At 39.9% G+C, this 121,896-nt stretch overlaps 1 protein-coding gene across 2 annotated transcripts; it reads right to left on the bottom strand.

Moving 5' to 3' along the window:
- Nucleotides 1-19,525: 19,525 nt before the first annotated feature.
- Nucleotides 19,526-109,472, bottom strand: TSPAN8 (tetraspanin 8). 2 transcript variants are annotated; one of them, XM_067469095.1, is made up of 9 exons: nucleotides 109,366-109,472; nucleotides 53,813-54,019; nucleotides 44,726-44,788; nucleotides 42,526-42,654; nucleotides 35,684-35,758; nucleotides 35,423-35,530; nucleotides 28,079-28,195; nucleotides 25,416-25,499; nucleotides 19,526-20,046 (listed from the first exon to the last, which is right to left on the bottom strand). In XM_067469095.1, the coding sequence occupies exons 2-9, from the start codon at nucleotides 53,870-53,872 to the stop codon at nucleotides 19,993-19,995; spliced, it is 690 nt and encodes a 229-aa protein (XP_067325196.1). In that variant the 5' UTR covers nucleotides 53,873-54,019; nucleotides 109,366-109,472; the 3' UTR covers nucleotides 19,526-19,992. The 2 variants fall into 2 exon arrangements, with proteins under 2 accessions (XP_067325196.1, XP_067325197.1); XM_067469096.1 differs by lacking the exon at nucleotides 109,366-109,472 and having other exon boundaries at nucleotides 53,813-54,165.
- Nucleotides 109,473-121,896: the final 12,424 nt, after the last annotated feature.

Here is a 121,896-nt window from a genome sequence, read left to right on the forward strand (position 1 = left end):
ATGGAATTTGGTGGTTTTGGCATGCCCATGAATAACCCTTACATTTCTTTCCCATCCAATGCAGATCTTTCCATCTCAGTGATTATTTGGGGCCAGACCATAAATAAATCAAAGATGAATCCAGAGAAAAATGAATTAAAGATTGACCATCAGTCTTCATACTTAGAGAAACTTCCATACTTTCTGAATCAATGCATGATCCAAAACGCAATTAGCTGACCATATTTGCACTTCTTTAAATTTCACTCCAGTTAAAATGTATACAAATATGTACATGTTTGTGAAATTAACTTACAGTACATAAATATCAGACATATTTATATTGGTGAAACCTGCAGACAAAATCCTATATATTAAGAAAAATATACATGGAAGTATCCAAAATTTCTTTTAGATTTTTTTAAAAATCCAAGCTGTTCTGGAATTGGAACAAAATAATTTTAAGTTCAGAGGAAAAAAAGAGAAAGAAGGAAAACCTAAAATTGCCAGATCTAGAAATTCACAGAAATAGTGCTAATGGAAATCAGCTTCACTTGGCCATCAGATTCAAAAGAACTGGGATTGTGGAATTTGGATCTTCAGAAATCACCAGTGTCAATTCAGAAAGGAACACCCAAAATGTCAGTACTTTTCACTAGTATTGATGTGGCAGTGCTAAATGGAAATTCTGGGAATTGTAGCTAATAATAATAATAATAATAATAATAATAATAATAATAATAATAGCTGTAAGAGCTCTTTTGGCAGGTCATTCCCATCTTGTGGCAGCCAATGGTAAGGTCCTCTGGGTGATGGTCACGAGTTGGGTTCTGGTTGGTTGGAATAACCATCCCCCGAGAGGACCTAAGTGGTTTTTCTTTTGGTGGATTGCATAGGAGAAGGCAATCCTTTAGGTAACCTGGGCCCAAACCATGCAGGGCTTTAAAGGTCAAAACAAACATCCTGTATGTTGCAGTCACTGAAGTGACTTTAGGATAGGTGTCCTTAAGGTGATTGTAAACCTCAGGTATTAGACCAGAGTTTGATTACCTGCTGAGTCATAGCAACCCAGAGGGTGACATTGGGTATGTCATGAAAACCCATAGTAGGTTTGTCTTAGGGCAGGGGTCCTCAAATATTTTAAATACAGGGCCGGTTCACAGTCCCTCAGACCTTTGGGGCTGGATGGACCATAGTTTGAAAAAAAAATGAATGAATTCTTATGCACACCACAGTGCACATATCTTATTTGCAGTGCAGAAAAACATGAAAGGCCAATACAATATTTATAATGAAGAACAATTTTAATTAACATAAACTTATCAGTATTTCAGTGGGAAATGTGGGCCTGCTTTTGGCTGATGAAACAGTCAAGTTAATTAGGATTGTTGTTGTTGTTGTGCTTTCAAGTCATTTCAGACTAAGGGTGACCCTAAATCTAAAAGTTAGGGCTGGTAAAATGACTTTGGAGGACCACACCCAGTCTTCGGATCTTAGTTTGGGGACCGCTGCCTTAGGGTCACCATAAAGTGAAAAATGGCTTGAAGACACTCAACAGCTACCACATTATCACCATTGTCTAGACCAGTTTTTCTCAAATTGTGGGTCCCCAGATGTTTTGGACTTCAGTTCCCAGAAATCCTAACAGCTGGTAAATTGGCTAGGATTTCTAGGAATTGTGGGCAAAAAACCACGGGGACCCATAGGTTGAGTACCACTGGTCTAGACTGATTAACACTGATGGGAGTTGCCATCTGACAAAATCTGGACAGCTGAATTTTGCTACACACTTTATTAAAGACTATTATACATATGTTTACAGCAGGAAGAGGCTGGCGATTTTTCACAATGTAGCCTTCAGCAAGGAACAAAAAGAACAATGAATTTAAAATAAACAGGCACATGACAAACTATTCTAAAATTTACAAAAAAAAAAGAAGAATTATAATGTGACTCAACTGTAGCATGTCAATAGTGTCAAATCTATTTGTTCTACATTTATGTATAATTAGACTGGTGTGTGGCATAACAAATCAAAGTCACTGTTTGCTATTAGTAGAAGGAACTTTTTGGACCACCTCCATAACTAAGGCAGAACAGACCTGCTCCGAAGTATAACAACATCCTACGATCATTTGACAAATGGAGAGGTCACATTGGTCTTACTTCATTCCACCTCTGTAGAAACATAAGGAATTATGCCAATAGAATGAATGTAGTTTAATGCCAGGAGCTAAGCTTTCCAAGAAGAAACAATGGATCATTTGTCATTGAACCTTCCATGTATTGCCCATTGTCAAGCATCTGTTACTTTGAAAGGATATACTGTAGCTAGAGGGCAATAGAGTTTGTTCCAGTGTGTGAATTATATTTTTTTTTGGACCATAACTCCAATAACTCCCAACCCAGTATGATACCTTCATGGTGTGATGGGTCTCTTAAAGTAAGATTTTTTAAAAAACCAAATAAATATGTCAGGGGTGTGGAGATGATAATCCAGTTCTAGATTTACATTATTTAGCCTTCTTTTTTAAAAAAGGCACATAGGAAATTAGCGGATTGGAGACAAACTGAATTTTCTTCTGTAAGATTCCAAACAGCCCTTTTTGCAGCTGAAGCAGCTAGTTTAAGGGGGAATGAAAAGGAAAGAAATGTTTCATGAAAATAGTCACATAATAGCTTCTCTTTGTTTATTTTCAAAATTACTACACTTCATATGCATTTGGTATTTTATTGTCACTTTCTGACTTGGGCTGTTAGCTTATTGAATCAACTTTTACTTACTTTCTTATGAACACAAAAGTTGAAAACAATTAAAATAAGATACGCTTTTAAAACCAAACTTAAAACACATTCAAAACATAATAAAACAAAGTGGTAAAAGCACAGCTCACCCTATTAAAAAGCCCTTTCTGCTAAAATTCAGTTAAGAACCATATGTTTGCCTAAACAAAAGGGTCCTTGCCTGCTGGGAGAAGGAGATTGGAGAGAGAGGCAACCAGCCTTTCAGTGGGAGGGAGTTCCACAGTTTAGAGTTGTCATGAAGAAGTACCTTCACCAAGGTGGAGGGCCAAGATAGCTTACAAGGACATTAAAACAAGGTGGACCTAAAAGTCTGTTGGTAAAACAAAATTCAAAATATAAATACAGTTATCATATTGTGTGTGTATATGTGCCTCCAAGTCCCCTGTTGATTTATGGTGATCTCATGAATTTCATTGGCTTTTCTCAGGCAAAATAAGTGATTTGCCAATTTCTTTCTTTGGAATATCACCTACAGCATCTGGTATTCATTGGTGGTCTCACATCCAAGTAGTAACCAACCCAACCCAACCAAGTACTAATTAATGTTTCTAAGAGAGTAAAAGAATCATATAAATAAATACAACAATAACAATAACATCATCAAGAACAATAGCACAACAAGAAGGACTGGTCTTACTTAGTTTTCAAGATCCGACACAGTCTGCTGCCTTTAGAGTAGAACACGATTTATTTAAAAATATTATATCATTTGAAACATAGAAGCAAAGATAAAAATGCACCCACAAAAACATCCCTCTATTTCAGAGCTTCTTAAACTTTTGTCATTCATGACCCTTTTGAACCCGAGAAATTTGTATTTGGTCCTAGGTATAGGTTTATAAAACAGCCATCAAGCAAAACCAGCATTTGCAAGGCTTGCTAAACAAGACAGGATGATTTTCCTTTTTTATGAGGTACAGCTGAAGTATTTACTGCACGTTGTTGCTAACAGATTCATGTAAACGTATAAAACATCCACTAGGCGGCAAGCTACATAAATTTTTGATGACCCCCACATAGGAGACTCTAAGTAGAGTCACAACCAGGCATGTAGCCGGGGGGGGGGGGGGGGGGGGGGCTCGGGGGGCTTCAGCCCCCCCCCCCCGAAATTCTCATGGTGGTTCGTGAAAAGGCCTTACTGGTGCATTACTTAAACTGTTATGTTTATTCATATCATGATCTGATCACCATACTCAATATATCCCATATGCATGGGGGTATTGGGGTAATGATACAAAAGGTTTGCTAGGGTAGACCCTCTTTCACTCAGACTCAGCCCCCCCCCCGAAACTCAGCCCCCCCAAAAAACCCCTGAAAAAAATTCAGCCCCCCCCCCCCCCCCCCCCCGAAACGAAATCCTGGCTACGGGCCTGGTCACAATTGATACTTTAAGAAGCTTTGCTCTATGTAACCAGTAAATCATAAAATGCCTGGTTACATTTTTTATTTTTATATTTATATTATAATAAAAGAAGAGCAGAGAAGAAGCCATTCTAGCTTCCTATGGAAGAGATATCCAGAGCCCAAACGCTGCCACTGAAAAAGCTCTCTTCCTGTGGTACTACTGAGAATAATAGAGCTGGGAGATACCACAAGGCTCTTCAGTGCTATCTCTACCATGCAGGAAGATACAATTAAAGAGAAAGCCTTCCCTTTAAGATCTTAAACCTTCAGTTCACTCTTGTATGGAAAAAGGGTCTTTCAAATAGCCTGTATCAAACAGACTTTAAAAGGCATAACCTGGTCTTTGGATTTTGCCTAGACATGGGCCAACAGCCTATTAAATGGGACTGATATGTTCTCTACAACTAGTCCCAGTTAGCAATCTCACTCCAAAATTTGGGATGCACTGAGATTTCTTAGTTTTCAAAGTTTCCATATAATCTGAATAAACAAACCTAACAGATGGATTTAAAGACTAGTGCATGGAATGGATGGCTTATAAACTGAGCTGGGAAACTTGGAGCAAACAATACTGCAATGAGAACCTGACCTAGTAGAAACAGAGCCTGAAAAAAGTGCTTATTAAAAGGAATTTTTAAAAGACTATATTTCTGGGGATGGGGGTGGGGTGGGAGGTTAATTACATGAATGGCACAAGACCCTGTCTGATATTGGAAATTATGCAAATACACTTTTGTTAGTACTTGCATGGGAGATTACCAAGAAATAAAAAAGTTACATGGATTCCATGAGGACCAACAGTAAGGATCTCATCACATTGAGGTCCTTAAGTTGGGGGACGGCAGGCAAATCCATCAGGCAGCAAGGGAAACTGGCATTAAGTGTACTGCATCTCCCACATCTACCCCTTCCCCATCACACAGGGTAAACTATTTCCCCACACTATCCATGGCTTAGTTAATGAGAACATGGGTCACTACTTGCATTCTCAGGGCTCCATCCTGCAACGATGCCAGAATGGAGCCAGGACAGAGCCCCACTGGAAGTAGCCTGTGCCGTGTGATGGATTCCGGTGGGTCCTGGTGGAAGACTAAGCCCCATGTGATGAGGTTGTAAGCCTGAAATAGAGTACAAAAGCATCCTTTTCTTTTCATTTTACTTCCTACCAAAGATGGAATAAAGTGAAGGAAATACAATAATATGCTATGTGGCAACAGAAGGAATTTACATCGAGCTATTACTTAATTGCATTTATTTAAATATATATGAAGAACAAATGATTCAGATATGTAAGCAAATAATGGATAAGGCACAGTCTAAAAAGTGTGCCACATGCTGCATCTTTACTGTGTAATGTTGATTTTATTACATTTTTATTTCTTCACATTTTATTGTCTTTAACTTGATTGATTTTGCAAGCTATTCTAATATGAACAATCATATACATTTGTTAACCAATCAAATCACTTTACAGTTCAACCAATGTGGTTTCATGAATTGCTCTCATTCATAGAAAGTTATGGTGATATATTGCCTAGATTGTCCAGGCAAATGAATTTCTGGAAGCACTGAATGACTCCTACACCCTCAATAGAGCATAGATGAGGAGTGTGTCACAGGTGTCGTTGGACCGCAGATCTCAGTATCCATCTCCATCAGCTGTGATTGATGGTAGTTGCAGTCCAAAAACCTCTGAGCCACTGGGGGGAAAAAGAAAAACTGAAATTTTTAGCTAATACATTTTCAACATTCTCTTTCTTAATAACTCTGTCCTTGTGTCTGTGTATAGTGAAATTCACTAATTTTAATGAAACTACTATGAACAATGTTGAAACTCAAGAGATGTAGTTATGACTGAATGAGCCTCTTGATGTTATTTACTGAGACTGTTACAGTTACAACACCAAAATATGTCCATAATAGCACTGGAAATATCATGCCTATCTCTTATTTTCCTCCTCCTACAAAGCTGACATTTTGAATTGACTTGCCTAATAGAATATGTGTCTACATTGTAGAATTAATACAATCTGACACCACTTTAACTGCCATGGCTCAATGCTATCGATAATGAAAAATGCAGTTTTAGAAAGTCTTTATAGCTTTTTTCTGCCAAAGAGTGCTGATGCTTCACCAAACTAGAACTTCCAGGATTCCATGGCAGTTAAGGAGCCCCTGGTGGTGCAATGGGTTAAACCCTTGTGCTGGCAGGACTGAAGACCAACATGTTGGAGGTTCAAATCCGGGGAGAGCACGGGTGAGCTCCCTCTGTCAGTTCCAACTCCCCATGCAGGGACATGAGAAAGGCTTCCAACAGGGATAGTAAAACATCACAACATCCTGGTGTCCCCTGGGTGACGTCCTTGCAGACAGCCCATTCTCTCTCACCAGAAGCAACTTGCAGTTTCTCAAGTTGCTCCTGAAAGGGAAAAAATGGCAGTTAAAATGTAGTCATTAATTATTATTATTATTATTATTATTATTAACTTTATTTGTACCCCGCTAGCATCTCCCGAAGGACTCGATGCGGCTTACACAGGCCGAAGCCTCAAAACACAATACAATAGAAAACATAACACAACAATAGCAAATCAAATCAAACAATAAGCAGAATAACAACAATGGCAGTACATCAAGACATTATTAAAAACTGGTTCGGCCGGCGCAATGGGGTACAAGGGTTAAAAGTGCTGAAATGGCAGGAGGCACGTAGGATTAAAAGTGCGGTGTACAGCGACGATTAGTTATGCTAAGGTGCTACTAGGACTTGGGGTGGGGATTCCTAGTCTGAGAAGGCACAACGGAACAGCCAAGTTTTTAAATTCCTTCTGAAAACAGCTAGAGTAGGGGCCTGTCGGAGATCTTTTGGAAGGGTGTTCCAAAGTCGGGGGGCCGCCACAGAGAAGGCCCTATCCCGTGTCCCCACCAAGCGCGCTTGCGATGTGGGTGGGATCACGAGTAGGGCCTCCCCAGATGACCGGAGCGAGCGTGTGGGTTCGTAGATGGAGATGCGGTCACGCAAGTAGGGTGGTCCCAAACCGTTTAGGGCTTTGTAGGTGAGCACCTGCACCTTGAATTGGGCTCGGAAAATGAATGGCAGCCAGTGGAGCTCCTTAAACAGAGGGGTAGACCTCTCTTGATAATGAGCCCCGGTTAGCATCCTGGCTGCTGCCTGCTGGACCAATTGAAGTTTCCGAGCCGTCTTCAAGGGCAGCCCCACGTAGAGCGCATTGCAGTAGTCCATTCTAGAGGTGACCAAGGCATGGACCACCCCGGCCAGATCAGCCTTCACGAGGTATGGTCGCAGTTGGCGCACAAGTCTCAGTTGCGCAAAGGCCCTCCCGAATACCGCCGACACCTGAGCCTCAAGTGTAAGCGAAGAATCCAGGAGGACACCCAAACTGCGGACCTGTGGCTTTAGGGGGAGTGTAACCCCGTCCAACACAGGTGACCACCCTATACCCCGATCCGGTTTACGATCGACCAGGAGGACCTCTGTCTTATCGGGATTGATCTTCAGCTTGTTCTTCCTCATTCAGATCGACACAGCGGCCAGGCACTCATCTAGCACCTGAGAAGCCTCCTTGGAATTAGGTGGAAAGGAGTAGTAGAGTTGTGTGTCATCCGCGTAGAGATGGCACCCAACTCCAAAACTCCGGATGACCTCTCCCAGCGGTTTCATGTAGATGTTAAAAAGCATGGGCGACAAAATAGAGCCTTGCGGGACCCCACAGGTCAAATGCCAGGGGTCAGAGCAGGCGTCTCCCAGCTTCACCATCTGAGTTCGTCCCTCCAGGAAGGACTGGAGCCACGACAAAACCGTGCCCCCAAGGCCCATCCCGGAGAGACGATCCAGAAGGATACCATGATCGATGGTATCGAAAGCCGCTGAGATGTCCAAGAGAACCAGCAGAGTCACACTCCCCCTGTCCAGCTCTCTGCGGAGGTCATCCACCAAGGCGACCAAGGCTGTCTCGGTGCCATGACCAGGCCTGAAACCAGACTGTGACTGATCTAGGTAGTTGGTGTCGTCTAGGAAACTCTGGAGCTGGGAGGCGACCACCCGCTCCAGCACCTTACCCAGAAAGGGGAGGTTGGAGATCGGTCTGTAGTTACTCAGCACCGTGGAGTCAAGGGAAGCTTTTTTGAGGAGTGGGTGAACCACAGCCTGCTTCAAGTTAGATGGAAAAATTCCTTGCTCCAACGATGCATTGATAATCGGTACAAACCAGTCAAGCAACCCCCCTCTGGCTGATTTAATGAGCCAAGATGGGCATGGGTCCAGAGATGAGGTGGTCGCCCTCACAGCCCCAAGAATCTCCTCTATGGTTTCAGGAAAAACAAGCCTAAAAGAATCCCACAAGGTTGGACAAGCAGGTGCCTCCGTCACCTCTTCTGGCACTGCGATGGAATTGGAGTCAAGCTCAAGACGTATCTGGGCGACTTTACCTGCAAAATGGTGTGCGAAATCGCGACACCGAGCTGCAGGGTCATCAGCGACCTCCTCCACCACAGGTGGGTGGAGGAGTTCCCCCATGACCCGGAACAGCTCCGATGATCTATTTGCTGCAGATGCTATACGGGTGGTCGTGAATGATTTCCTGGCCACCTGTATAGCCACGGAGTAAGTCTTAAGAGAGGCTTTAGCCCGTGCTCGATCAGATACAACTCGAGATTTCCTCCATTTGCGCTCTAGCCCCCTTCTCGTATGCTTCATCACAGCCAGCTCCTCGGTGAACCAAGGAGATGGCCTGTCACGGTGCAACGAGATGGGGCGTTCAGGTGCGATCGTATCTAACGCCCTGGACATCTTCCCATTACAGAGAGCCACCAAGGCGTCGATAGAATCGCCAGGCTCCATGGCAGGAAGAACCCTAAGATTCCTCAGGAATCCATCCGGATCCATCAGTCTCCTAGGGCGGACCATCTCAATTTGTCCTCCACCCCTGCGGAGGTTTAGGGTTGCAGCAAGTCTAAAAGTGATCAGATGATGGTCAGACCATGACACTGGAAGGATGTTTTGATCTTCCACTCTGATCATTTCGTTGTCCGCCACAAAAACAAGGTCGAGAGTATGTCCAGCTTGATGAGTGGGGCCGGATATTATCTGTGACAGTCCTATGGTCGCCATGGTGGCCATAAAGTCCTGAGCTGCGCCAGATAAAGTGGTCTCAGCGTGGATGTTAAAGACCAAGGCCGAATTGGAGACCACCTCCGCTAGCTCAGACAGGGAAGCTGCTGGGTCACGGGGTGGGCGGTACACCAGCAGGAACCCCACACTGTCACGGCTCCCCACCTTCAAGTGGACACATTCGAACCCAGAAGCCTGTGGAACAACACATCTGGTCACGGCGATGGATTGCCGAAAGACTACTGCGACCCCTCCTCCCTGCCCCCCTTGTCTGGCCTGTTGATGCACTCCAAAACCTGGTGGACACAGCTGAGAGAGGTTTACACCCCCCAGCTCGTCCAGCCAAGTCTCGGTAATGCATGCCAGATCCGCCCTCTCATCCAGGATCAGGTCCTGGATGGCTGCGGTCTTACCATTAACGGATCTGGCATTGATCAAGAGGACCTTGAGACTAAGGGGGCTGCCAAGGAGCCTACCACTACCCACCTTTTCCAGGGTCGCAAAGACTCTGTTGCGCTTCTCCCTGGGATGTTCTCCCTGGGATATTAATTCTACAGAGTAGATCAGGAATGGGCAAACTTTGACCTGTCAGGTGTTTTGGACTTCAACTCCCACAATTCCTAACAGCCAGTCACTGTTAGGAGTTGTGGTAGTTGAAGTATAAAACACCTGGAGGTTCAAAGTTTGCCTATGCCTGGAGTAGATGCACCCAGGATGATTTGAATGTATAAGGTATACTATTTTCCTCAACCTATTCGAAATAAAATTATATAGAGAGATAAATATATTAGAAAACTTTATACAACTGAATTATAACATGCTCATAACTGCCCATATTTCCCACAATATATCAGGAAAGTGCGGGATTATAAACGTTTCTTATTAGTTTCAGAGGGAAAAAATCTCAAACTGCCAACATTCACATCTGGTATCATAAGTACACCCCATATGTATCTTGTACTACAAACTTTTTTCTTGATGGTATGAATACCATGATGAAATTATATTTTGGCCTGGCTCATCAATCCTGTGAGTTCCTTCTCAAATTGTGATGATGCTCATATAGAATATTCCATTTGATATATGTCCCATTGTCACCTTAGAACATCTGTTCTTTCCTAGACTGCAATGTCTCACCTTCAAAGGTTTTTAGCAACTGGCTCATCTCATGTGTGCACTTTGAATTGATAAAATTCCCATAAGAATGATTGATGATTTCCAATGTCCATCTGTATCCGGGGGTCAGGTATGTATAAGTAGCCCACCTGGCTTTGCTTATACCTTTTTTTCAAATTAAAGGCAGTGTAACCTTAAACCTCTATCTTCTGCTTTTTAGCATTTCACACAATGCCATTTGGAAAATTTATGGATGTTTTAAAGAGATCAGACTTTTTCATTTCATGTGTCACACTACAAACACAATACTGTACCTGTTAACCAGATGGTTTGGAAATTGCAGGCCAAAAATATAATATAATAAAATAAAATACACATACGAACACATTTATGTCCATAGAGACTGAACTAAGAGCAGCTCATATCTACTTGAACCATTGTTGCATAGCATCCACATCACATCGAGGTGATATTAATAGGGGAAAAATCTGGAAAAATTACAAGGCACTATTTGAGCACAAATGGCATCCTTTTCTCCCCCTTCCTTTTACAAGTACACTCAAGCTAAATAAGCTTTGAACTTCCAGATCTGAGTCTTTGCAGGGCTTATAGCAGTCATCCAGCCATTATGACGGCAACTTTGGAATGGACCCAGGTATTTTTAATCAGAGAAACTGTACTGCTGTGTATGAAACAGATGGGTCACGTTTACCTTGTGCATGCTGAACATTTTTTAAAAACTTTATAGAAAATCAGAACAAACCATACACTGAGTTCTAAAACGATTTACTGCTTCCCGGCAACATGTAGAGTACTGAGGTCATAACAGCAAGGCCTAATAGGACCTTGTAATGTTTTTATAGAAAACAATTTATTTTTAGAGATTGTAAATGATACAATGACTCTGTCAGTATAGGTGCAATCAAACTGGTTTACTATCATATCAAAATTAATTCTATGTTTTATTTTCCTTTTTCTTTTGTTGGCTGGCTGAGGTTAAATCAAACCAAATGTTTCCTCTGCATAGTTCAATGCTGTTGACGACAAAAGAAGTGAAAGGAAAGCACAAAGCAGTCTTGGGTACATAGGCCCAGCTCTGAAATTATGAAAGAAATCCAGCAGGTTGTTCTCTAGCTCCAAATAACCTACCAGTACACTAATTCTCAGAGCTTGATAAAGTAACTTTTGGGCTAAAACATCCCGAATTCCCAACTGGCATGCTTGTAGTCTCCAAAACTAACTTTCCAAAGCTCTGGGTATTAATTTCTTAATGATGCCAGTGTTTTTGACAATGGACCCTTCCACACAGCCCTATATCTCAGACCATCAACTAGAAAATGCCACAAGATCTGCTTTGAACTGAGTTATCTGAGTCCACACTATCGTATATTCCAGTTCTAAGAAGATATTGTGGGATTTTATTCAGCTGTGTGGCAGGAGCCAATGAAAGCAAATAGAAAATGAATGGGCTCTTCCTCATTGAAAACAGACATTTGTTGGGGATACTGTATTTCTGGGTTCCCCACCTCAGCACACAGTATAAGTGTAGGAACATTGTTTTAACAGCCTTCAAGAGGAATGTACAAAGTTGGCTCCCCAAGACCCCCCTGTATTCAAAATAGCAAACTGTCTTCCTATTATACCCTCAAATACAGATAAGGCTGAATCCCTGGGCAATTATTCTCTGATCCTCCAGTCTTTGGAAAGTCCAATTGCTGGAAGAGGAACACCTTTCTCTGATAAAGTATTGGTCAGACCATGAGCCTACAGCAGTAGAAAGGCTCGGGGCAGCTGTGAGGACATTTAATGGGTCAGAAGGCACCAAAGAAAGGTTTCAAAATGATGGGTAGGTATATCTTCAGTAGTAAGTGGTCTTCATAAGAGGAAACTTCTCGTAGTGCCCAAATCTTGAACCTGAAAGGAACCCCAGTTGGTAGAAGTGTATAAGCTGCTCAGTGTTCCCTTTCATCTTGTTCTTGTTTATCTCCACTAGTTGTGGTTCATGAAATGTTTGACCTTGGCTTTGGGAAATTCTGTTTGAAACTGATGTTACATTGTGGAACCTGACTCTGTTTTACTATTTTCTTGGGTTCTATCATAGTGTGATCTTCCTGAAATAATGTTAAGTATAAATTAAGACTGTCAGTTCAGGGGCACTTCATACCTTGAGATATTATGTTTGAAGAACCTAAAAAAGTGGTCTCCAAGTTTTAATTTTAGGGTAATCATTTGCCAAAATTCCCTTTAATATACAGCCACGAAGCTTCTATTTTGTGTATATTGCTATGATATTTAGTTGGGGTGAATACAAGAAAGCATTCCATTGGTGATTTGTTTTTGTCAAAGAACTGGACTGCGGTTATCCTTTTGAGCTTTTCCAATTGTATACTTAACGGCACCAACAGTATTGTGCTATTACCCATAGAAAATACTGGAGACAACTGCATAGACTGAGAAGATGTTGCTGATGTGAGTGCTAAATGTAATCAGATTTCACCTCAAAAGCAGCTCAGCCAGCTGCAGCAATAGAAAGAAACCTATCCAGAGTGTGGGGCTGTTTATATCTCATTCTGGTTGGGGGGGGGGGGGGGGAGGAGAGAAAAATCTGTACATGGAAAATGGCAGACCATTGCAGTGTAACCCTGTGCTTTCAATTTGAAGCAAGCCCCACTGTCTTCAGGAGGGTTCATTCCCACAATAGTCCAGAGATCTGTTCCATTTCTTGACAGGCTACAAAAATTGACCCTGACCCATGGCAGCTCCAGGGTCAAAGTCCAGGTGGTTCAGTTGGGCTGAAACCAATTTGACACAGGTGAACTGTAATCCTTACCTGTACTAATGGCATTGTTGCTGCTGCAGATCATTGGAGATATTTGAAGCATTCCTGGCAATCCCACAAGCATCCTTACTCTATGATATCTCATTATATACATATAGGCAGAAACAGGTATTCCAAAATACAAAGCACTTCTGGTCCCACACATTTTTGATAAGGGATACTCAACCTACAGTGGTTTTGTAGAGTGGACCCATTAAAACAGTGTTAAACATTTACACAGGTTAACTCACTATTCAATAATATGTTCAGCCAGTCTGCTTTAGCTGGAAGTGGCAATAAAAGTCATTATATCCAATCCTTTTATAATTAAGGGGTTGATAATTAGACACTGTGCAGCTCCAGCACTCTTGAAACAGAATACTGGATGCACAGATCATTCGTTTGATGCAGTGTCAACTACATGTTCTCATGATCAAAAATACCTGGCCATACCTACCAGATATATACAAAAAGAATAAACACCACAAGGGTAATGCTACAGTAGCAAGATCAATGAATGGCATCAATTCAACTGCATTTCACAAAGAAAGTCAGTCTATCAAAATGGAGATGTCAGCATCTTATTGGAACAAATGTATCAAAGCAATTTTACAAAGAAGTTTCAGTGTGCCTATCAAAGAGAACAGTTGCGTTACCAATTAGTTTGCCTTTAAAGTGCAGAGAGGCCCATTTTGGCAATCACATTCCCTGCTTTATGTTAGTGTCTGGAACAGCTAAAAATGGTCTTTGACAGGAAATCCTCAGTGGAATGATAAATCTATGGACTTTTGTAGGGTTTTTTTATACTGCTTTCGTTATAGTCAAGGTCATGTTAAGCTCTAGTGTAAGCCAGTCAAATCAAACAGATGGAAAAGATGTAAGGCCAAGAAATTAGTTATTTACTATAGCAGAGATCATGGATGCAAATCATTACAGTATTAGGCTATTGAAAGAAGAAGAACAAGGTTGACAGCCTGCATTTTGCCTTTGCCAAAAAAGGTGACACCCAAATGGAGATTATGCTTGTTTTACTTTATATACAAGCTGGTGAGATGTATATGTCAGTATCTAATGCAAGCCAATATAACAGGATCCTTGGGTCAGGTTCTCTCCAAAGAACGATTTGTAACATCACTTGAATGGATTTATATGGGAAAGGTTGATTGCTAAGAGATTCTATTTGGCTGCATAACCAAGTTTATGAGAAAATCCAAGGTGGAAAAGTAGAGTCAGGCTATTTCTGATGAAGCAAGGGATTGTAAGCAACTTTGTAGCTAAATAGTAGAACACTGGCTAATCAGAGCATCTGCTCAATCAAAAGAGCATAGAAGGTATGATCAATGCAGAGAGGACTGAATCACAGCTGGTGACTGAATCACACCTGATGATTACAATATCAAACAAGGATTTCCAGATGTGGATGAGGTACCACTGGACTCATAACGAGAATTTTCATATCACTTGACATGGCTTGCAGTGTGATATGTTTCAATAGGAAATGTGCACATATTCAGCCATGATTCAGCAGCAAGTACTAATAAGCAAGGTGGGAGAGACCATAGATTGGGAAAGTTACTTTTTGGACAACAGCTCTCAGAACTACACAGCCAGCATGGCCAGTAAATTTTCCAAGCTGAGGAAACGATTGGTACATGTGTAAGTCAAACTTGTGCTCCATAGACTCTACGTACATAGTCTCCAGAAATTTAAGTAATCAAACATAGATTCCCCTTGTGAGTTATCTATTTGTAACCCGTTTATCTTGCCTTTCTGCCAAAAAGGGGGGACTTTAGCCAGCACTAACAAAGTTCAAATAAAATAAGTGCAACTAAAATATAAAGCAGAATTAAAACACACCAGAAAATGATGTGACAGCAAGAACCAGTTTAAAACTCAATGTAAGTGCTGGAGTTTATCTGAAAGATTTTTTCTCTCTGATAGCAGACCACAAACTGGTGGTCAATCTTCCTCAGAAGGGAGTTTGAGGACCTGGAAATGAACATTGAGTCATGGTATTATAACAAAGTAATGGCCATTTGGTTTCTTGGCAGGGGGTTGGACTGGATTGCCCACAAGGTGTCTTCCAATTTTATGATTCTATGATTCCAAATAGCTATGTAGTAGTAAGGGGAGCATATTTTGCAACTTAGCATGTGCTATAAATTCAAGAAAAATTGTTAGTTTTCATCCTGTTAATGCAACACAAATCATTCTTGAATGAGTGAAAGATAAATGCCAGATTTTTTTAAAAAGAAAAACAGATTGTATGTGTTATTTTATTTTTACGAAATATTACTAAAATTATGAGTTTTTGGAGCTTTGCTGGGACTTAAAACTACATAGCATGTGAATATATTTGGGCCAGCATCTACCTTTTTGGTGCAGATAATTTTAAAATTAACTATGTACATCATTGTCCCAAAGTCTATCAATGCTTCTCACCTTTGAGAATATTGACTGGCAGCAGAATGGGGATAGCATAAGATGATCAACATAGGGAGTCATAAGGAGGAGACTGCAAGTTTGTTTTCTGCTACCCTGGAGACTAGGACACAGAACAATGGCTTCAAACTACAGGAAAGAAGATTCCACCTGAACATTAGGAAGAACTTCCTCACTGTGTTAAGTAAGGGAACTCTCTGCCCCAGAGTGTGGTGGATACTTCTTGGAGGCTTTTAAACAGAGGATGGATGGCCATCTGCTGGGGGCTTTGAATGCAGTTTTCCTGCTTCTTGGCAGGGAGTTGGACTGGATGGCCCACAAGGTCTCTTCCAACTCTAGGATTCTGATTTAGAATGACATCTTGCTCCAGTTATTAAATATATATTTGAAACAAGAAGTATAAATGAACCTATAATTCTTGGCTTTGGCTAAAAGTATGGATTATGGAAGGCCTGGACAGAAAAAGTATGAAATGACAATGTTCCAGAGCAGTTTCTCAGAGTTCACGCTGGCTTCTTTTCAATGCTTCCCCAAAGAATAGCCTTTGGAAGAAAATATCTCCACATTGATTTTAATACATTTCTTTTCTATATGCAATAATTCCAGCAATGCTGGGTGGAATCAAGAAGCATAACTGTCATAGATTTCATGCTGTTAGAGAGCACTCAATGATCAGGAAAATGTGTTTCAAATCTTCCAAGAGAGACAGTTGGCATGATTTTTCTGTTATATGGCATACACTCATGTGTTTTGAAACCATAGGTGGTATTCATTTTTATGGTTACAAATCCTCCTGAGTGTTCTTATTTATGTGGTCTGGGAGAGGTATGACTTACATTTTTTCTGGAATATAATTATCCACAAAAGCCAATACATAAATGACTTATAATAGTTAAAGCCAATCTGTTTCAAAAATGTTTCATGGCTTTCTCAGAAAACTCTCACAGCCAATTTTCAAATTATTTTACAAACGTTCCTCTAGGGAAAATGGTTCAGATACAACACAACTTATTTAACTGTGAGCAAATGATTTTCACAGTTCTTCAGGTTTTTTGGCATAATTACAGGTATGTTAAAGTTATCCAAAGGAGAGTTTCCAAGAATATAGACTTTTTATGAAAACAAGGACACATAACCATTCCTCACACTAGCGTGGACTGACTAACAAGAAATAACAATAGTAGTAATGCAGTGACCAGCAAGTTGGAACATTCCCTTAATAGAAATTGTATTCTTCTGTCCAGAATCCCCCAGCTATCATAGCTGAGGGAAATATATTTTGTAGGCTTGAGTTTGGAGATTTACTGAAACGAAGTGGCCATTCTGTAACAACATTTTGTCATTTAATATATTCTTTGAAGAAGGTTTTTGCTTTCTTTGTTCTGAGACCCTTCTACACAGGCACTAAAATTCAGTTTGAAGCTGGTTCAAGGACAGGATGTTCACAAAACATAGACTCCCAATGAGCATTCTAATTGGAGGCCAGCTGTGACCAGCAGAACTGTGGAATTTGAAGAGGCATGAATGGGGGGTGAAAGAGAGAAATGTGCCAAGAGGAAGGTGCGTCAAACCAACCTGACTGGCACTGCCCTCCACCTGGAAACTGATGCCCTCACTGTCGAAGAAAATGCGGATAAAGAACAGGGCTCCACAATGACCTACGTATCTACCGCCAAGATACTACACTTGGAAGGTCATCATACTTGAACAATGAGGGACCATCTAAGTAAGTAAGTAAGTAAGCAAACAAGTAAATAAGTATTCCCAATGTATGCTGCAATATGAATTCAGCCGGAAACAGCTTGTTTAAGAAAACACACCAGAAATGTTGATCCAAACCACATAATCTGCTGAAACCAATCAGTGTAATATCCCTGGAATCTGAGTTCAAAATGCAGAGCACTTGTGAGGACAGGGCTAAAACTGAAGCATTTCGGGGATGAAACCAGATACACAACTTGACCAGAAGATAAACCTCGGTTTCACCTAGCACTAATCCTCATTGGACAGGTTGCTTCTTATTAGTGAATCCTGCTGGATGAAATAGGAAAAATATTCATTGGATTAGACTGATCCACAGTCAGTGGGTCTTTGTGGGCACCATCCAGCTTTCAGTCAATTATTGGGTGCAGTGTCTATATAGGCACTCCGAAGGAAACTGGGTCTTTTTAATCCACACCCTGACCTGGTTTAAATGACTGTGTACAAGTAGCCTTGGTTATATACTACTCAAGTATGAGGAGTCACTAGTTCCTTTTTATGTGTAAACAGTGCATTGCAAGCTTAACAACTTTGCTCACACAGAGATTTCTCTCATTAAATTTCATGGAGTCACCCTTGGCTCCAGGTGAGTGTGTGCATAAACTAAGGGCGGATCCAGACAGGCCTTTATCCCAGGAGAATCTGCATTTTAAAAATGTGGATCTTTCTGGGCATCTGTTCACACACACCTTAGAAAGTGTGCACTTTCTGGGGTGGGTGTCCAGATGCTCTTGCTCTCCCCCTCCCCTGAAACCCCCGGACCCCTTTGAAAAGAAAAATAAACTTACCAGGTCTCCAGTACACTCTTGGAGCAGCTCTCCCGGTGCATAGAAATGACACACCAGGAGACCTTGGGGGGGGGGGGGGAGAGCGAATTTCCTCCCCCTCTTATGCTCTCCTGGCACATCATTTATATGCACCAGGAGAGCTGCTCCAAGACTGTACTGGAGGCTGGGTAAGTTTATTTTACTTTTCAAAGGGGTCTGGGGGCTTTAGGGGAGGTGGGTTGGGTATTCCCAGTTTTCTGGACTAATTTAGTACAGAAAACTGTGGGAATGGTGTCTGGACTGCAGTCCAGACACTGGAAATAGTGGGTTTATCCCATGCCTTCCAATTAATTTGCTACAAACCAGGATTTTCCTGGTTTGCAGCGAATTTATTCAGGATTGAAGCCGCTCTGAGTCCCCCCTTGGGAGTTGAAAAGGGCAGGGTAGAAATGTTGGAAATAATTGTCCATGATGTCATCTGGACATCCCCTTCTTTATTGTAGGAGTTACCACAATAAAGGAGCTGTTTGGATGCACGCTTAGATCTATGCATAAAATTGCAAGAAAATCCAATTAAATTCAGTGGGTTTTACTTCTGTGTTGACTTCTCAGACTGCATGACAAATTGCAATATGGATAAAATATCTTATTTCAACCCCCACTTGTGATACTAATTGTTTGCAAAATAGTAGCCCTAAAAATGTGGACAGATTAGAAATTCTTTTCAGTTCATTTTCAAAAAAGGGTTTGTTGGGTTCTTCCAGATTGGTCTGAAGTGTAAGTTTGCAGTATAGTTCTTTGGGTCTTGCTAGTCATTGAAAAATGAAAAAATGAATTGAAAAATCAAAGGACCAGACTTTTTCTTTGTTCCAATTGGAATATTAAAAATAAATGCACTTCAAGGTGGGAAGAAAATCTTGGAATGGCAGAAATGTCATTCAGATTTATTAAAAACACATGCCAAGAACTACAGTATCAGATACTCTTACTTTTCAGCATGTTTGCCCTGTCATGAAGTCCAACATTTGCATTTATCAACATTTGGAAATTTCCTTACATTCAAGAGCTTGAGTGCAAGGAGATTTAAAAGTTTTTAAAACCTTGGAGTTAAAAAAATCAGAGGTAGTTAAAAGTAAAACTGACAGCTTTGTATCCTCTGACCTTACAAAGTAACCTATTGTAAGGTTAATACATTGACAACCTCAGTCACATTTAATGTTTAAATGATGGAGCATAGGGTCTGCTCCCAGGACACATATTTCAGAAGCTATGTCTAGTTCTCTGAAATAGAGAGACGCATGATTTGTATTCATTCAAATTTTGAAGTGGAAATTTTTATTTTATATACTTTTAGAGTATATTCCAGTTATTACAATAATTGTGCATCCAATTTTAATTTGAGGGTTGAGGGAATGGTATATCACAGTTATCAGAAATCTTGAAAGCGCTGCGCTGTGTCAGCAGAATATGTGACAAGTTAAATGTTCTGTTTTATTGTGAGATAATTTCTAAATAAAAAGCTGACAAAAAGAATATACAAAAGGTATGTGTAACATTAAAAAAATCAGCTATGGGTCATTAGTTTCCCTAATTTTAAGCAGATTTTTATTTCACAATGCATGAAAAAAATCATTATCCATCAGTTCTTCGGCTGTTATCATCACAGTTGCTTCTGGCATTTGCTCTAAGGTGCCAAACCAAACTTCAATCTCTCAATCTACAAAGGTTTCTCCTTTGGCTAGTGACATATTTCTGACACTTCCACGGTTTCATTTTCTCTGGATTTGGCAGTAGAGGCTCATTGAAAACACCAGACCAAGAACCTGGAAAAGAAAGATGTTTATGGTATTATTTGGCAGCTTTCAATATCCCCCACATACAGTCAATGCACAGTGAGAACATTTTGTTTGCAAACGTCTTGGATTTACGCACAGATGAAATCTGCTATGCTGAAGACTGCGTCCAAAGTAATTTTTAGAAGTATGATTCTCAAATAGTGGGATTTTAATTAAACCCATATATACCACATTATGGGAAACTTAAATTTATTGTAAAAGATGGATTGCTTCAAGGGTGAAGACATGTCCTTCTATGGGGATCTTGTTACTGCTGTGTGCTGTTTACTTAGAGAGGGAGTAGGAATCACATTTTCCACAAGCAGAGAAAGGTTTTTCATTTTTTTTCTCTTTTGGAAAAGATAGCGCTCTCCCAGACCAAAACACTTTTGCTGAGGAGAAAATAATTGTGGATTTATTGCTACTTCTTAGACAATGGAATGCCTTTCTCAAATTTTGTGGAGCTTTAATAACAACAAAATAATTCCTGTTTGGAGTTGAACTATACATATGACAGTTATTTGCCACTGACTACTAACAGAACCAAACAAGAAAGTGTTAAATCAGATAGATCTTGGTTTAAATTATGTATAGGGAACTTCTTTGTGAAAGATTTCATTTTTGAAATATCTGTAGTCCATCAAGAACTAAAATGGCATGAAAAATACTGTAGGTATTTACAGGAATTAATCTCCTCTATTTACATGTCTGTAGAAAAAAAAATAAGGTAAAGGATCTATAAAAGTACCTAAAATAAGAGAGCACAGATTGAAAAAATTAAGCAAATACTACTGGAGAACTGTGAAGAGTTACTTTTTAAAATGTGATACCTGGAATCCCTAGAAAACATGGCCAGCATGGGAGCTGTTGTTCAAAAATAGTTTCCAAGTTCTGTTCTAAAGCATCCATAACTGGGGCTTCTAGTGTCATGGAGACAATGGAGTAGATTATGTTCCTTGCTGTTGAACTTATAGTAGCTAGAAAAATTCAAAAGTCTCTCATCCTGCTCAAGATAATTAGCCAGTAGAAGCTATGCTGATTTCTCCATTTATGTTCCATTGCTTTGCTTTGAATCCACCTCAGTTTGGTTTTTCCTAATATAGTCAGTATAATAACTTGAGTATCCTCACCTGCAGGTAGCAGAATGGTTCAGCAGCTGAAGGGCATGGCTAGATAAAATACAAAACTCTGCCCTTTTCCCAACATAAATGAGACATTGTTGCTGCTGTCCTTTCTACATCACCCTTCATTTCTTTCCTAAGTCAACTGCATCACCTATCCTATGTCTACTTCTATTGTTGTTTTCATTGTAATCCTTCAAGTCATTTCTAACTTATGGTGACCCTAAGTCAAACCTATTACTGGTGGTAGGGGTGGGGTGGGATGGGTAGGTAGGGAGTCTTGGCATGATTTGGGATGGGAATTTGAATCTCATCTCCAGAGTCCCATTCCAGTACACCATTATACCGATTTGGCTGTCCTCTGTGCTTGTATCCTATCTTGAAACCCCATGAGATATGATGGGATATAAATATTTTATGTATATATACACCAACACATTGTTGCTTTTGCATGATCTTATCCATTTGTTTTACTAACCATTGTAAATCATGTTGGCGTGAAACATTTATCATAAAGAACAGTTTTAAACCAACTATTTGGTTACTGTTGTTTTTTTAAATTGTGAAAATTCCTAAATGGAGACTTTTCTTTAAGTATGCATACCCATATGCAAGCACTTTTTAAAATTTGGCGCTGTTATGATTTTTTAAAATAAAAGGTCAACTCACAATTAGTTTTAATTACAGTCTAATTTATACAACTCTAGAAGTGCATCTACTCTCATAATTCCTCTTCTCTCAGCCCATAAATTTCCCACATAGTTAATTATCACATTGTTACCACATGGTTTGCTGTTGGATCATTTATTCAACATTTGTTATTCTTTCTTATTAACAGTCTTTTACAGACTCTTCTGGCTTCAAATGAAATGTATCAACTGTGATTTAAGTAATAATTCTGTCTTTCTACAACAGTGTTTAGATAGTGACAAAAAAGAGAGAATGGTTATAGACCCTCAACATATAGCGATTCTCATTTTTAATAACAATATAAGCATGGATATTAATGGAAAGATAGAAATGACACGTGAGCGTGCACACAAACATGTTGTTGTCATTGTGTGCCTTCAATTCATTTCTGACTCATGGCAACCCTGAGGCAAACTCATCACGGGATTTTCCTGGCAAGACTTGTTCAGAGTGGGTTTGCCTTTGCCTTCATAGGAAGCTGAACACAAGGTCACACACTGGGTTTCTATGTCTAAGCAGAGTTCAAACTCTGGTCTTTATATTCATAGTTCAACTCTCAAACCAGTCCATCATGCTGGTACTCTCTCTTTCTCACATCATGGCTACCTCTGGATGTGTTAAACTCCTTCTAGCAGCAGCAGAAGGAGAACAACGATGCTAAGGCCTCTTTCATTAGCCCAACAGATATTGCCTAATATTGACTCCTTTTCCAGAAGAGTTGATTCCCATAGGGGTCTTTCAACCAAGGACCATTAGAGTACTTCAATGAGTACGTAACCCGATGGCATATCTTCTCCTATACAGTACTTATCTACCTGGATCTGAGGGCATCATCTAAGGGCCTATCTATATGGGCTATATAAGTCATTTTAGGCTTAGCATGGCTTTGTCTCACCTTTTTAAAAAGTTGTGTTTGGGGCCAGTGTAAACAGTTAGGCTGCCTCCCAGTCTGAAACAGCTGTGGCTGTTCACACTGCCATCCCACTTTCCCTAAACTTGGGCAGCCCAGGGACGGGGGATGGCACTTTCCTTCCCTTGTTGTTCTGGCCTTAGCAGAGATCAGCAGATATGAAAATGGCAGTGGTTTCCACTCATCACTTGTAGTGAGGGTGGCCAGAATGATGAGGCAGTTGGAAAAGGGAGGAGAAAAATGAGGGTGTGCTTCCTACTTCCCCTAAATCCTTCATTGCTTTGGTTATCTTCACTACAGGCACAGAGCAGCAACCACAGCCATTTTTGTGACCAGTTTCACTTTTGTAGCAAGGCTTAAGTGGCTGTTTAGTGGTGCCAAACTCATTCTGGCACTGATGAGCTGGGTGGATGCCATCCAGCTGCTGGTAGCTCTATGCCACAAGGAGTTGAAGCCTGCCAGTCCTCGAGATGGCTTGGTAGCTGGCTGTGCAGACTGGATCAGCACCATCATTTGTGGAATGTGTCGATGGCCCCTATGATTGTACTTTTGGTACTCCTGGGAGACAAAGCAAGGCACATAGTTATAAGTGAGAGGTCTTTTGAGTGGAGGTATCTTGGAAATGCCAGTTCAAGAATGGCTCACTTAGGCCCGTCGCAAACTCTGTTCCTGCGAGAGAAACCTTGCTAGCAAGTCCCTGACGTCATGAGCCTGCGCCTCTCTCCCCGCCCCTTTCTCCACCCCTTTCTCTTTGCGAGCGTGGTTTTTCCTTTGCTAGGGCAGCATTGCCCGCATTTTCTCTCAGTTGAATTCTGCCAACTGAGAGAAAATGCGGGCAATGCTGCCCTAGCAGAGGAAAAACCACGCTCGCATGGAGAAAGGGGCAGAGAAAGGGGCGGGGAGAGAGGCGGAGTCTCGTGACGTCAGGGACATGCTAGCAAGGTTTCTCTCGCAGGAACAGAGTTTGCGACGGGCCTTAGCTCCTACATAATGGATTTGTGGCACATTTACATTCTGTTTTTGAGAATTATTTTACATACAGATGATCTGAGAGACTGTATATCACAATATGTACCTGGCTGACTCTAAATACGCTTTCAGGAAGACTTTGTTCTATTGCACCACTGTCACAGAGTTGTCTGATTCAGGAAAGGGTCTTCTCAATGGCTGCTGCCACATTGTATAATTCCTTCACATGAGAAGCGAGCTGTACTTCTCCCTACACTCTCTTCACAGGCAGTTAAATATCTTTTTACATATGCAAGTATTTGATGATTAACTGGTTTTACTAAATGGTATTTTCAGAACTGGTGATTCTGTATTTTTAACTTTATTTTTATGTTTTTAAGTGATATTACACTTTTCAATTTTAAGATACACAGAAAGATACTTTCTTGAACTATGTTTTAACATTTTTATCACCAGGTTTTTAGTCTGACCTTTGAAAAAACCTGGTTACAAGTCCCCTTGCATCTTATCTTGGGGGGAAAAAAGCAGGATATAGATACAATGGAACAGTTAAAATAAATAAGATTTTGGTATGTCTGCATTTTAAAAGTTTTTATTTTGCAGTTAGTATTATGTCAATTTTCCATTTTACAATACTTTTCTTTCCGGCTCTTAGTCTTACACTCACCAGTTTTTGCTCAGTGCTTTTATTGTGTAGTAGTTGTACTCTATAAGTTTATCAGATTTTATACTTCATCAAGAACTCTTACTAGTGGGCAGTTAAAAGTATAAAAAAAAGGATGGGAAAAGATGGCAGAGGTGCTGACAGCACTGACAGAGCCTCCACAATTTGTTTGTTTGCTTTAAATACAACTAACTTAACTTTAAAAAATAATTAATGTAATTTTTATCAAGAACTAGTGCCTACCTTTCCAACTTTGTTATTTCCTCTTCAGGCTTACCTCCTTTACATATTGTATATATCTTCAAGTCACCTCCCATCTATGGCGACCCTACCTTTTTGTTGGCAAGATTGTTCAGAAAAGATTTGCCACGTAAGACTGAGAGAGTGTGACTTACCCAACCAAGATTCCCCAGCAGGTTTCATGGGTGAATAGAGTTTTGAACCCTGCTCTCTGGAGTCATAGTCCAACACTCACACCACTACACTACACAAGCTTCATTTTAGTATTGTGAACTTAAAAACAAGCTAATGAAAGCACTTTTCAGGATTGAGTTAGTTATAGACATGAGAAAATGCTGGTTACACAGCATGTTGCCTGGAGATGTCAAATCTGACTGCACCTCGAGGTCTCTCTGTAGTGTCCACCTCTCTTCCCTAGTCTTTTCAGGAGCAAACATGGCTCCAGTTAATCCAGTAAGCTTCCATACACACCAGAGACAACTTACTAGACATTCTGTGGTGCAACTGGAGCTCCCTTTTCTCTTACCCCAGGCTATGGAGGCGGTGGCAGCAGATGCCTCAGCACCCATCCATATTTTACATGCATTCACTGGGATCAACTCCCTTTTGAATGTACAAAGCAATACTTGTCCCTCCTTGATGGTTGACTTTGGCCAGTCATTATTATTCCACCTAATTTATGGCAGCAGGGACAAACTAAGAATTCCAACCTGAGTTCCTTGGAGAAAAGATGAAATAGAAAGTTCTATGATAATTTATGTACCTCGATGAATGCCAGTCCAAATGCTATTCCCATAACTATGATCATATTGTTCTGTACCATCTTGATGAAGACATCTCCACAGTACTGAAAGACAGGGGAATACCAACATGAATACAAATCATCAGTTTGTCATGCATAATATTCTAGTATGAAAGCAGAATGAAAATGAGCTAAATTCATTGTGCTGTACATTTACAATTTAACCACTGCCTAAAGTTTCATGCTAGGAAAAGGCAGAATATTAGTTAATTAAATAAATACACCAGTCAGTGGGATCAAAAGTTGAAAATCAATATTCAGTAAAGAAACATTGTTTACTTGGTCAGCTGCTTGCTTGCCAACATAGAACTTTCTTGAATTGCCTCCTGCCAAGCTCACACCACTTATTTAGATCAACTTACTCCAGTGCACAAGATGTTTAAAGCTTCAGTGAAAAACTTATACTGGTACTGATGGACTCAGCTCAAGGAAGAACCCATATAGTTGTTCTTGAGGACCTAGACATTCCTAAAGATAATGCCTGTTAGGAATGTCTACACCACCAGTGCACCTTAAGGATCACAGGGGAAGATCTAGAGATTCCTGGAGAGGTGTTCCCTAAGGTTAAAAAATTAGCACTTTGTTATTCATGTTTTTCCCTACTTTCACCATACTCTCATATTGATTGGCTACATGTTTCTTGCTTTTCATTGGTAAAACTGTGGCGATTTTGCAACACATGGCTAACTATTCTGTGTTGGAATATTTTGGTCAATCTGTATAATTATGATTACGAGGCAATATGAATAAATAGATTGTTATCTAACACAATGTTTCTCAAGCTATTTGATTCTACACTTGGCCACCAATATCTTGCTAGCAAATTTTTGGTCCTCCTGAGTGACTCTATAATAATTTTAATGGAAGTTGTTCATTTCAATAGGGCTTGCTATTATCCAGTTTTCTGTTTCTATGATAAGTTCAGGAATGTATTCCTCATGGATATGGGAATCATACTGTACACAATATTTATCCACATACCCAGATATTATTGCTATTTCTCATTTGTCAAGAGAGTGAAAACATGTATTTGGGGTCAAGCCTTTGGTGAATAATATAGTGCAATAGATGGACTTGGAATTATGTGTATGATCACCAGAATGGCCTGGACTATGATTGCGGATAACGTGGTTTATAGTAATAAATGGAATGTTTTAAATGTTATAATAGTTTCTTGCTGTATGCCTCCTTGAGTCCCCTTTCGGGATCGAGAAAGGTGGGATAGAAATAAATAAACAAATGTGTACCTTACCACAACAATGTCAACACCTTCTTTACTTACTCTGGCCAATCCACCCATAAGGTCACTTCTCATCCTTAAGAATGCTACAGCACAATGTAAAAAATGCAATCCTACACATTCAGAAGTAAAATTTCTTTCTTCAGTTGAGGTTTTCTTGAGTAACATGCATAGGATTATAGCCTGAAGCAATCTATTTTCAGTCCCATCTCCTCTGATTAGGGCTCTAACATACTGTTATTTCATTCTTCACCCTTGAACACTAGCAGTATGCTATATTAGTCATGCATAGTCTGTTGGCTCATATCATCAATAAAGAAATAAATGTGCATGTTTTATTATCTCCATCTGTATTAGGCCCCTTCTACACTGCCATATAATGCAGATTATCAAAGCAGACAATCAAATTGAAAGTGAATCTAGACAAGACAGAAGTCCTCCTGGTCAGTCAAAATGCCAAACAGGGCATAGGGTTACAGCCTATGCTGGACGGGGTTACACTCCCTCTGAAGAAGCAGGTTTGCAGCTTGGGAGTGATCCTGGATTCATCGCTGAGCCTGGAACCCCAGGTTTCGGCAATGGCCAGGGGATCTTTGGCACAGTTAAACCTTGTGCGCCAGCTGCGCCCATACCTTGGGAAGCCTGATCTGGCCACATTGGTCCACGCTCTGGTTACATATCAAATAGACTACTGCAACACCCCCTCTATGTGGGGTTGCCTTTGAAGACTGTTCAGAAACTTCAACTAGTTCAACAGGCAGCAGCCAGGTTACTAACTCTAGCGACATACAGGGAGCACACCACACCCCTGTTGTGCCAGCTCCACGGGTTGCCAGTCCACTTCCGAGTACAATTCAAAGTGCTGGTCTTGGCCTATAATGCCCTATACGGTTCTGGCCCAGCTTACATATCCAAACGTATACATCCCACCTTGTAGCTTAAGATCATCCAGGGAGGCCCTGCTCTCAGCCTGCCAGCCTTGCAAGTGTGTTTGGTGGGGACGATGGACCCTGCCTTCTCGGTGGTGGCCCCCCGCCTGTGGAACTCACTCCCCAGTGAAATCAGGTTGGCTTCTTCCCTCATTTCTTTTAGGAAGAAGGTTAAATCATGGCTTTGGGACTACGCCTTTGGACAGCAAGTATGACAGCACCTTGGATGTATGATATAAATAAAATGAGCTGGCACATTGTATTTGATCAAATCTGTAGATAGCAATGGTAAATATGAAATCATGTATACATTTGAAAATACCCTATACTATCTACTTTCTTGAAGTGGCTAAAAATATTAACCAGCTTCCATCCATGCTTCAGGTACCAGACAACACTTTGAACATCATTGCTGAAGGGTAGTGGTATGTGACACATAGTATAATTCTTCATACCTCTTCATAGATATTGTCTTTGCAGGCAGGAGTCCCTATGTCTGCCGTCTCACATGTACACCCTCCTGGAGTTTTCCCCCAATCTGCCTTCCCGTTAAACAAACCACAACATTTGTTCTGAAAGAAAGAAGAAAAACAAGAAAGGGACCATGAGCATTCACAAAAGAGAAATAGAATGTATTAGCCTTGCTAACATACTGAACATCTTGCTAAATTTTTAAGAAAGAGCAAACACGGTACTAAAAAAAAATCACATGTAATACCAAATAAAAATTATTATTATTCACAATATTTAAATTAACAGATATTTACAGGAAGGGAAAGCCAAGGGAATGGGGAGAGGACAGGAATCTTCTAGAAATTGCAACAGCCTTGGAATACTAATGGCGCTTCCAGACATTGTAAAAATGCAGGTTTAAAAATTGGAGCAAAAAATCCCAGGACTTGATAGCAAGTCCACACACAGACCTGTCAGTCCCTAGAAATGCTCCCCCACTGTCCTCACACCTTCCTTTGAAGGGGATTTTATAAGATGGAGGAGGGGATGAGGGACATCCAGAGGATTTTAAAAAAAAAATTGCTCCAAGATGCACTTGACCACATGCACTCATGCAGAGATCCTAATGTACACACAAACAGATTTCTTATTCTCTCTCTTCACCTAATCCTAAATTCAAGCTCTGTTTAATGTAATAAAGATCAGGACAAAGGAATGGTTGCAGAGATTTCTAATTGCTTTCCAATTGTGCTTCCCTTTAGCCACCTGGGTGTTCGTGGCTCAATTTTTTGACAGCTCAATCAGATGTTTCAGGGTTTTAGAACACACATATATGCTGGAGCAGTCTACACAAGAGCTCAGAAGGAATATACGTGTTTTCCATAACTGTAGGGATATATGGTCATATGAATGTGCACAATTTTTGGGCAGAATTTTTGGGCAGAATAAGTTTTAAGCATGCTTACACACGTGCTTTTCAGATGTGCTTCTGATTCTGTCCTCACTTTCCCCAAAGTCAATTAGCCACCCCAATCTTTTTTATCCCATTTTTCTGGGTTTTTAGGCATGTGTAGAAGGGCCCTAACTATCTCTGTATAAATTTTTACTTTTATATTTTTATTTAGGTTACCAAACCTAAAACAGTTTTGTTTTACATTTGGCTGATCCCAAAGACTGCATTTTATCCAAAGACTGCATTTCTAGAAATGGGAGCAAGGAGAACTTCTGGAATAAATGACAATTAAACCTCCATGAGCTATTTAGGAAAGTCTCACATACCAAAACAGCAGAAAAGGAGAAAAAGAAAACATTCTTCTGGTAGCCCAGAATGTTGCTTCTGGTCAATCCTTGAGGCACCACTGGGGCCCACTAAGGGTGAATCTACACTGGGACTATACCCCATTTGGCCCCATTAATGTCACCCACACACACACACAAATTTTAGTCTGAACTCAAGGTAGTTTCGAAAGCCACACAGTTCTCCCGCTTGAAGTAACCTTGGTACAAAAGGGTATTTCTACATGTTAATGAATTCACTGTATTGGGTTATTTTAGGTGGCACTCTTATAAAAGAAGTGCTTTAACCTCAATATTATGTGTCCATATAGTACCAGGATTGAGGTACTTCTCTCAAGTTAAAAAAGTAGTAATTTTTCCAGCTTCATAGGATTCTTGCATCCTTATCCCCAATGAATGTGGAGGGTTGTGTGTATTTCCATTACCAAATGGATATACACAATGTGTCAGCTAACTGTTTTGTCTTTGTAGAAATTGGGACCCTTACCTTGTGGCCTAAAACTCCCCATATCCTGTGGGATTTGGAGAGCTATAGTCCAAAAAGTAACACCCCTAGCCTCTATTTTTATTGTGCCCATTATGTTCCTAATCCATGGTGCTTTCCTTCCCAAGAGAAAACATACCATCTAGCACTGCAACAGTCTAACTAAGAGCAGTTTTAAGTTTGTTTTTTTCACATCTGTCCTGGACAGAAAGCCACTCACTTCAACTGAAGGCAGAATTGAGCTGTTTCAGGCACCACATAAACAAGAAGCCAAACAATCATCTTCAGCATAAGCTAAAGCAGATGTTTAACATAAACTGACTGTTTGTGTGTGTTTCTGTATATGTAATGTGCACATCTTTTTTTCAAAACTACCAAAGCAGGTGCTTATTAGCTTATAAATGTATTTTGGATTCTTATTAAGGAAACAACATGTGCTTATCTTTTGTGGCTAAGAAAGGATCAAGAATTTATTGCCTTTCCAGAAAGAAAGGCAGGTCATTTTATGATAATTTTTTTCAGGTGCCATCTACACCGCCGTATAAAATCCAGGTTATCTCCTTTGAACTAGTTTATATGGCAATGTAGCCTCATATAATCAGTTCAAAACAGATAATGTGGATTATCTGCTTCAATAATCTGGATTATATGGCAGCGTTGAAGGGGCCTCAGAGATAACATGCTCTCGGAGGTAAAATAGTGGCCAGAATAGTTGCCACTGGACTGGCTGGAGCACTGGTGATAGATTGGATAGCCAAAATAACAGGCCCCTGTGTCTCAAAGTCCTGCTGGTAAATGCTAGGTCTGTAAATGGTAAAAGAGTGGCCATCCAGGATGTAGTCCTGGGTGACAGTGTGGACCTGGCTTGCATCTGGTTGGATGAACTGGGGTGGGGGTGTTCAACCTCACCCAGCTTTATCCACAGGGTTTCAGGGTGCACCAGCATGCTAGGCCTGGGGGGCAGGAAACCGGGGTTGCGGTGGTCTATCATGAATCCATCTCTCTGATCAGGTGCCCCATGCCACAATCACCTAACTTTGAGTGTGTCTATTTTAAAGTGGGTAAACAAGACAGACTGGGGATTCTGCTTGCATACTGCCCACCTTACTGCACGACAGTTCTCCTACCTGAGTTAGCGGGGGTGGTCTCTGGCCTGGCGTTGGAGTCCCAGTGGCTTATTGTGCTGGGGGACTTCCATGCTGAGGCTTCCCTGTCAGGAACAGCTCAGGACTTCATGGCCTCCATGACAACCATGGGGCTGTCCCAAATGATATCTAGACCCACTCATATAGTTGGACATGCTCTTGACCTGGTATTTATTGTGGATGGGGGTGAAAATCTCATTATGGAGGAGCTATCAATTGTTCAATTGTCATGGACCAACCATCACCTAATCAGTTTTAAACTTACTGTGACCTTCAACTTCTGCAGGTGTGGAAGATCCATTAAGATGGTCCACCCCAGGAGACCTATGAATCCAGATGGATTCCTGATGTCTCTTGGGGAGTTCCTTGTCATGGCTGCAGACAATCCTGTTGAATATGGAGGAGACTAGGACTGTGGACATAATTGCCCTGAATGTCCCCTCTCGTGTAGCAGAATTAACTCAGCTCCTTGGTTTACCAGGGACCTTGCAGAGATGAAGCAAGTGAGACGGAGACTAGAATGCATTTGGCAAAAGTCTCGGAATGAATCTGACCAAACACAGGTTAGAGCCTCTCTTAGGGCCTGTTCCGTGGCAATGGTGGCAGCCAGGAAGGTATTCTCGACTGCTCACATTACATCTACAACAAATAGACCTGTGGAGTTGTTCCAAGTGGTTAAGGAGCTTCTCCAACCTGTTTCCCAGGGGGAGACCCTTGAGCACTCAGCAACTCAATGTGGTGAATTTGCCCATCATTTTGCAGATAAAGTCACTTGGATTTGTTCTGATAATGGATGTCAATTTAATGGTAGTTCCAGTGGATGTACCTGAAGCACCTGTCTGTTCTATTTTATTGGATTCATTTCAGCATGTTTGGTCTGGTGACATGGACATGATTCTTGGAGCTGTGAGAGTGACCACTTGTGCTCTAGATCCTTGCCCTTCCTGGCTCATCAAACCCACCAGTGGGGAATTGGCTGAGTGGTTTTTGTGGATTATTAATGCCTCACTGGACCAGGGACATTTACCATTAAATGTAAATTGTAATTATAAATTGTAAACCTACTCTTAAAAAATCATCCCTGGATTTCACTATATTAAACAACTATTAGCCTATTTCAAATTTTCCTTTTTGGGCAAGCTTCTGGAGCAGGTGGTGCCCTCTCAGCTCCAGGGGTTCTTGGATGACATCAATCATCTTGACCCCTCACAGTCTGGTTTCAGGCCTGGCCACAGAGCCAAGACAGCTTTGGTCGCCTTGGTGGATGACCTCTGCAGAGGATTAAACTGGGGAAGTAGCCTTGGACATCTTAGCAACTTTCGATACCATTGACCATGGTATCATTCTGAGTTGGCTCTCTGGAATGGTATCATTCTGAGTTGGCTCTCTGGAATCTTCCTGGAGAATTGAACCAAGATGGTGATGCTGGGGGACATTTTCTCGAATCCCTGGCCAATGACCTGTGGGGTCCCACAAGATTCCATTCTCCACCCCACCCCCAATGCTTTTTAATATCTACATTAAACTTCTGGGTGAGGTCATCCAGAGTTTTGGAGTTGGGTGCCATCTCTACACAGATGACACACAACTCTTCTACTCTTTTCTACCTAATTCTAAGAAAGCTCCACGGATCCTAAACCAGTGCCTGGCAGCTGTGATGGATTGGATGAGGGCCAACAAGCTGAGACTTAATCCAGAAAAGACAGAGGTCCTCCTGGTCAGTCATGAGGCCGATCGGTGTATAGGGTAGTTGCCTGTGCTCGAAGGGATTACACTCCCCCTAAAGACACAGGTCCATAGTCTGGAGGTTCTCCTGGATTCTTCACTGATGCTTGAGGCTCAGTTGTTGGTGGTGAGTGGTAGAACATTCACAGTTAAAACTTGTATGCCAGCTGTGACCATACCTCAGAAAGTCTGACTTGATCACAGTGGTTCACACCTTAGTTACATCAGAATGGACTATTGTAATGCGCTCTTTGTGGGGCTGCCTTTGAAGACAACTTGGAAACTACAGCTAGTGCAAAGAGCAGCAGCTAGATTATTAACTGGGGTGAGCTTTAGGGAGCATACCACCCCTTTTTAAAGCAACTCCACTGGCTCCCATTAAGTTTCCAGGCCCAATTCAAAGTGCAGGTGATTACTTATAAAGCTCAGACAGGCCTTTTATCCTTAGTAATCCATGGCCAATGTGATAAATTATTTATAGGACTGGCCCACACTTTGATTGATTTTTATGACAGATAGCCAGCCCACATGTTTCACTGCATTTTAAGAATGTTATAATTTTCATTTTTTAATAATTTTATCAATGAGATTTTTATGCGCTGTTGATTATATCTATGTCATTGCATTTATACTTATGTATTGTTATCTGCATGTGACATTTGGAGTGATTCTGTGAGCCACTCCAAGCCCCTTTGAAGAGATGGTGGCGGGGTACAAATAAAGATTATTATTATTCAGTCATTATGGACTTTTTGCCGACATATGCCCTCAAACAGTCCCTACCCTGAAATACAAGATGGTAGTGGTAGCCAGGCTAGGGAGGTTATTAAATTACACTTTTTGTCCCCAGGCTCCTGAGCACTGAGCCATTCCACTGACTAGTGTCTGGTGATTTGAGTCCTGTGTTAAAATGCAATGAAGAGAATATTTTAAAACTGTGAGTTGTAACAATGATGGTGAATTATATTTCACAATTATTCTTCCACTATGATAAAACCAGCTCTCACTTATGTCTGGACAATTGTGATGGATTGGTTAGGATATACATGGGGGTTTTTTTGCCATCTTTCCTGTAAAGTCAAGAGTTCATGTTGGAAGCCCCTTCCTCTGTAGTTTAATTGTGTTTTATGGCTGGAAAAAGATGGTGTGAGCTTCTAAAGCCTTAAACACATTTATTTAATAAAATGCCTCTGAGAATTCAGATCAGACCTCTTTATTCTGACCAGTTATACCAACCTGTCCCACTAGAGGCTTACCAGATGTTGTATTCTAGTTCTATAGTCTAAGTTATAAGTCTATAATCTCTCAACATTTGTTATGCTAGCTAGAGTTGAAGACAACATCTAGAGACCAGAGTGTTGCTTTATAGCAGTGGTTCTCAACCTGTGGGTCCCCAGGTATTTTGGCCTACAACTCCCAGAAATCCTAGCCAGCTTACCAGCTGTTAGGATTTCTGGGAGTTGAAGGCCAAAACATCTGGGGAACCACAGATTGAGAACCACTGCTTTAGAGGTTTCCAATGCCTAAGCTTTAACCAATGTCTTTCTTTTCTATTTTTAATCGTCATGCAGCAGTGTCTGTTTGAGTTTTGAAATACATTGTTTGAATTTTGGATTCTTTTTGTTTAAATATATGGTATAAATAGGACAGTTTGCAACTGTCCAGATGGCAATGTTGTGGAATGCAGACATTGCATGTCTAGTTGTGCTGTTTCTGCCATAAGACTTGACCACAGGGGACTCAAAATGAACCATCCTCATGAGTCTCTACATTACATGGTATATAATGCGACTTAAACTATCATGGCTCAGTCCTATGGAATCCTAGGATTTGAAGTTTGGTGAAGAAATTAAAATTCTATGCTAATGAGCTTTAGGGCCCTTCCACACAGCCATATAACCCAGAATATCAAGGCAGATAATCCACAATATCTAATTTGAACTGGATTATTTGAGTCCACACTACCATATAATCCAGTTCAATTTGGATTTTATACAGCTATGTGGAAGGGTCCTAGTCTACTCCCTTGGACTACAATCTCAGGATTTCCTATGAAGCTTGGTAGTTAAAGTGCTATCACTGTGTTATGTAAACACTGGATGGTTGAAGATTTGGTTCTATATCCAAAGACTGTAAATATAGACCTATAAGTGTATACTGTGGCTGGTGTGAACAGAGTTTGTTTGGCTAAGACATTTGCTGTGACACTTGTGAAACCCTACACTTCAACAATATTTTCAGTACCATTGCAGAGACTGGCTGATAGCAACGTAGGATTTCTAATTGCTTGGAACAAAGGAAAATAAGTTTGACTGGCTATTCTTCAGTGACTGGCTCTGCATATCAGCCAGCAGGATTTCCTATGACTGCCTCCTAATGTCTGAACATCATGAGACAGCGCTGCTGCAGAAAGAGAATGGCCGAAAAGTTGGCTCACCTAATTTCCAAAGATCAATATCCAAATATCAGAAGTAGAGATATAGGGGACTGCTCAGATGACTACAAATGATTATATAGGGTGCATAATTCAAAGAGATGGCAGATAGGTACAGAAGTTTTGGATTATAATTTTTGAAAAAATATGTCCTCCAGCCAACTTTTCCTCTTTTAAAATGTAGAACTCTGCAGTATGTGTTTCAAGATACCATTCATTCTTCTGCATCAAACCAATGGAATAAGAAAGTAGGTTGAGTCACCTCTTTTTCAATTTGGCGAAAATTGTTCTGGAATTCTTTATCAGCAGGTGAGGTACCTTGCAGAGTACTACTGTACGTGCTGAGACTAGTCTTCAAATCTTCTTCAACCTGGAAAAGAACATAAAACATAAGTCATCATATTAAAACAAAAATTATGTCAAAGCCTAGAAAGCTTACTCTATAGGCTTCCAGAATTACAAGGATGTTTGTTGTTAATTTTTTTGCTAGACTTATGCAAGCAGAAACAGAAAAATGCAGTACCTGAGATTTGTAGACTGCTCCCAAAATGCCTGCTACAATTTGGAGAAGCAAGATCGCTAGCAGTCCAATGAAGAACTGAAAAACAAAAAGAATTAATTACTTCAGCAGGAGGGTGAATTATGTTTGTTTACTATTATTTGTAGGAAAAACATTTAAAACAATACAATAATTAAAATGAAAAACAATTTTAACAAATATAAACTTACTAGCTTGGGGACCCGGCGTTGCCCGGGTTATTAGAGAAAGGGGGTAATGGCGGTTCTGTATGCCAAGTTTGGTCTTTATTGGTCTTTGGATAATGTCAGCATTATTTTCAGGAAGTGAGTGAAGGTACTTGAAGTCCCATCATCCATGGGCCATCCTCCTACAAACAGCAGCAGGATATAGAGTGGGTCATGGGGGCTCTGTGTGCCAAGTTTGGTCTTTATCAGTCATTAGATGAGGGTGGCAGTGGTGTCAGTAAGTGAGTGAAGGTACTGCAAGTCCCATCATCCAAAGTCCATCCCCTTTCAAACTGCAGCAGGATGTAGAGTGGATCATGGGGGCTCTGTGTGCCAAGTGTGGTCTTGTTTGGTCAGTAGAAGAGGGTTGCAGCAATCTTTGGAAGGGAGTGGAGGTACTTGAAGTCCCATCATCCATGGTCTGTCCTCCTCCAAACTGCAGCAGGATGTAGAGTGGGTCATTGGAGCTCTATGTGGCAAGTTTAGTCTTGATTAGTCATTGGCGAGGGTCTCAGTGGTCTTAGGAAGTGAGCAAAGGTACTGCAAGTCCCATCATCCATCTCCAAATTTTTCCAAACAACACCACGACGTAAAGTGGGTCATGAGAGGTCTATGTGCCAAGTTTGGTCTTGATCCGTCATTGGATGAGGTTTGCAGAGGTCTCAGAATGTGAGTGAAGGTACTGGAAGTTCCATCATCCATGGTCCACCCTTCTCCAAAACTGCAGCAGGATGTAGAGTGGGTCATGGGGGCTCTGTGTGCCAACGTTGGTCTTGATTGGTCATTAGATGAGTTTTGCAGCAGTCTTGGGTAGTGGAGGTACTTGAAGTCCCATCATCCATGGTCTGTCGTCCTCCAAACTGCTCCAGGATGTAGAGTGGGTCATTGTATCAAGTTTAGTCTTGATAAGTCATTGGCGAGGGTCTCAGTGGTCTCAGGAAGTGAGCGAAGTGACTGCAAGTCCCACCATCCATTGTCAAATTCTTCCAAACCGCACCAGGATGTAGAGTGAGTTATGCAGGCTCTCTGTGTAAATTGTGGTCCTGATCCATCATCGTTGGCAGTTGTAATGGTCTTAGGAAGGGAGTGCAGGTATTGCAAGTCCCATCGTCCATGGTGCATCCTCCTTCAAACTGCACCTGGATGTAGAGTGCGTCATGGAGACTCAGTGTGCCAAGTTTGGTATTTATTGGTAATTGGATGAGGGTTGCAGTGGTATGAAGAATTGAGCAATGGTACTGCAAGTCCCATAATCCACGGTCCATCCCCGGCCAAACCACACCAGGACGTAAAGTGGGTCATGAGAGGTCTATGTGCAAAGTTTGGTCCTGATCAGTCATTGGATAAGGTTAACAGCGGTCTCAGAATGTGAGTGGTGGTACTGCAAGTCCCATCGTCCATGGTTCATAGTCCTACAAACTGCAGTAGGATGTAGAGTGGGTGATGGGGGCTCTGTGTGCCTATTTCGGTCTGTATTGGTAGTGTTCTGACCCATCCCCCGACCTTTCCTTTCCTCTCTTTCTCATCTCGGAATGTTGGATTTGTGGCTGGCCAATCAGAGACCATATGCAAATTTCCTTCTGTCATGTCCCGTTTCTGCCATGAACCCTCTTCTCCACCAGGGGCTCCTATTGAAGCTGGCCAATCAGAGACCATATGCAAATAGCACCACAGCGGCAGCCAATCAGAACGCTGGCACATACACCTTCCGCCCTCCGCACCTCTGTCCTTCCCATACAAACACTCTTCTTTATTATATACTAGCTTGGGGACCCGGCGTTGCCCGGGTTATTTGAGAAAGTGGGTAATGGTGGTTCTGTATGCCAAGTTTGGTCTTTATTGATCTTTGGATAACAGCAGCATTATTTTCAGGAAGTGAGTGAAGGTACTTGAAGTCCCATCATCCATGGCCCATCCTCCTACAAACAGCAGCAGGATATAGAGTGGGTCATGGGGGCTCTGTGTGCCAAGTTTGGTCTTTATCAGTCATTAGATGAGGGTGGCAGTGGTGTCAGTAAGTGAGTGAAGGTACTGCAAGTCCCATCAACCAAAGTCCATCCTCTTTCAAACAGCAGCAGAATGTAGAGTGGATCATGGGGGGTCTATGTGCCAAGTTTGGTCTTCATTGGTCATTAGAAGAGGGTTGCAGCAATCTTTGGAAGGGAGTTGAGGTACTTGAAGTCCCATCATCCATAGTCTGTCCTCCTCCAAACTGCACCAGGATGTAGAGTGGGTCATTGGAGCTCCATGTGCCAAGTTTAGTCTTGATTAGTCATTGGCGAGGGTCTCAGTGGTCTCAGGAAGTGAGCAAAGGTACTGCAAGTCCCATAATCCATCTCCAAATTTTTCCAAAGAACACCAGGACATAACGTGGGTCATGAGTGGTCTATGTGCCAAGTTTGGTCTTGATCCGTCATTGGATGAGGTTTGCAGAGGTCTCAGAAAGTGAGTGAAGGTACTGGAAGTTCCATCATCCATGATCCACCCTTCTCCAAAACTGCAGCAGGATGCAGAGTGGGTCATGGGGGCTCTGTGTGCCAAGTTTGATCTTTATCAGTCATTAGATGAGGGTGGCAGTGCTGTCAATAAGTGAGTGAAGGTACTTGCAGCCGTCTTGGGAAGGGAGTGGAGGTACTTCAAGTCCGTTCATCCATGGTCTGTCCTCCTCAAAAGTGCACCAGGATGTAGAGTGGGTCATGGGGACGCTGTGTGCCAAGTTTGGTCTTGATGAGTCATTGGTGAGGGTCTCCGTGGTCTCAGGAAGTGAGCGAAGTGACTGCAAGTCCCATCATCCATTGTCAAATTCTTCCAAACCGCACCAGGATGTTGAGTGGGTTATGCGGGCTCTCTGTGTAAATTGTGGTCCTGATCCATCATTGTTGGCAGTTGTAATTGTTTTAGAAAGGGAGTGCAGGTATTGCAAGTCCATGGTGCATCCTCCTCCAAGCCGCACCAGGATGTAGAGTGCGTCATGGAGACTCAGTGTGCCAAGTTTGGTCTTTATCGGTAATTGGATGAGGGTTGCAGTGGTCTCAAGAATTGAGCAAAGGTACTGCAAGTCCCATAATCCATGGTCCATCCTCGGCCAAACCACACCAGGACGTAAAGTGGGTCATGAGAGGTCTATGTGCCAAGTTTGGTCCTGATCAGTCATTGGATGAGGTTAACAGCTGTCTCAGAATGTGAGTGATGGTACTCCAAGTCCCATCATCCATAGTTCATCCTCCTCCAAACTGCAGTAGGATGTCGAGTGGGTCATGGGGGCTCTGTGTGCCAAGTGTGGTCTGTATTGGTAATTTTCTGACGCAGTCCCCTCTGGCCTTTTCCTTTCCTCTCTTTGTTATCTCGGAATCTTGGAATTGAGGCTGGCCAATCAGAGACCATATGCAAATTTCCTTCTGTCATGTCCCTGTTTCTGTCATGAACCCTTTTCTCCACCAGGGGCTCCTGTTGATGCAGGCCAATCAGGGATCATATGCAAATAGCACCACAGCAGCAGCCAGTCAGAATCTTGGAACTTTCAGGCTGGCCAATCAGAAAGCCGGCACAAACTCCTCTGCCCTACGTCCTCCCTCTGCCCTACGTCCTCCCGCTGTCCTCCCACACATACAAACTTTGACTTTTATTATATACTAGCTTGGGGACCCGGCGTTGCCCGGGTTATTAGAGAAAGTGGGTAATGGTGGTTCTGTATGCCAAGTTTGGTCTTTATCAGTCATTAGATGAGGGTCGCAGTGCTGTCAATAAGTGAGTGAAGGTACTGCAAGTCCCATCATCCAAAGTCCATCCCCTTTCAAACTGCAGCAGGATGTAGAGTGGATCATGGGGGCTCTGTGTGCCACGTTTGGTCTTGATCGGTCATTAGAAGAGGGTTGCAGCAATGTTTTGAAGGGAGTGGAGGTACTTGAAGTCCCATCATCCATGGTCTGTCCTCCTCCAAACTGTAGCAGGATGTAGAGTGGGTCATTGGAGCTCCATGTGCCAAGTTTAGTCTTGATTAGTCATTGGCGAGGGTCTCAGTGGTCTCAGGAAGTGAGCAAAGGTACTGCAAGTCCCATCATCCATCTCCAAATTTTTCCAAACAACACCAGGACGTAAAGTGGGTCATGAGAGGTCTATGTGCCAAGTTTGGTCTTGATCCGTCATTGGATGAGGTTTGCAGAGGTCTCAGAATGTGAGTGAAGGTACGGGAAGTTCCATCATCCATGGTTCACCCTTCTCCAAAACTGCAGCAGGATGTAGAGTGGGTCATGGGGGCTCTGTGTGCCAACTTTGGTCTTGATTGGTCATTAGATGAGTTTTGCAGCAGTCTTGGGGAGTGGAGGTACTTGAAGTCCCATCATCCATGGTCTGTCGTCCTCCCAACTGCTCCAGGATGTAGAGTGTGTCATTGAAGCTCCATGTGCCAAGTTTAGTCTTGATGAGTCATTGGCGAGGGTCTCAGTGGTCTCAAGAAGTGAGTGAAGTGACTGCAAGTCCCATCATCCATTGTTAAATTCTTCCAAACCGCACCAGGATGTAGAGTGGGTCATGCTGGGTCTCTGTGTAAATTGTGGTCCTGATCCATCATCGTTGGCAGTTGTAATGGTCTTCGGAAGGGAGTGCAGGTATTGCAAGTCCCATCGTCCATGGTGCATCCTCCTTCAAACTGCACCTGGATGTAGAGTGCGTCATGGAGACTCAGTGTGCCAACTTTGGTATTTATTGGTAATTGGATGAGGGTTCAGTGGTCTGAAGAATTGAGCAATGGTACTGCAAGTCCCATAATCCATGGTCCATCCCTGGTCAAACCACACCAGGACATAAAGTGGGTCATGAGAGGTCTCTGTGCGAAGTTTGGTCCTGATCAGTCATTGGATAAGGTTAACAGCGGTCTCAGAATGTGAGTGGTGGTACTGCAAGTCCCATCATCCATGGTTCATAGTCCTCCAAATTGCAGTAGGATGTAGAGTGGGTGATGGGTGATAGGCACTGTGTGCCTATTTCGGTCTGTATTGGGAGTGTTCTGACCCAGCCCCCGGCCTTTCCTTTCCTCTCTTTGTCATCTCGGAATGTTGGATTTGAGGCTGGCCAATCAGAGACCATATGCAAATTTCCTTCTGTCATGCCCCGTTTCTGCCATGAACCCTCTTCTCCACCAGGGGCTCCTATTGAAGCTGCCCAATCAGAGACCATATGCAAATAGCACCGCAGCGGCAGCCAATCAGAACGCTGCCACATACACCTTCCGCCCTCTGTCCGCCCTCTGTCCGCCCTCTGTCCGCCCTCTGTCCTATACAAACAAACACTCTTCTTTATTATATATATAGAATATAGATAGATATAGATATAGACTAGCTTGGGGACCCGGCGCTGCCCGGGTTATTAGAGAAAGGAATTGTATATCAAGGTTGGTGTTTATCAGTTATTTATATGGCTCGCAGTGGTCTCAGGAAGTTAGTGAAGGTACTGTGAGTCCCATCATCTGTGGTCCATCGTCTTCCAAACTGCACCAGGATGGAGAGAGGGTCATGGGGGCTCTGTGTGCTAAGTTTGGTTTTGATCAGTCATTGGATGAGGGTCACAGCAGTCTCAGAAAGTGAGTTAAGGTACTGCAAGTCCCATCATCCATAGTCTCCCACAAACATCACCAGAATGTTGAGTTGGCCATGGGGGCTCTCTGTGCCAAGTTTGGTCTTTATTGGTATTTGGATGAATGTCACTGTGGTTTCAGGAAGTGAGTGAAGGTACTGCAAGTCCCATCATCCATTGTCCATACTCCTCCAAACAGCACCAGGATGTAGAGTCTCTCATGGGGGCTCTGTGTGCCAAGTTTGGTCTTGATTGGTCATTAGATGAGGGTTGTAGCAGTCTTGGGAAGTGTGTGGAGGTACTTGAAATCCCATCATCCATAGTCTGTTCTCCCCCAAACCTCACCAGAATGTTGAGTTGGCCATGGGGGTTCTGTGTGCCAAGTTTGGTCTTCATCAGTCATTGGATGGGGGTCTCAGTAGTTTCACTGAGTGAAGGAACTGCAAGTCCCATCGTCCATGGTGCATCATCCTCCAAACCGCACCAGGATGTAGAGTGCATCATGGAGACCCGGTGTGCCAAGTTTGGTCCTTACCGGAAATTGGATGATGGTTGCAGTGGTCTTAGGAATTGAACGAAGATACTGCAAGTCCCATAGGCAAAGTATAAGAATTTATAATGGCCAGTGAATGAGAGTTTGGATGGATCTAATGCAACTTCACTTGAGAAAGGAAAAATTTTAACATAATATCTGACTTTTTATTTATCTGTGAAGAACTTCTGTCCAAAGATAGCCACTTAAAAAAGGTTACACAAGTGGTACTCCGTAAGAAATAAAAATAAAAAGTAGCAGCCTTGGAAGATCCACTGCATTTATTTGAAATGAATACTTGTCAATCCCATGTTTTCCCCCTTTTATTAAAACTTTGCAACAGCCAATATTACAGCATCTGCCTCTTGCTTTGGGACTTCTTAGAGACAGCACATAAACCTTTTCGCTGAAAACAATGCACAGAGTCAAAAGTAAACCATTTGGCTAATAAGTGATATTACAGCTCTGTATATCAGATTGGAAAGGTAGATGTTAAGGTTGTAATAGTGAAACTTTACCAGGAGAAGCATGCACTGGCTTTCCTTCATGGCACCGCAACAACCCAGGAAACCAAGCACCATGATAATAGCACCCACAGCGATGAGGACATTGATACCAGAAACCAGGCTGCTGTCTATTTCTAATTCCTGTGAGGACAGAGGTAAAACATCTCAAAGACAGATAACATTATGTAACACAATTTTTATTACTGGGTTATAAATGTCATTTTCTAATTAATTTTGTTACATAGTGTAATAAAAGAATTTTATTGATTTAAAACATTTATATTTTGCCCTTCTCATCCCGAAGGGGACTCAGGCCAGATCACAACCTATGTGTATATAGCAAACATTCAAAGCCAGAACATAAAATAAACTATAAATATACATAAACACTAAAATCAGTCATTTTAGAAACAAAAAAGCTGAGGTATACCCAAATCTGTTCCACTAGCCTATTGTTATGTAGTGAGATCAGTAAGAAGAGCCTTTGCACCACTGAAATGGGAGCCCCCAGTGGTGCAATGGGTTAAACCCTTGTGCCTGCAGAACCGCTGACCGACAGATTGGTAGTTTGAATCCAGGAAGTGGGGTGAGCTCCCATCTCAGCTCTAGCTTCCCATGCAGGGCCATGAGAGAAGCCTTCCACAGGACGGTAAAACATCAAACATCCGGGTATTCCCTGGGTAACATCCTTGCAGATGGCCAATGCTCTCACACCAGAAGCAACTTGCAGTTTCTCAAGTCACTCCTGACACGAGAAAAAAAATACCCACTGAAATATCATGAGTTGCATATGTGGTGAACAGGGTCAACTCAAGAGACTTTTATCATTCCCACCCTCTTGTCAAGCTGCCCAAGGACATCTGAGTTAGCCTGGCACTTTCAGTAGTAAAAATGCAACAAATAATGAAATCATAACTATCAATTTGCTGCCTTTTCATGAAATCTAAAATATATTGCCTTAGGTTGCTCTCTGGCTTTGGCCTTACAATACAACTGATACAGGTTATATTGCATCATCATCATCATAATCAATAACATAGTAATGGAACAATAATGAATTAAAATGCAATACATACCATCCATTAAAAATATAAATACCCAAGAACATTGCATAACTATGGCAGGAGAAGATAAAGCCATTGTGATACCTATGATATATTGCTAAAACTACAGTAGCTCCCTATTCAGGCATTCAATAGTCTAATTTAAGTAGTCACATATTTGGTGGGAAGTGTAATGCTTACTCTCTCAGCTAGATGTATTCCTCGCCCCAATTAAAGCTATATAGAAAATACCACAGCTTGAGCCACAGAAAGAGTGAAAAGCCTTGGGAGACTCTCTCTGCTTTGAAATGTTCCAAGCTAATTAATCACCTAATATTATTTTACATTTTAATGTATGCTTTAAAACACACAAATCAATTATATGGATTGAGGTCAATATGTATAAGTACCAAGTAGGTAAGATTTCTCATTTTTCTAATTAGCCACAAACGTAGGGACTGCCAACTACCATTAACATGGAATTAGGTTGTATGCTTGTTCTTGGTTTGATGGACAGAATTTTTTTCACTCACTCATACACATTCCACCACAAATGGTACTCGGATCCACACAACTCAATGCATTCCTGGATAATTGAAATTTAAAATTCAAACCTACAATCCTACCCCTGTCAATACAGTTGTGCTTCCATCTATCGATAGATAGTTAGGTCGCTAAATAGATGGGTAAATGTAGAATTATCTCTGCTTGTGTGCAGATTTCCTTTACCTCTCTTTTATAGGACACTTATTTTGGGAACTAGTCAAAAGAAAGTCTATACTCTAAAATGCAAAAAGGTTTTATCATTTTTTTAAAAGCAAATAGGAAAAAAACATTTGGGATTAACTTTTGCTGTTGGCTACATGCTTTGATACAAATACAAAAAACAACTTCTTATATCTAAAATGCAATATATCAAATAGCAAATCTATTTCCTGGAAACAATAGTTTCTTTTAAAACACATAAAGTCTAGAGCAGTGGTTCTCAACCTGTGGATCCCCAGGTGTTTTGTCCTACAACTCCCAGAGATCCCATCCAGTTTACCAGCTCTTAGGATTTCTGGGAGTTGAAGGCCAAAACATCTGGGGACTCACAGGTTGAGAACCATTGGTCTAGAGCCAAACTTAAGTTTCAATATCAATAAACAAAATGGAGAAAGAACACTTACTCCTTGAGCTGTTTTGCTTACACGCAGCCATATAGAGACTCCCAGAATGATGCATCCACATACCTGGTTAAGAAAAAAAAGATCAATAGCTTATAAAGAATGTGAAACAATTACTTTGAAAGAGGTTCTTAAAAAGTATCACAATAATCCGTTTGGCCTCGGACTTCATCACATGTAGAAATTTGCCCATCCTATGACACTTTCACCACAGTTCAGGGATGGAGCCTGCCAGATCCCGCCAAATGATATAAATCTACTTCCAGCAGGGCTCCATTCCTGAACTGTGGTGGAAGTGTAGTAAGAGGGAGCAATGAGGACACAGGAGGCTTCCCGTTTTCTTGTTGCCAGCAATGGGTGAGCACGAGGGGAAGCGGGGTAGCAACCCTTTCCCCCATGGGAGTGAGAAGGCAGTGCTGTGGGTGCTGTGGGATGCTGGGTGCTGAATTACCCACTGCCCACTGAATTTGCCATGCTACCTGGCAAATCCCCCTATTGTCACTTGCACTGGACAACTGAATGTGATCAGGTCCTTAATATACTTGCATCTAGCTGACACCATCATCTCTACCAGGGATGCCATATTTGCTGGTATATGATCAGGCACAACACTATCATTTGTGTGGTTTGCTCTTATATTTAGTTTGCAAGATGTTTTCCCCAAAAATATAATCAGTGAACATCTATGAGGACTAGAGCCCTAGTTCTAACCCTTTTTATTGGGGAAAGAAATAGCTTGGCTTACATTCAAACTAGACATTAAGGGGAAAGTTTTACACCTCTGATTATTCCATTTTACGTCCCACAGTGAGTTTTTCCCAGAGTTGCATACCTCAGCCATTAGACTCACAAATTAAGTCTGTGTTTGGCATGTAAAGTGTAATCACAAAATAAAACATGGTAAATATTAAAAAAGCAGAGGTGAAGAAAATAATATGGCACAGTAAACAGATCTTCCACGGCTTTTCTAAACATAAGCTCATCAGGTGTTCAGTCGGCCCTCCACATTCATGGGTTTAACTTCATGGATTTGACTATTCACAAATTATCTGGGTGTATCCCTTGGTTGCTGTTAGCAGCGGGCAATGGATTTAATAATTTCTCCCACTCAAGATTGGCTGAGTGAGAGCAGTCCTTCCGTCTGCTCTCCCCTTTGAGCAATGATACAACAAATTTGTTTGCTCCCATCATTTCCCCTTTCTGTGGGCCAGAGAAGGAATGATCCTCCCTTCTGCTTCTTCTCTGCCCAATTGCCTTTCCTATCCTAGCCCACAGCCCACTTTGCATGTTACTTCATGCTCCGTTGAATCAGGATGGACTGAGTATTATCCACATGAAAATCTGAGTGGAGACTCACAGTAGTGTTCTGGATGACCTCTGCAGATTTATTTATCATGTCAAAAGCAAACCGAGGGTACAGTTGTAATGTATTTAAAAACACAAAGTTTAAAACTTGGCATTATATTAAATGTCCTTTGACCAGTAGCTGGCTACTTGGAGTGCCTCTGGTGTTGCTATAAGAAGGTCCTCCATTGTGCATGTGTCAGAGCTCAAGCTGCATTGTAATAGGTGGTCTGTGGTTCACTCTTCTCCACACTCGCATGTCATGGACTCCACTTTGTGGCCTCATTTCTTAAGGTTGGCTCTGCATCTTGTGGTGCCAGAGCACAGTCCTTTCAGTGCCTTCCAAGTCACCCAGTCTCCTGTGCGCCCAGGCGGGAGTCTCTCATTCGATGTCAGCCATGGCTTGAGGTTCCAGGTTTTAGCATGCCACTTTTGGACTCTCGCTTGCTGAGGTGTTCCTGCGAGTATCTCTGTAGATCTTAGAAAGCTATTTCCTCATTTAAGGTGTCAGAGTACTGGTTGATATCCAAATAGGGGATGGGCTGGAGATGTCACTGCCTTGATCCTTTCATTACTGGTTACTACTTCCCAGCGGATGTCAGGTGGGCAATACTGCCTAAACAGTATAATTTCTCCAGTTGTGTGGGGCATAGACATCCTGTAATAATGCAGCATGTTTCATTAAGAGCCACATCCACTGTTTTAACGTGGTGAAATGTGTTCCGCACTGGGCATGTGTATTCAGCAGCAGAGTAGCAAAGTACAAGGGCAAATGTCTTCACTGGTTTCCGCAGATAATTCCTGGTGACTGTGGTCAGGCACTGGGCTGGATCTTTCCTGGACCAGCCCACTTGCTCCTTGTACTATACCTTGTCCCAAATTTAATCCCCAGAAGATTCCCACAGCAGGCATGCCTCGGGCATATGGAGAATGGGGGGGGGGGGGCGTGTTTTCAAGCTTGTCTTGGCTAACAATCCTTTTGAGGCAGAAATAAGAGGGAACTCCATTGTCCAGAACTGCATAAAATTGAGGTTAAGACCTTTAAACCAAAGGGAGAGAATGGCATTGGCATTCTTAGTCTCTCTGCAGGTGTTGCAAAAGTGGGAGAGATTGCACCACATTTGTTCTGTGATGAATATGGTTTTGGGGGGCTTATGGTATTTACAAATTTTCCACTTTCATGGTGATCTTGTACCCTTAACCACCAAGAATATGGAGGCTGGACTGTACTATTTCCCTACTTTATGTATGCAGAGATTGTTGTATCCTCCCCTCTCCCCTACCCTATCCTATATCCCTTTGTAGTGGATGGAGATAACACTCAGGTAATGACAACACCCAGGTCACAAAACCACATATGTGTTCCTCTTTTTATCTGAGAAATGTTGAAGCTAGGTTATATCAATTGATTCCTGGCCAGGATATGTCATGCTACGTGCTCTGCTAGCCTGCTGTGCTCCAATTGCTTCCACATTCCTGTCACAGAAGTACCTATGTTTCTGTGATGCTTAGATTGTGTTGCAGGTCCTCTGCTCTGCAAACAACAGCATGTTAAGCATACAAATGTTTTATGCCTCGGTTGATTATTACAAGATGCCTTTTCAACACCAGGCTTGGAACTACATTTTCAGTGAATTGAGGGAAATGTAGACAAAAGACAGAGTGTGAGATAGTGTTACTAGAACATCACTAGCTTCTACTACTTTGCAATCCATGTGGAAGGCAAAAGTTATTAATAGTAAGAATGGACAAGCTAGGAGAGGCTGCAACAATTTTGTTTGGCTTGAGTTAACTTAGAAGGGCAAGACTTCACGCCAGTGTTTCTCAACCTTCCCAATACCAGTGGGGTTGGAGGGGGGTTGATTTTGTCATTTGTCATTTGTCATTTGGGAGTTGTAGTTGCTGGGATTTATAATTCACCTACAATAAATTCTGCCAACGATGGAATTGAACCAAACTTGGCACACAGAACCCCCATGACCAACAGAAAATACTGGAAGGGTTTGGTGGGCATTGACCTTGAATTTCTGGAGTTGTAGTTCACCTGCATCCAGAGAGCACTATCCACTCAAACAATGATCCATAGTGCTCCAAATTTTCAGTATGCCCAAATGCGAACACTGGTGGGGTTTGGAAATACACATTGACATTTGGGAGTTGTAGTTGCTGGGTTTTATAGTTCACCTACAATCAAAGAGCTCCTTGAATCCCATCAATGATAGAATTGGGCCAAACTTCCTACACAGAACCCCCATGACCAACACAAAATACTTTTTCTGATGGTCCTTGGTGACCCCTCTGATTCCCCCTTCCAACTCACCCCCCTCTAGGGGTCCTGATACCCAGGTTGAGCAACACTGCTCCATGCCTTCACTGCTACAAGATTATAAAATACTTTTGCATTTTGAATGAACCTTACAGCAGTATAAGTACTAGTAGGGAAGAAAGAGAGAAGGAGCCAAGGGAAACTGGGACATTTTAAATGTAGCAGACAAAGTCAGGACTGCCCCTGTTGAACTGGGACAATCGGAAAGTATAAGAAAGGTGCTGAGATCATAGTGCTTCCCAAGACCTAAAAATTCAAAACAAACAAATATGCAGTAAATACCTTTCTGGTGGGTAGTAAAGTTTTACAACCCCAAATAATGGATATTTTGTGGTGGGGTACTCTGAAAGAGTTCTAAAACCATTCAAAATCACTGGAAAGTCATTTCTGATAAGCAGAGATGGGAATGATAAAGCCAAAAAAATGGACTCCTGACTCTTTACTCATGCACATCACTGCTTTAGATCTCTATCACTCTCCGTGCAGCCTATTGACTGATGAGAGAGAGAAATATTGGGGAAGAGAAAAAGAAAAGGGGTGACCCTAAGTCCTAGGAACTCCCCAACTCTGATGTTAGTTTGCAGTCTCAAAAAAACACAACCTTACACAGAAAAATATCTCTATTCCTGCTCTAAAGTATCATTGAAATGCTTTATTTATTTATTTATTTGCTGCATTTGTTAACCGCCGCTCTCAGCCCTAGGGCGATTTATTATACCATAGATACAGATTCATAATCATCAATGTAGTCTCAGTTCTTTGAAAACTGTTATATCCTGACCATAGAATCTTTGGGAGATTGCTTTGTCTCTGTCATGGCAAAAAAAAAAAAAAAAGACCCAGGTTAAGTAAAACCAGCTGGATTAAATGTCATACTAAAGTGCCTACCAGCTAAAAGCACTTGATAGTTGCATTTATCTGAAAGAGTGATCAAAACCTTCTGTTGTGTTCCAATATAATTGAGAACATAGGAGCTGTTTCCTTAGTACACGGTAGGAAGGGAGTAGCTATATTTGTTTAAAACATTGCATTAGCACGTCTAGCAATGAAATGGAATGGCTACACTCTCTTTTGCATGTTTGTTCCATAACGGAAATCTTCATGTTTTATTACCACAATTCAAGGCTGATGTATTTTGGTGTATCCTGGTCTACCGATGGATGGCATGTTGTTCCCTGCTCTACGCACACACACCAGTTTTTTCTCTCTGCATCTGGTTTCCTTTGGGATCCAGAAACAGGAAGCAAGTGCTGTGACTTTGCATTTGCCACGAATAACCAGAGATACAATGCTGAGAGGAAAATAGACTCCATATCCTAAATTTGTCATTGCCACTTATTATTTATCAAGTGCCTAATATGAGCTGTGTGTGTTTGTGTGTGTGCGTGGGGGGGTTCAAAAGACCCATTCTGTGTTTGTGGCTCATGTGTGCACACATGTGCATTAAAAATAAGGGAGGGATGGAGTGAACCTGCAAGGAAAGGAGGAAATTTATACATGTTGGGAAAGGAGAATTGAAACTGAATTAAAATTTAGTTGTCTGTGCCTGATAAGATATGGGCATTTCACATTTAAGTTCCCTATTTCCAAGAAGCATGCATACACCCAAAGTAACAATTCCCAAGCCCTTGTGCCATTGCTAGATTTCAGCTATATAAATGGTGGCAATTCACACTTGTCCTGACTGCAGGTGCTTCTTTTGGGATGAATGTTTTGTCATATTGCAAACCTGCTGACCTTTTGGTCCCCTCCCCTCAGTTCACTTCCCCCTCTTTTCCACCATCTTCTCATGAACCTGACATAATGGACTTTTGCCTGTTCTACTATTGCAGATTTGGAGCCTTGAAGGGAAGGAGATCCCATTAGTGTGTGTTTCTCAGCCCCCATCTACACAGCCATATAATATAATATCAATATGCACACTTGTATCTAGTTACTCTTGTTTAAGAACCACTGAAATAAATGAGACCTAGACCCTTCTACACTGCCATATGAAATTATCAGCTTTGAACTGGATTATATGGCAATGTACACTCATATAATCCAGTTCAAAGCAGATAACGTGAATTATCTGCTTTGATAATATAGATTATATGGCAGCACAGAAGGCGCCTTGGGAAAGAAACCTGTTTTTATAGTTAATTTTTTGCTCAGTGTGGTGCTAAATGCAGATTACAGGTTGAACTGCTTTATATGTTCAGAATAGATAATTATGATGCAGGTCAAACTGCATTATTGGAAAAAGTAGATCCTATTGTGAGAAACAGAATGCTACATAAATAAACGTACTCTTTCCTCCCTTCTGAGTGGGGGAAAGTGCAATTAAGTGCAGTCAAGAAGTCAAAGCACCTAAAGGTACACAGGATTGTTTCTATTCTATATAAGGAGAGAGCCATTGTGGTATAGTGACTTGGGCCCTGCGTTAAGATTTTGCTTAGTAATGTAAACCTATTGGGTAATCTTGGGTACGTCCCACTTTTTTAGCCATAAAGGAAGGCAATTGCAACACACCTGTGAACAAATCCTACTACCCTCCCCCCTCAAATGGTTGATTCACCTAAGGGTTGCCATAAATCGGAAATGGGTTGAAGGCTCACAACAGCAACAGCAACATGAAGATTACATGAAGCTAGGATGGCATAATACAGCTCAGACAACCTAAAGGTTATGGGGAAATAGATGGTCAATATTCCACTAATATAGTTGGAGACCAAAAGGTCATCTAAGGTCAACAAGCCGTATGAAAATGTTAATCACACATTGCCTCTGAGTCTTTTCAATAAAATCATTTGAAAAATGATAAGATATTCACTGCTAACATGCTAAAAAGGGCTATTTCACACATCAGGCTAAATCAAAATGTTAATCCTAACCAAAACAGACCTAGTATATCCACTTGTGAAATTGGTAAGTTACTTGAAAATCGTCTTGGAAATCTGATAAAGGCACGTAATGTACGTTCCATTAAATTAGTGTGTCTACTCTGGTTGTGCCCCTGCGTACATGATTTATGTTTATTTTTTGCAGCATACCAATTATACTTTTTAAAAGAGTACACCTATATATGAGTAGAGCAAAGGGATCCAGAAATGTTACAAATGAGAGACCTCTAAGAACGTTGGTAATGAACTTCTCTGCTCTGTTCTTGCAAGCTCAAACCCCTCTTTGCAAGTCTCTTTGTAGTATCTTCCTGTTTCCATACTGTCTTCCATTTTAACCAGGGGTCCTCAAACTAAGGCCCGGGGGCCGAATGCGGCCCTCCAAGATCATCTACCCGGCCCTCACTTAGGGTCAAGCTAAGTCTGTAATGACTTGAAAGCACACAACAACAACAACAACAACAACAACAACAACAACAATCCTATCTCATCAGCCAAAAGCAGGCCCACACTTCCCATTGAAATACTAATAAATTTATATTTTAAAAATTGTTCTTCACTTTAATTATTGTAATTTTTAAGTGTTTTTGCACTAAAAATAAGATATGTGCAGTGTGCATAAGAATTCATTCATGTTTTTTTTTTCAAATTATAATCCGGCCCTCCAACAGTTTGAGGGACTGTGACCTGGCCCTCTGTTTAAAAAGTTTGAGGACCCCTGATTTTAACATTAGTGTCTTAGTAAATCCGGTTATTTCATGCTATGCCCAATGTACAACAACCTCAGTTTAGTCCTTTTAGACTGCAATGAGAGTTCAGGCCTGTTTGAATGTAGGACAGACATTTGTCTTTTCTGCAGTTCACAGTATCCATAGAACTACATGATGATGTCTATCATGTCAATTAAGGTGGCACTATTGGTTACTACTCCTTGTTCAATGTATATTTAGTAGCAAAATCTAGATATGCTCCCACAACTTTTGCATGTTTCAATGCAAAGGCTAGACAACACATACCCCTCTATATACTGCTGCATTGTAGCAACATGATTTTTGCACAGGATAATCAGTGATCAGGAATCACTACCGTATACCATGCAGCTGTGGACAAGTCTACATAGGGACCACCAAACGCAGCGCCCAAACATGAATCAAGGAACATGAAAGGCACTGCAGACTACTTCAACCAGAGAAATCAGCCATAGCAGAGCACCTGATGAACCAACCTGGACACAGCATATTATTTGAGAACACAGACATGCTGGACCACTCCAACAACCACTATGTCAGACTACACAGAGAAGCCATTGAAATACACAAGCATGTGAACAATTTCAACAGAAAGAAGGAAACCATGAAAATGAACAAAATCTGGCTACCAGTATTAAAAAAAACTCTAAAATTAGAACAGCACAACAACAGAGAGGAAACAAACAAGGACATCTAATTGCCTCTCAACAAAAGGTTGCTCCAGGCACTGCCAGGCAATCAAATGCTAATCAAGGTGATCAGTTGAAACATTCACACCTAGCACCAGAAGACAAGAGTCCTTTGTCCCACCCTGGTCATTCCACAGATATATAAACCCCTTTTCCTAGTTCCAACACTACCTCTGAGGATGCTTGCCATAGATGCAGGCAAAACGTCAGGAGAAAATGCCTTTAGAACATGGCCATATAGCCCGAAAAAAACCTACAACAACTCAGTGATTCCGGCCATGAAAACCTTCGACAATACAGTGATCAGGAATGATTAGGAGATACGGTTCAAAGACAAGTGGCCCCCTATTGATCTAGAAAAATCTATGTATCCCACCAACCGTTTTTCTTTCAAATCATTACTAAATTATTCCTGACTTTTATTCAGGATAGGCTTGTTATATTGAGAGGGTGTGACTTGCCCAAGGTCATCCAATGAGTTTTGAGGACAAAGTGGAGACTTGATCCCAGGCTCCTCAGATTAGCTCAGCAATGATCCCTGGAACATTATAAACAACATCAACAACAAAAATATTTTTCCTTCTCACAACATCTCATCAACATGCAGCCCAGTCCAATTTACTGTATAATAGTTGTTGTTGCTGCTGCTGTTGTTGTGTGCCTTCCATTCATTTTCAATCTATGACAACCAGAAAGCAAGGCTATCATAGAGTTAGCTAGACAAGAATTATTTAGAAGAGGTTTGTCATTGCCTTCCTCTAAGGCTGAGAGAGAGTGACTTATACAAAGTCACGCAGTGAGTTTCATGGCCAAGTGAGGATTCAAACCCTGGTCTCTATCATTGCAGTCCAATGCTCAAACCATTACATCATGCTGGCTCACTCTTTACTGGAATGTAATCCACTATGTTCACAATGCTTGAAAAGTTCTTAAAGCAGCTTAAATCCAAAGTGCATATTTAACTTGATTTTGATGGTTTCTCTCTTAAAATCTCCCCCTTGCCACTACAACAGATCTTGTTTTGTTATTAAAGTACAGATTCACTGATACTTGAAATAGCTTTCATTCATATGATAGTAATTTTCAAAAATTTCAAGACTTACCCAAAACAAGAAGTTGAAAAAGAACATAGAGTATTTCATACAGCTGCTTACGCCTGCCATTTTTTCTGTTTTAATCCAACAGGGAGCAAGAAGAGCCAAAGAGAAGCAAAGCCTCTTAGAAGAGTTTCCTTCCAAGTATTTTCTGTAGCAGGCCCTTTGAGGAAGCTCAAAGCCACTTCCTTTCCCTTGATAAGAGGTGTGGAGGTTCTGAGGGAAAAAAATTGTATCAACTCCAACTATGCATATCCTGCAGCTAATGATTAACCCTGCCTTTTGAAAAGCACCAATCGGGACTCTGTCCAACTCTGCTCCTGCATTTTCTTTCAGTTGAGAGGACCGAAAGCACAGCGATGTGTCCAACACCCTCAAAGTAAACAATCCTACCGAGACTCAGTGAAGGTGACCACAAAAAAAGGTGTAGCCCAGAATGCCAGAGTGCTAATGGGTTCAGAGCAATAAATAGCTTAAAAGAACACTTAGCAATTTTTGAGAATTCATCTCTCGAACTCCATTTGGTGAGCTTGCCATATTTGCGATTAGTTCAGATATTTGGTTTCTGTAATGGGGATGTAGATTTCTCTCAGGAGAAATGGAATTAAAAGAAAGGCTTTTTGCATCTGCTTCGACCTTCATTCTGTGCCAGCTCCTCTCTAAAGCATCTTTCCTCTTGGTACACAAAAGCATACTTAAGGAGAGAAGATAGGGCTGTAAGTAATTTGTACTTATATCCTGTCTTTAATAGCCACCCATTGTAGGGTGGCTGAACAGCACCACAGAGATTCTTGTTCACAGAAAAGGTTGGTGAAGATTTGTTGTTCACAAAAAAGTTGGTGAAGATTTATTTTTAGAAGAATATCAGCTGATGGCTTGAGCTTATTTGATATATCACAAAACTACATAGTATTGAAATGCAAGTACGATCACGTGCTTTCTCTCCCCCCCCCCCCCCCCTAGAATTGAACATTTTAATATCACGGAACCAGCTTGGTCTAATTCTTTTTCATGTATGTATATTGTTGTACTGCTATTATAGAAAATTAGACCCCAAAATTATGAATTATGATCTGCAGCTCCATTAGTTTCCATCTACAGTTTGTTTACACATTGCACTTTCCCCCACCCCAAAGAAGCCCAAAACCCCACTGCTCCCCCATCTCGGGCTCCTCCTTTACAAATACACTTCCTCCACTTCCTACCTCACCCAGGGCTTTAATGTTTTTAACATTTTATCCTACACATTTGGCCCACCCTCTCTGATTGATTTTATTATGTTATTTGGTATTTTTTAATTTCATTTTGTTGCATTGTGTATTTTGTTGTGTTTAATTTTCTATTGTTTTGTATATTATTCTGTTGTATTATTTCTGGGCTCAGCCTCATGTCAGCCACCCCTAGTCCCCATTGGGGAGATGGTGGCGAGGTATAAATAAAGATTATTATTATCATCATCATCATTAGATGTACAGCAAACAAACATTGACTTTTCCCTTGTCCTATAGTAACCTTTTCATATTTTTTTCCCCTTGAATGTTGCCACACTGCACCCTGGATCTCAAAAAGTCCTCATGATGATAATAATCCCCTCACAATGCTCCAGAAAATCCCGGAAGACCCTTAAAGGGTTCTCATGTAGCACCACAAATGTTTCCTATACTTTACCTGATTTTATCCTGAGAATATTTCCTCATCCAGAACGTGTATCTAATCCCCTTTGTGGAATCCCCATTGTATGTAACGACACCCTAAACATCTTTTGTTAACTGGCACCCATTGTGTTCACTGGAGCTGGGATATCAACCCATTTTAGCTCATTATCTCTTACCCCACTGCATTTCTTTTCTCGTGAATCCCTCCCCTGGATGGATAAAAAATGGACACAGACCTTCAAAATAATCCAGTGACAGTTTATTAAATTTCCCATCATGGCTGGGATCAACCAGCAATTATTTGGTCAGAGTGCCGGACCAATCAGGGAGTGAATCCTGGACCAATCAGGAGCCAGTGCATCAGTCTTGAATAGCTGTCAAAATACTGTTCACAATTCAATATGTCAGTTCTTTGGGGCCGACATTCTCTTTGGTCTTTGATTTTGCCTTCAACCATCATTCTAATCTGGCCCTTTGGAAGCTTGGCACTCCAGGCCCCGAACTCATGGTTTTAGCAGAGCTGAAATCACATAGCAGTGCTTTTTGGGTGTTAAAAGTGTGCTCCTGAGAATCGGATTAATGAAAACTCAACAAAATTGGCAAAGTTTCATGCAGTTTATTGAAAGTTACAATTTTGCAAAATGGGTGCAACTAACAGCAAATAAACACATATGTTACTGGGTGCTTCTTCCCTTTGTGTCAGGTTCCATCCTCATGGTTCCTCCCCTAACCCCCTTATTGGTGGAAGGAACTAGAGAATGCAGCTTATCCTGGCTGCCTGTCCCTACCATGTACTGCTCCGCCAATGATTACAGCTCCCATTACCCACATTTTACCTCCCCCTTATTTATGAACCTCCTTATTTGGTCTCATACAACCTATTTTTTTTTTCTACAGACTTTCTGACATTCAGGAAGTTTCCAGCATGGAATGGTTTTTGATGCAATTTAACCACAAGCTTAATCATAAGACCAGATAAGCTGAATACGTCTCCCCCCCCCCCCCCCGAATGTCTGAACACTCAAGTTCACATTTGGTCTGCTCTCCACTTACTAGTTCTCTGCTTGCAGCAAACACTATTTCTTACTTCCCCATTTCCTGTCCTGTAAATTCCTGTAAATTAAAGCTTTGTATTATAATGTCAATGTCCATCTAATCTATCTGAAACAGTAACAGTATATTTATATCTCACATTGGTCAGGCTATGATGCAGATATGTGTCCCTTCCTACCAACATAAGAGCAATTTTCTAGCTTGGGTGACAGGATATTGTTCTATGATATGAGTCCCCGGACAGACCTATATACTGAGAAGGACTTCTTCAGGTATCAAGAACTGTATTCACACTGCAGAATTATAGCAGTTTCACATTAATTTCCATTGCTCCATCCTATGGAATCATGGGATTGGTAGTATTTTGTGGCACTAGAGTTCTCTGACAAAAGCTGCAACTAAACTATCATATTTTATACCACTTTAACTGCCATGATATGGAATCCTGGGAGCTGTGGTTTGGTGAAGAACCAGCAGTCATTGGCAGAGAAGGCAGAAGTCCTGGTAAAACAATGACTTTGATGATTCTATAGCCTTGAGTCATGGCAGATGAAGTGGTGTCAAACTGCATTAATTCTACAGCTTAGATACACCCAGAGAAAACTAAAAACCCCAAATTTTCACAGCAATAAACCATAGCAATTAATGTGGTGTCAAACTACTATAATTCTGCAGTGTGGATACAGCCCAGATCCCAAGCTGTAAAAGCATTAAATCAGGGGTCCCAAAACTAAGGTCTGCAGGCCAGATGCAGTCCTCCAAGGTCATTTACCTGACACCTGCCCTAAACTTTAGGCTTAGGATCTCCTTAAGTCTGGAATGGCAAAAACACAACAACAACCCTAATGAACTTGACTATCTCATCAGCCAAAAGCAAGGCCATGCTTCCTTTTGAAATACTGGTAAGTTTATGTTGGTTAAATTGTTCATCATTGTAAATATTATATTGTTCTTTCATATTTTTGCACCACAAATAAGATACAGGGAGTATTCATAGAAATGTGTTCATGTTTTTTCAAACTATATTCCACCCCCTAACACCCCCTACATGGGGCTGCCTTTGAAAACTTCTTGGAAGCTTCAATTAGTCCAACGGTTGGCAGCCAGGTTGTTAACCGGAGCAGTGTACAGGGAGCATACCACTCCTTTGTTGCGTCAGCTCCACTGGCTGCTGATCAGCTTCCGGGCACAATTCAAAGTGCTGGTTTTAACCTTTAAAGCCCTGAACGGTTCTGGCCCAGATTACCTGTCCAAACATGTCTCCTGCTATGAACCATCATGAAACTTAAGATCGTCAGGAGAGGCCCTGCTCTCGATCCCACCACTTTTGCAAACGTGGTTGGTGGGGACGAGAGACAGGGCCTTCTCAGCAGTGGCCCCCCATCTGTGGAACTCTCTCCCTAAGGACATCAGGTTGGCCACCTCCCTCCTGTCCTTTATAAGACAACTGAAGACTTGGCTTTGGGACCAGGCATTCGACTAGAGGTTAGCGACAACTTGGATAGGAAATTTTTGAACATTGCGACATTGGATTTACCTGACGGGGTCTTGGTTTTAGAGGCACATTAATTTATTGTTAATGAATGTGTTAATGTATTGTATAATGTTTTAAATTGAGTTTTATGGTCTTAATTGAAATTTTATTGTATATGTTGATAGCATCATTGATGCTTATATGAGGCTACACTGAGTCCCCTTTGTGGGGAGAAAGGGAGAAGGGCAGAGTAGAAATGAAATGAAATAAATAAATAAACAAATAATAACAGTCTGGGGAACCACCATGAACTGGCCCTCTACTTAAAAAGTTTGAGGACCCCTTGGGTCTGAAATTGGGAGTTTTCTTTTTTTTTTAAATTTTGGAGTGGTAGATCACCATAAACTGGACATAACATAAATTTTGGAGTGGTAGACTTACCACCTCATCGGATAACCAGTGGCAGAAGTAGGCAATGCTCTGCTTCACCACAAGGAGTGGGAAATCCAGTGTCCCACACCTCATATCACCCGGATTGCTTGCCTCACCTGGAGGGTAATCGCATGGGGAGAAGCGTGGAGTGTGCATGGTGTGCGCAGCTTCCCATATTGCTAAGGTGGTGGTAGCAGCATGTCAGTTCCACCCCTCTGCACCCATAGAGTTGACACAATGTTGTTTGATGGGAGCCGACCATCTTCGAGGGGGACTGAGGTTAAACTGGTGTTTGCCACAAAATCTAGTCCTGTATGATGAGGTTGTGGGTGTGATCTTTCAGGTTCCTTGGAAAGGCTGAGAGGGAAGAGATTGGAATCTCTTCCCTCTCAGCCTTTCCAAGGAACCTGAAAGATCAGATATGCCTCATTTGCCTTTTCAAATATTTATAACAAAGGCTGGAAAGACCCACTTCCTTTCCCTAGTAATTCTCATAGAACTTAGACACCTTCCAAAGTGTTTTGGAGGGGAACCCACACATCAACAGGCAGCATAGGATATCTAGTTTCTCAGCTAAATGATTAACCTGAGCCTGAATTGCCTATTGCATAAAGACAATGCAGCCTTTGTTATATGAGACAAAGGACACCACTCCCTGTGGTTGCAGCAGTTTTAGAATTTATTTCAATGTAAAACCTTACTGGATTTTTCCTCCAATATACAAGCTGAGTATCCCTTATCAAAAATGATTGGGACCAAGAGTGTTTGGGATTTTGGTTTTTTTCTGGTTCTGGAGCAGCTGTATTTTTATATATGTACATCATGTGATATCTTGGAAATGGGACACAAGTATAAACCCAGAAATGTATGCAACCCATGGTTCAGTGGTTCTCAACCTGGGGTCCCCAGATGTTTTTGGCCTTCAACTCCCAGAAATCCTGACAGCTGGTAAACTGGCTGGGATTTCTGGGAGTTGTAGGCCAAAAACATCTGGGGACCCAAGGTTGAGAACCACTGCCATGGTTTTTCACTTTGCCCACCCTTCTGCTGCAGTTGCTTCCATCTTATCCTTACCTCAACACCTGCAACAGAACTCAAGCCAGCATGTGAACAACAAAGAATTGTTCCTTCACTGTTTAGTGATTCCACAGCCCAATAACTATAAGTTGCCGATACATCACAAAGAGTGAGGCGGTACTCCTTGTTAAGGTGCCACTGCAATATGATGTCATTCTATCTTAGTTATTGGGGAAATGAATGATGTTCGGGTAATTAGCTGTTTGTAGCAAGTGACTTTCAACCACTAAAAGGAAGGCCTGTCTCCCATCATCAGTGTTTTATGTTCTATGCTTTCACTCTCTATAAGTCATACTTCTTTATTGTAGTCATAAACTATAGTGTGGGTGAAAGAGAGGAATGGCTGGGTTAATATTTATTTAACATTTATTCAGAGTTTTCATTTTGCCACTCCCATAATGGAGGAATTACTTTAGAGGGTTGCTATAGAAGTTAAGACAACATGATGTACTACTTTGAGTATCGAACTAGAAGTCTAGAAGACTAAGTTTTGAATCCTCACTCAGCCATGGAAATCCCCTGGCCTATATCTCAGTTTAGGAGGAAGTCTCTGAATCAAAAATCTTACCAAGAAGATCCTATGATAAGATCACCATAAACTGGACATAACATAACAGCAACATAAATTATTATCTTTGATGTCTTTAAATTGCATAGTGGAATAACTAATTACATACATCATTAGAGGATGATATTCTACTCTTGGGAAGGAAAATAAACTCGTATCTACTGTTATTGTTGGGGTTTTTTTTTTAAAAAAATCAATATACAGTATTTGGTCTGTGAGACTACCAAGGAAAGAAGTACAGTAGAATCTTGCTTATACGACATAAATGGGGTAGCAGAACATCAGATAAACAAAAATCTCAGATAATATGGAGTCCCCTACTGTTACCCATCCGACATGGCACTACACACCTAGAATACTAAGAGTTAAGGCAAAGCAAGGTATCATGGCCATAGCGGCACAGCACGAAGTGCCCAGATGCATGGAAATCACAGAGGGAGGGTGGAGGATTCTTCCGCTTCCAGTTCTGTCTCTTTTCCCACTTTCCTCCCTCCTACTCCTCCTCCTCCTTGTCTTGTTTTTTTCCACTTATTGGGAATGGAGAGAGAGTTGAGGAGTGCTCCTTTAATTGAAGGGGAAATGCTGGAGGAAAAGGGGAGTGTTGGATGAGAGCATTGGATAATACAAAATGTCGGATAAGCAAAGGTCGGATAAGCTAGACTCTACTGTATGTATATCTTATTTATCATCGGGAACCCCATGTGTGATATTTTGTTTCTAAGATGTTTTGGAAAAGTACATACAAACATGTGTTAATTAACTGGAAAATATGCAAAAAGACATACATCAAAAAGCATGGAGCAAAAATACAAAAATGTCTGTGTGGAGTGAGAAAAAAAAAGTCTTCAGCGCTGTAGGCTACATATTAGAGGAACGAACTAGAAAAACCACTCTGAGTATTTATTTCCTAAGAAAATGCTATGAAATTCCTGGAGTTGCCAAAAGTTGACAAGTAACTTGAAGGCACATATACACACAAGCCAGTACAGGACCTGGAGAGATAAATAATGTTAGTCAGATTGTGAGACACAACAAAAACAAAATTTGATTGATTTTCCTGTCTCTGCTGTTCTGCTAGTGATAAAGATTTGATCCTGCCTTATTTAGGAACCCAAACTCAAGACTTGCTCTAAAATGAAGAAGAAATGAAAAAGAGACAAAAAATGGAGTTGTTAGTCCATCTCTCTCACATACTTAGAAATTCTATCACAATGTAATGCACTAATTTTCAAAGAATGTAGAAAAATCATTTTTTGGACTATGATCCCCAACCATTTTATTCATTCTTATAGTCTAAAAACACAATTATTCAAAACTTTTCATATTCAGCTCCACTAATGAAGAATTCACAGTCATGTTGTTGTGGATAATAGGCATGTGCGATCCATTAAAATATGGATCCAAAAATAGGGGGTACTGGCACTTCATTTCTAAAACCTTTCCAAATTTGGGTGGTGAAAATTTCAGAATTTAACAAAACTTACTAATCTTTGTAAGTACTTTGTGTATGGCGGACATGATTGCACAATAGAAAAAACATCACTGTCAGTGGGGAAACTTCAGGGGCTTCTCTTTCCCTCATTTTGTGAGCTTTCCTGATTAAACTTGCTGCAGTTGTAGAACATATTTGCCACTGTTAGATTATCAAATTTCAGAATGTTTGACTTATCCTCAGATTTTTGGCAAATTTTCAAAGTTTTTATAAAAGATTTTTTTAATAATATAGAAAATTTGTTCCATGTTTGAAAGTGTTATTTCCTGTTTCATTGTGTGATTTTTACTTTGAAAGTAGTTGTTCTGAAAGGGTATTTGAGTGAAATTTGCAAATGCTAAGCAAGGGGCTTTGAATGAAATTAACAGCAAAAGAGAAATATACCCTTTCTCTGTAGAAAAGGAGCAACACGAAAGAAAATGTTTTTAAGAAACAAGATGCGACATGTAGAGGTCATACAAAATTCAAGTCTACATAGGAAGTAGTTGTGTTGTGGTTAAGTTCAAAAGTTGTGGTTAAGCGCAGAGTCTGCAGGTCCAAGAAGGTACTTTCCATCAAAAGGTCAAGGGAGAGGGGCTGGAAAGAGAGTACTTTCCATGACCTATTACTTGAGTATAAAAGTCAGCAGAAATAGAAGAGGAGGGCGGCAGTCTTTGAAAGCACAAACAGAAGTGCTTCTGTCCGTCTCATGCTGATCAGCTTGAGTAAATGGTGTCTTACATGAACCAGTTGGACTCTGTGGGTTTCTTTGAAAGGGACCCTGCACCCTAAACCCATGATCCCTTACAGTTCTACTTCAGAATCTTTGTTTTTGTGGGGGAAACTGTTAAATTGGTGGAGACTCAACAAAGCAAAATGTGCTGCTGCCTGCTATGTATAGGACAATGTCTCTTGTGCAAAGACAAAGTTTGGGCAGTTTAATAAACTTTTGCCATGTTTTTATGACAGAACCAATTAGGAAATGACATTTATAACCCAGGAACATAAATCATAGTACAGGCACCATCAAGGGACTTCTAGACTGACCCCCTTCTTCTGGGTAGAAAGGTACCATCCAAATTTAGCCCTCTTTGTAGATTCAATTGTTTTATCATTAGACTGACTCTAAATGGTTGCCTGGCTGCCTCCCACAGTGTCTTCCTTATGGCGAAGGTCCAAAGTAAAAATAATAGTTTTAAAGCACTTTATGTTCTCTTGGCTTTGCCAAAGTTGCTTATTGCTTGCTTCCTTTAGTCCTCTTTACGGATTCAATAATTCTAATTAGTGTATTGTCGAAGGCTTTCATGGCTGGAATCACTGGGTTGTTGTAGGTTTTTCCGGGCTATATGGCCATGTTCTAGGGGCATTTTCTCCTGATGTTTCACCTGCATCTATGGCAAGCATCCTCAGAAAACCTACAACCTACAAAAAACCTACAACAACCCAATTCTATTTAGACTAACTCTAAATGCTGACTTCTGAGGCCAGCCCTCACTTGGATCCTTCAGCCTCATTTGGATCCTAAGCAGCTTTGCATTCTGGGAAACGTAGTTTACGACAGGGACTTTTGCATTCTCTACCATTGGGAGCCTGGCCTTCCCAAACTACAGTTAAGATGGCTGTGATTAGTCATGCCCACAACTCTTTCCTTATGGCAGCACCGGAGAAGATTGGGCCAAAGGAATGCTTTTAAAAGGACTTTATGTTCTCTTGGCTTTACCAAAGTTGCTTAATGTTTATAATGAAAATCAAGCTGAGTTTGAGAGTCATCCGAACATTACAGAACATTTACAAAACAATGGGTAAGTGATTCAAATTCTAAATCCCCTCCACACACACACACACACACACTCCTTTCCCCGCATGCCTGGGAAATCCTTTCAAATGCACAAAATTAACAAATTTGATCCAACTTCCAATTTTAATCTAAAATTATGCACCAGCCTTGTGTATAACAAGAAATGTGGATTAAGAGGATCCATGCCCAGCGAGCACAAGCTAAACTGAATGAGCCAAGAAAAAGAAAAAAACACCAAGTTGAAGACAAGCCACAGAGGTTTATTCAATCTGGCCAAAGGGGATGCAAGTACAAGCGAGTGCTTCAAAATGTGCAAACACAAATCATTACTTAGGCAATCCCTCACTGTCTAAGTAAGATTGTCCTCCAAGTGCGGTGTCCTGGCAGTGGGTACATGGGTGACTGTGGAGCCCGATTCTTGATCTGCATGTTCTCCCAGAGTGAGGACATCACTTTCCAGGTAAAAGATGGTCCTGGTTGGGGTTGACATGCCTTCCTCTTGGCACATTTCTCCCTTTTGCCCTCAATTCGTGCCTCTTCAAATTCCACAGCACTGCTGGTCACAGCTGACCTCCAGCTAGAGTGCTCAAGGGCCAGGGCTTCCCAGTTCTCTGTGTCTTTGCCACAGTTTTAAAGGTTGGCTTTAAGTCAATCTTTAAATATCTTTTCCTGTCCACCAACATACTGGTTTCCATTTTTGAGTTTGGAGTAGAGTAACTGCTTTGGGAGACTATGATCAGACAACGTGGCCAGTCTACCAGAGTTGATGGTGTAGGAACATCACTTCAATGCTAGTGGTCTTTGCTTCTTCCGGCAAACACAATACAGAGAAAAGCAAGACTTCTTATACAGTTTTACAACTATTCAAACCTCCCACTTCCCTCCCTGATAGGCTGAGAGAGGGACTGGTCTAGATCAACATCCCCATTGGCTGGGGGCACTACTGACATTGCCGGATTCCTTTTTGTGGAGAAATATCAGTCACAGATTTGCCAGCCAGCTAAGGGCTGATTGTGGAGACAATACTAGTGAAATGATAATGAGCCTTTGATTGGCTGAACTGTCCAATAATAATAATAATAATAATCATCATCATCATCATCATCTTTGGGTTACCAAAGGTGTGAAGCTCTGGAGACAAAAGGTGTTGATCTTGGAGATCAAGGGTTGGGTTTTAAATAAAAAGGTTTAACAAATGTACATGCTCTGAGCCTCTGCTTCCATGGTGAGCAATCTCTCAGCCCAAGTGGACCATTTAGCTAAATAAATATCTGCTGGCTTATCTGATCTGACGCAGGAAACTGTCTCTCGCTGCACAAAAATACACAATGGATTATGATGATTGCTTTAGCTGAGAACAGCCAGAGGGGTTTGCCCAACCTTTCCTGCTCATAAAATGCCTCAGTGGGGTTACAAAAAGGTGATTGCCTCTGGGCTACATTTTACAGGGAAACTTATACTTTTTATATAAAAATGGATACAATATATATAAAGATACAAGTTAAGCAGAAAGTTAGAATAAAAAGATAATTTTTTATTAATGGCTTGAAATGATAAAGTCTTTGTGGGGAAGAAGCTGCCGCCAGTCCGCTCCCAACCTCTGATGTTTCAAAATAGCAAAAGTTTGAAAATGTCTTGGATAATAATAGTAATAATAATAATAATAATAATTGAAAAGTCGACAACAGATCCCAAATGTAGACTCTGCAAGGAAGCAGATGAAACAATAGATCATAACTTCAGCTGCTGCAAGAAAATCGCACAGACAGACTATAAGCAGAGGCATAACACCGTTGCTTAGATGATTCATTGGAACTTGTGTCACAGATATCATCTGCCTGTGACAAAGAACTGGTGGGATCACAAGCCTGAAAAAGTTACAGAAAATGAACACTTCAAACTACTCTGGGACTTCCAAATTCAGACTGACCGAGTTTTGGAGCACATACTCCTGACCTCACAATTGTGGATCGTCGGTGTTGCAATCCTAAGCAACAGCAGGACTGAAGAGAAACAACTGGAAAAGCTGGCACAATATGAGGATTTAAAGATCAAACTACAAAGACTGGCACAAACCAGTAAAGGTGGCCCCAGTGGTGATCAGTACTCTGGGTGCAGTGCCTAAAGACCTTGGCCTGCAATTAAACACAATCAACGCTGACAAGATTACCATCTGCCAGCTGCAAAAGGCAACTCTACTGGGATCTGCATGCATTATTTGCTGATACATCACACAGTCCTAGACATTTGGGAAGCGCCTGACGTGTGATCCAATACAACAGCCAACAGCCAGCAGTGATCTTGTTTGCTGTGGACTCATCTTGTTGTGTCTCAAATAATAATAATAATAATAATAATAATAATAATAATAATAATAGATTATGCCCTTGACAAACTACTACAGATTTGGGGTGGGGTGGGGTGGGGTTATCATGGTTTGATAACAACGTTGTGAGATCATTGTTAGCTATTATAATGAAAGTTTATTCTTTGCTATGTTGTTGTTCATGATGTTGATGTATGCAATGAGATTTTCTTGGCAAGATTTGTTCACAGGGAGCTTGCCTTTGGCTTCTTCTAAGGCTGTGAGAATGTGACTTGCCCAAGGTGACTGAGTGGGGCTTTGAATCCTGCTTGCCAGAGTCATAATCCAACACTCAAACTGCTACACCACTCTGACTCTCTAGTCTTTGCTATGATCACCTAAAGATTACATGACATCATTTACCCATGTTCCCACCATTTTTTGTCACAGCCTGCACACCCACGCACACATACTTCATCCCACACACAGTCACTGCATATTATTTTCCACCACACCTCATTTCTATGAGTCATGACTGTGTGTTCTTCAATACTTGGTACAGGACTGATAAGAAAACATGTTAATAATAATCTCTCTGGAAATGTAGCTGTATTGCCAGGAAAACCCTTGCCTTGTTATTGGCTTTTAGCCATCAAAGGGCACCAGTCCCAAGAGAGTGGAGTGGTGTGAAGGAGGGGTCTCTGCCAGTCCCTCTATTCTGCTCCTGCTTCCACTGGAATAGCAATCTAAGGAAGCAGACTGATGAAAGGGAAGGTGGAAAAGAGGTAATTTTTCAGTGTGTGCTTGAGCAAAGGAACAAAGGGCTCTGGGGATTGCTGCAATTTACACTTTATAGCAGAGTCTTTTGTGGATTATATAGCCCATTTGTTCAGAAGTGGAGTGTGTTGTCTAAAATGTTTGATATAAATACAATAAGACATCTACCTTCACTGTAGTTAGAGCCATAGGGCTTCCGTGAAAGTGTAAAAACTGTGAATAAAGAAATTGCTGTTTTACCTCTCTCAGAATTTCTAGGTTTTCCAGCATTACTCTACTGTTGACTTCTGCTGGAAGCTGACCACACAATTGCACTGGAGGACTTAGGGATTCATAGAGAAGTAGTTTTGGAGAAATCTCTAGATCCTTCAGCATGACTAGAGGAGGCTGACTACAGATTATCCCTGGAGAACCTAAAGATTCCAAGAGAGAATGTTTTAAACAAATGAGTGAATAATCGAATCCACAAAAGTCAAAATTGCAAATGTGGAGGGAGGAGTGTACATATGGTATGACTGCCGCTGTTAGGAGGAGGATTAGATGAGAGATTACTACGGGCCCCTGGTTGAGAACTTTTCGTATTTGGACTCTCCTAGTCCATGCCAGCCCAATGACCATCATTTGACTACACAACCAACCCACACTGTTTTGTGAACTCTAGTTGGCTGTTGTAACTTAATGTGAATGTTTGTTTAGATTTTATGTTATTATGAAATTTTGTTCGACTACATGTAGTTTAATTTATTGATGTTAGGTTTAATTTACTGATTGTTGTTGTTTGTTCATTCAGTCATTTCTGACTCTTCATGACCTCATGGACCAGCCCACGCAAGAGCTCCCTGTCGGCTGTCACCATCCCCAACTCCTTCAAGTTCAAGCCAGTCACTTCAAGGATAACATCCATCCATCTTGCCCTGATGTTAGGCTTTAATTTGATGTTAGGTTTTAATTTTTTTTCATATGCAGGGTTTCTCTGAGATTTTATGTCAGTATTTGGTTACATCCCGTTTAGATTACTGCAACGCTCTCTACGTGGGGTTGCCTCTGAAGACTGCCCGGAAGCTGCAGTTAGTCCAACGCTCGGCAGCCAGACTACTAACGGGAGCTGGGTACAGGGAGCACACCACTCCGCTGTTACACCAGCTCCACTGGCTGCCAATTAGCTTCCGAGCACAATTCAAAGTGCTGGTGTTAACCTATAAAGCCCTAAATGACTCCGGCCCTGTTTACCTCTCCGAACGTATTCTCCCCTATGAACCATCAAGATTATTAAGATTGTCTGGAGGGGCCCTGCTCTCGGTCCCACCGGCCTCGCAAGCGCGTCTGGTGGGGACGAGGGACAGGGCCTTCTCGGTGGTGGCCCCTCAACTCTGGAACTCTCTCCCACCGGAGATCTGAACTGCCCCTTCTATCCTGACATTCAGGAAGCAGGTGAAGACGTGGTTATGGACACAGGCATTCGACGAGTGAGCCAACACCCTGAGATATGGATGGAGGATGATGATCGATTTTAGTGGGACGACTGACCATTGTATTTATTGAATGTAATTGCTATTTTAATGTTTTAATGTTTTATTGTAATATGAAGTATGATGTTTTATTGACTGTATGTGATATTATGGTTGGAAACCGGTCTGAGTCCCTCAAGAGAAGTGAGAAGGTCGGTATACAAAACTTTTAAATAAATAAATAAATAAATAAATATTTGTTTGTTTTATGAAGGCATTGAATGTTTCCCATTGTTATGTTAGAATCTGCCCTGAGTTCCCTCTGGGAGATAGGGCAGAATAAATTATTATTATTATTATTATTATTATTATTATTATTATTATTATTGAAAGTAAGGTCAAAAGGAATGGAATGGAACAACGGAAATGATATCGGATTGTGGGTTGACGATGAGACGACTCGGAATGGCTTTGTAGTAATGTTGATGTTTTGATGAGATGTTTTCTGATAATGTGGAATTGTGGATTATTTTACACTATGTTTTGTATTTTGCACCTGTTTTTCTATGTTGTACACCGCAATGAGTCACCCTAGGGCTGAGAATTGCGGTATATAAGCGCAGTAAATAAATAAATAAATAAATAAATAAATAAAAGTTAAAGAAAGTCCCAAGAATTGCAACTGCATTATTGTGTCAATTCTCTGAATTATTTCTCGTAACAGTCATCCTGAAACTAAGGCTGGTGTAGACAAAGTAGAGTTCTAGTTTCCAAGGATGATAGTGTTCATTGTGTCTAAAGTTCCTGAACTGCTCTGACAAAAAGAGACAAATACTGAATCACTTCCTGAATCACTGCTGCATTAGATGATTCATAGGGACAAAGAGTTTTACAATCAGTACAGAGAAGACGATGTTCTCCACTCCAGTATTGGCTTTGATGTGGACGCTGCTTCTGTTTTGAGTGTAGGTGTGACCAGAGAACCACACCTTCACTCTTGCAATTATAAGGTTCAGCCCACCCATGTTAGAGACCTATAAAAGAACTCTACCCATTTATTTTAGTAGCTAATTTGCCATATCTTTACATGTGTCCGGCATGTTGGATTAATTTGGAGCTAAACATTACCATATGAGTAATGTGTATATTGATAAGTTAAATGCAACTTTCGTTCTTTACAACCGTGTAGAAGAAAGAGTCTTATTTGCATTGGGTTGGATCCAGAAATTATCCTATTTAGATTTTCTATAATCAACAGAACCTAAGTTAGTCATGATTGACATCAGGATGCCTGTTTTAACTATAACTAAGTCAGAAACTAACTCATGAACATTTCCCAAGCAACAGCAGTAAAGGTGTTGTGGAATTCAACTTATCCTTTGAAGCAAGGAGATGGGCAGACCACAGTATCAGTTTTCAAGTGTTTTATGTTAGCCGAAAGTGACAGTTCAGCTTCTCTGGAAAAGGAAACTGCCAACCCCCCATAGTCAGCAATTACATTGTATAGCATTTTACAGTGCATTCGCACAAGAGATTTTACTAAGTTTCTGTTTCTTCAAAATCACTATATTTACAAGAAATCACAAGGTTACTTATTTGTCTACACATTTGCACTAAAAGATAACCACAAAAGGAAATATAGATGCAATAACAGGAAAAGAGCTCACGTAACTGCTAGATTCTGTGCTTATGATGGGCAATACAATATAATATGGCATTGTTTTTCAAACTATATGTTCCCTTTAAAGGCATGCATTTTGGGATAGGAGCATTTTGGGGAGGAATTTGCAAATGGAAAAATAAGACCTGAAATGTGTGACTGTGTTTAATTTTGGTTTAAGGTGGTCACACTGGGTTTGGGGGGTGGTGGTGGTTTAGAGTTAGGTTGTAGGAAACTTTATTATTTAGGCTACAGATTGCAAGAACCTCATTCAATTTATGTTATAGTAAAGATTGTTGGATGCTCCAGCAGGGTAAAAAGTGAAAATACATTTATTGTCCCAGGAAATGTATTCAAGAGAAGGAAAGGAAATGAACTAAAGGGGTTGGCCGACCTGCAATGGACAGCCACGAAGTATGCCAGACTTGGTTGGGACTGGTTGCCTTCACTGGCCCAATCGTGTGACAGGGATGGAGCTGTAGGTTTTTTAAGGCTGCTCCATCCCTTGTCAGTTCTCTTTGTTGCTGCATGAATGGTCAGAGTGAGCATAAGCTAGCCGCGTAAGAGCTGGGTAGGAATTTTCTCCCCCAAGTATTCCTTGGGTTTCCCTCCCCACCTACTCCACACTGTCTTTGACTAGGTGTGGAAATTGGCTGGGATGGAGTAACTCAGATAGGTTTCCTCGAGTCATTTAAACAGGTACCATGCCATGGTAAAGGTGAAATAGTCTTAGTAGGCACTGTGACATCCCCCTTTTAGGAGGCAAACCTTGACCTTCATAAAAGTTTCTATAAGTTTTGGGGGGTGGAGCCTGAAAAGAGGTTACCCTTGGAGCTGGAATAAGGGCCCTCACTATTTAAAATCTATGACGTTTGGAAGAGAGTGCCATCATGATAGACTTTGAGTTATGATTGGTCAAGAAATGCAGCCAAAGAATTTTGGGTGGCCTTTGGGATCTTTGGTCTCCCTTATGTTCTTGGAGGTGGTCAGCAAGAGTGACATCTGGCCCAGGTACAGTTCTCACTAGACGTTTAATAATCAACTGTGAATTATGTCTTACAGATTAATTCGCCTTAACAGTGTTTTTCATTCACAAGTTATTCCAGAAGTTCTTATAAATAAATAGGCCAGAAAATTGCCTTTTTAGATCCATTTTCCTGTATATGGTCTCTTTATTTCATGGTGGTAATTCAAAAGCTCCCAAAACTGGCTCTTTTGTATGGAATTAAGCTAGCCAGCATTGTGTGATGGTTTGAGCATTAGACTATGGCTCTGTAGAACAGGATTCAAATCCTCATGTGGCCATGGAAACTCACTGGGTTGAACTTAGGCAAGGCACACTCTCTGCCTCAGAGGAAAGCAAAGAACAAATCCTGAAGGTACAGGATAACAACCCAACTAGCATTTTGACTGGTGTTTGTCAATGGCTGTTCTCAGACAAATGGACCAAGAATCTGACTGTTTTTGCTGTCAATGGGGGAAGTGACATCAACAAACAACAGGAAAGCAAGAACAAAGGTCTCAGGCAAGCAGGACACCACCAGTGATTACCTACCTGCCCACTGTCCCTTCTTAGTGATACTCTACTACAGTGGTTCTCAACATGTGGGTCCCTAGATGTTTTGACCTTCAACTCTCAGAAATCCTAAAAAGCTGGTAAACTGGCTGGGATTTCTGGGAGTTCTAGGCCAAATCTCTGGAGACCCACAGGTTGAGAACCAGTGCTCTACTGCCTACTTGGTACATGCATTGATGTTCCCCTTATTTTCAACCCCACTCCCAAACTTCATACATTCCAGATTCAGATGACCACTGATTGAACATTCATATGCCTAAATCAATGTATGCTTCATGCAGATAATTTAGTAGAAAATGTAATACGATCAGGAATGCAGGAGACCACATGTATACTTCACAGTTATAGTGCTGTGGTTTCAATTTAACTACCATGGTTCCAAGTAATTCTGGAATCTGTTGTTTAGGTAGGGATGGTAAGAAATCTCAGCCAGAGCACTCCATTGTCTCATCAAGCTAAACATGTTAGGTTGTAGCCATGGCAGTTAAAGTAAAATAATAGTGCTATAGATGCAAAGTGAGAAAGGACCCCTGTACACATGTATAGGATCCTTAAATGTATGAGAATTTGGGTCTGAGTAGTGGTTTGAGTTCTGGACTAAGACATGGAAAAGCAGATTTTCAATCCAATCAGCTATGGAAAACCACAGGGAGACCTTGGGTAAGTCATACTCACTCAGCCTCAGAGAACCCCATAATAGGTTCGCTTGAGGTCGCCATTACTCAAAAATGACTTTAGAACATACAGCAACATCATGAAATGTATGCCCTTCTCTCACCCTCCACCACCCACAACTCCTGTATTTTTCCTAACTCCACTATCACCTATTTGGTTAGATATCCGAGCAGACATTTCTGTGGTTCTGTGTAGTGTTTCATCCTCATGTAACACTGAGACAAAGTACTCATGAATGATATCTAATGCATACTTGGCACTTGTTATCTAAGGCATATGTAACCAATTCAGAATGTAGCTAGGGGGTGTTTATAATTTATAAGGACGCTTTCAGAGTCTGATACTGTCCCAATAACATCTGATGAGGTGACCATGGTTTCATGATATTGCAGTTACAGCATTTCTAGAATAACACAAATGGCAGTGCTCTGCAAAACAATTAGAAAACATTGGGTTAATCAGGCCAATTGCAACAAACCAGCTGAATGTGTAATTCTTATTTTATACCAACAATATCAATACATATGCTTCGATTATGTGTTCCTGCATGGCAGGGGTTTAGACTGGATGGACTTATTGATATCTTCCAAGTCTATGATTCTATGATACCAGGATAATGATATATGAGGTCCCACAGATGTTGCCAGATTTAATATCATAAACTTCCTTATGTCTGCAGTCATTATATTCAGACCATACATTCAGGCCTTTCACGTTTATGGCTACAGTCCTGATACATCTATGGTGCAGTATGCAATGAAAATAGCAACTTTGGTAATAACTAGACGTATCCTTCTGGATATACAGGTACATGGTTCACCATATCGACCAAAAATGTAGGATTGCCAGTCTTACAAAAAGAATGAACTGGACCTAAGCCATCTCTCAGCAAAATCACTCCAGCTTCACACATTTATGAATCACAGGCTATTTCTCATACAAACAGATTAGCTGCCTTAAACCTGTGCCCAAAGATGCCACACACACACAAATAACAAACACTTCACAACCAATGGTTTACGCATGTGAAGGAATGAGCCTCACAAGTTGAACATTTTCCAGTAATGAGAAAAATAATTGCCATTCAAAATAAGCTTGCATAAATGACATTCGCCCCCCACACACTTTGTTTAGTCAGTGATTGATTGTTTAGTTTGTATGGTCTCCATATTTATGACAAGACGGGCTGTGCCAAATATAACTGTTGATTGGGTATGTGCAACAACAAATAAAAATAATCCTGAGTCAGCTGGAAAAAATGTCTGTTTTCTGCTTAACTAAACTATTGTGGTGAGAGGAGAAAGTTAAGGCATTTGATGGAAAATTTTTATCACATGAAAATCTCTCCGAGATATACCACACACTCAACAGCCCACATTCATTCCCCATAACAAGTTGATTGGAATTGGAAAGTGCTATTCATGGGGAACTGAACAAAGAGCTCACTCTCTGCAAATGGTGACTATATTGGGAGTGCAAGAATCAAATAAATAAATAAATTATCCATCCACTTACTAAGTGTCAGAAAATTCCAAAGGGGGGAAGAAAATGTGAGCCAAATGCAGCAAGACACGAGATGTATCTGTTATTCTAGACAGTATATTCTTTATTGGAATCCCATCACATTTTTGTTACTATCATGGCTGGGTTTGAAATTTAGCCAAAACAAATTGGTAAAATTCTCAAAGGGACATTCTTCATATTCATGAATTCTTAGTATTCATGAATATTATTCTTAGCATGGCATTCTTAGTATTCATGAATACTGTTCATGAAAAATTATTCTGAGGAAGCCTCAAAGTGACTGCAGGTGGGAAAGAGCCAAAGGAGAGTTACCAAGCTAAAACTCAGACAAGGTGAGCATGACTGGAGGAAATTAGCCCTTGCTCTACTGGGATGCCCCTTCTCCTTTTTTTTCATCAAGCAAAGAGGGCTGTTATTGTTATAAATCTTCAAGTTGAGAAGAGAAAGAAGAAGTTCTCATGGGGACAGTGAGTGGTCAGGAGTATGAAGGGAATGGGAGTAAGAGAGAACTAAAGCCTGGGTGAGCTCAGAGGCAGTGCCAACAACAAATGGGCAATTTAATTTGTGGAATCAATAGTCAGGGCCATTAATTTTTCATATACCTTTTCACCTCACCGCTGACTCCCTTGATCTCCACAAAGAAACCTCATCCCAAGGCCAGTGTAGATACAATATGGTAATGGTGACCACTGGGGAACACAGGTCTCTGACTAGCCCACAAGCAATAATGGGATAGCCCTAGAGCAATTGGACCAATGCTGCTAAACCTCATGGAATCAATGGAATTGCTGTAGAAAAAAACAGTTAAGTAATGCAGCTCTATAAAGAAGGAAGGAAATGAGAAAAATAATTACAGAGCCGGAAGCATAAGGATTTATAGTGAGGGGCAAGAAAGACCTTAGGTGTAAAAAGGTGGGGCAACATTATGCCAACTACCTAAAAGTATTCCAAAACATATAGTTGGCATGCTCCATGGTTGTCATCAGAAGGAAGCAATGAAGAGTGGCCAAGACACTGGCTTCTGTAATGTTTGTCCAATATTTGTCTTCTTGCCAGAAAACATCAACAACTATACCTGTAGCAAGTGTTCTCTCAGAAGAAAAAATCATGTGCACTGCATTTACACATTGTGCCTGAACAACACATGGGAGAACAGGAAGATTTCCTGAATAAAACACAATAAGAACTGATTGTACAAAAGCAACAGGAAGAAGCTGTCAAGGGAAGAGTTAAGGCCTATAACAGTGAAGAAATGCCTTGACAAAAGTCCATGTCAAACCTTACAGAAGAGATTCAGAATCTCTCCAGCTCAGCAATCACTTCTTACATCTTCAGCTGGATAGCAACTGTGAAGATACACGAACAAGAAACTAGTAATAAGGGCTAGCACATGCCATGGAAGAAGGTAACCACCAACCACAACATCAAGAACAAAAAGTTACTGGTGGTTGGGAACTTGTTGCTCAGGGGCACAGAAGTACTTGACAAGATAAATATGGAAGTGTGCTGTCTTCTTGGTGCACGTATCTGAGTTGAGACTGGCTAAGCAAGCAAAGAGGAACAAAAGGTTTGTTCCTCTTTGAGGTGGAGGAACAAGGAGACAGTGGGGGCACTGTTAAATAAGGATGGCAAAATGCTAACAATGGCAATGAAAAGTCTGAACTATTAAGATTTTAATACTGAATGTAATTTTAATTGTTTAATATACATTAATTTTAATTCAATTGATTTTAAGTGTATTGTTTGTATATGTTAAGGCATTGAATAATTGCCATATGTAAGCCACCTTGAGTCCCCCTTGGAGAAGAGAAAGGCAAGGTATAAACAGGATAAATAAATAAATAAATAAATAAACACCCATTTTGCTTTAGTTGTTTTCCACAGAAGAGAACTCTGTACTTCCATTCTTCTCAAACTGCCAGTTGCTTGACATACATTTGGCACTCTTTTTTGAAACCTGCATGAAGTTTAATATTTCACAAAAAATAATATACTTGTATACGTTTTTTTTAACTGAAAGGCATTTTTAAAACTGATGATTTTACATGCATTGACATTGCAAATAGTAACTTGTCTATTTCTCTAATTTTCTTTTCTCTTTTCTGTCTTTTATCTTTTAGATAAAAGAGATCTAAAAAGAAAACCGTTAAATAGTACTAGGCTGAAATGCATTTGGCTAATTATAGGAATAAAATTATCTTTTTCAACACCCTGAGACATTTATCACACCAATCACATTGTATAAGCAAATGAAAACATAACATTATAGGAATTATCTCTTTCATGTCTTGATGCAATTTTGTGATACTGTCACTTTGTTAATGAAAAACCCCACAGCCTTCCTTCCCATGTTTGCTCTACCCAGCACAGTGCCCCCCTCCCTCTGTATTTTTTGTTTTGCCATAACTGTGCAGTCACCTAGTTGCTGTGTTCTTGCAAAACCTTTCCCTACTTCTCAATACTGGGATTGTAACAGATGAACGTTATTGAACAAGAAAGTATTATAGAACAACGGCAATATTGGATTCATTGGTGGGATTTTCCCATGAATGAGAAGGGAAGATTCAAATGCAATGTAACTACAGGTCAGGCTTGAAATTCTGCAATAAATCCCATTAAAAGGCACTTTCATTCATATATAATTGCACTTTAACAGCCTCCTGTAATAAAATCCATTATTTCATAGATGCCTTCCATTAGGTGTTCCATTCCTCTTTGCTTTTTGCAAAACATTTTACTGCCTGGAGCAAAGGACAATGAGGATGTTCATGCACAAAAGCTGACCCTGGCTAATAACTAAATCTGAAGATGAGACAACATCCCTGAAAACACCAAAAATCATTAAGTTGGTTTAATGGACTCAGGGCAAGTCACATGGCTCAAAAAACTCTTTCCTTTAACATATTTGCACTGTTTTCTTCTATTCACTCTGCCTAATGATTGGGCTGGTCTTTGCTAAGCTGAATATCCCTCAGGGTTCTTAGAAAAACAAAAGTCCTGTTCCTGTTGGCATCAAAGTATTAGACCAGGGGTCCTCAAATTAAAACCCAATGATCAGATACGGCCCTCCAAGGTCATTTACCCGGCCCTCGCTAAGTCTGAAATGACTTGAAAGCACACAACAACAACAACAACAACAACAACAACAACAATCCTATCTCATCAGCCAAAAGCAGGCCCACACTTCCCATTGAAATACTAGTAAGTTTATATTTGTTAAAATTGTTCTTCATTTTATTTATTGTATTGTTTTTAAGTGGGGTTTTATGCATTACAAATAAGATAAGTGCAGTGTGCATAAGAATTCATTCATGCTTTTTTCAAATTATAATCCGGCCCTGCAACAGTTTGTAGGACTGTGACCTGGCCCTCTGTTTAAAAAGTTTGAGGACCCCTGTATTAGACTTTGCTTCAAATACAAGAGGTCTTGGAATTGTTAACATATGAAGAAAATGTGAATGAGTGAGCATATGAGGAGAATGTGAATGGGTGGATGTGGTAATAAATCAAGGCTGGCTGTATTTGAACTTCAGATCCCATCATTCCTCATCAGCAATATTTGCTAGATCTGATGGACATTTTGGTCCTAGAATATCTGAATGGGGAAGAGTTGCTTACTCTCCAATTCTACATTAAACAACTTTTCCATGGGGTACTCTTCTAATCTTATTCGCTCCTCCACAGTACTATTATGATACAGTAGATGGCAGAAGAAAACACAAAAAGGGGGATTATTAACAGAACAGGTGCTTGATGACTGCCAAGAAGCAATAGAGCAAGGAGAGAATCAGCAGCTGTCATTGACTGGTGGCTTTCTATAGAGCTGCTGTAAAGTATGGTGTCTTCAAGAGACTACTGTATTTGCACTTAAAATCAATATTTTAGACTATATATTGGTTATTTGTTTTCTCCAGATCCATGGCAATATTGGGCAATTCCAGCAGTGCATGTGAAGAGGTCTTATGTCTCCTGTCTTTTTTGTCCTTCTTTCCCCTTGTAGGACAATGGCTTATGCTATATCATCCAACAATTTATATACATTTAACAGCTTATAATTCTGGAATTTTCTTTTGCATTTTTTAAAAATGTGTACATTTATAACAAGATGAAAGATTTCTGTAGTAGGGAATGCATCATGAAATTACAAAAGTAACTTTAAGTGAGGTGTGTAACTCTAATAATATGAAGCGTACATTGCAGTACAGGGATAACAATGTGAATAATACCTTACATAAAATTGTAATTTAAGAAAAATGTAACTGATCACTATTACAATGCATTCTTGAATAAAAATGTATTTACTAAGCTTTCAAATAATCGCCTTAGGTACTATTAGCTGTTAAAGAGTGTATTAATGTATACATCTTATGGTGCATCCTTTTTATATGGTAGGAAGGGCCAGGATGGGCAACTATCAAAGGTTAGGCACCACGTTGACCCACCTAGGGACTTTGGAGACCTGTACTTCATCCTTAGACTAAGCAAAAGAGACAAATCAATGTAAATTTCCAGTACAATGCTAATTAATAAAATGTCAAATTAAAAAGTAAAATACATTTGAAATTATTTGAACAAACAAGTCAAACTGATAAAGAACTATTTTAATTACTATGGAATCCTGGTAGTTCTACTTTTAAACAGGCTTTAGCTTTCCCTGCAAAAGATGTCTGTCTTTTGGGAAGGATTTGACTGTGTCTTCCTGTCCGGCTGAAGATACCATTTGAGGATAGTCTCTTCTAATTCTGTGTTTCTTTTCTCACTACAACCCCTTCTCCCGAGTCACTACTTGTCCACGTTCTCCTTGTTGTCTTCTTCCTCTTCCCCCTTCCACTGTGTTGAGGCTGCTGTTTGGGCCACTGCCATTGAGAGCAAGGCAGAGAATGGCAGGACTTGGGCTTGGTGCTGTCTGAGTGGCTGCTGCTGCTTCTCCTGCTGCTGCTTCCTTCTCCTTTTCCTCCTCCCTCCTCCTGCACCTGTTCTTCTTCTAGGGGCAGCCAACATGTTCTCTCCAAGTGGCCAGGCAGCCTTTTGTATGTGGGGGCAGAGAAGAGCATTTTTCATTCAACATGTAAGCTGCGGGCACCACACTAGTCCTGACACACAATTTGGAAAGCTCTGCTCTAGAGTTGCAATAGAAATGCAGATGCTGGGATATCCAACAACTTAACATATTTGGGCAGGAATACTTATCAAAAAGATATAGGAAATAGGATGTGGATGGGTGGGGACTAAATCTACCACAGCTAGCTTAAATGGTAAGCTAGCCACTATAAATACTGGAGGAATGCAAAGAAAAGGATTCTGCACTGCCATGCTATGAAGACATGCATGCACAAAGCAACATATTGTTGAATAGTGCTGGGTGTTCATTTTACTTGCACCTCAAGAAATACTTACCAGAAAGGGCTGGAAAAGATTTCATGCTTTGATTTGATTTGATTTAAAGTGAGTTTTATTTTCCTTACAAAGAATTCAGAATAGAAAAATTTGGAAAGGAAATAAGAGAAAATGAATAAAGAAAGGTATTTTGACTTTCCAACAGGGTATATTAAATAGCAGCGATGAAAGAACAAAAATATCTTAAATAATTTAGTAAGTGTCATTTCAAGTGAACATGCAAAGGTTTTCTGCATTCACATATGCCCTACAGGTGCATTATGCACTATCCAACTAAATTACAAAGCAAGAGTATCTGGCTTGCTTCTTTGGAAAATAATTGCTATAAAACAGGTCTGACTGGTTTGACCTCTTTATAATAAATATGGTTAACAATGTTGAGCATACAAAATACTTGCTGTAACTATTTTGCCACCAAAGCAAATGGGGTGTAAAATGTTTATTTCTTACCACTGACATTTCTTAACAAACCATAGCCATGTCTTGCCAGGAATCATAAAGAATAAATAGTTCAAAGTTCAATATGTGTCTGCATTTCTTTTATTTTGAGGTAGATATTATCTTGCAGTGTATGAGAAGGCATTGATCACCTATAGGCAGATACTATGAATATATAAAGTACTTGAAGGTAATTGAATTTGTCAAGAAAAGAAACAAGGGAAAGTGTTTATTAAACAACCTAAGTCTAGCATAAGACGTAAATTAATCAAATTGTCATGCCATATTCCTGAAATCAAAATAAATTATTTTTTCTCATTATGAACATGTTATCAAATCCCTGGACCACCCAAAACTATGGATTATGAGATGTGGCTCTATTGGGACATAAACCTAGCCTGCTTTGCCTTTTCCATTTGTCATACCTTTTTTTGACCAGGGACTACTTGCCAGGGACCACTCTCCAACATTAGTACCAAAAGGCTTACAAAACTGTTTTTGGTCAACTTTAGATTCGGTTTGGTTATTTGGGGTGCTGATTCAGAAAATTACATTGAATGGACCACATCAGCTCTCGTTTCTGATACAGAACATATGCCATCCAATAGTCGCCATCTGCTCGCCCACAGAAAACCATATTTAATAATCCAGAGCTGATGTGGTAGTAGTAATCTTTCGTGGGTAGTCAGTCTCTCCCCGCCCAACATCCCTGTTGCCTCAGCACTATAAGAGGGTTTCGCAAGACCAGTCGTTCTCATTGCTGCATGGTTTCGAGGCAACAATTGAATAGTGGTGAGGCCGTGGACCATATTTTCGTTCTTGCAGACTACTAGTGATCCATGGACCACAGGTTGGGAACCACTTTCCTGTAGTAACCCTGTCATGAATTGCCTTGGAATGTTGCCCAGCACACCTTTTGCCCAATACACTCCATTATCACAATACACCAGGAGACTTGGGAGAACAACAATGGCCTTATGTAAGAGCTAGGGGTCTTTTTCTGTTTCTCTCAGATATGACCACATGTATTTCTGGGAACACTTCCTTGTTCTTCTCCCCAAACTGGACTTGTCATCCATTGTACTAAGCAGAGCTGGAATATCGAGACCCATTCCATCCCATTATCACTTGTCCCACTGCATTCCTCCCCAACTGCACCCTTCTTTAGGGAGGATCAATACACATACACAAATTTAAAAATAACCAAATGAGAGTATATTAAAGTTTCCCACCACAGCAAGGACCAATCAGCAATGACATCAGAGAGAATCCTAGACCAACTACAAAGCAGATCCTAGCCGGACACTTTTAGAGCCAATCAGAAGCTAGCACAGGAGTCTTGAATAGCTATGAAAATGTAATAAATATACTCTGTATTCACAATTGTGGTATGTCAGTTCTTTGGTGTGTTATCTTCAGTGACATTCTCTCTGGCCACTGAGAATAAAGCCTCTGATTTTGATTTTGTTTAATTGTCTTTGTATTCATATGTTGCATGTATTTTACTGTGTTGTTATTGTGTTTTGGTTTTACTTTATTGTAGTATGCTGTTTGGGCTTGGCCTCATGTAAGCCACCCTGAGTCCCCATTGGGGAGATAGTGGCAGGGTATTAAATAAAGTTTTTATTATTATTATTATTATTATTATTATTATTATTATTATTATTATCGTTATTCTGATTTTGCCTTCAGCTCATCTGTGTCTTATATGGTTCTTTGGTAGCTTGGCACTCCGAGACCTGAACCCATGGTTTAAGAAGCACATAACAAATTACCTTTCTGTTGATTTCATAAATTTTGAAAAATCTTTCTAGACTACAAATCTAAAATTCACCAATCAGCATGGTCCAAACACTGCACACAATTCATATTAGTTGTCAATTACTGCTACTGGTTGTTGGGTGCCTTCAAATCATTTCCAATTTATGTGACCATAAATGGAACCTATCACAATGGTTTTGGGCAAGATTGTTCAGAGGGAGTTTGCCTTCACCTTCTACTGACGCTAAGAGAGTGTGACATGCAGAAGGTCACATAGTTGGTTTTCATGAATGAGTGGGGGTTGGAAGCCTGGTCTCCATAGTCCGTAGTCCACTATATAATACTGCCTTTCATCAATTGCTGGTGTTACAGGCCAATTCTGGAAGACTGTTGGGACAAACTGAGAAGTTAAAGCGAATATCAAGACTCACATGTGTCAAGACGTTTCCTATGCATATTTACTTAATGTTTGCCAGGATAGCATCATTGATTCTGTGGTATTAAAAATGCAGGGAACATTTGGACTTTGGCAAAAGAGCCCATCTGGTTGTGAGCTATGCGGGTATCTACTTTCCATCTCCCTAAGTATTATCAGTACTTACTGCCCCTGGATGGTAAGTACTATCAGTAAGGTCTGTATTCAGCATGCTGACATTTAAAGTGACTTAAAACCAGCACCGCTTTAAAATGCAGCTGAGAGAATTCAAGAATTTAGTGTGACAAGATATTGAATCTACTGGCCAGGTTTTTGAAAGGTGGGCGCCAGAGATCTCTTGTAAAATTTCAGATTGTTTTGCTCTTTTCGTTCAGATCACCAATACCTCCCACTCTTTCCTCCATTTTGTACTTTGGGGAGGGCCTTGTAAACTTGTACAAAGAAATAATTCACCAGATCATCATGACCTTTCTACATTCCTCTCTTCTTCTTCCATTAATATTTTTCTGACTTTTGCTTTTTCAGTGCCACACACACATAGTCACAATTCCCTGGGCTTCCCCACTCTTGCTTTCCTCAATTCGTCTTTACCACTGTAATGTAGCTCATAAATGCTATTAGAGCCTTCTCCTCACATGCTTTTTAATATATATATATATATACACATATTTCCTTTTTTCTCACTTTGAAATATATTGAAACCACTAACCACAAATGCTTTCACATCCTCTCCTTGAATTTTAATACTAGGTCATCTTGCCAGGCCCTTTCATCTTCCCTATTCATCAAGATAGCTTTCAAAATGGCTAATTCCACTTTGCCTGACAAAAACCTGAACCTTCCTAGCATTTCATTCATACAGAATAGGGACAAACCAGCACAAGGAAATGTTACATTTTGGGAACATGGTGTCTCAAATACTCCAGGTAGCATGACCCCTGGGAGTTGTAGTCCAAAATGGTATCATTTCCCATCAGTAGATCAATGTAATACTGAATATTTGCAATATTTGCAAAAAAAGCCAGCCACTTCAAGGATACCATTCATCCATCTTGCCCTTGGTTGGCCCCTCTTCCTTTTTCCTTCCTTTTTCTCCAGCATTGTTATCTTCCCCAAGCTTTCCTGTCTTCTCATGATGTGGCCAAAGTACTTTATCTTTGTCTCTAATATCCTTTCCTCCAGTGAGTAGCTGGGCATTATTTCCTGAAGTATGGACTGGTTGGATCTTCTCACGGTCCAAGGCACTCTCAGAATTTTCCTCCAACACCACAGTTCAAAAGCATCCATCTTCCTTCGCTTAGCCTTCTTGCAGTTTGATTTCCTGATAACTAAACAAAACATACAGGACTCTTCCAGAGTAGCCTAAATAAGTTTGAGTTCTAGAAATACACCTTGGATTTTGTCAGTTATTATTGCCTCCCCACCCACTCATTCCATTCTTATTGGGGGTTATTTATAGCAATTTCTTGGCTTTTCCCAAGCTTTAGCATTACAGTATTATAGTACATTGATGTTCAACTGCATTATAGGTCTTTCAAAAAAGAAAGAAAGAAATAGATCAAAGTGACCCCCTTTTTGTTCCAATATTTCCTTAAATTAAAAAAAAATCCCACTCAGTGGTGGAAATAAACTGTAGCCGGTGTCAAGAATTGCCAGTAAGTAGTCCAGGACAACATTAAGATATTTCAAATAACCCAAGTATTACAGCTACAGTTTACCTCCTTTCTGAAGGATCACAGCCTTATACTGTGATACAAGTGACTGCCTATTGTCTGTTCTCCAACTAGTAGCTACTTGAAGGAGGCAATGTCTGAGGCTGGCCTGCATGAGGAAGAAAGACTGATGTAGGACATCTTTCTACCTGGAGAAAACACAGGCCCAAAACCTGTGACCCATCATGGGTTAACCTGAGGCATCCCAATGATGCCTCAAGTTAACCCAGATTAATCCAAACTATATTGGGATTTCCCAGTTTACTACAGATTAATAAAACACTTCAACAGATCTAGGTTTTACTGAAAGGTCCAAATCTGTTGAAATCCTGGGCCTGTAGGGATTGACCCTTGGGACTACGTTCCATGATCCCAGAGGTCAATCCCCATTGTCATCTCCCATACTTCAAGACACTGAATGGAAACCTTCTAAGAGCCTTTCTAGACAGGTTCTATTTCCCAGGATCCAATCCCAGGTGTTCTGTTTATCCCAGATTATTTGGCATGGCAGACTCAAAAAATCTAGTTTAAAACAGAAAACCTGGCACCAGATCCTGGGATATGGGGCCTGTCTGGAAGGGCCCTATGAACACAAAGGAGCAGAATGGCACCCCACCCTCCCCTCCCAGCCCCTTGTTTGCCCCCTAAATTTGTTGGGCCTTCAAACCTCCAGACACATTATTTTGACTCATCAAAGGCTTTCTTCGAGGGGCCTGAGCATGTAGCCAAGCCCCTCCAGTAGATTTAGGGTGGGGGAACTGGGGGCTAGCTAGATGCATCTGGCTGACCTGGGAGGGCATGCAGCCACCCCACCTCCCCTCAAAAGCACAGCACTTGGGCCAGCTGTGTGGCCTCAAAATCCCAGTTCCTCTCGGGATTTGGGCATGTGTAGAAAGGCCCACAGTGTCTTCCACTTGGATAAAGGGAAGCCAAAAGGAGTGGCAGTTGAATCTAACATTTTCATACTGGCAAATGTATTCAGCACTGAAATACCTTATCTGGGGCAGGACAGTCTTGGAGCCCATACAACTCTTTCCAACAGAGGAGAATGGCATGTGTGTGAAGGAGTAGAGCTCAAGAGAAAGATCAAATAGGTTCATTCTGCTGTTCTCCAGAAACGGCTATCTGAGGTATTCCTTGATCCTAGTTAATGGCACAACCAACTTTGCTTCTCTGTAAAACCACAGGTAAATTACTAAGGCAAATTACTTCAAATATGGCATTTTCTGCAAGTAAAAAAAGTCAACACTAAATGTAGGCCTCATTAACACTGCCATACAAAATCCAGATTATCTGCTTTGATAATCTGGATTATATAGCAGTGTGGATCCAGCCATAGAGAAGCAAATGACTACCAGGGATTTTTGAGTAGTGGCATCTGGGGCTGGATCTAGACTGCCATATAATCCAGATTTTCAAAGTAGATAATACAGATTATCTGGTTTGAACTGTATTATATGAGTCTACACTGCCATTTAATATCGTTCAAAGCAGATAATCTGGATTTTATATGACAGTGTAGATGGGATTCCAGCCAGTGTTGTCTGGCAACAGCCTTGTGGCATTTTCAATGGCAGCGACAAACCTTTTCATTGGGTCATGCCTTTTAAGTAACATGTCATATAGGCATCTCACATTTAAAATCTGTTGGGGATTGATTTTGTTTGGTTTCTATTGCTGTATTTTCCTCTGTATTCAATGTTTCATTTAAGTTTAGTTTTGTATTTGAATTATTTATATATCCCTTGACGAAAGCATAAAGTATGGAGTGGCATGTAAAGGATCCCAAGCAAGTAGGTAGACAGATGAACAGACAGACAGATAGACAGACAGATAATACATGTGATTTAGAAGGTAATTTTTCATTAATATTACTGGAACCATTTCCAGAGAGAGCGTTCCTAGACTATTTATGGGCACCATATAGCTGTTCCATCTTTTTTCCTTAACAAAAAGAAAAAGACAGAGGAAGCTATGGAAAAACAAGGGATGATTATAAAAGATGTTTTTAGTCCCAAACCCCTGTAAAATCCAAGAAACTGAGCCAGAGTAATGGTATGGTAAAAGCCTCATCTGAAACTGCTCTGGGTGTAGAATTCATTTTAAAGTTTAGTTTTGTGATACCAGGGTGGAACTGTGTGATATTTTGAGGTTTTAATATCTTTTTGATGTGGTCAAAACGTTCTGCTCAGACACTGCAGAGTAAAGTTCAGTTACTCATAAAAGTTTATAGATCATTAACTTTTCTTTTTATTCAGCCTCTGAAATGTGTCATGGCCAGTTTAGTGATGTTTTCGTGCCTATGGAACTAATAAAACTGCACAGGCCAAGTTTCAAAGGATGCTGTGAAATAAATGTTTCTGTGCAGGCTGTGGAAAGATTGGCAGCTTGCATCTGAGGTCAAAAGAAAATCCTTCTCTTTACAAAATATGGTTATACCTAAGTAACACAGGAATCCTATTGGTTTCTATTCTGTAATAAGTCCCACTGAGTTTAATGTGGATTATTCCCTGTGTACCGCTAGGCAACTAATGTACAAACAGGTTTTCAGAGGTTTACCCATTTATTTATTTAAGAGCTTCAGTTTAAGCCACACATCTGACTTCCCATGATGTTTTTAACAGGAACATGTTCTAAGCACCTATTTCCAGCAACAACTCTAATATAGTACTGAAAATCCTTTTCACAAAACAATTTTATGAGGCCAAAGTGCAGACACTGTAACTGTAACACAATTCAAAAGAACTGTGGAAGCCAAGTCAACTCCTGGCCAGTTTTGGTTCATTGAGGAGCAAACAGCCCAAAGCATAATCTCATTACTGTCTGGGGACCCATATCAAACTTTGAAAATAAATGTATGCTTGCTCTCCTAGTTCTTTCTCATGGCTTTCGGAAGAAAGCCATCCACTTCTTGTTATCTTATTCACATGTAAAAATATTGTTACATGATTCCAGAATGATGAGGTAGTTAATCAGAATGAAACAAGGGAGTTGCATGCTCCATTACTCCAAGAGCATTTTCTTTCATGCCTATAACATTCAAATTGACTTAATTCAACACATGGTCTAATGGTATTTCAATCTCTGCAGTTTTTCTTATATATGTTTTTTTATCTGTGAGCTGCCCTGAATCCCAGCATTGGGAGAAAGGAGGCCATATGAAATTATTGACTGATAGTAGTTGATTGGTGCTCAAAGAGTGGTATCCTTCTGTCTCTGTGGTGCTCCCTACCACATAGAGAAGCACGTGCATATTATGGGAGAGCAAAACTCACCGCTTTTCCTATTGTGAAAAGCCTTTTTCTGGTGGTTGCTTCTTATCCATAATATTCAACTAGAAATGAACACATGAGCCCCTTCCACACAGTTGTATAAAATTCATATTTAACTGGATGATATGACAGTGTGGACTCAGATAACCCAATTCAAAGCAGATATTGTGGATTATCTGCCTTGATATTCAGAGTTATATGGCTGTGTGGAAGGGCCCTAAAGAAATCAACTCAGGATGCTTCTAGAAAGTGTCAAAATGCGGGACAAATAAGTGCGGCAAAAAATCACAGGATCTGACAGCAAGTCCAAACACAGAACTGTCAGTCTCGGTAAATAATCCCCCACCATCCTGACACCTTCATTTGTAGCAGATTTTAGAAATTTGCAGGATTAATGGGGGACACCTGGCAAAAGTTTATTTTTTAAAAAATTGCTTCCCCAAGGTGCACTGGACCTCATATGGAAATATCCAAATGTATAAACAAGCAGATTTCTTATTATCTCTTCTCATCCTACTGTAAATTTAAGCTCTATTTAATTTCATAAAGATCAGAACAAAGGAATGTTTGCAGAGAGTTCTCATTGTAATTGCTTTCCATTTGTGCTTCTGTTTAGCCACCTGCGTGTCCATTGCTTTACTTATTTACAGGTGTTTGGGGATTTTAAAATGTGCATATGCATTGGTGTTGCACACCAGAACAGGAACTAGCCCCTTTGACTATAAACACACCACACGTTGAGTAAAGGAACAATCCTTTTTATTAAAGCTTAGCAAAAAGCCAGTAGAAATAAACATTTGTGAAGATAGATAAGGTTTCAAAAATCAATAAGGCATTCAAAGGCAGCCAGATAAAACAGTGTCTAAACGTAGCAATCAAAAACAATGTCCAAAAAACATGAAATTATAATCCAAGGCAATAATATCCAGACAGGAATCAAACAAGAAGCAAGAACAGACCAAATGCTGCTAGTCCCCTTAAAAAACTAGAAAAATCCATGAAAACGAGACCACTTGAACAGGGATTCCATGAGGTTTATACTTGGTTACCAAACAATGCCTTATCTGACAAGATTTTCTACAGACAAACCTTAAATCCCAAAAACTGGTTTCGCTTTCCCCCAGACTTTGACTTTAACTGACGAATTCTTTCAGATCTACGTAAACATTGGGCCTCTTGTCGATTATGGCTAATCTCCAGCCGCCGACTTTGCTTATCTGACTCCTCATTAACTTTAGTAGGTGTCAGACTGTTTTCCAAACTAGAATCTGGAAAGCTCACAGACGAAGGGAGTACACCTTTCTCCCAAGGCCTGACAGAAACATTCTCAAAAGAATCTTCCCTTTGCACCGCATGCTCCTCTCTGTCAGTGTCTGCAAGAAACTCATTGACCAAAGTGTCTCCATCTTGCACCTCAGAGTCAGTCCCAGCATCCCCCACATTAGAAGCAACAGAGGACTGACTTCCCTCCTCATTACCCACATCAGACACAGAAACATCAGGAGGCTGAAACACATTCACAGGTTCAATCACAGGCTGAGTCCCAACAATTGGAGCAGTTCACACCAAGGTATACAAATAAAATCACATTTTCCTTGCCTGCAGGGATATACAGTCATACGAATATACACTTTTTTTGGCCTGGCCGAAATCGTGTTTTAAGCGCACCTTTTTAACACATGTTTTTCAGCTATTAATCCTAAACAGTTAGCATTTTCATGAAATGTATTTTAGCCACACACTACTCTTTTATTCTGTTTTCTTCCACATTTTAGGGCATGTGTAGAAGGGTCGTGACCACTGGTGAGTAACATACTCTCCTCCCCAGAAATGACCATAGGGTCATAATAAGTTGGAAACCACTTGAAAACACACAACAACAAACAACAACAATATTATCCTATACAATCATTGGTGTAATGGAGTCATAGCCCACAAGGTAAAGTGCAGGTACTTAAGAAGTATTAGCAGGGGGTATGGTTTTATGTGCTACTTTCTTTAGCTTCCCAATTTCCAGAATTCCGCTGAATTCCCAGTAGTTGGAGGGGAAACTGATTTTTTCTAGCAAAAATTCCCAATGTATGTAGAAACAATTCCCTTAAGTAATTCCCAGTGTAAGAAATAATTATGACAGGGATCTTGTACCTGACTGTCACACTGAAGATCACTTGTGGGAGGAGCTGGGCACATCAATCTGTGCAGCCAGATTGACAGGAAAACAGACCCCTGTCACCGCAGTTGCAACCCAATAAGTCGAGATGGTGGTCGGGGTGGGGTTGAGGTGGGCGACATTATTTATCAACGTAATTAAACAATGATAGCTATTTAGCTTAATATCTGAGCTACGTTCATAGCCCTGAATAACCTGAATTATTTTTAAAGTTGATGATGTGTAATACTGTTTGAATATTTGTATATTTTAGGTTGTATTGCAATGCTTTTAATTGTGAGCCATTTTGAATCTCTGTATGGATAGAAAAAGTGGAATAATAATAATAATAATAATAATAATAATAATAATAATAATAATGTTTTGAAGCTCAGCTTTCTGCCCAGTAGAAAAAATCTTCATTGCACCTGGATAAATGCTGTTCAATTAATTTCAATGAATTTTTCCTTTTTGGCCAAGAGTAACATCTACGTGTCACATTTTGACCCTTCATAACCTTTCGAGTAGTTATACTGGCATAGTTGTTAAGCCATAAATCTCAAAGAGCAATTCAAGCATTCCATTTTAGCTCTTTCCACACAAAATGTTGGACTCACATTATACTCACTGAAACTTATAGTATTCTGTTGTGTTTAAAAGTTAATATTTTCCAAGCCATGTAATTTTTTGCCATTTAATGAGACTAACACCTGCTTGTAGCTAAACTGATTTAACACTATGGTGTTTTTTTTCTTATTTTCTTGTTTCTCCATGATTCTATTACGCAAAAATGACAGTAGAGCCCATTTCAACTTTACAATACACAAAGTCCAGCTGTAATGTGTGAATCAGACTTGTTGATCTGATAATAAATACTAGAAGTTATCGTTTATTTTATGATTTACACATTTCACTTTGGATACTATTGTAAGTGCAGTTAAAGATTATGTCATTGATCTGTATAGTGCTATAGAGGTACAGCTTGAGGCTTCTACAATGTGTTATGCTCTCCACTGGTCACTCACCGGCCATGGAGGAATGGTACCTGCAATTTTGGTTTTGGGTGATATGAGGTTGGTTGAATGCTGTCCAGATTATAATGTCACAGCAAGACCTGCAATGGGAATGTGATAAATGGTCTAGTTTACTACTTTTCTCTCCCCACAACCCCTTGCTCAGAATTTAACTTTATTAGCAGACAGCTAGTATGGAGACAGATCCAAAATGTATTGGGGAAAATTATAAAAAGGGTAAGGGGAGGGGAAAGAAAGTTTGTGACTCTTTTAAGACCACAGGATAAGGATAACTAAGGATAAACTTTAGTGAACTATAGCCCACTTCTTCCAAAGTATCTGAAACTATGTGACTCAATATTATCTGTTGCTGGAGTGGAGGTGGAGTTTTGTCCCTTTAGATGTTTTGGAAGACATCTCTTACAATCCTTTACTATGGGATTGTATTGGTTGTGGCTTCTCGGAGTTGAATATAAACAAATTAGAGAAGCAATATTTTCATCTTTTTCTGCCCTAACAGCTTTTCTCTCAGAAATCAATCACAGATTTTTCTTAGAAACTTATCAAATACAGTCTTCTCTGTGTTTTCTCCTTGTTTTTACATGTTGCCAAAACCGAGTCCCACGAAGCACATCATATGATGCAGGGCAACTTCCGGCCAAACTCTGTGGGGCTCCATTTTGGCAATGTGCCAAAATGGAGCCCAGAATACCTTGGGAGAAATACAATGAGGAAGCAGAGGAAGGACAGGGAAAGGACAGGAAACCACATGGCATGGGAGGCCATCCCAGAAGACAGGGAAATACAGTCGAGAATGAAGGAGGACGGTTCCCTCCATTTCCCCCTCTTTTCCTCACTTTTCCCTTGCCTGCTGGATGATATCCTTAGTTCTAGTACCTAGAAATCTTTTATTTGCAATGGCCAGAAGTAATTCAACTTTCTAAGTGTAAAGTATGTCCTCTGTCAATATGGGAGTCTTGAGACTAGAAGGCAAAGCTGAGCTGGACTTTATGGAGTTAGCAAGTGAATAGATGGAAATGTCAGCCCCTCTGCTTCATGAACTCTTCTATAGGTAGACCAATTGTTAGAAGACCTCTTTCTAAACCTGTTTCAACAAATTGAATTTTGGTGAAATTTTCAGGGGCTACATTCTATTGGCTCAAGGACAAAACGATGGGACCAAAATACCAGGACATTTTAGTGTAAAGCTCTTACTGCCGGCAACGTTGTAGGCAGAGTACACCAGAATGGGAAAATACAAAAAATCAGGAAAACTACTTACAGCAGCACAGAAGAAGAAGAGAGCCTTCAGGGGAATCCTAGAAGGCTAGATCGGATGAAATTGGCTCTAGGATTTGTGACTCCCAACCACTAAGGTACATCATACTAACTGTATTGTGAGTGAAAACATCTATAGTTATGTGATTTGCCGCTTACCATAAGCAAGGCCCCATCTAGACTGCCATATAATCCAGTTTCTGAATCCAGATTATCTGCATTGAACTGGATTATATGGCAGTGTAGATTCATATAATCCAGTTCAAAGCAGATAATCTGGATTCAAAAATCGAGTTATATGGCAGTGAAGATCCAGTCTGAGATTATCTGATGTGTGTATTAGACTTATCACAGAATACAAGGAGGGAAAAGATTCGAGATTTTCACTCGCTTTGATAGGTTTCTCTTTGGAATACAAATGGTTAAGGGCATCACACCATAACAAATACACCACACATAGGAATCAAATGTACTTGTCTGATGGGAAAGGTTTTTTGTTTGTTTTTTACAGTTGGACCATGAGCCTAAAAAGATATCCAAATCTATCTCAGCCTTCTGGCTTTTGAGATCTCAGGAAAACTTGCAAAATTTAGTTCTCTCATGAGAAGCCTAATCCCTCTTTGAATCAGAGAGGCCAATAAAAATACCACAAAACAGTCTTTTTCACTTTCTTGTTCTAACTGAAAATAGGAAAAGCAAAATGAATTAAAACATCACAATCACTAGAAAAAGATGTATTTACCATATTTCACCAATTCTAAAGAGCCCTTTTTCTATTTTAGGGGCTCCAGAAACAGGGTGCATCTTACAATCAATGGTGCCTGAGATTCACAATTTTTTAATGTCTTCCTCTGAGAAAGGAGGAGGAGGAAGGACCTTCTATGTGCAGTTGGGGCCCCTTCTACACTGCCATACAATCCAGACTATCCACATTATCTGCTTTGAACTGGATTATATGAGTCTACCCTGCCATATAATCCAGTTCAAAGCAGATAATCTGGATTTTATATGGCAGTGTACAGGGGCCTAGGTATCATTTATTTCAGAGTAACTAGATACAAGTTTGCATATTGATAGCATAGTTACCATTAAACCCAATTCCATTTGGGTTTAATGTTCCCTTGGTCTCTGGTAAATCTCTTTAAAGGTGTAGTTATACATTCAACATTAAGTTGAAGGCAGAAGGTTTTCTCTTGGATAGATGCATTTAAAGAAGGGAAGATATGCACTCAGGGTCATCCCACACAGCCATATAACCCAGAATATCATCAGATAATCCATAATATCTGCCTTGAATTGAATTATCTGAGTCCACACTGCCAGATAATCCAGTTCAATGTGGATTTTATACATCTGTGTGGAAGGGGCCTCAGAGAACTTAGGTCCCATCTACACTGCTATGTAATATAATTTCTGAATCCAGATTGCCTGCTTTGAACTGGATTTTATGGCAGTGTAGACTGATATGATCCAGTTCAAAGGAGACAATCTGCATTCAGTAACTGGATTATATAATGTAGATCCAGCGTCAAAATCAATCTTAACTCATAAATGACTTTTTGTGGAGCTGCAACTCCCTTCAGCCCTCGCTAGCATAACCAATTGTGAAGGTTGGTGGGAGTTATCCCCCACAACGTATTTAGGGCTATACATTATTGACCTCAAATGAGCCTTCATTTAACCCTCCATCCCTCCATATAAATCATTTTAGATGTTGAGTTTCTTTAAGAAAAGTAGATCACTAAGAAAATATTATGTTCTATAATAGTTCAAGATGCATGTCTGAGCTGATCTCTCTCCTAGTGTGTCTTCAAACTTTATTCAAACACATCTTGTATTTTCTGGCCATAGATAGCCAGTTTTATGTGTCTATATTTGTTTTTTCCCTCAATTAAATGTAATGCTAAGTAATGGTGGCAGGTTTACAAGTTTGGAAAGTACAGCCCTGTTTTATAAAAGTACCTCCTGGAATACATTGCATTATAAGTCAAAACAGACAGATAGAGGTCATTTCAAAGAGCCACAGTTTAATCACCTGGGTCTTTTTTCTCAAGTAATTTCTTTTCAGAATTCATCTTCATCTTAGAGATTATTTCCCCAAGAATCATATCTTGGGAAAACTAAAAATAAAACTCACAGAATTCTTCATCCATCATGGCTAGTGTGGGCCGTGCCAGTTGGAGAATTCTGGGAGTAGTTGTCACCAAAGTCAACTCTACTGAGAATTCACAAGAGACTGGCCCTAAGACCAATCTCTTGGGAGTTTTAGTTTCTATCATGAAGCCCCAGGTTCTTTCAGCCTGTGGAAAAAGCATGACTTTGTCATCTCAACACAGGAAAAGAAGTTGTAGAAAGAAATCATGTTGCTGCCAATGTTAACTTTGGAAGTGATCCTGACCCCTTGCAATTGTTTCCATTAGTTTCCATTAGTATGACTTCAGTCATTGTGTTCGCTTCATGAAACTCTCACTGAGCCATCCACAAAAGGTTCCCACAAGTCAACCTGCTGGGGGGAGATATGGCATGGGTGAGACTGGTAAGAAGGGATTCCTGCAAATCAACAATTAAGGAGAAACGTCATGTGGTTTCTGAACTTATGCATTCTACATCTTTAGCAGCAGCTTTTCAACACCCTGCAATTTTTTCTGTTGTTTCTAGAATTGTAAGAGACAGCTTTGGCTCTCAAACAGATCTTTTCTGCTAACTGGGCAAAATCAGTCGAGACAGCATTCACAGCTTATACATACCATATTTTGAAATCTGAATGGGAAACTACTTAACATACACATTTGTGCAACATCTGAATTGGCCAACACATGGTTGGCACAACACATACATTCAGCCTTGCACAGATGGAAAAGATTTGCTTTCCTGGAGTTGAAGCTCAGTTGGACATGATTTGGAGTAGCTCATTCCCCACCCCTATTCATTATCCATTGCTTACCAATGAGAAAATGATGAGACCAAGAAAACAGGATTGTGTACTAATCTTTCACTTTAAATGTGAGTGATCTGCAGGGGGAAGAGCTTAAAGTGGGTTCCAGCTGAAGCCAGGAGTCCCTACCTGACCTCCTCAGGTGCCCTTGGGTAAAATCCACAAGTTCTGAATTCTCCAAGTCCAGTCTTTTGCCATGCAAGAATACTTCCAAAGTAGAGGATTCTACCATACTGCAATGCAGCATATTCCACTATCAAACAGCTCTTGCAAAGCACACATGTACTTCGCCACCACTAGGCCCCATGATCCAGAGAGAGGAAAGCTAGAGACATCCCTTCAACAAATTGGGGTCTAATTGTGGCTACTGCCCTATCAATTTCCCTTCTGCCTACTTGTTATGGACAAGACACAAGTGTCCACTTTGCAAAATGAGCAAAATGTCCTGAACTGGCCCTCAAGAAACTCTTCCAAGCCCCTCAGTCAATAGGTATTTTGAAAAACCATGCATTTCCCTGCTTAATCTTTCTTGATCTGTTATTGTATGATGAGTGCAAGATGCTTATCTGCAACATACTGTGTGCTTTTGGATTAAGGCAGAAAAGAAAGCTAAATAATTTTTGGAAAGAGCCTGGTTAGCAAGCCATTGCCAAAATTGAGAGATAGTATGTGATTGAATCAAGAATGTAATGGCCAGTGGTCAATCCCCAAATTTGGCATCATGTGGAGTCTAGCAGCTTCCAGCATCATAACTTAGGGATTGTCCTTCAGATGCAATACTCCAACTAATAGGCCTCCAGTGTATCAAGGACACTTTGTCTGTTCTGCTTTCAGCTTTATTGGTTAGGGGTTTTCCAAAGTTCTAAAGTGCTTGATCAAGACCACATGGGACCATTGAAGTGTCAAAGGATATCACTGGCAACAGCCCAGTAACAAATCTCCTTCCTTGCATAGTCTATTTAATTGAACATCCCTGTCAGTGGCAGATGCATTGCAAAACACATTTTAAACTGTTATGTTCTCTTTCTCTTTTTTCCTTAGATGAAACTTGCATAGTTATATGTTTTAGAGACTTCGGCTAAAATGTTTTATTGTGGAAGTGGATAAGATTACTTTCCTTGAATTGAAGCTCAAGCAAAATGTTCATATTATGGACAGACTCTCACATTATGACTTGACCAAATACTCATATATTGTTTATACATTTATAACCAGATGCTGAACTGAAATACAGCCCTGGAACCTGAAATGAAACCAGCTTTCAACTCTCACAGGCCTGTAAATTTGACTCACACTAGCTCCACATAGCAAGTACCTATCTGATACTGAAGATCGAGCTATTTACTACAAGAATTCTGTCTTTTCTGACCCTCTCTTGCCATTGTGCATCAAACATGTCAAGTTCAAGGATTTTTGTGTGGATTGATTTGCGTGCATGTGGGAGTTTTTGAGAAGTCCCACCATTCTGGAATTCATATCCAAAGAAGTAACTTTTCCAAACTCTTGGATTGATTTGGCTTTCCAGCTTTCATTTGGCTGTATTTCCTTTCCACAAAATTGACATCAGTTGGGGAGGACCTCACACTAAGAAAAACAAAGGGAACATTTTAATTGACGTCAGTAAGAATTAGACCTGACTCCCAAATGAAGATTTGGGATTTGGCCTTATGTGTTCCGGTAGTATGAACTTCTGCTTACAAACACAGATGGATTTCATGAGAGGGGTCTTCCCAAATCAGTTAAGTTTTCCCATCTAAAATGTGTTGATGGAGCTAAACTAAGAATATCACTTCTGTCTGGAGACATTGGACTAAAATGTGCACTACAACGTCTGAATATGTATGCCGAATGCAAGAGCAACAACCATTTCATGATTGTCAGTATCATAAAAATCTGAATCATTATTTTCTATAATGAGAATCTAACAACATTTAAGGAAACAAATATTGTAAAAAGTTAGACATTCCTAATTATCAATGAATTTGATTCCCACCTTGCAGTGAAACATGGCTTCTTTTTCTTAATGGACACCAAACAGGTGTAAAGGAATTCATGGTACATTTTCCTTCCCTGCATTCATTCAGAAAAGACACCTCTTGCCATCACTTTGAATTTCTTTGCAATGTCATCATATAGATCAGTGGTTCACAACTTGTGGGTCCCCAAGGTTTTTGGCCTACAACTCACAGAAATCTCAGCCAATTTACCTGCTGTTAGGATTTCTAGGATTTGCAGGCCAAAACATCTGGGGACCCACAGATTGAGAACCACTGATATAGATGAAAGTGATTGATTTTGTAGCCATGTGGCCTGATTTAGTTGGTTAGAAACACATCAATAAGCAAACTTTCCCCCAATGTACATTTGATAGAGGGCACTACATTTCATCCAGCTTCAGCAATGTGGTAATGGTGCCATTTATTAAGGTGTGACCATTTTTAGGAGAATCAGCATAAGGATCACAAACTCAATAGAAGGATTTTCAGCCTTATAATGCCTATATACTGGACTACAGCACAGTCCTCTCACCATAGATAAGCTGTGCATTAGTCACTGCCATGTGTCTGTGAGCTTCTGGAATTTATTTATTTATTTGTTTATTTAGGGCTTTTATATCCCGTTCTATCTCAACCTCTGCAGAGGGACTGAGAACAGCTAACAAATCGGCAGCCCATGGCACCCACATCAAAAACATAGATACACAATTGACCAATATGACATAAGATGCTATGGCTTCCAAGTGCAGAATGGCCTTCTTATTCATGAATTCAATATGCAGAGTTTCACTTCAAAAATATCATCACTTTGTTTGTGGGCCTCTCCAGCTCCTCCGGTATGATTTATGCTATGCTTCCAGTCCAAATATAATAAAAAATATAGGGTTTACTATTATCCAAGGTTTCAGGTATCCTTGGGAATCTTGCAACTTGCCTTTCACAGATACAGTGGTCATACAGTAGTATTTAGTTCTACTAATGCATTTGTTTTAAAAATCAGGTATGCATTATCCAGTGATAATCTTTTCCAATGGCCATACTAGATAAAAGTAAGTTAAACAAAAGTAATTATAGCAAGTGATTGTTATCAGAAGCAGAAATGGACAAATCATAGCCATCCTGATATTCGTGGGATTGGAACTTCTTTCATTGAAGGCCAGCATTATCAGAGGTCAAGGCTGATGAAACTTGCAGTCCAGCAACCTCTGAAGATCACAAGTTACCCTTTCTTGATCTACAACAATTCATGTTTATTTGGTTGGCATTTGGCCAGGTTCTGTCACTCCTCTTTCTGCTGCTCCAATCTCTACTAGGAATGGGAAGAAAGTGTTGAAGATCTTGAGACTTTTTGGACCGATGCTCAGCCTGCATTACCAACTGGATATCAAGAAAAAATCATAATTAAGCTCAGAGACAAATCAACAAAGCTGTTTTCTGAGTGAAGAAATTGCTTGGTTTAGCGAGCCAAATTCTGAACAAAAACAAATAAATTATATTATGTTTGGAGGAGGTTTGCCTGTTGGAAAGTCCTGAGCTTTTGACCTGGGGGCTGGGTGTGGTCAGGTCGTCCTAGAAAGGGGGGATACATGAATGATACTTTCCGCATGAGGGAATAAGGATCAGTTTAAGAGTTGGCTTGTAAGTAAAGCAATCAGGATTCTGGGAATCGGGACTTAACAGCTGGACAACATGGTTTTCATGTTTATTCATTCACAACATAATAATCTAATTATGCGTGTTTTAATCTCCATTTATGTCCATTATTGTGCAGTAAAGGCAAAATAATTTCCTATTCATTATGTCTTTTAGACAAAGTTTCTTAGACCCAGTGCTGCATTTTAGGATATATATTTTATAGAACAATTTCCATTGATCCAGCTTTTCCCAAATGAAAACTGGGATACATGTTGTAAAGCAATATCAGAGCTCAAAATGGCAAACCTTAGCAAAACAAGGAAAGGCTGCAGTCGTTTGCTTTTGCTTGAGCTTAATAGGAAGGACAACATTCTTCCCCCTCTTCTCTTTTCTTCTTGTCTCCTCTTCCCTGGTGAGGAAAATGGGTGCAAACAACTTTTGCATTTTAAACTCGGTTTGCAGCAACTTAAGTAAACTGAGGCCAAAGGGGGAAATTGGAGGAAGAGAACAAAACTGAGACATTTTCAAAGCAGCTGAAGAAAGTGAGGTGACAGAGCATTAATTAACACTGTCCTTGCCATATCATATTGGATGGTATGCCATTGCTACATTGAGAATCAAATTATTAAGGTCACACTTTTTGAACAAGGGGCACCCAGGACTGTTATATACTGAATATATTCTTAAACAGATGAGCATCTCAGAAGAAAATATCATGCATTCTGTTACAGAATCACCCCCAATAGTTCATGATATATGCATAGCATTTTGCTGGGTGCTATCATGCTGGGTGCAGGATGTAGGTGAATCCCCACTTCTTAAGTATTCAAACTGACTGCTAGTGATTAGTACAAATGTCTTTGTGAAGGTTATATCAACCCTACTTTAAGGTAAGCTCAGGAAAATGAAAACCTAAGAAAACAGCACCAGCATGGACATCTGTTGGGGGTGCTTTGATTATGTATTCCTGCATGGCAGGGGGTTGTATTGGATGACCATTGTGGACTCTTCCTATTCTATGCTTCTATAGCTGATATTTCTTATGCATTTGCTTTCAGTCTCTGAACCAGGAACTGATGCAGTTGTCCTTGGAGGGAAAACTGATGCTAAACCTGAGCCACAGCATTGATAAAATATCTCTGAGAGGAGTGGATCCAAACCTTGGGGCCTCAGATGTTGTCAGATTTGAACTCCCATAGATACTGAGAACCACCACCCTAGATGAGAAATTGAGAACTTGTGGATCTCCAAATGATATTAGATGACATTTCTCATTATCTCTTCTCATGGACAATGTTGACTGAAGCTGATGGGAAATGCATTTCAGTTGGAGGACCACAGCATCTCCATTCTGTTTTAGATCCCAGAACACGTATCACCACTTTTCTCCAGAAATTCACTGCACAGTCTGCTGTAACCTCTGCAATTCTAAGATATAGGAAACTGCCTTTCCATCAGGACATATTGACAGGAACTGCCTTTGATTTCACTCAGCATTTCAACAGAGGCTGAAGTAGAGCATGCCAGAGTCTGAACCAGAAACCATCTGCAAGCACAGCATTTGTTTTACTATAGCCTCGCCCTATTATGCAGACAGCAAGTAAAAAACATATCTACAACTACTGAACCTAAAACATCTGTTGAACTAATTTAACCCTAGATCTATATAAATTACTCATACTTGTTTTGAAGGCTAAATTATATCAGTAAACATCCTCACTAGAGCAAAAACAAAATATCAGGATAACACCATACTTAATGATAAAATGGTGGCTTCGACAAAATAACTAATGCAGCATTGACGGGACATTGGAATAGGATGATGCATTAACTTTCCCAAAAGCAACTTTCTGCTCTGTTCAGACAGATCTATATGGTTCCAGGACATTGCTGTATTAGTCTGTTTCAGGACCAAAAATATATAAAGGATTCATGTTGGTGGTGGGGTTCTCCTCCTTTTTCCCTCCCCCAGTTTTTCCCAGGCTAGTCATTTTTTTTCTATTTATATTTTATTGTTATAGTTGTTTTTTCTTATTTTAAAAAACTGGCATTGTGCAATTGCTCTAAAAATAAAAATAAGGAGCAGAGATAGTTTGTGAAGTCAGGGTTATGAGGTTATGTGGAAATACAATAGCAAAATCATTAATTGGCAAATTGGTGCATTTATGCCATGGAAGAGAGGCACAATATTGAAGGGACTAAACCAGGTATATATTGACTATCAGTGATAGAGGGACTTCAAATGAATTAGAAGGTCCATGTGATAAAGTCCCAACTAAGAAAAATTGCGTTGTTTATACTCTCTGTATTTAGCCAGTTAAATAGCCCATCTTTTTAAGAAAAAGAAAAAAAGAAAAAAAACTTTTCATCTATCATACCTGCTCATGGGCAAATATCTCATGAAAGTTATTTCTACTGTTACTCTACTATGCTAACATACACAGTTTCATGAACAAATTATTTTCCAAGGTATGTTTAATTGCATAGTACTTTCCAATTCTTTTGTGTCTGCTGAAGATGATAAATGAACAGAGGGGGTTGATAGCATTTAACCATGACCAAAAGCACAATCCTAACTAGCACAAATCTGCACAACTCTTGGCTGTGTGTTCAAACCAAATGTAATTAAACAGCTGAAAAAAAACTATATTTGCATCAGACATAGTGTGCTACAAGGCTAAATTATAAATGGTATGTTTTAAAGCCATTAAAAAGTAGTAAAACATTTCTGAGAATTCAGGTCTTCTATTTGAAACAATTTACTTCCAGGGGGAAAAAATGTTTTTAATCCCATATCTCATCCCATTGTAGAGTGCCATCCGGTTCTTACATTTCACCATAGAAATAAAATTCTTACTGATAGCCGCTCTTTTCAGTTGTACAACTTTTCCCGAAGATTTTGTTCTGGGTTGCCTCATTGTCTTTTGATCCAAATTTCACTTACAAAGCACTGAAATTGGAACAGTAATTAATGGGCATTAAGATATAGTGGAAACTTTCTCATGCAACCATTCTATTCATACTCTCTAAGCAACAAAACAGGTATGCAAGAAAAGGATTTGCAGTTAATTACTGAATTTGTTGGTCTATGTCTGATTGGCACTTCTCAATTAGAGAAAATTGTTGAAACTTAGAGTTATACCAAGCAATTTAGCCAGGTGTAAATCATGCCAAATCCACTGTCACGGCCTCTGTGTTACCATGCCTAGCTGGCCACGAATCTGGAATCCACAAAATCCACATAAGACTGAAACTTTTATTGGCCAACCATAACAAAGAAAACACATTGTGCAACCTTGATCAGCCATTGAGAACCCTCCAAACCAACTAAACTATAGCAGAGACAACATCTAATACAAAATGTAGACCTGTGACTCCATCAGCATTATCTTTTCTATTTCTCCTGTATGACTTTTTAACATCTTTTGCATGAGCAAGCTTGCATAATATGTTTTGTATGTTATGATTGGCTAATAAAAGTTGATTTTTAATTTTGTTTTATTATGCTGTATGAACAATACAGTTATCCTGTCTAAAATACAGGATGAAGCCTGAGCAAATAGAAAAAAAAACTTAAAACAACTCTAAGGTGCTCTTGAGCAGAAGTTCTACAACAATTATCTTGTGGTATTGTAGTGCAAAAAAATGTTATAATTTTTAAGATAGACTTTCAGAAACATACATATAACAAATATTCCTCTTGAAGGACTTTTTGCATTGTAGACAAACAGTGACTTCTCGACCGTATCCCTATGTTACTCCATCTGACCAAAAAGCTCTATCTGCTCATTCTACTTGTGATTAAACATGTCAACAGAGTATAAGCCTTTCAGTTTCCAACTCTCATTAGAAATGAAAATATCTTTTAATATTGCAACATTTTGGGCAGCTGTTGAAAGATAGTGTTGAATGTGGGGGGGGGGGGCTAACAAAAACTGCAAAGATCAAAGATGCGGGAAGGCACAGCAATGAAGGGTGGAAATGCAACTTCCTATGGCTGCTGCCATAGAAATAGAACCTCGAATCGCAATTGATTATAAAGCAGTCAAATCTAAAGACTAGAGGATAATTTTGGATCCTTTTTTATCACAATGGAGTCACAGAAACAAACACAAAACTAAAGCCAAGCGTAGGAGGTGTCCCTGCTGTTTTTAATTATATTAAAAAACATGATTAATGTGATCTTGGGTTCATTCTAGAATGAAGTACATGATTTATGTACTAATGTATAAGTCTAGTAAACTAAGTTTAAAAAATCATCCCAAAAAAACATATCCATGGGTCAATGTAAGAACTATAGCTTATCAAAAAAGGAATCATTGGCTTCTCTGGGTAGAGTGGTGAAAGGTAGCAACACAGTCCTTCCCAGGAGAATCTAAAGGAAGCATTGACTACTTCTGTTCCCTCTTCCAGGGGACTGACCCTACGCTTTTTAAATGTCTGGACATAGAAATGGTGGTGGCCAGAGACTGCTGGCTTCTTGAGATAATGCTGCACCTGGCCACAAACCTGTTTTCAGCTTATACATGAGATAGATTTATACATGTATATAATTCTCTGTTGCATAAAGCTACTACTTTTGGGCTTCTACTTTTACAGTGATATTTTTCTAATCAGATAATTTTACTCAGCTATGTGGTAAGTTCTAATTTTTTTAAGTACTGTGGTTCAAATATACAGTGCCAACAAACTGGGAAGAAACACATTCTTTTTAAAATCTTATCTGGTTTAGTAGGGCATGGAAAAATATTGCCAAGAAGACCCTGTGATAGCTTTTCCATAGGTTCACCATAGATCAGTCAGAAACAACATGAAAGCACACAGCCATCATGTCACATAACGCTTTTGAACAGGAAAAAGAAACAAAAGCACCAACAAAGGGCATGTTATGGAAGTCAAGGTTAGTTTAATTAAACTGATTGATTAAAACTGAAAGAAACATGAGGTCATTTAATATAACGTGTGGAACTGAGACTGGTGATGAACAAATTGTCTTTGTGCATATTCAAAAGCTTATTTACTAAGCTTATCAATATAGCTAAAAAAAAAGATCTAGAACATTTCCTTATGTTCCCTTGGCAGGTGTTTGCTTTTTCCAAAATACTTATCATTGCCTCATAAGTATTTAGCCTGTAGTTGGATAGGCATATAATAACGGATTTCATGCAGTATTGTGTAAGAGAAGTCCCCAATTGAAAAACAAAGTGTTACTATGGGTTGTTGTAGGTTTTTCCGGGCTATATAGCCATGTTCTGGAGGCAGTTTTTCTCCTGACGTTTCGCCTGCATCTATGGCAAGCATCCTCAGAGGTAGTGAGCTCAGTGATTCCAGCCATGAAAGCCTTAGACAATAAAGTGTTACTATGCTACAGATCTCCATTAACTAAAGAACACCAGGATGATATATAACTAGCTAAAGGAAATGTCAAAGAAACAGTAAGAATTCAGGAACCCTCAGTTTAAAATCTAACGTCAATATAGGACACAAGCTACTGTACAGGACAAGAAATGGAAAGGCCAACCTATTTGGGGCAAATCTCTATCTGTCAATTTAACTTGCTTCATATCAAAATATTTCTGAGAACAAAATAGATTGGGATGAAACTGCACACCTTCCTGATTTTCTTAGGGGCCTATCATGCTTTTAACAGAGGCATCCAAATGACACCTCTGGGAAAAGCGAATTAATTTGGGACAAAGCAGGTAAACCCTGCTTTCTCACAAAATAATAAGAAACCTTGTAAGATGCCACACAATCCCTGGGCCCAATCCACAAATTATTTTTGGTTTTTCTGCGCTCCATGAGCCCAAAAAAACCGAGAGGGCACCTACCATGCCACCTTGATACTTACCAGGATGGCATAGGGACCCCCCCCCCCCCAGAAAGCCCAGGTTTGGGGAGGGGTGAGGGGGGGACTCAAATCCATGCAAAACAGATTTCAAAAACTCTCTTTGGTGGATTTGGGTGTTGTCTAGAAGTGCCCTTGATCAAGGAATGGCTACAACTGAGATCAATAAACAATAATTGTTGTATGTTGTATTTACTGTAATTGATTTTTAATTATCCAGCTAAATCTCTGACATGGTGAGTCCAAGGTGCGCATCCCTGATCATTGTTCTCCCAGATTTTATGTTGGGTATTGAGAACCGCCTGAGGTGTACATGCTGATACTCGCCTGATTGTATTTTCATCAACATTTCCCTATCCTCGAGGTGTGGGATAAACTTTGTCATGCTTCTGTTCCCCCCACCCCCAGCCATAGCTTTTATTAAGAGCCATTAGGGTACAGTCAGTTGTCTCTCTGTAGTCCTAACCTTCGACAAGTGGGATGAAAGCTAGAAAGTACCATTATCCATGATTGTTATGAAAAGTAACAGTACTGTTTTCTGAAAAGACATTTTTCTGAAAAGACATTTTTGTAATCTGATCTTGGAAAAGAAACCTTCTGAATTATAACATTCAGAGTGAACATGGATAACTATGTTGACTGGGAAACTCTGGGATTCCCTCCCCCCCCCCCCCCCCCAGCCTTTCTAATCTTTGCATACACATCATCCCTTTCATGGGTCCAGCACCAAAACTTTAAAATCCGTTCCCCAATATGATTTTTAATAACCAATGTCTCTGATAGTGTAAACATATTAAAAGTACCTAAAGGCAACTTGATTGAAGTCTTTGAAAACTCTTTGTGACTAGAGTACAATACTTGGCACATTTGGCATCAATGCATATGTCAAAAACGGCTTGGGTTTTATAACTCTTGTAAACAGAAGATTCTCCCCATCAGCATGCATCTGGAGTACAATTGTGCAGACACATTTGAGCAGAATCTAGTGACAAGAAATATTGTTGTTAATGCCTTTACAAAAGGAAATGAAGAATGCATCGATCAGTGGAAAATTACACGAACATTCCTTTCTACCCCCTCATTTCCATCACGGTTGTCCCTAAATAGTTAGAAATGAATGCTTCAGTGCCTGTGTATTATAGATATTTCCCTGAAAAGAGAAATCAAAAAAATCTAAATGAAACTATGTTGACAGTTTAAAAAATGATTCAATACTGTTGTATTCAACATGGAGAATGATTTCCTGAGGTTGTTTTTTTTTTTTGATAGCATCTAAATATGCCAAAACCTGGTTAAAGGTATTTAATTTCTACAGTACCTGATGTCAGTCAGCCTATTATTCCTCAGTTACGTTTCTGTTATTTCTGTTTTTCATTTTAAAAGCAAAGGAACATTTTCCTGGAAGCGAAAAAGAAAAAGAAAGAGCTAATATTTTTAACCATTAGTTATATTACTGAAAGGCTTACCTAAGTCCATGTTGTGTACCTCCTTTATGTCATGCTCAACCAAACCACAGATGTCTCAGCTTGTTACTTCAAAAACCTACTATCCCACATGACTGATCAGAGAGAATTGCGAAAGGAGATATGCAGTTATTAAACCACAAATGAATGTAATATCTTTGTAGAATACTTTATCTTCCCAGTTGGCCCTCATTTATTCTCATTTTCATGGTTTCCCGGGGGAAGACAATCAGACTTACAAACTTAACAGCTTTCAAATTCAGTATATTGAGAATTTGCCCACTAAATGCAGGAACATATTTTTGTGAGCTGTTGCCAATTGCTAGTATTATACAACAACCCGGCCAGGGCTTAAATTCTACACTGAAATTGGTAGTTGAGCCTGATGGCTGAAGGAAAATCCCCAGAATAGGAAAAGACTGCATTATGATGAAAAGAAATCTCTATTTCTGGTCCTCAAGCAAACTTCAAAAGGAAAATGGCAGAAATACAAATCCTAAATAATGGCAACTCTTCAAAATTGAACAAGTGATTTTGTAGAGAGCAATCAACCAAACATTAAACATAAGTACCTCAGAAGCAAGCCCAAACCCAAAGCAGACATCCTGCATATGCCCAATAACAGTACTGTACAAACATGGAGGTCATGATATTAACAAGATGAAACATATCAAGAGTAGGATGACCACAATGGTAAAAGATCTGGAAGTTAAGCCCTTTGAGAAGCAGCTTTGTAAGCTAGGTATGTTTAGCCTCGCAAGGTTAAGAGATGATATTATAGTTATGTTTAAATATGTGAAAAGATTTCATATTAAAGAAGGCTCAACCTTGATGTCAATTCTCAAAGTACTAGGACGTGGAGCAATGAATCTGAACTGCAGAAATTCTATGTAAATATCAGGAAGAACATCTGATGTTAAGAGCTGTTTGACAGTGGAATAGCAAATTCTGATTTTCATGTTTTCAACCAAATTCCCCATTAGATAGCTTTATATGTATCCAAATTGCCTAAGACATACTACTTACAAGATCAAAACCCCATAAAAATGTCCATACGCAGAACATGTGTAAGTCATATCTATACTCTGGCAGCATGCCTGGTAACAAATTCTATAAATGGAACTGAACTGATTTGGGATATAAAATAGTTATTAAGAAGTAAATGTCATGGTCCTGCATCCTGAAAAATAAAAATATCAGACAGACATTCTATGTTGCAAACAACTGGATGTGATACTTCCGTGGCAATTACAAAGATAATTGGCTTAATGTATATGACAATAATCATAACATTGAAGCATCTCATCTTGCTGGCTCTGTGAACCATATATCATCAACCTAACATATTTGCCACCACTATAAAATTGGATAATTATACCATTTGCTTATCTAACTGAAATAGGCTTTTCTGCCTGTGCTTCTGCCACCAATTTCCTATCTTCTACATACCCCTCTAGTCATGGTGGATCAAGCCAAGCTGCATCTACATGGCCAAAATGAAGAGGATTGCTCAGTTGCTTCAAGGAGTCCATGCAATGTGCAGCTAGATTCACAGCTGAAGTACTATATCTAGCTGTTAATACAAGTCGATGAAACACAAGGTTTATTCCGGAGGTTCCCGGAATCCCACAGTCTTGGAGATAACAACAGCCCGAGTGGACTAGATCTGGCCCAATCTACTGTCCGCGAAGTCAACAGACCCACCACTGCATTACCTCCACCAAACAGTTGCCTCCCAGAGGTTTGCTGGCAACATCACATTTCTAGTGAATCACACCAGATGGCTAGTCATGTAAATGACAATGTGATGTTGCCAGCAAGCATCTGGCAGGGAGCTGCTTGCTGGTGGTGATGCAGTGATGGCATCTCAATTCACCCTCAGAACAGCCATGTGCTTCAGGGTTACTCCCAGGCTGCATTGGAGCAGTTCTGGAACAAAATTAATCCAGTAGGCATTTAAGTGGCCCCAGTCACTTTTCACATAAACGTACTTCTGTGTATTTGCGAGATATGTAACGAGCAGGCCATCTATAGACTTGTCCAGGAATTGCACTCAATCTACACCAAAGGAGGCCCTGAGGCTCCTTTTAACTTATACAATACATCCCCTATATAGCATCCTCCTGGGCTTGCTAAACTAAGGCATAGCTTCCACAACAAGGGAACCTACTTATTCTGCATAATTATCATTGTCATGGGATTTGCAACCCCTATTTTCCAGAGTTCTCAATCACATGGGGAGCCTCCATTCCTATAACTTGAAAATTGTAACCCTTCGTTTACCTCAACCCTGTTGCACATATTTTACTTCATTTGGTATTGTTACATCCCCTCATGTAAACATAGATGAATAGTTTTCTTGGATAGATTTATTCAGACAAAGCTGGACATTGCTTCCTTTGAGATATAGCCTATAGCCACTGGAATTCCAGGTGCTTTCCCTTCCAGGATAGCCTGTCCCTGCTTGGCTATCTAAACGGAAAGTACCTGCTCTTCAAAGTGTTTAGACACTGACACTTTATTATATGCAGTCTTCCAATCTCCATGTAGCCCAAACAACACTATCCGGAGTATCAGCAAGTCTAGGGGTGCTTCTAGACAGCCTCTTTATTGAGGGAGTTACCGCAATAAAAAGGGGCTGTCCTGATGATGTCCTGGACAAACCTGAATTAATTCACCACAAACTAGGAAATTATTTATTTATTTATTTATTTATTTAAAACTTTTATATCCCAATCTTCGCACCTTCGTAGAGGGACTCAGACCGGCTTACAGCAAGGATTCAATGCTACTAATACAAGTTAAAACATCATACAACAATACAATATTAAAATACATATAGATAAAATACATATATACCAAATTGCTAAGGTAAAATCATGTTCAACTCAGTCCGCGTATGTGGTCACTCACTTTGGTCTGTAATCAGTCTCAGCCATTATTCTGGGAATGCTTCATTCCATAACCAGGATTTCACTAGTCTCCTGAAGTACAAGAGGAAAAGCCTGGTTTATGGTGAATTAATTTGATAGTGGGTTTATTCGGAGCCTTCTTGGAAGGCGGGGAATAAACCCACTACTTCCGGTGTCTGGACTGCAGTCCAGATAGTATTCCCCGGAAAACTGTGAGAATACCAACCCCCTCTCCAAAAGGCCCCTAAAACAATGTAAAAAAACAAAAGAACTTACCCGGCCTCCATTTGAGGGCTGCCAGAGCTCCTGCCCGCCTTCTCCTGGCATGTAATTTGTATGTGCCAGGAGAGTTCTGGCAGCCCTCCAATGAAGGCCGGGCAAGTTCTTTTGTTTTTTTTACGCTGCTTTTTAGGGTCTTTTGTGGAGTGGGTTAGAGTGTCAGGGTGTTCTGTGTCCGGGTGCTTTCCTGGAAAGTTCTGGAAGAACATCTGGACACCCAGCAGGGAAAGTTTTCTGGGGTGTGCGTGGATAGGAACATCCATGTTTTTTAACACTGATGCTCCAGGGATAAAGGACTGTGTGGAAGGGCCCTAGGGAAACCTTGGTATATGCAGAAACACAGAGAAGAAACTTTAAAGAAGAAAAATGTAAAAGAAATAGTAAAGCAAGACTAAAAATTGTTTTTGTATTGTCAATTTCTAATGAAACCATTTTTGTTACATAGACATGAATTCTGATTGGCAATTGCAGGAAAGAGAGAGACAAGAAAAAAATGGAAGGGATGAAAAGTAAGAACAATCTTTTGAGAGCTATGGCTAAATTGGCTGGAATCATACAGAGGAAGCACTCCAACAACCTTTTTTTTTTTCATCCTTACTTGCACCGCTTGTTCAGGTCATAGTACTTGTGCCACCTCCTGTTTACTCTCTGGGGCCATTTTGTAAAACTTATTGCACTCTTATCTCATGTTCAACATTTTGAATTAATCAGCTATTAATCAAGTAGGAGGGTATAATGAGATACTTTTTATTTTTTTTAACCAGGCCAGAATGAAATAACAATTCAAAAATAATGTATTAACCAGAGTCACCTTATTGGTCTAATATACAGGGTTAGTCAAAATGCATAGGCCAATAAGCCATTCAATTGAATGGCTTATTGGCCTATGCATTTTGACTAACCCTGTATTTTCTGTGCACTTTGGATAGCAGTTTTCAATAATATTTAAATGCATTTAAATAGGCATTTTGATAGTAAGCATTTAAAAGCTTATGCTATTTTCTTATAATCCCAAAGGGGTTTCTTAAAGTAATAAAATGTAATGGGAAGTGCACAACAAAACCACGCCCTCCAACATTTACAGATGAAAACCAAAACACATTAGGCCAAGTAATGCCAGACTGTAGTGAAATGGCAAAAGTCATGAATGAAGAACACATAAACTACCAGAGATTGCAGCTTTAATCTGATTCCAGCCACTTCTCTCTCCCAATTAAATGAGTACAAACTATTTTTGAAATTTGAATTCATTTTGAAGCAATTGAAGTACATGGAGATGCCAAAGCTGGAAACAATTCCAGCAGATAGCAAAGCTAGAAACAAAATGTATTAATGAATACCCAAATCCCATTATATTACAGTGGTATACTTATATAAAATGATAAAATTGAGCTTTACTTTTTGGAATATTTGGAGAGGAATATTTTCAAGCTATAAATGATTCAATCCATGGATGCAGAATCCATAAATACAGAGGAATGATTCCATTTATTTATCTAGCTAGATGACATATTTTATGGAGAAGACTGCCAAAAAACACTTACTGTTGTAAATGCATTAGCCTTTAAGAAGTCACATGATTTGCTGTCAGTTTTCAAGATCTTTGATGTCCAAATACTGTTCTATCATATGTGTAGCTTGGCAGAGCAACAAACCTGCAAAATAGATAAGGTTGAATTATTTATTTATTTAAGGTGTCATTTGATTTCTAAATTTGTATCCCAATCCGTGGGAATGAGTGCCATTACAGATTTATTATTGTGAATTCTTCGTATAGCCAATCCATAGCTAACATATTTAGGCTTTCTGTGTTTCATTTAACTCAAAGCTATAAATCTGTGGGGAAATCCCTTGGCAATATACAAATAAGCTTTACCATTCCTCAGAAAATGGTTAGTTATTTCTCTTTGCCTTTCAAGTTTTCTCTGAACAAGTCCAGTGGGATACTCAGCAAAGATAGTTAAATTTCTTTGGTTCATGTAGCAATTTTACATTTTCTTTAACCTTCTGGAAATGTGAAGAGACAGAAGAATCAGATCTGGAATCATAAAAAATAGCAGAACTAGCAAAACTATATACCAAAATATACAGTATCCCTTATCCAGAATGCTTGCTATCAGAAGTGTTTTGGATTTTGATTTTTTAAATTTTACATACCTGCATTTGCATATATATATACATACATAATGGAGTACACTGGAGATGGGACCCAAGTCTAAACACAAAATTCATTTCTATTTCATATATATATTAGGGCTGTGCAAAAAGTCATATCAACATCATATGTTGGATTTATTTTATAAGATTCGTAGATATGACTTGATATTAAGAAACACGGGCGGCGCCCACGCCAAAAACTTAAGAATTGAAACTCTCATGCAGTATTTTTCATAAGTTGCGTAAGCTTTGTAACTCTCTCCGTGATGCAGTTTTAATTTCCAGAGCAAGCAAACTGTACTGGGAGGCAAAGCCAAACTTGGTATGCCTCTCAGCCTATCAGGGCTGGGTGGGGTGGAGGGGGAGGGGGGGGAGGTAGAGCTGTGGCCATTTCCCTTTAAATTAAGGAGCACCCTCCATTGTGAGCTGGGGGAGGAGAGCCAGTGAGAGAGCAGAACAGTAGGCTAGGCCAAGGCTAGGCATGCAATAGGCTACATTGAGAGAGGCTAGGAGGACTTGTTGACTGACTGCTATTAGAAGGAATCCAGACTGCTGTGAGTCTTCTATATTTATTTTATTTTACTTTTATAATTTAATTTATGATTGATTCTGCTATGGAGTGACTGCTGGGAACAAATGTTTTTTTTCCCAAAACTATCCTGTGAGTGGGAAATGCATCTCACTTATTTAATCTGATACTGCATATGTTGGGGTGACTGGGGAAACAGTCCGAAAACTTTAGTAGTTTTCCAAACCAATTTGTGTTTACCTGACTTGCACACCCCTGGTGACTATCTCTTTTGAGGGTGGTGTGGCCACCAGTCAACCACTCCACCCCACCCCACCTAGCCATAGTAGCTAAGATATGTACATTATAGAGAAATAAAAGGAGATAGGTGTTGTGACTTTTTTAAAAAAATGACAAAAAATAATTCCCCAAAAATCAGTAGATGTGCGAATTCTTCTGAACCTTGGGGAGAATGATGCTCTGGTTATGTTGTGTTATTGTAGGGAAATTCAAAGAGATAGCTCTTGTAGTTATTTTTAAAACATTGTTCATAATTTTTTAATTCCAAAAAAATCAATGGATGAGTGAAACATTCTGAAACTTGGAGGGGGGTGGTAACAGTGATAAGTGTGCTCTAAAATTGTAACAAGTTTCATCCCAATAGCTCTAAAAAATGAGGAAGAAAGGAGACTGGGAAGCTTCCCAATTTGCAGAATTACATAACGAAATAACTAAAATTTTGTTACTTTGTAACAGTTGTGACTTGGACCCCTTACACTACTTTAGAAACACTTTAGAAATGAATCACAGCTGCCCCTCCGTAATGAGTACTGAAACATTTTTTTCTTTGATCACATACTATACGCACACACAGAGTATATCCATAGATAATCATGTCCCATTATACACAATAATGTAGTGAAACAGTATCAAACAACAACAACAACAACAACACATCTTATTTATAACCTGCCTCTCCTGTTGGCCCAAGGCGGAATATAATAAAGTAAAATCATATGAATATAAAATACATAAAATAAAATACATAGATTTAAAGCATACCATTTTAGAAAAACATACAACAAACACAGGATACAAAATTAACTTATAGCTGCAATAGAATGTAAATCAAAACTCATGATTGAAAGTTGACTGGCAAATTAAAGATTTTCTTTTTGGAATTAAAAAAATTGAAGCGATGGATCATTGTATTAATGAATATGGAAGACCAATTGTACATTAAGTTTGACATGTATGCACTGTCAAAAAAGGTCAATTCATTCAGTGAGGTGCCAATTCCAGACTTGATTGTAGGACTCTTCTTCCTGCGTTGCTCCATATTACTGCAGGGTGTGATACAACATTAAAGCCATTATTCAAAGTGAAAAAGGCCAATTCCTTTGCCTGGAAACTGGAGCTCCTTTCCCTCTCTGTCCCTCTTCTGAATTTAGCCAATAAGTCCAGTGCTTTCTTAGGTTCCCTATTAAACCAACACATTAGGAAGTAGGTCTAGAATTGACTAGGCATCAAAGGTTTCTAATGAGGTGACAAATGATGCCCTTTACAAGTTAATAATAGTTGAGTTTAGATGACTGACTCTTAATAATATTCTTAATTTTAATATTATTCTGTGACAGCATTCTTAGTCATGGCCTCTTTCAGGATGCATTCTTTTGTGGAAAAAGAAAACTTGTGGTAAAACCTGTGGACACTATGTTATGGTCCTGGTTGCTATGAAAAGTGGAAAGTAAGCATAGCTCAAAATTTGGCCATTTGTGAGATTACATTTTTTAGGTCTGCTTTTGAAATATTGTAATTCATAATACTTTCCATTTCTTTTGTTTGACTGCAATTCTAATTATCTGAGATGAATCCTAAGATACTTTTCCTGAAGTTTGAAAATTATCCTTATAGAGGAAGCTAAGACAAATGTCTGGAGAGTAAATCACTTTGAACCTGTAAATAATGAAGCAGTTGTGTTTTTTTCTTAAAATGTAATATCCTTTACAGAATCTATTTTGAAAGAAGAAAATAAATATACTCATTGCTTAGAAAAGGTAAAAGTTTCCCTTGACATTAAGTCTAGTTGTGTCCGACTCTGAGGGGTGGTGCTCATCTCCATTTCTAAGCCGAAGAGCCAGTGTTGTCCATAGAAATCTCTAAGGCCATGTGGCCAGCATGACTGCATGGAATGCCATTACCTTCCCACAGAAGCAGTATCTATTGATCTACTCACATTTGCATATTTTTGAATTGCAAGGTTGGCAGAAGCTGGGGCTAACAATAGCAGCTCACCCTGCTCCCTAGATTAGAATCACCAACGTTTCAGTCAACAAGTTTCAGCAGCTCAGCAGTTTAACCCACTGTAATTGATCATTTTATATGAAATTGATAGAAAGACTTCAGTGTTTCTAAAATCAAAAAGAAATCTTTGAATATTGCTTGAATTGCATTAATTCATAAAATTCATACAATCCAAACTTTAAACATCTTAATATTTGATAATTAAACTTATAAAGAGCCAGATTTTTCATTTGAATCATGGACGTGATTAAAATCTTTCTTTCTGATATGAGTAGATTCTCTTGAAGTTATATGTAAATCGTATACAAGGAATGCTTTTTTGTTTGCTTGGCATCTACTCAATCTTTTCCTGATTTAGTCAAAATCAGTTGTGACATTTGTTTTATGTGTTATCAGTAATTTACCTGGTGAAGCTATGCAGTAAAGAATTAATTGTTTAAGAGGAATGGAAGAGATAAAAATTAATACCCAAATATCTGGACAAAATATATGGTTGATAACAGCCATTAGAAAGTCATAGCTGGGGAAGAGAGATCTAGAAGGATCCTATAGTGTCCAAATCAAGATAAAACAAAATAAACTACATATAACCACAACTAAATGTTCCCTGTGTGGTATGTAGAAATAGACAAACAAAATGATTTAGTACACTTTTTGGCTTGATTCATCAACAGAGCAAAAATAATACTGGCCCTTAGCCCTCTTTCTTAGTTCTGAAAAGGTCTTTGCAAGACTTATTGGAATTCCATCTGAAACACATTTTTAAAGTCTTTCCTTTAGATACACTAAGGTCTCGCTTATCTAACATAAATGGCCCGGCAGAATGTAGGATAAGCAAAAATGTTGGATAATAAGGAGGGATAATAAAAAGCCTATTAAATGTCAAATTACGTTTTACAAATTAAACTCCAAAACATCATGTTTTACAACAAATTGACAGAAAAAGCAGTTCAGTACACAGTAACATTATGTAGTCATTACTGTATTTACGAATTTAGCACCAAAACATCGCAATGTATTGAAACAGCTGTGTATCCAGGTGGGAGGCAGACTGCCTTGGATAACACAGAATGTTGTATGAGTGAAGATTAGATAAGTGAGACTCTACTGTATTATTAATTGATTTAAATTATATAGTCAAAATCATAAGTCAGTGGTTCTTCAACCCTCTTTAAACCTCAACAATTTACTTGAAAAAATGTATTTTAGAAAAATAGTTACACAGCTCAAGATAGACATACAATATATTTTTCAAGTGACTGATACGCTTTTTAAAAAATGAATTAATCATTCACAGTCAAGTATTTCAAGAATTAGTCAATGATTTTAATATACAAATTGGGTTCCAAACAATATGGAATACAAAAAGTATGCAACAACGGTTCTACTTCAAAGCTGACATAAAACATTGCGTCTGAAGGACTACATGGAAATAGAATAAAACAAGCGATAGTTGCCAGAGAAGACTTTTAATCAGTGGGAAACTGGCACCAAAACCCCATACCAAATTGTGATTTTTATCCTTGAAATCTGCTCCTAGATTAGTTGATGATAAAAGCGGTGGAAGCCTTGTGAAATGAAATGCCTGGTCTCTGAGGAAGTCTTCCATAACATCAATTGGCTGACATACTGAGAAGTATAATTTGATACTTAGGAAGTGTGGAAGGGATTAGACATTTTCACTAGAAACAATGGCTTAACAAAAATAAAATTCAAGCAAGAAGAGTAACCAAGAATAGGGTCAACAATCTGATAAATTGGATTATTGAGTTTTGTTCTACACTTCTGTTTCAGCTTGGGCTGAGAACATTGTCTAGAAGCAGTGGTTTTCAACCTGTGGGTCCCCAGGTGTTTTGGCCTACAACTCCCAGAATTCCCAGCAAGTTTACCAGCTGGAAGTTGAAGGCCAAAACATCTGGGGACTCACAGGTTTAGAATTGCTGGTAGAGCAATGCTTCTTAAACTTTTCACTCGTGATCCCTTTCTGCCTGAGAAATTTTTATGTGACCCCAGATATTTAAGTATATAAACAAGTATAAAAATCAAAACATTTATTGATAATTACTCAGCATTTTCAAGGCTTGCTAAACAGCTGATTTTTTATATTTTTTTTGCAGAGTCCATTCTGAACACTGCATGTTGTTACTAACAGATTTGTGTAAATGGGTAGCATTCAGAAACCTTTTACTGTTGCCAAATTTTTCACGACCCCAACATGGAGTTAAGTGGAATCGGGACCCAGAGTTTAAGAAGCAGCAGTCTAGAGTTACAGTTTTTAGCAGTTGTCAAGTCCAAATTGAGCACTTTTAGCACAATGCATTTATCTAAATAGAAGAGATTTCTACTCTTAATTACACATTTAAATGGTTCCTCTTATTTTCAACAGAACTTTAGAATACTTAACTTTGGATGGGTTATGCCCTTCACAGAGCAGGCTTTACCAGGTGCTTATCCATGAAATTCAAATAAGGAAAAAGATAAGAAAATGCAGGATAGCTACAAGGAATCCATGAAATCATAATTTTTTTTTAAAAAAAACTCTCTCTCTCTTTCTTTTTCTCTCTTTTTCTTTCCACATTTGGTTCTTCAGTGTTCCAGCCTCATCTGAAAATGTCTTGCTTAGCACCTAGGAATTTGATAAAAACATTGTTTCAGGGCCGATGCCTAACAGCCTTATGATGGTGTTGGCTAAAAATGTGAAAAATGTCTCATTCCTGTCCATTTGACTGTTTGTACTCCCTTTTAAATGAGCAATATCGTGCTCAGATTTCCTTAGATTCATAAACACAATTGGAATTTTTGAGTCAGAATGTGCTTTACTTTAGTCAAATGCAATGAGAATGGAACTTACATAATGAACAGATTCTTTCTATTAAAAATATGCTACATAACCTAATTAGTCATTTTCATGTCCACAGATTTCTAGGAGAGAATTAAGAACATTTAAACTCTCTTTTATATAAAATATACTTTTTATATATTTTTAAATAACTATGGCTGGATTGTTCTCTTCAGTTGGGATTAAAAAACAAACAAACACCTAGTTCCATCTATTCACAAAGTCTCTGAGTTTGTTTCCTCAGCATCTGACCTCTCCCATATTACATGGTATACCGTTTTTGAAGCTTCCCAGGACAGTTTTTTTAAAAGGGCAAGACATGTGGTCCTCCAGATGTTTCATGGAATATAATTTCCTCCAGTCCCCGCAATTGGCTATGAATGACTAGGGCTGATTAGTGTTGCAATGTTACAACAATTGGGTGGCCAAATTTTGTCCAGCCCTGCATTATAGAAATCATCAGCATTATACTTAAAGAAAACTGTTCACATTCTCAGAGAATGCCCAAGACTGGCAAAGAGTATCCCTTTGCCACTCTTGTTGTCACTATCTATATTTCCACAAGGAAAGATGAGTGGGGAATTTGTTACACCATTTGCACAGCCATCCAAAATGGCACCATCCACACACACAAGGCATGGATCAGAAAATATGTTGGAATCCTAAGGTTTGGAAAAGGACCAAAAGAAAGTCAGGGGGAAAAAGTTCCCCCTTGTTTTTGTTGCTGTTCTTGTTGTATGACTTCAACTTGTTTCTGATGCATAGCAACCCTAAGGCGAAGCAATAATGAGATTTTTTTTCCCCCTCATGATTTGTTCAGAGGAGGTTTCCCTTTGCCTTCCTCTGAAATTGAGAGACTGTGACTTGCTCAAGGTCATCATGTGGGTTTCTATGGTTGAACAGGGATCTGAAAGTTGGTATGCAGAGGAAAGAGGACAGCCCAACACTCAAATCATTGCACCTTCTCTTGCAGGAGCCCCTGGTGGCACAATGGGTTAATCCCTTATACTGACAAGACTGAAGACCTACAGGTAGGAGGTTCAAATCTGGGGAGAGCATGAATGAGCTCCCTCGCTCTCTCTGTCAGCTCCAGCTCCCCATGGGGGACATGAGAGAAGTCTCCCACAAGAATGGTAAAATATCAAAACATCTGGGCGTCCTTTGGGAAGCATCCTTGCCAATTCTCTCACACCAGAAGCGACATTCCTGACATGAAAAAACCCCTTCTCTTGCCTCTTTCCTCTCCTCCTCCCCTACCAAAAAACTGTCTAGAGAAGAATGGACATGGTCAATAGACAGAATGGAGGCCAACTCATAGGAGAGAGGAATAGAAAACCATGCGTAAAGAGGAAGGGAATATGCCAGAAGATTGTAAGTATCATTGGCTAGGACATTTTACCAGAGCACTTTTCACTGCAATAATAATTTTTTCACAGCCTGTGTCCAAATGAACACCGAGAAAGAGCATAGATCACACAGTATAAGGGCTGCCTTTGAAAGACAGAGCAAGTGTGACTTTAAAGAATTTTAAAGCAAAGTAAATCCAAAAAAAAAAACCCTTTTCCACCCACCCTTGAAATATTCAGTCTGTCTGACTTCAAAGGAAATACTACGGAACCACAAACGTATCACTTGCTGTGCTCCTGAGACTTCAAGCAAGAATGATCAGTCTCCAAGTTACATATAGTACTTTGTTGTACAGTATACGTACAGCATTTTCAGACTGTCTCATAGCATAAGGACCTTTGAAAGGTTAACTAGAAATGAATTTTAAAACAGTTTGAATTAAAAATTAAACATAAAAGCATAAATTCAAAGGCAATATAAAACATAACAGCACTGCAAAACACAACCACAGTCCATTTCCTGATGGTTCTGGTGTTCCATCTGGATATTGGATCAGGCCAAATCAGATCAGATCCAGCTGTCTAGACTGTCCTGATGCCAAAGGATACTCTGGAGTTTCCGGCAAACTTCAGATTGTCCCTCGTGCCTGAGTTGAGGTAAAGCTGGTTTACAGCTAAAAACACCAGGATACTCACAGGAATTAACAGTGTGCCATGAAGACAGGCATTCTTTTATTCACGTTTTGCTAAGGATTTTTGGTTTGTGTGGAGAAGCCAAATTACCATTTCTTTTTAACCATAATCCCATGTACAACCTGCTGCACTGCTCCAAATGGGAGGTTATTAGATCACATGTACTTGTATTTCCAAGTCCTGTACTAGCAGAAAGCTATGATCTAGACTAACTACATTTAACTATTTTGTTGCCATTTTCCTCAACCTAGTTAGCAATATGCAATGGGTATGACTGGAGTTTTGGTCCAGGACTTCAGGTTGGTAAAAGCTTTTCTTTTTTGATAGGGTAAAATTGAGCATTAGCTTGTATAACCACATTATTATAGAGAATAAATGGAAGACTTAAGAAGAGTAGCGGGGTAAGGCAATGAAATTTATTTTTCTAATGGTAATTTCTCATTTGAGAAGATAAAAGCCAACTGATGATGAAATACAATATCTCTAACCCACTTACCACTTACCATTCAAGTCTACAGGAGAGCCCAAAGTACATCTGGTGGAAGAATGCTACAGCAACAGCACCTTGGAAAGTGATCAGTAATGCTTTTAGTCTTCTATAACTGTTTGATATTTTTATCAGATTTGGCAGTGAACTTTTGCTTTGTTTGAATTGTCAGTGAATATAAGAAATGCTTTCCAAAGAACACATGTGTTGGACTGTGAATGCTATCATACACATTTCTTAATAGCAGTATATATCCATTGCCCAAGAAATAAAGCTTCACAACTGAGCAGTAATTATAACTCTAAACAGGAGCACACTTTGGATTTTCCTCTGCTTATATCATGCTCATGCATTTGACCTGCCTTTCCACAATTCCAATTCATCTTTAAGATACTTCTATATGTATCAGCATCTTGTGGTAAGATAGTAGGAAGATAACTCTTACTGCATAAATTCTGTATCACTTTGCTATTCTGCAGATCTGCTGTGAGAAGATATTTCATTTTTATAACAGTTGTGGTTTAGGTTATTGTCCTGTCAACACTGATATAACAGTTCATGTCATCAGGCCTGCAGGTTCCAGCATTGGAATCAAACCATACCAAGAGCAAAAGAGTGGCATAACCATTATTCCAGGAACTTCAAGCATAAGATGATAACAAAATATTAATATCTTAACTACTTCATTAAGAGCCTCAGCTGAGGATAGTGTGTCTTCTCTGAACAAATGCCTGGAGGAGGTAATGGGCTGGATGAGGGAAAACTAACTGAAACTGAATTCAGACAAAACAAAGGGTCCTAATCTGGCAATGGAGATGTTTCAGCCAATTCTGGATGGGGTTTCATTCCCCTTGAAAGACTGTTTGAAGTTTGGGGGGTGGGGTGCTCCAGGATCTGCCTCTCCAAACGTTAGCCCAGGTACATGCGACAGTCAAGAGTGTTTACTACCAGCTTTGTTTGTTATTCCAGCTGTGTATTTATACGATAATCTTTACAATGATTATGTGTTTTAACTATGTTGTAACTTGCCTCGAGCCACAAAGAGAGGCAGGTAAGAAACATTATTATTATTAGGTTCTTGTGGGGTTTTTCGGGCTATAGGGCCATGTTCTAGAGGCATTTCTCCTGACGTTTCGCCTGCATCTATGGCAAGCATCCTCAGAGGTAGTGAGGTCTGTTAGAATTCCAACAGACCTCACTACCTCTGAGGATGCTTGCCATAGATGCAGGTGAAACGTCAGGAGAAATGCCTCTAGAACCTGGCCCTATAGCCCGAAAAAACCCACAAGAACCTAGTGATTCCAGCCATATGAAAGCCTTCGACAATACATTATTATTATTATTATTATTATTATTATTATTATTATTACTATTATTATTCTGACACAAAAACAGTATGTCACATCAAATGAGATCTATATGCTGGATTTCGTATTACAAAATCACAAGTCAAACACTTCCCAAGCACCTAGGACTGTGTGATGTATTTTTGAATGATGCGTGCAGATCCAAGTAAGGTGACCTTTTGCAGTTGACAGATCATGATTTTGTCATTGCTTTTTGTTTCCAAATGCTGGCTGAGATCTTTTGTATCAATTACCACTGGGACCACCTGTACTGGTTTATGCCAGAGCCTTTGCAGTTCACCCCGATGGGTGTCACCTTGTCATGGTTGGGAGCTTAATTGCTACAAGGATGCTGAGAGCTGTGCTGATGGTAATGTAACTACCAGCCGGTCTAACCAAGTCAGAGAGGTCTCAGCTGAGGAGTGGAACTAAGAGCACTCTCTATATTGCTTGTAAATGTTGCACAAAATGGACACTGAAACATTATTTGAGAATATTTGAAAAAGGGGTGAAAAAACTATTTCTCTAGCAATGGGGGAACCCTGAGGAATAGAACCCTGAAATTATGGGTATCTTTGCAGGTTGTGGTTAATTCTGCCCCAAATTTGTATATAGTATTTTGCACAGAAAACTGCACTTTCTGCAGAAATATTATTTTTGCACAGAAAATGCTTCCTATGGAAAAAATGATTTTATCACAAAAACCCATATGCACATTTTGTTTAGAACAAGTCCCAAACTGTGAATCGTGGTCAAAAAATGTGAAAAAGCTCTCACAGCAAGAATAAAATGGCTAAAATTACCCATGGTTCTTTCAAGAACAAAATCCCTAACATTACATCCCTAGCACAAAATAATGTGTACATTGTTAGTTTTCCATATTAACCATGTAATCTTGGAAGGGCATGAAAATTCTATTAAAACAAATGAGCAAGAAACAGAATTACAGAGCTGGAAAAGACCACAAGAGCAATCCAGTTCAATCCCCTGCTATACAGGAACACACAATCAAAGTGCTTTCAATAGATGAACATTCAGCCTTTGTTTAAAAGCCTCCAAAGAAGGAGACTCCACCACTGCATATTCCATTGTCAAACAGCTCTTACCATCAGGAACAGTTCTTACCACCAGGGGGTAGTTTAATGTAAGACTTTTTAAATGCAAGTGAAGCAGACCTCTTAGCTCTTATCTGTTAATGTTTTTTCAGAATTTATATACACTGGCTGGATTTCACTTAGGGACATATGCACACATACGTCACACTATGCATGTGAGGTCAAAAATTCACCATTGCACAACAGATATAGGATGGACATCCAAGAATAAGTGACTTAATGCCAGGGGAAAACCTTTACCTAAGAATAAGTGAGTGCTCTTTTGGGGATGTATGTAGACCACACATCTTTCTTTCCATTGCTCTCTGAGTCACCACCAGTTTTCCTTCCTCTAACTTTGTTGTTGTCGATGTTTCAGATGCATATAACATTGCTGGTTGAAAATATTTCACTAAAGTCAAAGAAAAATACTTTATTTTATTTTATTTCTATCCCTTTGAGTACAAAACTTAATTAAAACAAGATATAGCTATAATACTATCAGTACAAAACATAAAAACACAATTTTATTGAAAATATAAAATTAAATAATGTATTATAGTTCACAAAATACTGAGGAAAAGAGATTATCTTAGGTATGCTCCTAATAACTAAAATAAACAGAACATTGTAATTCTCTGTTGTGGATTTCTACGGGCATAGAATTTGACAAGATGGTCCTTTGGATCCCTTCCAGCTCTATATTTCTAAGATTGTAATATACACCATACAGTTTTCAGTATGCACTAATTGCTGCCATTCTGCCTCCTTACCTGCATTAGGACAGATCAGCAATCTTCCCAAGCATTTGTCTTAAGAACATAATATCAACAAAAGCACACTCGAAGCAAAATATTCCCAAAATACAAATTGGGATATTGATACTGGGATTTCTGTTCACATTCAGTCTTCATTAAGTTCACTATACTCCAGGTAGTGAACTCTAGTTAAGTTGAATGATTGTGTGTGTGTGTGTGTGTGTGCTGTCGCACGCTGGGCTTGTGCATATGACTGTAGACAGGACATAAATTCTGTGTGCCCAACGGGATGCCGGGGCTGCCTCAGATTAAAGGCCCTTGGACCTCCCCAAAACAAAGTTCTGTAGAGGCTTAAAGTAAGTTCAACAAAGCTCTTTATTGATGAAAACAAACAGGTACTTTCAAGCTTTCTTAACAGTCTATTGGCTCTTGCAATCTTGTTCACTGGGAACAGGCACTATCTTCATAACTGTATACTAACTAATGGGGAAATCCTTAACTTCTAATCTGGACAGTCTGTACTTGCCCCTGCACCCGGTACCA

This window comes from Anolis sagrei, chromosome 5 (assembly GCF_037176765.1).
Source record: "Anolis sagrei isolate rAnoSag1 chromosome 5, rAnoSag1.mat, whole genome shotgun sequence".
NCBI lineage: Eukaryota > Metazoa > Chordata > Lepidosauria > Squamata > Dactyloidae > Anolis > Anolis sagrei.

Bases quoted from the DNA above. Each gene is read 5' to 3' on its own strand.
- TSPAN8 (XM_067469095.1), bottom strand. From the start codon at position 53,872: ATGGCAGGCGTAAGCAGCTGTATGAAATACTCTATGTTCTTTTTCAAC. The intron at 44,789-53,812 runs GTAAGTCTTGAA...TTTCTTAACCAG, and splicing joins TTTTCAACTTCTTGTTTTGG to GTATGTGGATGCATCATTCT. The intron at 35,759-42,525 runs GTAAAGTTTCAC...TTTGTTTTTCAG, and splicing joins GCCAGTGCATGCTTCTCCTG to TTCTTCATTGGACTGCTAGC.